At 42.8% G+C, this 121,896-nt stretch overlaps 3 protein-coding genes and 1 long non-coding RNA gene across 8 annotated transcripts; 2 read left to right on the top strand and 2 right to left on the bottom strand.

Annotated features, from left to right (window-relative positions):
* Positions 1-461: 461 nt before the first annotated feature.
* Positions 462-16,793, bottom strand: LOC309879347 (uncharacterized protein). Of its 2 annotated transcripts, XM_082762948.1 has the most exons (10): positions 16,261-16,793; positions 15,223-15,338; positions 14,810-14,973; positions 7,722-7,973; positions 6,773-6,852; positions 5,900-5,978; positions 5,128-5,174; positions 3,600-3,720; positions 2,510-2,696; positions 462-2,166 (listed from the first exon to the last, which is right to left on the bottom strand). In XM_082762948.1, exons 4-10 carry the CDS (start codon positions 7,900-7,902, stop codon positions 1,467-1,469), a joined length of 1,395 nt encoding a protein of 464 aa, XP_082619074.1. In that variant the 5' UTR covers positions 7,903-7,973; positions 14,810-14,973; positions 15,223-15,338; positions 16,261-16,793; the 3' UTR covers positions 462-1,466. The 2 variants fall into 2 exon arrangements, with proteins under 2 accessions (XP_082619074.1, XP_082619073.1); XM_082762947.1 differs by lacking the exons at positions 14,810-14,973; positions 15,223-15,338 and having other exon boundaries at positions 16,261-16,792.
* A 13,977-nt stretch (positions 16,794-30,770) lies between these two features.
* On the top strand, positions 30,771-77,888 carry RALB (RAS like proto-oncogene B). 4 transcript variants are annotated; one of them, XM_082762847.1, is made up of 5 exons: positions 30,771-30,912; positions 67,234-67,387; positions 68,720-68,928; positions 71,347-71,524; positions 73,468-77,888. In XM_082762847.1, the coding sequence occupies exons 2-5, from the start codon at positions 67,274-67,276 to the stop codon at positions 73,585-73,587; spliced, it is 621 nt and encodes a 206-aa protein (XP_082618973.1). In that variant the 5' UTR covers positions 30,771-30,912; positions 67,234-67,273; the 3' UTR covers positions 73,588-77,888. The 4 variants fall into 4 exon arrangements, with proteins under 4 accessions (XP_082618973.1, XP_082618974.1, XP_082618971.1 ...); XM_082762848.1 differs by having other exon boundaries at positions 30,791-30,912; positions 67,231-67,387; XM_082762845.1 differs by lacking the exon at positions 30,771-30,912 and adding an exon at positions 52,574-52,713.
* On the bottom strand, positions 33,372-48,291 carry LOC309879369. Its single transcript, XR_014317728.1, has 3 exons — positions 48,236-48,291; positions 34,432-34,674; positions 33,372-33,503 (listed from the first exon to the last, which is right to left on the bottom strand). It is a non-coding gene; the product is annotated as an uncharacterized lncRNA (long non-coding RNA).
* A 17,209-nt stretch (positions 77,889-95,097) lies between the features above and the next one.
* On the top strand, positions 95,098-100,353 carry INHBB (inhibin subunit beta B). Its single transcript, XM_082762946.1, has 2 exons — positions 95,098-95,551; positions 98,064-100,353. Exons 1-2 carry the CDS (start codon positions 95,149-95,151, stop codon positions 98,837-98,839), a joined length of 1,179 nt encoding a protein of 392 aa, XP_082619072.1. The 5' UTR covers positions 95,098-95,148; the 3' UTR covers positions 98,840-100,353.
* Positions 100,354-121,896: the final 21,543 nt, after the last annotated feature.

Genomic DNA, 121,896 nt, shown 5'->3' with positions numbered 1-121,896 from the left:
GGGCTGTTGTACATCCCCAGGATACGTGGACATGCCAGAAACCATTCTCATTACTTGGAAAATCACTGTTTTATTGTTACCCTTTTCAGATAAATTTCATTCCCTCATCAATCCTAGATAAGTCTGAATGTTACAGCAGCTCTCTGGATAATGCCAGAACAGATGTGTCAGCCAGCAGAAGAAAAATTTGCTACTGATTAAAGGTTGGGGTGCTCTGCACGTGCTCAGCCCGGTTGCAGTATGAAGTTCTCAAACATACCTCCGCCAACAAGGCAAATCACTGTTCTTGAAGGAGAAATGCAAATCCTGGGTAGCCCTTCAGGCCTGCTGGATTGCCATGAGATGACGGGTGCTTGTGAAAGCATGGTCTTTGTTCAGAAAGGTAAGTTTCTTGTTCATTTTGAAAACGTAAGTACATATTTTAAACTCCTGAAAACCTGGAGAACACGCACACACTGATATGAAATGCAGCAGGCTTTATTTATATGGCAGCATAAAATTCTGGTCCTAAAAAAAGGTCACTGAAGGTCCAAATAACTTTTAATTAGGTTTTTGCAAACACGTGTAATTTTCCTATTGATTTCATGTTACAGCAACTTGAGAGATTAAGGAAGTACCTGTAAATATTCCCACTGAAGATTCATTATTCCTATGAAATGTTTGAGAACAAACTTATTCACATATTGAGAAGCATTAAATAACACTTTCCAGTAATTTCATTCATCATCATTTCTGCTTACATGAGGCTAAATAAATCAGAAGGCCAGTATCTTAGTAACTAATACAAAAATAAACACTTGAAACACTGGGTTTCACAAAAACACCTTTCTCAGTGAATTGAAATACTAGCGAATTTTTAAACAAACAAAAAACCATACAAAAGCTCAGGATTTACGTTTACTCGATATAGAGGGGAATTATGTAACAAATACTCTATGTATGCTTACAAAACAACGATGGAGTTGAAAAAGCAGAAATCTTTGAAGAAAATGCAATCCTAAGTGTCTTAGAAAATGGTGCTATTAAAATTCAACAAATCTCTCATAACCAGGCATGACCGTAACATGCACAAACTTGATTTCAGTGTGTTTTTATGGGTGTTTCTTTTACTTCCCCCAGCACAAAATAAGCTTTGCACCTCAAATGGCAGGTATGGAGGTAGGGTTATTGGAGCTGTGATTGTCAAGGCAGCATTGGCAACTGCAACCTGACATTCACTGACCAGAAGAAGAAGTAACAAAAGCAGCAGTGTTCCCACATGCTCCTCTCAAAAACTGTAACTTGTATGTAAGTTGTGACTTACATATGTAGAGGTTTTTGTTCACATTGTAAAAAGTCTGTTCCTAGCAAGTACAAGAAGGCTTCGTTTTTTTTTCCCAGTGTGCCACTAGGAAACAGAACACTTGCAAGTGGTTGGTTCAACATCTCCTAGCCCATTGGTGGGATTTCATCCTTCTGCCTTGCAATCAAAGTGGTGACAAGTTATCAAACCCGATTTGCCAGAATGAGATTTCAGAGAAGCTGGACAAAGGTTTACCCCCAATGACCAGCAGCACATTGGAGTCACTGCTGACTTCATCCACTGCAGTCGCGTTCTGACAGTCAGTTCTCTCCTCTTCTTCCACAAGCACAGCAGCAGCAAAAGTCTCCTTTTCTGCAGAGACAAACAGATGGGTGGGTTTTTCCTTTGACAAAATGCTGGTTGCTCTGTTTGGGTCTAGCTCTGCCCCCGAAGTGGTTTGAAATGCACGGAAGCCCGCTGGCTCCAGAGGCAAGCTGAAGGTTTTCATTTCAATCGCTTTGCTTTGCTCCCTGCTGAGCGCTGGGCAGAGAGGCTGACGGTGGAAGTAGTCGCACAAGCGGCTGTGCTTCGGGATGGTCACCAGCGGGTGGCGGTCCTTCTGCTTGCCCTTCCAGTGACTGGGGGATGTATTAGGGGAACCTGAGGTAGTTTGAAAAGCAACACCACTTCCTAGGATGCAGTGATACATTTTAGGAAAAAAGTTTGCCTTTGTAATACTACTTAGCTTCTTCCACGTCTGTGTGTGGAAATGGTACTTCCAGAGGTTGTTGTTAGGACTGGAGTTTGAAATCCCTCCACCAAAAACCAGCAGTGAGTCTTTGAAGACCACTGAAGCGTGTCCTACCACCGGAGGAGGTCCTTGGCTAAATACAAGAGAAACCAGCAGTTATGGGGAGGTGAACAAGAAACTAACACTGATTTTAGCCCCTACTTTTCTTTTCACTCAAGAGAATGACCACTAAAACTAAACAGCTGCACTGGAACATCAAAGTTGTATCACTGACAGCTGCATCAACGTGTTGCCAACACCTCATCCAAGCAAAGCCAACTGGAGCCTCAGGGATGGCAGCAGTACTGTCTTAAACTGAACAACTCCTACCTTTGATGAAAAATCAGTATCTCCCCCTCTGCTTGCATGCAGTATCACGCGGTAAGGCTAATTCTCTCTTTCTGTGTCAATTTAGTTTAACAAACAGTATGCTTCACCTTGTTCTGATGTTGTACCAGCTGCTGTTTATGAAGTCCCACTTCCAAAAGTCCTTCTGTTCACTCAGCCCCATCAGTCCTCCAAAGAGATACATGCCTGTTTGATAAACCACTGCTGAATGCCCATGACGAGGTCCAGGACCACTGTTGTGAGGTGGGGTGGAAACACACAACCATTTTCTTGTACCTGAAAACAAGATACTAATTCATAATTTTACCAAATTTACCTTAATATATAAAAATGGATTTATTTCAAGAACAAAGTAACTATTCTGTTGGAGAACAGGCGGGTCCTACTCTAAATGTATTATGGCATAAGTTAACAGCTTAATTTCTGACACTGCAGAAGTGCATAAACATTTAATGAAAATGTCAGATGCTGTATGACAGATGCCATGGAAATTTTATTTACAAAACATTTTTTCCTACCGCTTAGTTAATTCATTACCTCTGTCACAGAAAGATAATTTCCTAGGTATAAGAGGGAAAATCAGCCAGCAAAACCATTCCTTCATTAATGCTTGTGCTCATTCTGCCTGCGAGGGAATGAAGGATGAGATAAACCCATCATCCATTTCAAAGTAGCTACTGAATGACCACCAGATAACGAAAGCTACCCATTTAGGAAGTCTCTGGGAATCGATATCGTTTGTAACCATATTGATTCATGATGAATATGACACCATCTCCTGTCAGGTTCAGCTCCCCAGGGTCCATTTGAGATTTGAGATTCAAAAGATGGCATTAATAGGCCGAAGTCATGGAAAATCTCTGCTGCAACTGGAAGTTTTCAGTAATCCTTGAAGAATGTAGTGAGTAGAAAGCAAAGCCCACTCCCTGATTCTCAGCTCTAGAACTGGCAAATACTGCAGAACTTCTTCCAGTATAATACAGTCCAATTCATTTCAGATGGGGATTAGTTTAACTGACAGAATTCATAATTAAATGCTGCCACAGAGAAGCCAAAACTAACTTAAAACATTACTGCTGGTAGGAATTTTCTTCACAGAGCAAGCCGTGTTAGCCTACAACAGTCATCACTTCACAGTGACTGTACTGGATCAAAAATTTATTGAACTTTTAAACTTACCAAAGTGGAAAGACCAAAATTCTTGTGAAATGCCTCTGATACCAAGGTATCCCCCGTAGATATACATGCTGGAGTTGTACACTACTGCGCTGTGACCTTTTCTGTTCGTTGGTGCCAAGCTCTGAAACAGTTTAGGAATAAAGTAAACAAAATTGTTAACAGTCGTATCAGTGGCAGTGTCCACCTCAGGAATATTCCCAAGCAATTGAAACCATTGCTCTGAGTTGTGTTAAACTTCAAAAAGACAGGGTAAACCAATGACTGGAGCAGCCTCCCCTTTTTAAGTCCACCCCTTTTAAGTGCCTACAGCCTCCCTCTCTCTGCACCTGCACCAGTAGTACTGCTTTCACAGCTACTGCTATGCATAGGAACAGTTTAGTTTTAGGACATATTGCAAATATTCCAGGCAACTCTTGGGAATGTAATATGGAGACACAGCCCTTTCTGCCATCAAGGACAACCTTCCCATCATTTTGCTTGGTGTGGATTTGCCATGCCACAAATCCTATGGCATGGCCAGGCCCTCAGCAGGACTCCAGGCGGTGCTCACTGCATCTGCAGCAGTCCTCAGTGCTGCTAAGACTCATGGACCCAAGCCCAAGGAGGCCCAGGTGGAGCTGAAACAAAATACAAGGTAAGTGTTTGCTTTTGTTCATTTACAGCCCAGTTTTGGGGAGGTGGAAGAGCCATGCCCATCTCTCCCTAAGTATCTCCGTATCATTTAAGATAATTGCAAGAAACCCTTTATCTATCAGCTCCTTCTTAGAAGCAGGAGCAATGCCATTGAAAGTGGATGCACAGCCCTGTGCTCTACAAGGGACGGAATTATATGGGTGCCAGGTCCAAACACCTTTCTTTCTCACAAATAACCTGCAGAACCAAACTGAACTCCTCTGCCAAACACAAGTAACCATGTTAGCAACTGTGTCAAATCTTAACATTTTTTTGTGAAACTTCATAGTGTGAGGATGAACTTCCAATAGCAACTATTAAGTGAATCTTTACACATAGTGATATAAAACCAATCCTGTCAGACCATGACCTAAACACTTAGGCTGAGGTTTCATTTAAAAGCGGACGTTTCTTGGTGAGTCAATGTGTTCAGACTAAAGAAATGGGAAGTGCTGCACTTCACATTTCAAAATCTATTAGTGTGACTGCCAATCTGTTTCTACAAATCTACTTTTAAAAGCAGGCTTTTTTTTTGATGGTTGCAGTGCATCATTTAGGATTTTTTTTGTTGATAAGTATTAAAACAAAAACAAAAACAAAAAACAGAAAACATAGTAGAGAAGACTTAATTTTTCTACATAGGACTTAAAATTTAAGAGCAGTATTCTTAAATGCTGTTTTAAAAAATGAAAAAGCCTTAGTTATTGAAAGTGCAAAGAAATAAAGTATAGCCAGCCACATGTCTCTGAAGAGATTAGTTTGGAACTGTTTGGGGGAACATATTTCAAAGCAATCTGTTTAATCAACAAAGCAACAGGCATTTGATTCACACATTCACCACTTCCTGGCTCCTTACCTCATTCTCTGCTGGTACGTTACGGCACTCTGTCCATCTTGCAGAATCTAGGGAATTGTTTTAATAAAGCGCAGTTTATATCCCAGACCACAAGAGGACACTCCTCCAACATCAATTTTTCAAATCACAAGTCTAATTTTCTAGTAAATCCCAGCCTGGTGTTTTACACTGAGAAGGCTAAAGAAATCTGCTTCCTTTCATACAGCAGTACCAGGGAGCTGACAGAGACAGAGTTTCACAGTTTTCCTTTATCCTTATCTGCTAGCAAATCACTGAGATGCCATACTGAATTTCCTGTTTCCTAAGGCTAAATTTCACTACACAAAAATAATCTGTGATTTGCAGCATTTGCTGGACTTGCAAAACACTCAAACTTTCCAGTGGAAGTGTGGCTCCTTTTATTTATTATTTAAACCATGTAACAATAGCTTTATTTTTCTTGTTCCTTTTCACAGATCTCTCAAAACAGTCCTCAGATAACAGTCAAAAATCACTGATATGAATGACTGGAGATACCAGATACCATCATCCCAGAGACAGAATATCTAAAAAATCCTAAAGAATACCTTCCAGTTAAAGGAAGACCTGACTTTTTGAGAGCTTAACAGCCTAATTTTAGGGAAAAATATGCCCACAGTTTCAAACTTATTTCTTCTTGTAAAGCTAGGGACAGCTTGTTACAGGCAGCAGAAAACATTTTGGGTCTTACTATTTTTTAGTACCTATGGACTTGGAATGTCCCATGGAAGAGACTGGCTATTGTGTATCGTACCAGTATCATATATCCAGAGAGGGGTTTTTGCTTGTGTGAAAGCAGAATCCACCATTCCACCAAAAATACACAGGGTGCCCTGCAAAATGGAAAAAAAATGTTTGTCATGTACAGGTAGGCATGTAGCATAAAGTAATTTTTAAAATAATTCTGAAAAGACTGATATCATCAAAATATAATTAACAATAATGGCAACCTATTAACAATTAATGAGGTAATCACAAGCCACCATCTTCTCATCTTATTTTTATCCTCTCCCAGTAGGAAACCCTGTAGAAGGTTGCGCTATTTTGACAGGGACAGCATCCCAGAAGCACTTACTTCTTCCTCATCTGGGACAGCTTGAGGGATGCAGATCCAGAGCTCTCAGAGACATTGCTCAGGTAATACTAGGATTACTCTTATTTTTAGAAGGGTTTCATTGCACTGCAGCTCCTGATATCCTAAATTCTGTTTCCCCCTCACAAGCAAAGCTGTAATTCTTATTTGTCTTCACTCCCCCGTTCCTTTTCTATGCAAGTTCTTAAGTGAATGTTTTTATGCTGGTGCTTATCATGCAAATGAATTCAGAGCAACTGTTACAACTGTACAACTAAGTCAAAGAATGTGCTGCCAAGGTCTTTATTTTGTATTACTATTATGTACTGAGCATCGACTGAGGAAATCAGGGAGCTGCACGCTGCTGCAAAGCTGAAATACCGTGACTTTATTCAGAAACGTTCCAAAACATTGCATAGCTACATCCAGAACTGCACTGACGCAGAAGTCTTTTCTGGGTATAGTATTTCAGTACATAATATATGGCATTTTATTTCACTGTACAATAGGAAAATAAGTGTTAAAATACAGACAATGTAAATTTTGCCTTCCTACCTTATAAGCCACCATTGAATGTTCTTCCAGTTCTTCTGGACCATCTTTTGAGCAATCCAGCATCTCCCATTCATTCCTCGCTAAAAACCACAGCTCAAGTTAAGACAGTGGTAAACTCAACATATAGACAGTAAGAAAAAGGGGAAAAGATGAGCTTTGAATTTTGCTGCACTCTTAGAGTCAATGAGGGATGAAGGTTAACAAATGCTCCCTCGTTTTCCTTGTTTGCTATCAAGAAGACTGAAGAATTGCTGCTCTGAGGAAGACAATCTTAAAAAAAAAAAAAAAAAAGCCTCTTGTCATCTTTCCCCTGTTAGTTTGGAATATTAAGGCACTTCCCCCAGAATTAAATTATGGGCATTTTTTATTTAGCAACCTTAAACAGAATGGAAATTTATCTTGTTTTGTATTTTATTGTTATATTGTTACCTATGCCAAAACCCAACAGTTCTGAGTTTTATCCAGGAACAACATCTGAATGGGGAACACTGTATAATTAAACCTCAGAAAATAAGTGTCATATTTGATGATGCATCACTAATTCAGACTTACAAGTTATTATATTCATGTGCTCCTTTTTTGCATTCTTCTGTGAATGAACTATTTCCATGTTAAAGATTCAGTAAATCCATGTCTGTTATATCCCTATCGTAAATGAATCAGTATTTTTGGTCAAATTAAAAAAGAGAGAACGCAAATCTAAGCTTTCTGGGACACCTGCAACAGGAACAAACACACACCATTTGCCCAGCGGACATAACGCAGTTCAGTTATCCCTTGATCTTCAATAGCAATTATACGGCTTAGGTAGTTGCTTGAGGTAGAAGATAATTTTGATGGAGAAACACTAAACTGGGAGAATCCGTTAGCTATAGAGTGTCCCCAGTTTCACACTGACTGGATGCATTTGCTCTTTAATACTGACGTATAAGTGAAGGGACAAACTTACCTAGATTGTACCTCCAAAAATCTCTCAGACTGGTGGTGTTCCTCCCTCCATAAAGATAAACAAATCCTCTGCAAATAACGCAAGCATGTTTGTATCGATCGCAGGGAGAGGGCTTCTCTTGAGGTGCAGATTTCCAGTCGCAGTGTGCTGTTTTTCCTTTCATGCTGACAGCTAAGAGCATCAACTGGAAAGGACGACCATGTCAGGGGAAGGTCCCACAACATCAGGGACAGGGTTTAAACCCTGCCTGGTCTGTAAAAAGTCAAAAACAAACAAAAATTTAAAACTGTGTTGAAAAAAATGGTGATGGAGGAAAAAAAAAAAAAAAAAAGTCTATGCCTTACGATACAAAATTCCGGTGTTTTCTTTAATTTCCATCAAAAGCAACCTGACGTTTTTTGCCACCTGTGATAACCAGAGTAAAACATTTGCAACACCGCCTCACAGAGTCACGTATCAGTGAGACTGGGACAGGCACGTTCCTGGAGCTGAAAGTTTTCCAAAGAATGTTGGCGAGTTGAAGGGATGAAGTGCGGCACGCTACATCTACAATATGGCAGAAAGCAAGGCTCGCTCTTTTTTTCACTGTGAGTTTCAGGTAACCTGTGCTTGAAACAATATTGGGAAAGCCGAATATATAAACAAAAGTAATTCATTAGCACTTGTCCAGAATTTATTTAGACTTTCATCCCTGAATCAGCTGAAAGTAGGATGCATCTGGAAAAAAGAGACACTATCCCTTCGTTTGCCACAAGATGTCACTGTGTTCTGTGAAGACACAAGCACCAGGAACAACGTTCATCTCTCGTCCTCTCCAACATATATCATGGCCAGTGTTTTAAAATAGATTATATTCAGTGTTAAGACAAATCACGAGATTTGCTTTGGTAATAGGTCTGAGGTGACAAACACCACCACATGAGGTGATGAGGACTCCTAATTCTAGGACTATTTCAGTGAAAGCCTGAATTCCAGTTTAGGATCTAGGATTGGAAATTGATGGATCCCAGTCCGTTGGTAGGGGCACACCCTGCGCACAGCATCCCTTTGGATCAATTCTAAGGTCAAAGTAATGAATGCCTAGCAAATCCATTCTTTTGGTTTGAGAGGTAAATGCAATAAACCTGTAGCTTCTTAGCCCGATTATTTCTAGTTAACAAAAGACAGAAATACCAAATTTGCCCGAGATATACTGCAATAGATCGTTTTTCATCCACAGAGAAATTTCATTACCTCTGCTGCCCACAGCCTTCCTCAACAAGGATGCGTCAAGGGAAATTTTCCCTCCATCTCTTCAGAAATGTGAGGAGAGGAGCAAAGCTTTTACAAAGCCTGGTAATTTCATGTCACAAGCAGCAGTGCAGGCAGGCACCAGGGTGATTTGTCCAGCTCAGTGCATTGGGGTCTTCAGCTTGTGTGTGTGCTGAGAGCATATTAACAGTTTCAGTTTCCCAGGTTAATTCACAAGGAAAGTGCATAAAAGCAGCAATGCTTGTCTGATCAGAAACCACACCCAGCTAAGGTTTGTTTCCTGCAAATGGCCATTTGAACTTCTTGAAGCCAGAAGTTACTTAGAAAGTACAGCAACAGCATGTTAGGATACAGGAAGGCCTCTTCCTCATATCTGTGTGTGTGGGTACGTTAACCACGTGCCTTGCCACAGCGTGACTTCAGTCAGTGTAACTCTGCCTTCCTTGTGTGATGCTGCACTTGGCCATCTGTGTGCCAGTGAAGGTCAACATAAGTGCTGCTCACCCTGGACGTGTCTGATTACAGGATAAGAGGACAGGGAGAAACTACAAAGTATCACAGAATCACAGAACTGTAGGGGTTGGAAGGGACCTCGATCTCTGTCAGAAATTGACATCTTATGAAAGGCTGACGTTCACTTGGTTTCAAAGATGTGGAAGATGTTAGTTAAGTGAACATGGGATCATAAGAAAGGCTTCTATTATCAGTTACAGATGTCCAGAAGCATACTGAGTAATACTGGCCAACAACATAGCCCTTCTTATAATCATTTTTTCTGTGCATTTCTATAATAAGCCTTTATTATTGTTTTTCTCACAAAATCCTACATGTTGTCTCACCAATGCATTTCAAGCAACATTTTTGCTTTTGAAAGCTTGTTTTGAAGTTTTTGAAAATTCTTCTGGGCAAATTCATGAGTCTTCATCAGTTTTTATTCCCTCCCTCTACCATGGTGAAAAGGAGGCTCCAGGTGGTCCCCCTACACCAGTAGCCTCCTGTGCTGGTGGAAAAATGCAGACACCTACTGAGCTCCCTCTTTAAAATAGGATTGACTCCATCAGGCTTGTGCTGAGCTGGTGACAGAAAGCCCAGATGCCCTCAGGTAGTACCATGGGCAGCATGAAGTGCATTTTGGAGCATGCCTGTTATCCAGGGTCCTTCCATTTTGTGGGGTATCACCACTGCTACTGTCCTAAAATAACCACGTGAACTGCAGCCCAGTACCCCTCTGATATTACTGACCTCTCCCAGATGAAGATGCTGGAAGTTTAGGCCACAGTCTTTATAAAATATGAACAGCTTAACTGTTGCTTTGATTCCTGAAATCACAATGGCCACAATGAGATTGCATGCTACAGTAAGAAGCTTCTGATAGTAAATACCTACTTGCAAAAGCTATGCCTGTATTTTTACTGTATCTGAAATTTGTACTTATTGCTATTTATTCCCATGGTCAGTAATGAAAGGACATGAGCCCAGGAGCTGTTTACAGCACAGATCCCTGCTGCATCTCTTAGTTTCAGGTGTTTATGTGGAAGTCCAGGCAGAGATGCACATAATTAGAGGGAAAAAAAATTTACAGTAAAAAAAGCTACTGAAAATAACTAGAGCATATTATTATGGAATGCACGTATCTAATGTCATTTAGTTTATCATACAATTTATCTCTAAGATTTATCACTTGTAAGACTAGAATAGATTCAGTGACAAAAACGTGTGAGAGAATCTCTTCTGGCATGTTCTGTTAAGACTAGCTATTCAAATTGTATTCATCCACTTTATGCAAACTGCCATTGAAAGGAATTAGCGTACAAAACTGAAGGGTGTTTTTTTTAATATTTTGTCTTAAAGAATACAAGATTGGCAGCATTTACAAAGGTGTATGTCTCTTTCCCCCCCCCCCCCCCCCCAGGAGAATTAGCAGCTATGAAGCAATGACGCATTCTACATGTCTAAGTTTGCAATACTTTATGGCATGCCACTGAAAAGGGAAAAGGCTGAAGTCATGAAATACAGATTTTCTCTTTAACTCTGCCTATGTAACCCTAGCCAATTCACCTATTTTTCAGCTACATCTACAAAGAAATACAGGGACAAAGACATCCCATTAGCAGAACACTTCAGATTTGCTGATGCAGTGCTGTGCAACAGCTTTAAGGTATTACCACTGCTATTGATATAATTTTATGTGAAAAAAAGATTATAGGTCTCTGCTATTATTACTTAACAATGGTAAAATGGGCTTGTACCCTTGAGTTTTGTTTTTCCCAGCTATGAAACTAGTTATTCCTCTTCCTACATATTTCTGGTTGTTATTCTTCCTACACAAACCTTGTCTCCTATTATATAAGCATTTACAGAAGGAGATAAGTCCTGATTTCATACAGTAGTTTAGCAACAAAATCCCATCCACTAGTTTGTCTACCCCAGCTGAACTCTGCATAAGGCAGGCAGGGTAACAGAAAGCTCAGCTGGAGTTAAGTGAATCGGGGTCTCCTGGTCACACCTCCGAGCATCTGCTGACCCTTGTGCATCAGGCACTCCTGGAGGCAGACCTACAATCACTAAAACAGATCAGTTAACAAACTGCTTCAATTCAGAGTTTGGATGATATGCTTAGAAGTCAGCAATCCCAAATCTTGCCTTTCATCACTGGTATTTCAAATTATAAACTCAACTCCTACATTGCCTTTGTTCACTTACTGCCTACCTTACCGGTCCTGTTTCCAAAGAAAGCCGCTGCTCTTTTAATGCCACTGAAAAATGTTCTCTGTGTAAAGCATCAATGTCCTCAGCTTCAATTTGGTAAATTAATTATCCAATAGGAAGCTCTCTAACTTCAGAAGAATTAAAACAAAACAACAACAACAAAAAAAAACACACCCAAAAGTCAACTCAGAACGTTTTTATCCAACTTTCTCCAAACCAGCTGTAACGCACAAGAAATGGCTGCAGCTCTCCAAACTCTTCTGCTGGTTCATACTAAAAATAACCCCCCTGCAATCAATCCCAATTGTTCAACAGTTTAGGGAGCTGGGAGACGAGGCCCTAAAGAGCTGCAATTAGCATGGTAACTATAGCACAGAGTACTTATCAATTAATGGCGCCACATTACTGTTTCATAATAAAAATAATTCAGGAAATGTAGAAAGACAGAAATTACTTCAGGAAATGTAGTTTATATGTTCATTATATAATTATTTATATTTCTATTAGATGTGGTTTCTCAGACAAATGATTTATTTATTTTAAGTATTACTTAAATACATGCTCATTAAAGCATTTTTTCTATCTGGGTCCCCTGATTCCTTTCCATCTGTTTTCAATATACTCCGAAAAGTTTCAGATTTAAGAGGATCAAGACTTCTGAAATACAATGAGATAAGAAATCACTCATTTGGGGAATTTTTTTTTTTTTTTGATGTTGTTAATGACCCAGTTCTCTGAACCTTTATGTGGGGAGAGTATTTTTATTTTCTTCTTAGGCAATTTGATATTTTAGCGCTCTTCAAAAATAATTACAGGATTTCCTGGTTCTACTGATCATCTAAACCCTTGCTTTTGTCGTGGTTTTATTTAACAGTTGTTCCAGCAGGACAGCATGAATAAGGAGAAATCTTTGACCAAAAATTTGCAAGGCAGTTGTGAGACCCTACTTTTAAAAACAGAAACACTTTTCTTTGTTTTGTATAGCTTGGATGGCAGCATTTTTTTTTCAGTATATCAGATTTAATTCTATTGCCTTAACAGGTGTGATGAATTTCAGTATCTCAAGGTTTGCTATTTTGTTACTTTAATTTCAAGTCATTTTGTCTCCATTATTTATTTGTTTATTAATACAGAAACTAATTTTCAAAGCTGCCCAGCTTCAGAACTTCAGAATTTCCACAGGTCCAGGATGGCTCTGGGAATGTAGAATACCAGTAATATTTCCATATTAATTAAATTCAGAATTGAAATAAGGGCCTTGCTTTGCTACATGTTGTAAAGACGGTTACTGCATGACTGAGCTTATGACTGAAGTAGTCAAGACAAAGGGAAGGAAATGGAAACTGTTGTTTCTTCTTACAGGGGGAAGATGACAGACAGAAAGGATTTGGAAAGCAGCACAAAAATCGTAGCAGGACGCACGGCTCCCCTCTGATCTAAGGGTTCAGAGAAGTGCCAGGTACTGTCAGGTAAAGCACTAACACCCCTGTTGTCTTTATAAAGCTGAAGGTGAACCTACCAAAAATTTAGAGAAAATCTGAAAGGTTTTTATGTTAAAAATCTGAAGGACTTTTATGTTAAATAGCTCTTACTTGAATTTTTACAATTAAGTTTACAAGTTAAGCATTATCATTGTTATTTTTCAGTGCTTCTGAATGCTTTCTGTAGTGAAGATGTATTTCAAAGGAGGCAACTATTCCGAAACAGTCGTGTGTAATTACAGTTTCTATATACTGCAAACTTGATGTATGTAACCGCCACTTCTGGAATGTAGAGTCCTGCATTGGCACCTTTACTGCACAGCAGATGAGGGTGTTGATCATCTGTCCTCATTAACAGCTGCCTGCCCGCTCCCGCAACGCTGCAGGTAAGGTATCATGCTTCTTATTCAGATCACGTTAATGTTCAAGCTCTGATTTCAGAAGTGCAGATTTTGTTTTCTTTTGCAAATTGACATTATTGATCTTTCTGTATTTTTCAAGAAGAAATCTGTTATGCTCATTAGTGTGTAGCACTACTCCCTATTACGAACTAAGTTCTTAAATCGTAATTAATCTAACAATGTATTAATAGAGAAGTATAAATATATCCAGCCGTATTTTCTATGTGCTAGATATATTTCATATTTTTAAGTAAACAAATACAACTTGGTTTGGTGTAATACTGTAAATATTTCTACGATATTTGGGAAATAGATGAGGGGGTGGTTTCTGGAAAAAAATAAATTCAGTACACTAAAATGTTTCTGGGATTGCTACATCTTTCTAAACACCTATAGTATATGAATCAGGAAATCACCTTTTTCAGTCTATTGAAATAAATCTTATGGTGCAGACAAAAAATAAGTACATCTATACTACCTTACTTTCATGGTTTATTTTGTGAAATAAATTAAAATCTGATTTTTATAGAAATAAAAAATAGAATGTATAGTTTTGACTATATAGTATATCTCCCCAGGTAATCTGTTTATTCTGATTTCCCAAAACTGCAAATAACAATTTAACCACAACACAATTTTGAGTTAAGTTTCTGGGAAAGAGCTTCCTGAAATAGGCATCTGTAGGTAGCACAAATACAACACGTTAAGCAAAGATAAATCCAGTGCACATATCACACCTGATCAAAAGCTTATGCTGATAATGAATGTGATTACGTATGGGTTTTATTTGGTTTTGGACCTTAAGGGAATATTTATTTCAGAAATCTTATCTGCTTTTCAGATGTTATTTAAGGTTGTGCTGTCAAATCCAAGCATAGGCATGGCAAGAGCTCATTCTCTCTTGGTCTCACCAAGTAACTGGGATAGATGTCATGACAGAAAGAGGGTCCTTTGGATGTCAGCTGATAAAAAACAGGTAATTTTTCTCATTCTAAATACGGCAGAGGGAGAAAATACAGATCCTGGTTCTCACACTTTAAGCTGACAGAAATGAGAAACTCCCACCATGTTCACAGGGCAGTCTAATATGTGTTTGGCCTTCTGCCCTTTCCTTGGAAGCAATCTGTAATCTTACCACTGGAAATAGGTCATTCCAGTACGTGGGTCATCACCCCCATCCCTCAGAAAGAGCAGTGTTTGATGTTCCTGGAATTGTGGGATTTCACAAGAGCTTTACGAAACTTACTGGTTGGATTTCTTCAAGACAGAGCAGGTAGATGGCCGGGAGATTCCAGGTAATACATCTGTATGCACTTAGGTGTGACTGAATGCATTTTTTTGACAGCTCACAGACTGCCATTGAAGCAGCTTCTAAATACTGCATTTCCTACAGGAGGCTCTCCTTTGCACCTAAATCACAAAATTTTCTAAGTTAGGGAGTATGTGGTTGACAGTGGCTGCCCAGTGTGCCTACACTCCTCAGGCATGAATTAGTGTATTGTGGTATATATGTTACAGCTGACTGTATCAATGAAAAGCTATCGACTTTATTACTAAAATACCTGCACTGAATTGTACATGCTTATTGTTTATATTCCCTAACTGAGGAAAAGAAAGCCTAATGTAACACTCAGCAACATTCTCAACTAAATAACACACTTCGTGGAAGGCAGGCAATGTGCTTTTCCTGTTCCAAAGACATTTTGCCCTTAGACAAGCATGGAGAAAGGGGTAGAGAAGATGCACAAGGTTGTGAGAATAGCAGAAGCTGTAACCTGAAAAAAAAGAGAAAAGAGAGGGCATTTGGCAATGAGAATAATAAAACGTTCCAGCTGGCAAATCTTAAAACATACAGATATCATGTCTGAATGGGAACGAATTTAGATGATACAGTATGGGAAAAGTCATGAAAGACTTCATGACTTCTTCGTGAAAAAGCATCAGATGGCACAACTGGAGAGCCTGTCAGTGCAAAGAGGATCCTTTATAGGGAAAACAAATTAAACACTCAGGTGAGAGATGGCTGCATGAAGACAGATGATACGATTGCATAGCTGGAATAGGTTGCATTCAGAGGAATAGTTAGATTTCAGCCTGTCAGTGAAAAATAAATGGTGTCAGGCAGGCAGAGGGTAATGACTGTGCTGTCTCACAATAACCTTGATGCCAACAGCTACTGGGCTGCACCAGCAAATGGAAAAAATACAAACCCACATAATTTCAATATATAAAGAAGACAGAAAGCATATGAGTAACTTTACACACGCACGTTGACAGCCCAAATTCAAATGGAATTACTCATGTGAACAAAACCAGTGATACGCATGAGCCTGCACAATGTAGCCTAGATACCAGGGTAAAAGAAGGACCCAACTCCTTTGTTAGAAGCCTGAAAAAAATGTTTTGCAAGCTGTTTTCATATTCAGCCGCAGAATGACAGGGCCCATTTTTGACCGGAGCCTGCCTTTCTGAGAACCCCTCACTCCCAGCTACCGTGGTCCAGCATTCATCCCAAGCCAGACCCGCTCTGGCTCGGCCTTCGGATGCTTGCATTTCTTTGTCTTGCGCTTGGCGTTTTTGCCGCTTTATGTTTTTTTTTTTTGGGAAAAGGGCTGTGGGGGGAGCCTGCCCGCAGCCCCGCCGCTGCTTCCCTCGCCCTTCCCGCACCGCCCGGGGCCCGGGGGCAGCGCTACTCACCGCGGCCTCGGTGCAGCGAGGAAGGGGCAGGGGAAGAGGCTCCTCGCCGCCTGCCCCCGGCTCTGCCCGCAGCCCCCGGGGCTCCCCCTCGCCTCCGGCCGGGCCGGGAGCCGCAGCCGGGGGGCGGGCGGGAGGCGCGGCCCTGCCCTGCACGGGCCTGCGCGGGCCGGGGGCCGGCGGCCGCCATCTCGGGGGGGGCGGTGAGGGCTGGGCCGTGCCCCGTCAGCAGGGGGGCACGGCACCTGGTAGCTGTTCCCAGCACAGCTGGGGACGGAGTTTTGGGGTTTATTTTGTATTATTTTTTTTTCTTTGTTTGTTTTTGTAAGCGCTTCCAAGCCCTTTTAAGTCAGCCTTTAGCCCCAGATCCCCTCTGCGAGCTTGCCGCGGAGCCGCGGTCCCGCTGCTTGCTTGGGCTTGTGGCCTTGGCGTCCTGCACGCCTGCTGCAGCTTCCATGGTTTCTTTCCCTTTATTTATTTTGCTCTCTGTTTCTCCTTTACAGCTACGTGAGGCTTCGCAAAACAATCAGGATTGAAACTCCCCCGCCCACATGTGCCTCTATTTTCTACATTGACGTGTTTTCCTGCTTTGGGGCGAGGCTACTGCTTCTTCATTAGTATTGTGCCTGGAAAAAAAAATATTACACGTGTAATTGTTTTTTCAAGTTATAAGTGGAGGCCAATAAATACACCCAGCCCAGAGCAATGCAAAGCACGTGGCCTGGGCTAGATGAATAATATGAGCATCTTCAATTAAAATTTACAGTATGTGCCAGTATGGTGGTAATGTATGCTGCTGATTTATTTTTTTTTATGCTAGTTCTTCTGGAGTTGTGGAGAGGCCGGACCAGAGCTTCAGTGCAGAACTTTCCCCAGAGCCTCTTAATTGCCTCCTGCTAGGGATTAAAAACAAAACAAAACAAAAAAACAAACCCCAAAACAAACCCACACATCTTTCATAAAAAGAAGTCTGAGATCATTAGCTAACATTTGGAAGTCCCTCAAATTAACATGCGTGAAGGACTGTGGCCAAACTCCCACTGGCTCCCATAAAAGCAGTAATCAGTCCTTCAAGCAAGATTCTCTACAAAATAACACCCAGAAGCCCCTGCAGAAGGGATTTGCCAATCTCACCATCTGACTAGATTAAAAACAGCAGTAACAATGTGATAATTGACAGGAGAAACTTCCTTGACAAGGAATGAATCAGTGTTTATTTTTAGCATTTTCCCCCAATGCTTTATTTAAACGAAAGATTAACTAATTATTTCCGTCATTATATCGTCCTCACTAGCAACAGAAGGTGGCAGATCCTTATGTGTCTGCTCGGTTGCTGCAGAACGCGAGCAGCTCTGTTACTTTGCTTCAGCTCATCCTTTGAGGTCTGTGAGTGCCCTGGCCGGATGTGTTGTGCCAGCTGCCCTTTTTCTTTCTACAGTAGTCTGATTGACCTGGAAGGTATCGGGGCTCCGCTTGGCCTCACCCTTAAATTTAGTATTCCTCCCCATCAGTGTTGTTATTTCCTAAATGGTAAGCCTTAAAAAAATCTTCAGAAAATGGAAACTAATTTTCTGTGTGTTCCACCTTTGCTCCAGTGCTTTATTTGAAAAACAGGTCAGCGTTAATCCTGTCACTGCAGCTGCCCACTGCAGCCTGTTGCAATGTCAGGGCACTTGCATTCCGAACAGATAAAGCGGAAAGGAGCCAGCAATAAAATCTTATCTGGGAGAGGGCAGCTCACCTGAAAATTGGGCATTTGTTACAGGACAAATGCAAGGAAACTGGTCATAGTCCCAGTGACACCAAATAGTATCTGTTTCTGCTCATAAGCCTTTAAGTTCTGCTTTGTTTTGAAATGGGGGACTTGACATGTTTTTCTTAAAGTTTGAATTGTGGGCATGGGTTTAATTAGCAGAAAGGGATGAGATGTATTTGAAAATGTCTGAGTTGTGTGGGTGGGCTTTTTTTTTTTTTTTTTTCTTTCTTCTTCTTCTTCCAACTATTGTGGAACTAAGAAACATAAATGGCAGTTTGTTTCATTTTTCTACATATCTATAATATGAAGATCACTACAAAGCATACAGAGAGCTGATTTACTGGTCTCTCACAGTCTCAAAGCAATTGTACCATGCTAAAATCACAGGTAAAATTACATTAATTTTAGTCCTAAAGAGTGAATCTCATTGTCAGCATTCAAGTGTTTGTTCTTCTATGGCAAATATTTGTGCAGAATTTCTTTTGCACACTCCTTAATATTTCAGATAATTTTGAATGTGACTACTTGATCTAAGCCAGTTCTAGGTAAAATCGTTCATTTTTAACTATTTTAGTGTATACCTGATCATTCTTAAACAGAGTAAAATGTCCTCAAGTGGAAGACCATGGAAATCATGGTAAATGATCAAGTTCTTTATATGCAGCCCACTGGTCTCTTGCAGAGTTTAAAGGGAGACATTCAATTGCTGTATTGCCTATGGGAGCAAGTTGAATCTTTGGTATCTGATCTCAAATATTAGTGCAAGAGATGCATCAAAGGGGAATTATACCCAGAAATGAAAGTATCTTTCCTCCTATTTCTACATCTCTTGAGGAGACCATTGCAGACATGGCTACTTGTTGGGATGAGCACTCTGTCTTGCAAGTATTATCTGCAATGGTTACCTCAGATCCCCAGATAATTTAATTTCTGTTTAGATGAATACAGAGCACTAACAGGAGCATTGTACAAAATGATTTAATCTGTGGGCAATCAGGCCAAACAAATCCATGAATCATTCATAATCTTTCATATGCATCTGCATTGCAAGAGATACAGTTAACTACAAAGGGAAACATTATGGATGGGGAGTGGGTGAGACAGGGAATAAGGCAGATCAGTAAAATTGGCATGAAATACATTCTTATTTTTTTTTTTTTTAACCAGAATTTATTTTATTGGCTACAGGCCAAGTCTGAAACCCAAGGGCTCAGGTCAGAATTTGAGCTCCTAAATCTAAAACAGAGATGGTGAAAAACCCCAGTGAGCTGTGTATGACCTTGCATCATGCCTAAATTCCCAAGCCACCTTGCATTATTTTAGGTAAGCTACTTGGCTATAGAGAGCCTCTCTGCGAGTACCCAGATCTGTATCAGTTCAACAGGGCTGAGCAGCTTGGCATGCACTCATATCTCAAACAGGAGCTAAAACCTATGTGTCACTCCATGCATGTCCCCAGAGTGGCTCAGTTCAAGAGGTAAACTTCAAACCCCTCTAATGTATGCCAGTGGGACTAAGTCTTAACAAATGCAACTGAGCCCATTCCTTCTAAAAAGACATTTTTGTGTTATACTGCAGTGGGTGAAGCATTTATCCAGGAGGTGGAAGGTCTGAGTTCAGGGCCCATTCTTTGCAGATCAGAGGGATCAGCAGTCACATTGATGTCTGCGTACAAAAGTATTCACCTGAACCCAGATGCAAAGCTTGATCACTCTCATTGTGACCCTGCACAGGACATACTACAGGGGGTGGTGAAGCTCAGTACAGGGATACTCAGATTAGCACTGATCAGGATTGGGTAACGCCGTGCTATCAGAAAGGGTTGAAAAGTGGCAGAGTTTTTTAGCTGCAATGCAGTGTGTGTAGAGATGATGGTAGTGCTTCTGAGCCTAGCCAGTCCAGGGACCTCTGTCTTCAGCACATTCCTACATTCAGGCAAGCAACGATCTACTTCAAATTACTAATTTTTAATAGAAGTGCTTACCTCAGTCCAGCAATAGCTAGCTGGTAGTTTGGATGTGCAGCTACCACATTAGTACATATAACCCATGCCACTTGACTAGTCAACTCTGTGGGGATTTCTCCCAAGAATTCACATTTAGGAACATCCGCTGGATGGCACTCTTGTGCCATACAGTATATAAGCATTTGTGATTTTATTTGGCTGCAAATACAGACATCTTTTAAAGTCAAAGAACTGAGTTCACTCTCATGTATGCCATCATAAATTTGGAGTGACTTCACATAAGGCATTCAGTTTAATTTAGAGTTGCACCAGTGTAACTGGGAGAAGAATACGAAACAGATGTTGTGAAGCAGTATTTTGGCTATTAATTCTATCAATAAAGTTTTGAACAATTTATGAAACTTAAATGCAAGGAGCAGGCATAGAGGCTGTGGTCATGAAAGACCAAGGGCACCCAGCTTCAGTTCTTCTGTTACAGACTACACTAAAATCTAATAATCAACCCTTATGCTTTTACCTGCCAGTGTTTTTTACTCTTAAACCTGCTATTTCATACACACCATTCTATAAAGATACAAGACAATTATTTTATGACTGGCTGCAAAACAAGAAGCTATCTTCATTTCACAAGTCAACATTTGAAGTTTTTGTTTTAAAATGCCTAGTCTCTATGTTCAAAGTGTTTGAAGAACGGTCTGAATGCTAAATATTAGACTTTTATTTTGAAATAGTTGGAAAATGACTCAATTATTTTTACATAATTCTATGAAAGTGGTTTTTTTTTTTTTTTTTTCAAAAAAAAAATCTAGTTTTCTGAAAATAAATCAATTTTGGACTAAATTTACAAGTCATGATTATCTCAGATCTCTGGTGAAATTGAATCATGTCCACAAGAACTCTTTGATAAAGATAACATATTTGGCTTAACTTTTCCTGTACATGTGTTATGTATCAATGAAGGGTATGGGAGAATATCAGGAAATTTCTGTAAATACATTTGAACATCAGGGAAATATCTTCATGAAATCTGTTTTGCTTCTTTTCTGTTGGTCCTGTAATGAGCCTCGCTTCTCCCAAACCTGAATCTGTACAGTACTCTGAATATCAGCAATATCTGGTAAGTCAAGAACTCTTTCAGCGAGGTTGCCTTCTCCATCTTCGCCTACTCTAAAACCAATGAAAAAGCTAGGATTTAACATAAGTTGAACCATTTTCTATTTTGGGGTTGGTAAGTATATATCTGGTTTCAGCCAGGGAAGGAAGTGCTCAGAGTGTTTTATCACAGCCAGCTCTTGTGATTTACTTCACATAACTGGAAGAAGGCAATCATGTAAATAGGGGCTAAGGTTTATTCTTGGGAAATGCACAGTTCCACAGACTTGGGATCTTTAACTTATATTTTTGGTTATCACACATATGCTGTCAATTTAAATCTCTATTTGTAGCATGGGAATAATACCACACTAATTCTGTGGTGCTTGGTAGGAGAGCTCCTGTACCTGTGCTAAATGTACTCAGAGACAAACCTGGCAGGTTCAGGGCAGGCATGTTGAAGGATACCTTTCCTATCCTCCCTAGTTTTGTCTTATTCCAGAGGTCATCATGGCCCTAGCATAATCTGGTTACTCTGGGAAGATGCTCTAAATTAAGGATTGGCTTTTTTGGTTGAACAACTCAACCTGAATGTGTTCAGAGAACAGGCTGGAAACTCTTGTCTTCCCACACTTCTGCCCTTCCATCCCTCAACTTTATTCTGGGACTTGCAGCATCCACAGTTGATGGGATGATCTGCAATTAGCCCCATAAAGAACTCATGCCTCACCCACTTTCTTTTATATGCTGTTTCCATCTATTGAGTAGCTGGTAGATAACTTTTTTTTTTTTTTTTTTTTTTTTTTTTAATTGTTTTATGGTAATAACCCAGGGCTATGTTTTTTTTTTTATGGTTTCTTTGCACTAGATATTGTAGATTCTCGTAGTTGAGAGAGACATGGAGAGCTTACAAGCTCCAGGTAGAACAAGTGAAGGACTGAGATCCAGAGAGATCAGGTGATTTTCCCAAGGTAACATGCTAAGTATGTGGCAGTGCTAATCTACCCAATTTGGTTATTTAATGCACGTAAGCACCACTGCATGTTCTGGTGTATGTATCAACCACAGGAATGCTAAAGCTGGAAAAATTCATTTGGGGGGAAAAAAAAAAGGATGCTTGGCACTACTTTTTAGGACTTGCAAGAAATTTCCACTTTTTCATTCTTCCAATACCTTGGAAATGCATATACTCTTGGGATCTGCATCTTAAAATGTTGTTGCAAACTGGAATAACATCTGTTAAATGCAGCCAAGAAACATCTGGTTTTCCCTTCCTGGAAGCCTGAGCTCAGGCAGCCGTTTTCCTGTCAGCTATGCCGAAGAGTGAAATCAGTTCAATAGGTCAGCGTGTTCTCTCAATTTCTGAGTTCTCAGTTTCTTATTAAAAAGATGGCTAGCAATGAGAGTAAAGAGGGGAAAGAAGACTCTGTTTAATGTACATGTTAGTCTACCAAAACAAACAAACAAAACAACTTTTAGCTTCAGACTAAATTAAATAACTGGTAAGAGCAGAGCTATTAAGCACTAGAAAGAGCACCAAGGATTGTTTGGGACTGTAAGATTATTAGTCTGGTAATGGTTTATCATTGGGAATAACAAGCTGATACGAATCCCATTCAAAACTGTGTTAAAATCTCACACTGATGGTCACTGGGCTTTGGATTTGGCTCTAATATCACTGGTAGATGGCCTAGGGCAAGCTGGTCACCAATATGCAGTATATTAATCGCTAGATTGTCGGAACTCTCATCCGAGCAGCTGCAGGCAATGCAGTGGTTGCAGAGTCAGAAGTGGCTGGTGCGTTGTACATACTGGGCCTTCAACAACTGCTCGCTCCAGTGGAGTCAGGCTAAGGATAGCTGAGGGGAAGTACAAGGTAAGTTCAAAGACCTGAAGTAGAGAAGACCATAAGTATTTTGTGTAGGAATTAGTTATTACATTTTCAGCTCTTTGTGCTTTGACAATGCCTTGGACAAACAAACATGTAATTGAGAACTGTACAATTTCCCCCTTCATCTTTAAGAACTGAACCAAGACTTGTAAAGGCACTTAGATGATTAGGCTCATCCTGAAATCCTCAGACATTAAATGCTGAAGGCATGTGTCATGATCTGATATTTAATTGCCAGGGACAATCTGTATCACCCAGTCATTAGGAAACTGGTAGCACGAGATGGCAGGCCCCTCTGTATCCTGACTGAAAAATGGCAGCAGCCTTATTTTTCAGGTGCAATCTCAAAGAGAACTGGGACAAGAAATGCTGTGATCTTCTGCCACAAGCATTTTGGTGAGGCAAAATGGCAATGCTTTTGGCCACAAGAACCCTATTTCTTCTACAGATGTGATTTGCCACCACTCACATGACTGAAAAGCAAAACTAGTTGGGAGGTAGGGTTTTTTCAGTTTTTGTCTGTGTGATGTTTCTCTTCTAGTCCATGAAATTAAACTACTAAGGAAGTGAGTCCTAATTGGAGGAAGAGTATTCAGAATGGATTTAGAGATGCAGCACTTTCTGTGGCGGGGTCTCCCATAGTGCTGATGGTACAAATTAACTCATGGGGTCAGGTCTGTGTGCACAGAGGAAACTTGCTTAAGGCTGATAGAGTGCAGGAAGGGGAAAGGGAGTTGTACAGCCTGTGTGCAGTTACAGGCAGCTTCCTGATACTATTTTATTGGTGAAACATTTTGTCTCCTTCAGAGCAGAGATTGACTTTGCTTTGATACAACACTAGTGGCAAATGTCAGCATCATTATTGTGTCCATTATGCACTGCCCAACGCTCATGGTCTGATACTGAAGTGGCCATTCCCCAGCTGCTCTGTTATTATCTACAAGGACACAGTGGTGTGGCCCACCCATACCCCAACTAGGCTACAGTCAAATGCATTCTTTGATTAAATAAGATCTAGTCTAACTGCCAAGACTGTGCCATTTTATTTTACAAATAGCAAGAAAAGGCTGTGGATATGGAAAATGCTGTTGTCAATGAATAGTCGGGAATGGAATGACCCCATGTAATTTGTGACCCAGGGGGTTGTAGCCTATTTTGCTCAAAGTCATCTTCATCTGTTCTCTTCAGCCTCACGCCATTTTTATATTTGGCCTACATGTACTTTGTCCAAATACAAATAGGGTTGTGTGTTTGGCACATTAGTGTTTGGAATTCCCAGGCACACTCCAAGTTTATTAAAGAACCAGTGTTAATTACAGGAAAATCCTACCTACTGTGAATGCTTCTACGTAGCTTGAGTTCCAACCTAGTCTCTCTGGTTAATTATGATTTTCTCATTTCTCCAGCTTTATGTAGGAACGAGGGACATCTAGTGGCTCAATGGAATATAGCAAATGAAGATAAGCTCAAAAAGGTGCATTGTTGTGCAAAGCAGACAATTCAGTGAATATTGAAGGCCTTCCAAGTGGTTGAAGTGCAGTTTGAATATATGAAATTACTTCAGCTTAGACTAGGATAATCTGTAATAAATTTTAGTCTTGTGTTTCTGTCTACGTGTGAAAAAGTGATCAGACTGAAGCTTACATAGGTTAAAATGTATTTACTACCTATTTTCAGGAAGACTGAATATTTTCATTCATTAGGAGAAGCTGGGGTACAGGAGGGATGGATAATAAACAGAGGCAAATCACAGAACACAGCCTTTATGCATTTTTTCTTCTTTGCTCTTTTTTCCCCAAGTGAACACATTTATTTTATGCATGGTAATTCAGGATGCAATTAATTAGACCAAGTGATACCTGATAACTTACAATGACTAAAAATAACTGCAAAGAGCAGTTAAATGGAGAACCTCCCTTTCTGTACAATGCTTTTCGTATTTTAATATTTAAATAATTGTTTTCTTTAGCAAGTAACCCAGTCTGAATCATGTTTTTTTTCTTCATCCTTTCTTCTCATCCTAACCAATAACTATTTGGTATTCCTGTAGCTTTTGTTGCAAAAGATGAGATGCATATCGTAGAAGCAAGAATATCTACAGCAAATTGTAAGCTCTTTTTATATTGTGAGCCTGTTTATATTAGGTTTGCCATTCTGTATTTTGTATTGCGTACTGAAAGTCCAGATCGACCCCAACCATGTCAGTCAACTATTATATTATTATACTACACTATATGTCAACTATTATACAGCACAGTCCAGGGACAGTTCTTGACCTTTCCTGGACCAACTAACATTTTCAACACCTAGCAGTCAAAGGCTCTGAATGTCTCTCACTCCTACCCCAGCCCCACAAAATGACTAATTTAATTTACACAGGAGTTGGAGGATTTTGGTTGGAGTAGATGACAAAAGGAAGCAGTCTACGTATAAAGAGGGAGGCTTCTCCATAGATGAGAGCAAATCATTGTCAAATATTAAGAAATCCGGAGAGAGCAACAGGAGGCATTCTATCTCACCTGAGATGCTGATAAAACTTGGAAGCCATAGGAGTGTGATCAGACTGAGAAAAGACAAATGACTTGCTATTTTGCAAAGATGTGTAACTTGAGAGTTTTTTTTTTTAAGGTTGGTGATAAAGAAAATCCTTTGCTACACAAGTGGTTTTGGTATTGGCTTTTGTCTTCCCTTTTCACTCTGAATGGGCCAACGCAGAAACTTGTAGGCCTTGGTAAAACTGAGAAAACCACGAATAAGCAATCAGGGGGTTCTCCCATTCTGATTCACCAGTTCCAGGCCTACATCCTATGCTGATGGATTCTCAGCCCACCTATGTGTCTTTACAGTTATATAGGAATAGTTATCTAAACACTGTTAAGATTGTGTTAGGAACTTGGGACCCAGAGACTGGGTCCAGTGGTTTAGGCTGATGTTGTGTGGGGTTGAATTTGCAAAGTTTATGGGTTCATCAAGGCACACTGGAAGCAGGGACTTTATAAACCTAGGATTAACAAGTTGCGAACATACAGAGTATATGATAGTCCCTGCATTATAAAGATTAATGAAGGCACTTCTCCAGACAGAGTTGTTAGCAACCTTTATTATCATGATAGAATTCATAGTTTTAAACTCCTGAAGTTCTAGGCACACCAGAATGCACACAGTTACACTGCTGAGGTCCCACTTATCTCCATTTTTTTCCCAACAATACTTTGTTGTACAGAGAAGTTCCAATGAAGAGAGCTTCCAGAAAGATTTTTCTGTTTGGGCCTCTTCCAAATGCTGTGTGAACACAGATATAGCCAAACCCTATTGCTGACAACATTCAGGCTACATTTATCAGTATTAGGGAAAAATTAACTGAATTTATTTTAGCTGACAAATAATCAAGTCTTTCTATTCCAGACACTTCTAAGAAGCAATGGCAAAGCAGAAGTAGGCCTGACCATGTGAACTACCTGACACAAGTGGAGTCAATTACCAGAGTGAAAAAAAAAAAGAAGTCAGCTGGCATTTTAATGAATATTTATTGAACGGTAAGGTAACTACTTCTTAATCTTCGCTCACTTTTGCTACTGCGAGGTTCTGGTTACCACCTGACCACTTTACTAATTAACAGGGCAGTAAAAAATGAATCTAAAGTTCCATAAGGTTTAGCCTGGATTTCTTTTGTGAAAAGTTCTAGGAAAAATCAGCAACCCTGTACTGACCCAAGATTAAGGAAAATGAGAGTGTATGTTGGGGACAGTTTGGAGTATGCCTTGCACAGACTGAGTGAAAATGGCAAATGGGAGAGGTGAGATTCAATACCTGACATCCTTCAGGCCTAGGGTCTCTTACAGTGCTGGAAATCAGCCTGGGATTCCACTCCTTTTACTTCTGTTGATGGTGGAGTGCCAACAGCAAAAAAGCTATGACTGCTCAACTCAGGTTTCCACTCCTGTTGCCCTACACAGCTTTGAGTTTGCGTTGCTTTGACTTACGCATTGATGGGTACATATTTCTAACTAGTACAGACAGACACAAATTTCCTTTGACTAATCCTCCCCTGGCAAGTTGAGTCATCATATAGAAAAGGTTGTTTCTGCTTGTTCTCTGTTCAGATTATAATCCAGTCCAAGCTCCAAAAAAGGCCAGGCCAATAGCATTAACAACTGTGACCCTCTCTGTTCTCCCATAGCACCAGAGGCAAAGTTGGAAAGATGTCTGTAGCTACCAGATTTCTGCAGGGGAAGATCTTCCTTGGAAATTACTTTGAAAGATGCTGGCAAGGATCCTGGTAAGAACTTAGCCTTTTCTGTCCGTGTTTCTCTGTCTGTCAAAACAAGGCATAAGCCTTCCCTGCTTCAAAACAGTATTGTGAGGATTCATCAGTTAACATGTTTACATCACTAAAAATGATTTTGCATTCTTAAACACCTAGACTTTAGTTCTTAGGAACACAAACTCATCCCACCCATCTTAAAGATCTTTTCCCTCTTTTCATGTATCCATATTCCTCTTTGCTTAATGCTGCTGCAAAAGGCAGTTGCAGCTAGTGTTGCTTTTGGACACGTGAAAGCAGTTTTAACAGTCATACTGATTTTTTCCTGAGCAATGAAGTAATCGGCAAAGGAAAAGTAATTCTTCTTCAATTTCTGTTTTTCCTTTTTATTAGTGTTGGAAAATGATTTATACATCATAGTACTCAACTAAAATTTCTCATGACTGCTCCGACTCCTTGGCGTTGTCATGAGAAACAATCTCAATGTATGTCATGAGGAATAATCTTAGCATATGTTTGTAAAGCACCTTTCAGTCAAGAGACCTCTCAGAGGATTAATTGTGATCAAAACTGGAGTTGTCTACAGACATAACCCAAAGTACAAATATCAGGTGTGTCTGTGCTTGTATGTTGCAGGACCTGTACCACTTGCTACCAAAAGGCAACTTCTCTGGAACAGAACTCAGTAGACGACCAAAATGTCCGCAATATCTTAAACATGAAGCGTCCTATCCCACTGAAATTGCACAGGCCACCTAAGTAAGCAAAATGATCTGCAAGCACCTGTAATCAACTTCATGCCAGAACTGTCAAGGTATTTTTAGCTATGAAACACTGTTGGAAATGTATTTAGGGATGTGACAGGTACCCAAATCTGGAGGTGGTGACCAGTTTAGTTATGGTCCTGCTGCCTTCTGATCACCCAAGTTATCCTCCCACACACAACCTTCCCTGCCCTGTAAAATGTGCCATTGTTTTCTTCCTACCATGATCCCTTTTCATTCTACTCAACACTTGATCTCCTCCTGCTTTCTGTAAAACTAAATTTTTATTTTTTTCCCTCCCTCATTTCCACATATTGTAGTTTCCTCCCACCTCCTTCCCAAGCTACGTCTCTATCCAGGTTCTCTATCAGGTACCTTTATGCTAATGGGGGGGAGCATACGCAGTCTTATAAATGCACAGAGTAACATGAGCTACCCTCCATATGGACTTCACTGTGAGGGTGGCTGAACCCTCAAAGGGAACGCTCTGTGAAACTGGAATTTCCACCCAGACTGGACAAAGCCCTATGCTGCCTGACCTAACTTTGAAGCTAGCCTTGTTTCACGTAGGGAAAGGACCAGATGATCTCCAGAGGTTCCTTCTAATCAAAATTATTTAATGATTCAGTAATTCTAAATTGAAGGAAAATAGGGAGAGGAAGCAAGAGTCTAAGAAAGATGGTCTTCTGGCAAGAGAAAAAAAGGAATACCACAAAACAAACCAGAGCCATGCAGAACTGGTCTGCTTTTCATCTCGCTTGCACTGAAGTAATTCAGGATGAAGTCAGATAAATGTTAAAATCAGTGGAGAACCAAGAAGAGAATCAGCATCAACATGCCTGTGGTTACTTCAGGCTTGCTTCATCTGCCTGGACTCAAGGCTTTGTTACTAATGTGTGTTGTCTTGTGAATATCCTCGGCTGGAATATTCCAAGCTACCACCTGTTTTGTTTCCTGTAGAAATGTAATGTAGACTGTATCCCAGCTTTTGAGAGGGGACTTCTCAAACTCTACAAAATTAAATCTATTAGTGATTTTAAATCACACCCCGCAACCTCACAATTTCTTATGTCTGTGCAATTTCCAATGTCCTTCACTACACGGAACAACTAAAGGCGATTAATCCTTGAATCAGAAATACCAGCAATTAGAGAAAGCCCCTGGAGTCTTTATGAAGATAATGGTTCTGTGTTCCTGTTTATTTCACTGCTACTGCTTTTAAAAGGCTTATTTAGGCAACACATCACCACTGGATAAACAAGCATTGATAATACTATCAACTGTTTAATAAATATTATGAATATTACAAAGTATTCTTCTTCCACTATGCTCCTAGATAGAACAAATTCCTGAAATTGAAAGTCCACTAACAAAGCACACAAATGGAACAAGAAATCCGGCAGCAAAATATTTCTGTTCAAACAATAGAGCTGAAAGAGCAACACCCTGTTGCACAGCACAGTAGAAGGATTTGTCTGACAAATACTGAAATACAAAATGCCAAATCACTAAACTGCTTTAATATGGTAAGGTTCCCCCAAACCCAAGCCATTAAGCCAAAGGCCAATACAGGAGCTTGAAAATGACAGTAAACTACAATATATCACTCATGGGTGGTCTTAATGCTGAATCTGGGATGAATTACATGAAGAAAATCATGGGAACTTCTTAACACAAAAAAGAAATCTGAAAGGCAAGCACAGTGCTGTTGCAGAGTACTTAGCAATTCCAAACTACATAAAAATGTTGTGTGCTCGAAGGCTGTAGCAAATTTTCTTCTGATAGTGTTTTATGAGATTACAACAGAAATAAAAATATCCTGGCTACTTGAGAGAAAAATAAGTGTCTCCTCTATTAGTCCAATTGATAAAGTTGGAAAAACAAACAAACAAACAAACAAAAAAACAATCAAACAAACAACAACAAAAAAACAGATAAGCTTTTAGGCACGCAGGTGCTTCGTCAGATCTGAAACAGAGACAGCATACTTCAAAGATAAATTCAGGTTAGGAACAATTGTGTTGAGTTCAGACATCTGCTTTGCTTCAAGTGTTTACTAATGTCTTTTTTAAAGACCATAAATGATGGTCTGTGGAATAAATTTATAATAATATAGCCCTGCAAATGGATTATTATTTCTAAAGTAGGCTTGCAAGTAGAAAGAGATCTAGGGAGTAAAACTTAACCTAACAAATCTGCACAAAATCACTTTGACTTTCCAGGAGATTTACAAGCCTGTTTGCTTACATTGCTTTAGAAAATATTAATTGGATTCCTAAGTCACTTAGGTGCTTTAGATGATATTACTTTCACTGGAAAGGGCAATAAACAGGTCTGGGTACTGCCAAGGAGTGGATGATTGGGAGTCCTTGCTGCTTATGCAAATCCAGCTGTGGCTGCAGGGAGCTGTCAATGTGTGTTTGCCTGAGTGTATCTTTCTGGGCAGCAAGGTCAAAGCTTGAGATACGGTGTACGCACAGACAAACGGACCGCAACAGGGAACACAACAATGCTCTGAGATGGCTCAGCTCTAACACAGCTCTTCAGCTGTTCCTAGTCATGAGGTAAATATTGTTTCCTAAATTTGTCACTTTTATTTAGTGAAAAGGTCTTTGAAGAGGGTTGGGAAGGCGAAGCAGGAAAGTAATTCTCTGTTATTGGCCATTGAGGAATTTTGAAGCTGTTACTTTTTCAATCATCTACAACAGTTTCCTTGTTTTCAGAACGAGCGCATGATATCATATCCTGAGCCCTTCCCTTTTCTTGCAGCTCTGTGAGGCACTAGGAGGAGTCCAGCCACAGTCACCGGGTGAATTGGTCTGGAAACGGGAGTGGAGCTGCCCCTGCCATCCTGTGCCTGCCCGCCCGATTCGCACTCCCTGAGAAACTGCTGCTCTAGGACGAGCACCCTCCTTAAGCACAGTGAGTATCAGCTAAGAAAGCAGATGATCTCTCTAGCTTGTAATGTGGCACTGAAGAAAGATCTTCTATGTATTTATATGTGTGCGCAGCCAGTGACAGAAATACACGTGAAAGGAGAACTTGCTTTCATTTTCTGTCACTGAGATGAGAAGAAAAAGGAGCTCCCTGGCCCAGCTGGGGTGAGGAGAGGGATAGCAGCAATGGGGAAGGCTCTCAGGCTGCAGAGAGAAGGTTACAGATATGGGCTGGGTGCAGGAAAAGGACAAGGCGCACGTACTCTGTGAGGCAACCTACCCATTTGCTGTGGACAGACAGGAAAAAACAGCCGCTAAAATGTATACACAAGCAGCTCGGAGTGAGCACGTGGCGTTGTGGTAATGCTGGGTGACAAGCACCTCTTGTTTATTCTTAGTCTTGTTTGACTTAACCAAGGCAGTAGTATGAGCTAGTAATAAGCTAAATAAAAAGAGAATAAAAGAACTAGATTTCTATACTAATATTCACTCATCCTGAAGCATACAGGCCAAGTAAACACATAAACAGTGAGTCATTGTTTCCTTTTAATATAACTACATAACCCTTGCTGTTGTTACTTCTGTACTTCTCCATCTTGGTCTTTTAGCTCTGTAATGAAGAGGGAAAGAAGGGCTGAATGGAAAGGTCCTGCCATTCTTGGTGGAGGGCCTAAGGTTTTGTCCGTATGTCTCTGCAATGCTAACTGGGTAGAAATGTATCAGCTGTATCAAATATATATTTAGAATTACATTTAAAGTAGATGAATAGCTTAGTATGTTCTGGAATTCACAGCGTAAGAAATGTTACAATGAAGGTTAACAATCCACTTGCATTTATATTTACTAAATGGTATAATTTAAATCGTTTCTTAACCTAGAAGACTGCTTTTAAGGGGACAGAGCACATGATTTTTCCTGTGCATGTGCCCCTGCCAGAGTAACACACACCAGCAGCATGCCAAAACTTTGTAAAGAGTTCACAGTCATGGTTCGTGTAAAGGCCTAGCTCTGTTTGAGTGGGACCAGCAGAAAGCAGCAGTGATGCTTATGAATGTACAAGATAACAATAACAGGCTTCAGAAAAGTGCAGATGAGTTGCATCCTTTCCTCAAACAATCTTGGGTGCAAGTAATTGTCCAGGAAACATGTAACCTTTGAATGTGTCATTGATCCCATTACTTTATCCATTTCTCCTTTGCCAGCTGTGGCTTTGATCAGCTTATAAGGCCACAGAACAATGTCAGTAAAAATTGTTGCTTTGTGTTATCTCAGCTGCATTGTGAGCTTGCCATTGAGAGCACAGAAGGCAGAAAATCTTCTTTAGTTAAAAGTTGCTGGACCCTCTTCTGTTGCTGACATAGTTAATTTTGCGACAGAACAAACCTGCCATTTTCTCAACGTAGCAATGTTGAGTAGAAGGTGAGCTGTGTGGCCCAGCTGACGGAGCGCTGGTGTGGCTGAATGAGATGTGGCCACTGGCCCACTGGCTCCAGAGGTTTACCTCCCCAGTGACCTGTGCTAGGTGCTCTGGCACAGCTGCAGGTAAACCCGAGGTGTTCAGCTGTTCAAAGAGCTTCCCAGCAGATTCTCTTAATGCTTATCAGCTGACAATTAACTTGTGCTCTACAACACAGGTGTTTTTTAACTCTTTCATTTTGTAAAATATCACAATGAATATTCATATTTCCATATAAATGTTTGTTTCTTGACTTCACTGAGATCTTCATTCCAACAAAGTATGGCAGTGAGTTCAATAACAATGTCTTTTCTTTAAGAAACATTATTTCCTTTCTCCACATTTAAATCTGCTGCCTTTCACTGTCATTAGATGTAAATTTACTTCTGGATTATAGAAGTCACCTTTGTCTTTAATTTTGCGCCCTATTGAAGATGGAATCATGTATTTTTTTTTCTTAGTTATAGTTTAGTCAGTGTCTAGTTTGTGGCTACGTTTTTTTATGTTCAATTTATAAACTCTTTTCAAGGGCTTCACCCACAGTTTTTCCTGTAGTTAATTATTTTGTTGTCATGCTTAAAAAATTCAGAGATGAAAGAGAAATGAGCTTCCTTTATAGAAACCACCCAGCTCTGCACTTGTATCCTGTTTATATATGTGTTTAATAATAAATTTTCCACCACCTTACATCCAAGAACTTTTAGGCGTGCAGCAAACATTTAATTAATTAATCTCACTTAGAACTTGTGAGGTAGGTTCCCTCATTTTGCAGGTGAGATGGAGAGTGAGACAGTTAAATTAAGTGACTTACTTAATATCACACAGTGAGTCAGTGCTAACACTGAAAATAGAGGTTATGTCTTCTGGTTCCTTGCTCTGTATTTTAATCATCAAACCAGACAACTCTAAAGTTGAGAAAACTCCTTAAATTATTAAAATACTTGTTCTCAATTCTGTGTTAGATTACCATGTTTTATTTCACATAAGCAGCTGAAATATTTGCAAAAGTTTTTCATGCGTAGGACTTTTTTAGTTTTTCCTTTTCAGATATAGCTTCAGGTAGCATCTGTATACATTTTGCTTACAGTAATCTTGAACTTGAAAAATATACTCAAACAGATCTCCGGAAGAAAAAGAAAAAAAAAAAAAGAAAAAAAGGATAAGGAACACATTTAAAACTCATGACAATCTCTTTGACATCAATGTAGCAATACTCTTTTTTCATACTCTCAACAGCAGTTGCACTTAATATCCATAGCTTTACTAAATGGAGCACAGTAAAGTTATTGCCCCACAGGATGCAAGAGATAGACTGCCTGTTACGCTGTCATGACTAAATGAAAATGTAGCCTGAAGCACAAAGAAATTGCATCTTAAGAAATATCTGCTTAGACATGCAATTCTGAACGATATGCTGTATCATCTCAGGATAAACTGGTACATAAACATGTACAAACCTTGAAAACTTGTTTAAACAAATAGTTCCTGTGTTCAGGCTAATGTCATGCCCCAACAGCTTTATAGCTTTTTGAGTGCACTCCATGTTTTTGTTTGGGTTCATGGGACATAAATATTTTTTTCCAGTACTCACTATCTTACCTGTTAAATAATATTATTCATTACAGGGAAGAATAAACGGCCCAGAAAATATGTACATAGGCAGAAGATAGAGAGAGGCTCAGGAGAGGAAACAGAGCAATAGCATTACCATACATTGTTCCCTATTAAACCTGGATTTAAACATAGATGTCTGTTACACAGCCTTATATAATGCTTTGTGTCATATAATATTTTTGCTACATGTGAGACAAGCAGCACAAGGCTGTAGCCAGCTCCTAGATTTCTGTAAGGACTTCTACCATATGTAATGAAAGGGGAATCTGGGCAAGCAGCCTTTCCAACTTCATTGCAATTTAACAACAAAATACCTTAAAATTTCAACTGCTTCATTACTGACTGCAGATAACACTCCTAGGTGGTAAAATCATTAAATAAGCTTTGGCATGCTGTATTTATAGAAACTACTCAAAGTAATGTAACATGTTGTACTTGCAAAGAAATGAGAGTCACATCTTGCCTGCTGAACTGGGGGTTACGCAGACGGTTCCAGGTAGCAAGTCCTGGGGACATGTTCCAAAAGGCCATCCCATCTCCTCTCCAGGGTCATGTTGTTTTCATTTTGGATTTATCTTCTCTTTAAAAAGCATATTTTATTTTTGTCACTATGGCTCTGTCATCAGCGGCCAGCTGTCATTGGTGTCGTTAGTGTTGCTCCGGCTTTGCTTTCAGTTTCTGTTAGAGAAAAAGGTGTTTTCCTCACAGACTTCAGAAAACAGCATGATGCCATGCAAGCAGCAGTTTGCAGGAGCACTGTGTCAGCACCTATCTATCAGGTCTTAGAGGTGCTGCCTTTCAAAGGGGTTGTTGAAAGCCAGGCATGAATTGTCTGAATTGTCCAATACAAGGTGGACAGGAGATGAGACTTCACAGACTTTGAAACCAAACCCGAGAAAGCAATACAAACAATTGAAAACATTCCCGTGGCTATTCGCTCATGTCCCCTTTTATTGACAGTTCCTATGACTAACTGGCTATATGTGATGGTAATAATGCTCGAGAAGCTGCAAATTTGAATCAAGCGTAGGTTAATATTTGGTAAAAATAAGGTTTGAAATTACAGTGTGCCTAGGTGTTCTCTTCCAGGGTGGGAATAGAAATAAGTTTTGTGGTCTGAGTGTCTGATCAAAATGAAATAAAACAGTTGAAATTAAATGAATACACATACAGTTCATGGGCAGAGAATCATTTTCTGCAGCAACAGTTCAGTTAATAGGAGTGAAGGATGGATCAGCTTGTAGATAATCTGAATGAGAATGGACGATGTATAATATGTTATCTCATTTGAGAAGAGCTCTGTCAAAGATGGGCCTTGAATTTTGGGCTTGCTTCCTCTATTGTTGAAGAGAGCAGTCAGTCTAAATGATTAAATGGACATCATATTTTAACTGTTAAATTTATTTAAGAATCTCCTCTCAGTGAAAACCTCCATGTGTCCTGGCTATTTCAGTAATCTCATTACTAGTCATTGCTCGTTAATAGGCCTATCACAGCTTTCTGCCGTTGATTCAGCACAGAAAGGAAACATTTTAGGAATGTCAGTTCTTTGCAGTGGTGGGGATTGTACACATGGCAACAGTAAATGTTTGTGAAAGGTACGTGTTGTCTTCCTTCATTCCCTATAAGACAGCAGGAAGGAAACTGAGGTACAGACAGACAGGTACTCTGCAGGGTTAATACAATAATTATATTATTACGTACATTTGATTTGGAGAACTGAGAAAGTGTTTGTGGTAGTATGTTGCTTACACATTACAACCAGCAAATGACACTGAAAGTGAAAAGAAATGCAGGATGAGGGAGTCGACCAGTTTAATTCTATTGTGCAAGCACAGTGCGTGGTACAAAGCTAAGGAATGTCACAAATGACGGAAAAAATCCTGTATCAGTTACCTTAAATTGTATTAATTAGAAAAGGTGGAGTTAGCAATGCAGGAAAGGTACATTTTTTTTTTTTTTCAACATTCCTCATTATGTGTTAATCATGGCACTGTAAAGATCCAAATATCTTGGATCGTGCAACTTGCAAAATACCACTGGTACGTTTCTTGCTGGAACTCGGTGCAGCGAGGCAAGTACAAGCTCAAACTGTACATATGGGGAAGGACTGCTGTGTTCATTAAAACAAGCAGTTTCTGCTGAAACTAGTTTTGCTTGAGGACTAACTTGTGGTTCCAAGTGTCTTTCAGTGCTGACAGCTGAAGAAGGTAGCTCTGGGCCAGACTGTAATGTTCTCTCCTTGCTCTAATGGGCGGATGTGTTTAATTAACCTATGCTTCTGCAGAAGCAGACTTTCTGGCAAGCTGTAGGAATGCTAAAGGAGGGAAGTCTAAATAGCAGCGAACCCAGGCACATTCTATACATCTAGCGCTAGGTAAAGAATGTTAATTCAGACAAATACTTACTGTTTCCTAGGAGATAGGTTCCTATAAGCAACTTCTGCAAAAGCAACTTAATATGGTGGCCCTGTTAGGACTTGTTCCCATTATTTCCACAAGACCCAGCTATGGTCCTCTGCCCTTCAGTCTTTTGTCTCTAATGTCCAGTTAAAGACTGGGCACGGTTCTTCAACTGGGGGCTCACAGAAGCCTGTATTCAAGGGTGGAAATATTCAGCTTTGTATCTCTTCCTGAGAGCTAGCCCTGATAGCCTTGCTGCCTGTTCCATGTCCAGCGGTGATTTCTCCAGCTATCAGAGCTAGGACAGACTTTTTTTCCAGTCTTCAGGTTTATAGCTAATTCTTCAGATATGATGTAGATATAAACCAGATATGCTCTGCATAAAGTTGCTGAAGGCACTGCTTTTCACTTGAAAAATGAAATCACTGTAGATTACAATTCACACAAATATACCACACTCCCTGGCCACAATGTCCCTTGGCCTAACTCTTTGTTTCACTAAAAATTCCCAACGTTGCATGAGTGTTTTGCAACCAGGCAAAACAGAGTTTATCTTCTCTGACCTTCATCAGCTCCACTGCCACAATAGCATCACTGTTTCCTATCTCCTCCCCTTAATGAGCAGCACCCTCCATTCCTCACACTTCCTTTCTGTCCCAAAGCTTTCCCTCTGAAGGACTTTTCAAAGCTCTGCTCTGTCATCTATTTTTGCTACTACTGTGATCTAATTTCCAGCTTCTTTCAGTCCTGGTTGTCTCAGTGTCAGCCAGTCAAAACCTTGGCTGTTTTTACCCAAAAACTGCCCTTTAAAGTTGAATGATGGACATTCCCTCTACTCTTGTAGCCTTACAAACAAGGTGCATTTCCAATTGACAGGAACATTTGGAATATAATATTTTTCTCATTAAAACTGAACCATAGCACCAATTTCAGTTGAACGGTACTTTTCCCACCTCAGCACTGTGATGCAGAACTTCCTAATGCTGTGCAACCACCTCCACAGTGCCACAGTATGCAGGAACTAGCATTAAGGTTGCAATTAAGTTACCCAACTCCTAATCCTGTGCTTTGACCTCTAGGTTTCTGTTCCAGAATGGAGAGGAGTCATAACTACAAATGAGCTAACAGAGGATAAATGAAACTGGCTAACATTGTCAGAAACAGGAGTTCAATGTAATTCTTAAGCTTGCTCATGCTGGCCTTTGTTCATTTCCAGTAAGGATTGATGACTCCGAAAGCCATAAGCTGCATGTTAAATTCTTGGGTGATGACAGTTTCCTTTATAATGCTGCCCAGTGTCTGTGATTGTAGAGATAGGATTGTGTAGGCCTGCTGTGAGCAGAGTGTACTACTGCAGAGAGAAGGTGTGCACAAAGATCACGGGTAGAGCAAGAGTCTTCATGGCCAGATAAGGACAGTGGTTTCCAAAAGCTCTTACTACCAGCCAAACTCACAGCAAAATCACAGTGGATGCTGTCAGGCTAACACTGATCGATTCTAAAAATTCTGCACCAGTGTGGCTCAACATGCAGCCCACTGGCCAAATCTGGTCTGCAGGATCTGGTGGCCTGAACCACCTTTTCTGTGGAAACTACAAGGAACAAGCTGCTGCCTTGTCCCAAAGAAAGGAATAGCAAGAGGAAGCTTTTTGCTCATGCTTCTGAGAATACCTTGACATAGACAAATTGTTACTGTGCTTCTAAGTTTCTGAGGACTTGAAAAAGAAGACATTCCTATACAGCCTGCTGCCTTAGCTCATTGTCTGGTGGGTAAAAACAGCACTTCTCCACCACTGCCACTCTCATTCATTGCTTGTTTTGGGGGAGTAGGGAACAAGGGACAGTAGTGTTCCTCTGCAGCCTGTTGCTCCAGCCAGCCTCCCTCCTAGGCCTGCTTCCTGGTCCCAGTGTAAATGTGTCATAGGGTCATAGGAGGTAAGAAATCACAGCCTTGAGCTGCTATTGATTGTCTTCTCAGTGGCCTATCCTTACACTGGGATCTGACTCACATGTAGCCTCTGGGGCTCGACTACCCCATTAATACATGTCATGTTGCTGTAGGTATCACTCACTGAGATGGTATGTATGACAACACATTTCTTTGTATTTGTATTCTTTGTATTTTATTTGTCTTTCTTTTCTTTGGCCATCTACGTGTGATGCATGTACTCAGTTTCCCTGCATAACTGCAGGAATTATGAGTTTCTAGTAATTAAGGACATAATTACATTAACTTTGGATTCTGTATGCATACAAGCTACAGGATATGTAGATATTGTAGATCATGTTTTTTTTTTTTTTTTTTTTTTTTTTTTTCCTGCAGACTTTTTATTCAAGTGAATCTAACCAGCAGATTCTGAGTCTTATTTTCCTTCAGCAGAGGAAGCATAGTGGTGATGGGGACAGAAGAGAAATTGCCGTCCTTGGAGTTGATAGCAAAGCTCTTCTACTAGTAGGAACAGGCCCCTTTCTGAGTGAATCCAAAGACTAAAAGCCAGTGGGAAGAATTATAAAACATCCGTTTAATTTTAACACGACCTACGTATGAATTAAAAAAACTGAGAGCTCTGACTTAAAAACAAGTTGAAACAATTACTTTGTCTTCAGGGAAATTCTGTAAGTATTGGACAGGGATGTAGATCTCAGCTGAAACTTCTGCTTGAGGAAAAGTGCTCCTGGATGTGCCCATGGCTCGGTTTCATCACATGCACCCAGTTAAGGTACAGTGGAAAGGTACATTTGCTTTTATTCAGGCTAAACAGGTACCTCTCCTAATTTTGATGGATAGCAGTTAATTACAGTCTTCCTCTTCGTAAGAAGTATACATTTCTTTCTTTTGTTAGCATGTCTGACAATGGCAGGGGATTTTTCTGAGGGTAGTCTTGCAACAAAACTGTAGCTTCAGGCACTCTGTATGAAGCCAAATATAAGGGAAGGGTGGAGTGAAGTTGCTATTTGATAATAGGAATAATCTACCAGAAAGTTTCCTTATCTGTCTTCAGTACTTGTTTTTCTGAAAATAGCTGTGATGAAAAGGCAGGAGCTATTCTTCTCTGCTGTGAATTCTTTTCTGATAAGGTTTTTGGAAGAAATCACAATGCTATCTTCATTCAAATCCTTTGTAAGAGGCATTTCTTCTATAAAGTGTTTCTATGCTAATCCACTAGGCGTTGCTATTTACATTTTTAAAAGAAACAAAGTACTTAACCTGGACTGATTGTAGATTAAAAATTACTGAGTGCATGTCCCATAGAAAAGCACAATCCATGGAAAAAAAATCCATTTCCTCCTGGCAGTAGTTCTTTATACTGTGTTTTTATTTCGTATTGTTGATTGTAATCTCTACAGGAAAGGGGCGTTTGTTTTATGCACCTTTAAGGCATCATATATGTCTGTAACTTTATGTAAATTAGTGAAAATCAAGAAGGAAACAAGCTAATTTTACAATACAAATTAGCATTGCTTTGAATAGCAGTCAAATTCTGCTGTCATCCCAGTGTAAATCCAGATTTGGTGTGAAGTCACTGGAATGAAATATAATCATAGCTCTTGATGCAAAGAAGACAGTAAGGGTGAGAGGAGGTTGGTAATGCTGCCTCTAATAGATCCATTTCCCTTATCTTAGGCTCTGCAAACATTAAATAACCCAAGTCTTCTATTCAGGACATGCTGAATCTATGCTGCTTTGTGCTATAGGGTGGCAATATAATTCAGAAATACAGATCTGCTATTTAGAAGTACATAAAGCAGTAGTTCCCAAAGCAAACTCTGTTATAACTAGTGAGGTCACAATAGTTTCAAATGAGGTCACAAGCTAAATGAGATCCAATCTAATCACATATTTATGCTAGTATTTGGGGCTACATTAAATTCTTGCTCTACAGTCACTGTGATTTTCTGCTGTGGAAAAAATTAGGGGACTACTGTGTTTTATTCTGTGAAAGAATGGGTGGAGACTATTTCCTCTGAGTCATCAGAGGGAGAAGTCCATTTCTACAGGGGTGAAATGTGAACATGACAGCTAGAACTCAAAAAGTCCCCACAACTGGGAATGCACCAGATCTGTTGATATTTTTCAAGCCCAAAGGTGTCAACACTGTTGCTTTTCACAGAATCACAGAATGCTTGAGGTTGGAAGGGACCTCTGTGAAATCGCCTAGCCCAACCTCCTCGCTCAAGCAGGGTCACCTTGAGCACGTTGCACAGGATCACATCCAGACAGGTTTTAAGCATCTCCAGGAAGGGAGACTCCACAGCCTCTCTGGGCAACCTCTTCCAGTGCTCCTTCACTCTCAAAGATTTCAATCGCAATTTCAAAATTCTAATTAGTCTACATGCTCCAAATAGCATGTTGCTATAATAATTATTATAACAAAGTTATTTATAGAACAGTCCACCACAACCAAAATGTACTCACCACTAGGAAAAATATGGCAGCTATTTATGCACGATATATAACAGATTAGAAGAAAGAAATAAGACTGTAACATCCATCAGAAATATCTGGACTATCCCCTCCTTTTTTTTATATATATATATATATTTTTTTTTAAGCAGTGTGTGCATATGTGTGCAGGAATCTGGCAAGGAAGCCCTGTCACTGAAGGCAGGGGATGTTGCAGAGGCAGCAGGCTGGGAGCAGGGAAGGAAGGCAACACTTCCTGTTGCCCATTAGCAAGCTTGGAGGAAGGAAAGCATCCTGCCCAGTCATGCTAAATCAGCTAGAGTCCCAAAGAAAACAGTAAATCCACTGCACTACCATGTTTAAGCAGAAGGATATTCAATTTTGTCTAGGAAAGAGAAGCAAAGCACCCCCTGAATTTCACTCATCTGTACTGTGATTTGCTAAGCTACTCAAAGAGACTGTAAAGTTAAGAACCTGAGAACTTATCTGTCTTTGTTTTGCCTCCCTTATCAAGCACACTTGTTCAGTTTGTAGCTCCTTATGCTATGCCTCTACTTATGTCCCAGTAAAATCCCCCCATCTGAAATCATTTTTCTTTTCAGCTGAATGACTGCTATGGTCCATTTGTTAATTTGTGAAATTCAACTACATTTAGTATGGCAATCACCCTATATAGCACAGTTTAAAGAATAGCTTGTCTTTACACACAGAATCACCACATCCTCTAAGCCAAAGCAATCCAATGACCTGGAAAGGAACATCAGAGTTCAGTCCTTAGCATCTTGTCTAGAAGTTGTCAGTTCCACAGGCAGTTTCTGTAATATCAGTATTTTCAAGATCCAACCATCGTTAGCCACAGTCTATTGGTTTAACTGCTTATTAATGGATTCAGTTGTCTTACAGCATTTCAACAAATTGACACAAGCAACAAAGCAAACATTTAAAGTTGTCATCCTCATGGGGAAACCTCACACACAAGCTACTATCAGCAACATTAAATTACAAAAATGCTTGCAAAATCTTTCTTAAATAATATTGAATTGAAATTTCCTCACACCAATTTATATTAAGTCATACAGCATAGAATAAATTTAAAAAACCCAACCAAACAAAAATAACAAAACTTTAGGAAGGAAAAACATACAAAAAAGATTGCTGATGTAAGGCTGAATTCTCGGGCTGTTTCATTACTATCACTGTTACCATTTATCAAGGACTTCCAGACCAGTTTCAAGTCAGATTTTCCTCTCCTTTTCATTTATAACTCTGACTGTTACATTCATAACTCTCATATTCTTTGCTAAAATTCTCTCTCTTAAGACTTTCACAGGCTGTGTTATTTCTGCCCAGATTTGAATCAGCAAAGCAGAACATTTCCTGTCCTTGGAGGGATGAATCTGTACTTGATATTAGGAGCCTGTGTCAGCACTAACAGGATGCAGACCAGGAAGCTATGCATTTTATTAACAGGAACTAGAAAAATAGTGGCAAAGGTTTGGCAGAATTAGAATGAAATGTTTGTACATGGAACAGAATACGAACTGGAACTAAAATACTTTTTATATAACTAAAATAAGGTTGCCAGCAAACTAGTTTGTTAGATTTGGAAATCATCAGTAGCTTTTGAGAAAAAGCTTAAGCTCAAAAGCTGGAGTTTGAATAAAGGCTCTAGCTGCCTAACAAACTACAGCCATGTCTCTGGCATGCTGCAAAAGATTGCTTCAGTGAATTCAGAGTACAAATGAGTTATATCCTGGAGCAACAAACTGTACTGACAAATCAATGGCCAAAATTTGGAATCAAACAAAAATGAAGCTAGAATGAATATTGGTCAATAAGAGTAAAAATTGACTCCAGTTCTCACTGGAACACAAAACATGCTTCTCAGGGAACTAAAAGTGCACATGGATCAAAATATAACCAGGAAATAGCTCTGTGGTGTGGATCTAAAGTAAGACCGGGAGTAGCCGCCAGTGTGGTACCATCTAACGTATAGTGGCTCTTGGAGCTGCTCAACATTTCCTAGATCTGGACTAAGATATTTTCATTCCTCTATGTAGTAGCAGCTCAAGACCCTCCCCGTGATCCAAACCTGCATGAGAGTGAGCTTGATTGTTGGAAATTTGCTGCATGAGCTAGGAGTCTGTGTAGGAAAAAAGCTGGCAGCCATTTTGCTCATTATCTTTACGTGTTGGTGTTCCTGTTAATTACAGCTTTTCACTGAGTGAAATCTCAGTGATAGGTGGGCAGGACCCTCCAATCATGTTAGAATGACTTCTATATTTTAAGGCAGATAAGCAATTCTTCAAGTAGAAGTAAGAGTCCTACCTGAACCTTATTCCATTTCCAGAACAGTCCCTCATTACAGTTTTCAATTTTTTAAAAATGTCTTTCACACACCAGTCTTTACTGCTTCTAGTTTCTAACTGTCTCGTTTGCTTGACAAGAACTAAGAACCAAAGCTTCCATGAAGATGCACAGAACTTCAATGGCAGAGAAACCAACGATGGTTTAGAGCACTGAAAGTTTTGTAAGAATCACAGCTCTCTCTGAGCTAAGAATCGTAGAAAGTATTGTAAAGGCACACTCATTTCTAACCAATTTAAAATATGAGCCCTGAAGTTTAAGGAAATTTGAACTCTGCAGGCAGCACCTATACGTTAACACTGCAGCTCTTTCTGCCATGATCCAGACTGTATTTAGAAATGATAGCTTAGACTGTGGTGCTAACGTGCAGCTCTATCTCCATTAACATCGTACAAAAAACTAAGAAAATACAAATCAGCTAAGTAGAGATGGTAAAATTCCATTCCTTTTCTTCCCAAATTGAAAGCTTCCCAAATTATCCCCAGAAAACCCTTAGAGAGATTTAAGAAAAGCCTCAAGAAAACTGTTGCTGAGCCTCCAGTGCTGAGAAGTCAAAGGAGTCCAGCTGATCCAAACAAAGGATTCTTTACATGCTAATCAAAAGAGGGATTCAGCAGGTGGCCACATTGCTTAAGCTCTGTGAAAAGAGACTGAAAAGGCAGAACTACATCAAGCTGAATCTACCATGGACGTGACATGACTATTGCATTTTGCATTTGACATAATGGATATCTTCAGCCACAATGGCCAAATCCATAGCATTTTTGCCTTCCAAAGAGCATGAAGGGCTGCCCTTTCTTGGAAGGAAGTGGCAGCTGCCTCAAGACTATAATATCTCAGGCTTGTTCTATATAAAGATCTTCTCTAAATGTACAAGAAAATAACTAGTTTGGTTAAAACGTTTGTCAAGAAAAGACAAATCATTAAACATTTTGGATCTTCCATTTAGTTTGCCTGTTTCCAGCCTTATAACTGTTAAATGGAAACACTAAGACCACAAATGTTAGCAACTACAGCTCTCTTGATAGAAACAACCTTTACCAAAAGAGCTGCACAGACTTTGGGGCAAGTAGCACATTAAGCCCTCACAACCAGATTTGGTAAAATTCTCAGATCCCTTCTCTGAACGTAATCTATGCAAGCCAACAGGTTCAGTGGGAAGCTGAAAAGGAAAAATTTAGGAACAGGGTATCTTGTAAATTGTCTCCTTCTCCATAAATTGAAAGCGGGATGGAAGTAGAGAATAGCAGTCATTTCTTTCAACTCACAGAAAGAAGATTCATCCTTTTATCTGATGTCTCAGGGAATACAGGATCTGTATATCATGTAGGAAACCAGAGATCACTTGCCTCCTCCACTGAGGTGATTGGAGCCCTTATCTGGGGGGAGAATAGTCCAAACAGTGAATGCCAAAGACTATCTTGTGCAAGGTGAGGGGTGTATTTAGTCCTTGTTGAAGCTGATCCAGTTTGCATGCTGTAAAATTCACTAAACCAGGGAGGGTACAAGCAAGAGTGATTTAATCTTACCTAATGATTAAACCACACATTGAACAGTCCCTGCTCTCATAAAGACATCGCAGTTTATACTGCCTGCACTGCTGGCATCTGTGCCTTCACAGTTCTAGTTTCCATGGGCAGGATTATAGTATCTGCTTGGCATCCTGCATCTATTTCCATGAACCAGATATGCTTCTGGAACAGTGTAAATGAGCAATGCCAGTTTTTAACTTTACCAGTTAACTTACAGTGACTCGTATGAGAGTTTAAGCTTGGGGCTTGCAGATTGAAGTCTATTGATCTGCAGAAAAGAAAAAACATTATTTCCTTCCCCCCCCCCCCCCCCCCCCCCCCCCATAATATGTATGTACACTGTCATTTGTTATCTGCAGAGACCAGTTCTTGAAGGGACATAACTTCCTTTTTCCGTTCAACTCAAACAATGATGATCACAATGATTCAATATGAAATTCTTTTTTACAGCATAGAAACTGCCCTAAGACCAACAATCTGACCATTTCTATAGTGATTTATATCTGTATCATCTGCAATTTGGCATTTTACAGATGTTTTTACAGACATTGATTGCTACAGAAGAAGAAAAGGTAGGAGAAAAGCAGGCCTTGTATGTCTTATGACCTGGTTGTAATTCCATTTTAAATGTTAGAGAACCATTGTATAGAAAAAGGAAAGCCTTATAAGAAGACAAAGGTTATAAGGGGAATAAATATAGTTAGGTGACTCAGATCAAAGTAATTCATTTTCCGTTGCTGAAAGTCTGATCAGAAAAAAATGCAACTAAAGGTCTGTTGTTGCCCTTCAAGAAATCCAGCTTGAGGATGAAATTCATGCCTGAATGCAGAGAAGCAATTTTGAAAAGTCAGAAGTTTGATTTATTGTTCTCTGAAAGGTTGTGTAAAGCTTTTTGTTGAAGATCTCAAAGTTATACAAAGGTGTTTTGTATGATTAAGGGCAAGCATAATTCTCAAAGCTTCTTAGAAAATATAGACACTGTTGGGGCTTGTTCCTTATTTACTGTAAATTTCATTTTTTCAGTCCGAGTAGATGGAACATCTTAAAAGAATTTGTTCAAGATTTACATTACAGATTCTCATGATCCATACAGCAGTAGTACAGATGCAGATTTGCAATATGTGATATATGTGGGTTCCGCTGTCATCTATGATTATGTCAAATCAAGTAAACAAGATTTGAGAAAGCTAAAATACAACACTCTTCAATAAACTGTAATTGATCAAAAAATGGTCGAAAAAGCCGTTCTTTGGCCATTATTGCTCTGACAAGCCAGTAACACAGCTTGTAAAGTTAAAAGACAATACAGAAGCCAGGATGTTATCTAGATGAGATACAATGGATGCTTATTTTGAAATTACTCTCCTTAATCCCCTAATGTAAAGCATATTATACTCTTATCAAATTAACATGAGAAAAAAAAAGGAGAGGCTGTTTGCAGACTGTATTAGGTTATCAACCGCAAGAACATGGGTTTTCTAGAAGAGAAGAATGCTGTGTAAACTAACACATCAACATTCAGCTCAACAGTGAAAATTTTCTTCAGTGTAGCAGTATTATCACATTACTGGATTATGTTCTAAGCAGGCTCTGTAACTAAGAGTGGTGGCATAAAAATATGATGCTTATGTTAGCATATTTGTAGACAGACAAACTTCCTTATAACCTTTGCTGATTGAACAAATTCCTGCAGGTTTCCTACAATAACCACTTAACCCACTTTTTTTGAGGCTGTTACATCTGGGCTGAAATACAGCATTTAGAGAACAGTGCAGTGTTGTATTGTGTAAGTGTAGGGAGTAAAGGATCTCTAGCCAAGTGCAGCAAAGAGCAATTTTGGTAGACAATCTTTGTAGCCATTTGTTTTACCATCAAATCCACTTCACACAGCACTTGGATTTCCAAATGAGATTTGCTCATTCAAGTTCGTATTCAGACCTTCTTCAATTTGACTTTTGCCAGCATAATATCACAAAGGTGCAATAAAAGTTTGATTTTTAGCCACAGAGTACCAGAGTTAATTCCATAAAGTATACCCTGAAGTATGGGTAAAATACTATCATAATGATAAATAATTCTATTACAAAATTTGAGTCCCCAAATCCCTCTCATAAATTGTAAGGTGTCTGGGAAATAAAAATTTTACTGCCACTTAAGTGGTAAGGGGACATTGAGACTTCCAAACATTTGCAATATGTGTTCCAATTAAACATTGAAAGGAGAAAAATGCATTAATAACAACGAAGAGAGCAGTCTAAATATGAAGAGCTTTCATTGCATAAATATATACTTTGCTTTAATTTGCAGAAGGACATTTTAGGCTTGCTCTAAGGTAGGTAAATTATAGTCTGCAGGCAGAAGCAGATACTTAAAATTTTATATTTTTTTTCATTGACAAATCTTTCTAAAATACTGATCCCACCCTGCTAGAATGCTGGTTGCTTTCAAAGCCAGTAATTTTCACAATTAATTTAATATATTTGCCAGTAATTTCATCTGGAAAAAATATGATTAAAGAAGAAGTGACAAAAGATCTGATAACATGATTTTCTTCTTTTTTTTTTTTTTTTTTTTTTTTTTTTTTTTTTTTTCATGAATGCTCAAATCACTCCCCAACAGCAGTTATTCAGTCAGGTAGCAATGTTCATCTCAGTGAGCAAAATTCTCAATAATGTTAGCTACCTGCTTTATTTTTCTGGCAAAAAAATCCCTGCCTTATCTTGTTCCACAGTAATTCTAGTTTTCACATAATTGGTTTCAGTACGATAATACATCCAAGTTTATCTGTAAGACACTAATGTATATTTTCTACCCTTCATATAACTGGTAAAGCCTTAGTTAATGTATTTGCTTCAGCAGTGCACTTGAGGAAATGTGGGCCAGCTGGAGAGAGGCCAAAGAAGAAAGAGAGTGACTGGCAATTAGGAAACATGGCCTATAGGGAACAACTGAAGAAGAAAAAAAAAAAAAGGTGTTATTTTGAAGAAAAAAGCGATTCAAAAGAGTGAAAAAATAATGATTTTTTTTTTCATATTTAACAGGTTGAAGCAAAAGGAAGAGAAAAATCTGATTGCTATGCCCACTTTGCAACTAGTTAATAGGCTAAAACTGTAGCAAGTGACATTTAAAGTAATCTAAAGTAAATATTGTTAATTTTTTTCTTATGATAAAGTAATCCAATATTTTAAATAAATGGTTATGATGATGGTGCAACTTTCATTGCATTAAATAAATACATGCCCCAAATGATATATGTATCATTTAATACAATTTTAATTGCATTAAACAAATACATGCCAAAAATGTATACATGCCAAGATCATGTATAACTGAGCTTGCCTTTGGGCCACCTTACCTGCTATGACTCTCTCCAGTCCTTTTATTCTCTTTTGATTCTAGGCTATCAAAATAGTTAAAATAAAGTTATCTCCTTCTGTAAAGTCTCCAAGATCAGGCCCTAAATCTGTCATGCTGTTGATAATCACGATGATAAGAAGCTTAACACTTGTAACACAGGTATGTGAAGTTCCTTACCTCACAACATTTCAGTAAGAATCTCCTTAAAATGACCTTGTAGTTTGATCCTGACAGAATTCCAGCTGCACCTGAAATTGCAAGGTGATTCCATAGTGAACTTTAGTGAGTTGATTTCCTGGTACTTGTAACAGAAATGAAGGGCACAATACAATCAAAACACCATAAACTCCTACAAGGCCAAAACCACAATCATCTTTCATTTACTATAATTTGTTTCTGATATGGTTTGTTTTACTGCTTTATGTTTTTTTTTTTTTTTTTTTTTTAATGTTGAAATTCATAAATCATTGCAAGGTCAGCTTCATTCTCAGTCAGTATACAAATAATCTGTATAATGTAGTTCTTGTTGGACTATCCATCCCTGAAGAGAAAACGATCTTTGACTATATTATTTTTCTTTTAGAACAAGCTCTGAATGCACACTATGTACATGCACCTCTTCTGGCAAGCTATCTAAGCCTAGATTAACTCTGGCAGCTGAACTCTGCACATACAAAAAATGTTGTATTTTGAGAACAAAAAGGATATCATAACATTCTAGCTAATGCAATAGTACTTCTTTTTTTTTTCTTTTTTCTTTTTTTTCTTTTTTTTTTTTTCTTCATTTTCCTATTCTCTCCAGTTTGCTTTCTTCTGTTCTCCCCAGCTTTATGCTAGCATTCATTTTGATTGCAGAATGGTTCAGTAAGCAGGATACAAATAACACAGTGGCTTTGGATTGAACAAATTAATAAAGCCTTACAGGTCTGGTTGCCCTCAGTGAGCCTTTGTTTCGTGCTGCACAGGTGCTACAGGGCACTGGCCATGTACAACAAAGAATTCCACCAGAGAGGGACTACTTTATCCTGTTCTTATGTTACTGGCTCAGCCTCAGTGCTGGAGTCGTGGCAGGACCACTTCTTTCTCCACTGATTCCTGACTTTGTGGTCATTGCTGGCAGTAGAGGTAAACAACAGGTCCTGTTGTTTTAAACAACAGTCCCCTGCCTGGTGCTGTGGCAAAAGTTGTGAATCAGGTACTTATCCTGCAGCTATCCATCTCCAACATTCAGATGTAAGAAGAGAAGAAAAGCTGCCTCTTCTGTTTTTGACAGGGACTGCAAATCACTTACTACAAGTAATTCTGCAAGACTGCCTTTCCATGCAGCACTGACTCCCTTGCAATTCCAGGATCCTCCTCAAGTTCTTTAACCTTTGAAGTCTTTTAAAATCAGTTTAAACACCTTTCCTACATGATCCCAGCAGAAACAGGGAACTGCTTCTGTCCATTGTTTGCAACCTGTTAGGTCTTTTAGTTCCTCAAATACATTTTTTCCTGAACTGGATTCCATACCTTGTTCCTCCCATAGTCACTTGTGCAAAAAACAAAACAAAACAAACAAACAAACAAAAAACAACACCAAACGATAGGGCAGAGATTCTATAAAACACTGCCAAAGAAGAGTTGGGAATGCAGATGGTGGTTTTACATGTACTCTGTACAGGTGTAAATGACAAACATGGGGGCCAAGACAAGACAATTGCCAGCCTCATCCAGCATGAATTTATCCATTTAGCTTCTCTCTCTCATTAATGGTGGGTATGGTAATTCACCCTAGATTCCATAATCACACAGATCTACCCATCCCTGCCTCACACAGGTTAGGTTTAGGGTCTACTATCTGTCCTTTCCATGTAATTTTTTCTTTACTTCTCCTTGATTTTGTTTGCCAATTATTTCCACAATAAATAAATAAATAAAATAGAGCTATCTACCTGGGTTTTATATCTTTCTCTTGACTAGTTTCTAGAGCTAATTTCAGCTAATTCTTGCTTCAGATAGCCGTCTTTCTAAAATACATTTCTACTTACAAAATAGAATTGCCAAGAAAGGAAGTATGAGTCTTAATCTTTGCAAAGAAAAAAAATATATATTTACTGCTCAATTATCCCACCCCACTTCACGTTGTTCACAGTGGCCCTAGCAGTGGCACAGACTGCCCTGTTACATCCTTAGTGGGCTGGAAACTAAATACATGCATCAAAAATACTGTGCCTATCTCAAAGAGTTTGCAGTCTGAAGCATATTATGGCATGATGAAGTGACAGCTGGAGATAATTTTTTCCATCTCTACTGAAATCTTACTCGCTTAGAAAGTGAACATTTTTTGCCTGTAAAGCACTTAGAATAAAATAAATGCAATATAAATGATAAAAGGAATTTTCTCCCCTAAATTGTTCTATAGAAATTTTCTTAAAGTACTGAAGCAAAAATATATCTGTAACACCTATGGTAACCATGGAGATTATACCAGGCAACATGCATAATGATTTCAAATGTGGCCTCAGACAAACGTTCTTTGTCATGACTCTCTTACTATAAAGAAGCAGATTTCCCCTAAACAATTTGCAGAAGCAGAATAGAGGAGGTTTATTTCTCAACCCTGTTTTTTGCAACAGGGTAAGGGGAAGTGTCAGCTCTGCGGTATGGGCAGCAGACTAATACTGTGGTCTGCTTGGAAAGATCCAGCTTCTTCGGTTCTTGGTAGTTCCAACTCAAAGATAAGATTTGCTGAAAATATTTCTCTCTTTTGAATAGTCACATCAGAGTGACTGGTCCACCATTATCGCCAGCATGACATGGAAGATGGCTGTGGAGACTTGGATATTTTCAGGGCCCCATACAAATGCACAAAATGTATCAAAAAACAATGCATAATCCTAGAAATACCAATATTTGGGAAATTTAAGTGGTAGCTGTAAAAAAGCATTCTTTCATATTGTGAAATATTTCTTTCTTTGCTTATTCTTTCTCTGCATGGATGGCATCAAACAGCAAATGGCTCTTAGTCTGCCGGCTTCCATGCAGGATGAATATTGACGCAGTTCTTAATTTAGTGCATCCTATAATGCAGAGGGAAAAAAATACTGGAACTGGGACCTTTCCCAATGCACAAACCTGAAAGGAGAAAAGTCGCATTCCCATCTAAGGTATCAACTAAAATCTGGTGCTTTGTTCAGTTGTTTAAGTCAAGAGGAGAAGCTAGTGATGATGCAAGGATGATGTCAATCCTGTTTATTTACGAGCAATGTAGAAAACTTGGTTTCCTTCAAGAAATGAGAAAATCAGAAGATACTTTTTTTTTTTTTTTCTTTCAGTGCTGAAATACTTAGCTGATTCTCAGAGCCACACACCTACTTTTTTTTTTTTTTTTCTTTTTTTTTCCTCCCCCTGCCTCTGTAAGTCTTTTTTCCCAGTTTCTGATATTTTTTTGCCAACTGTGAAATTACAGATTATAGTAAATCTCTTTTCAATTCCTCCTCCTTCATTTTACTTCATTTTGGAAATAGGCCATTGTTTCACCTATCACTTTTATAAAGCTGCATTTCTATTCCTTTTTTTTTATTTTTTATTTTATTTTATTTTATTTTATTTTTTTTGGCATTTGCCATAAGTGAGAGCTCTTTTTTATCCTCTCCAATCTCAAAATACAATTTCACTCACAGAGGTGAAAATAGACATAGGTGGAAGGCAATTCCTTCCCTGCCATAGGAGGCTCCATGGAAGCCCTGTGTGAGAGCAGGAGCTGACTGCTCAAACTCTCACGTCTCCTGTTTTTCTGCATTTGACCCAGAGGATCTCAAACCAAAGAGATAGGTGGAAATAATGACTTTTATCATTTCCAAAATGGGCCTTATCATGAAAACTGCTGTTTTATGTGAAGGAAAAACTTTACCCGAGATATTCACTTTAACTTCAGTGATGGAATAGGTCAAACTCTCCTACCTTTTAAATCTAGAAAAATTAAGCGAATTAAAGACAGAAAAGCAGAGAGAAAATGTGTCACATTTCTCTGTGACTGGCGAGACTGCTGTTCTGGTTGTGTGACGGGTTGGTAACATTAGAACTGGACAGACAGAACTTGGATTTGTGGACTGATACACACCTGAAGGAAGGGTTGCAGTAAATATAGCAGTAGATTTTTATTTTTATTTTTTTCCTGAGGAGTTAAACGCTGTGTCCTCACACACACACACAGCAGCGTTGCAGGACGAGCATCTAACAGGGCAGAGAGCTCAGCATCCCCAACGTCTATGAGGAGAAACGGGGAAAGCTTCCATTCGCTCTCAGGCACCAGCCATCAGCTGAGCTCGCACCAAAACCCCGGCGGTGCATTTAAGGGAAGCGGCACCTCCCTGCAGCCCCTTTCCACAGGGACAAGGAGCACCACCAGCAGCGCTCCCTCACCCACCTCCCCCCCACCCCACCAACCGCCGCCTCAGCCCCACCGGCCGCCCTAACGGCCACCCCCACCCCGGCCTCTCCCCGCCCATTGGCCGGCGCGCGCCACGTGACTCCGGGGCGGGCGCGCTCCCGCGGCCGGGCGGCCCCGGCGACGAGGGCGGAAGTGCGCGGCGGGGGCGCGCGGGCGGCGGCGCCCCCATGAGAGCGCGGCGGGGGGCAGCGCTGCGGCCGGGCCGGGAGCGGGGCCCCAGGTGAGGCGGCGGGGACCGGGCTGAGCCCGGGCGGGGGGCACCGGGGGTCTCCGGGGGACGTGGGGGGAAGGAGGCGGCCGCACCTGGGGCCGGCCGCGCCTCCCGGCCCTGCGGCAGGGCCTGGGGCCCGGTGACCGTTGGGGGAGCGCCTCAGCGGGGCGGCCGCGGCTCGTCAGGGCCGGGCTCTGCGCTCCTGGGGCGGCCCCGGGGCTGCCCTGCCGGCTGCGGGGTCTGGGCGGGAGCATCCTCGGAGCTGCGGCTCCCCGGGAGCGGGCTCTGCGCGGAGAAACTTTGTGGTGCCCTGTCCAGCAGCGAGCCCAGCCGGGTGAGGGGGCAGGCACCCGGGGACAGGGCGTGTGGCAGCTCTTGCTTGATAGCCAAAAATAACTATTAATTATACAAAACTGAATAGCGACAGCTCCATTTCGCGTGGCAGTAGTGTCTTTATGCTCGCTTACAGCAGGCTTGTCGAAATAGCCGTATCTGCTGCTTTCATCACGCTTCTGGCCTCTGCTCGCTGAACTTAGGTTTATTTTTTTGCTTATAATCAGATGGTATCGACTTACCGCAGTAAAGGCTTTTGCATTCACTTCCTGGATGAAATAGTTCTTATTTATGGGAATAGTCTGCAGGCTTCTCTGTTCTTTGAGTAAGTTTCCCGTGTTAGAGTGTGTGCCCCTTTTGGAGGGGGCTGGCTTGCCCCTGCTTGGTGTGCGTGGAGAAGAGTGAAGCTGCCCTGCTTTCACTGGCGTTATGTATGTGCTGTGGAGAAATGTCTAGTTCAAAGGCATAGTTGGAAAGCTTTTCAGAAACTGTTAACTGAAAGCCTAATTTGACCAGACAATGCCCTTTAAAGCTCTCAAACTTGTCCCTAATTGTCAGCGCAGTGGTGCTGGATATCTGGACAGAAAGAAGAGCAGTTGAGGCGCTTTGAGATGCTGCCTGGACAACTCTATGCGTGCTGAAATCCTGGATGATAGATTCTGCAATCTAATGCCCCGTAGAGGTTTTAAGTTTCTTTCAGCTGCAACTTTTCTGATTTAGCACCGACTGTAATTTGACTGAACGCTGTGTGAAGTGGCTTACTTCTCTGGGAAGCACTGGGGTCCAGGCTTCACAGGCAGAAGCTCTGTCCCGTGAACAGAGCAGAAGTGGCCAGGCAGCGTAGCAAAACAAGCCTTAACATCGTGTTTCAGGAGCCTGGTTTGTAGTTTGATCTTGTCCTCTTGCTCTGTAAGTTCTGTTCCCTTCCTATGCAGTGGATACTTGTACTTTGAATTGATAACTTCTTATTAACTAGAGTAATTAGATTCAAACTCCATGTGACTGACTACTGATTAAGTGAATTGCTTTCTGTTACACCACGAATTCATCTTAATTAAAGGCCTCTCACAGTAGATGTACTAAAGGAGACAGTTTCTCATGTCGGCTGTGCAGGCAGTGAGTGTTGAGGCAATGGGAGTGCGTGGTGGGATCAAGACAAAAGCAGCACCCAAGGCCAGCAGGTGTCTCGTGCCCGAAGCAAACAACTTCAGGATGGAAGCAGTTATCTTTGGGAGTTCGAGCAAAATCCAGTGGCTGTGGGGGTGCCACAGAAGTGATGAACACAGGTCTGGCATTCGCTGCCTCCCACACCCTGTGTGCATGACTTCCAGTAGCTCTTGCATGTCTGATTTATGAGAGGTGCTGATCCCAGTTGTCAGCCAGGTTAGGTGGCAGTTGCATTCTCAAACTCTATCTCGACTTGAAAACACTGTCCTGCTGATAAAAGCCTTGTTCTTTAGGCTTTTATATCCCTTTCCTCCCCCTGCCCTGTCTTTGCAAACTTCTGTGCCACCACCAAGCGGTGGTGATAAGGTTCCAGTGCTTGCTATCTGCTGTTGGATGGAGCAGGAATGTCAGCAAACAATCTTGGCTGTTCCTAGTGGTAATAATAAAACAGTGCCTTTTGTTTGGTGATATAATTGTGGCTCTTCACAAGAGGCTGTGGAGTGGATGGTTAAAAAGTACTTGTTAATAGTTGCCAGGGTGTGATTGCTTTGTGGGTAGCTCCTTTTAGCCCATTAAACAGGACTAAGAGAATTTCATCAACGCCTGCCCCAGAAATATCAAGTTGTCTTGTCAGTTAAGCAAGTTAAGTCTACATAACTCGTGCTTTGTTTCTTCGTGTTCTTCTGAATGCTGCTTTAATAGTGATATTAGAGGATCTGTTTTGTCTCTTGCGCTTGAGATGTGCAAATATATTTTTAAGACCTGTCAAAATGAAAGCCATGAAGTCATGCGGGAATGTTACAGAGGTTGCTGTGCAAGCAGATACTTGAATCTACTTAGGGTGGCAGGGTGCTCACTTAGAGCAGTCGCTCAGAACTGGTTTGTATGGACCTTGAGCCCATGGCCTTTCTCATGGATGCAGACATGGTACAGAAAGGTGCAAATAATGGTTGATTGTGGGAATGTGAGACTTAATGGGAACAGTCTTCACTAGAAAGCTTTGCGGGATCGTATGTCAAAGACTAAAAAAAATCAGTTCTGGAATTATCAGTCTTAAAAAGCCTGTCAGCTGTTACTTCATGAATTAGTGGTGCTGTCAGTTGATGTGATTAAAAAAAATATTTCAGGCAACAAAGTGTATTGAAGCTAGAGTTTTTAATATCCTTAAATTTGAAATGTGACAGAACTAATCTGAAGTCAAAGCATAGGGCTGAAAAGCTGAAAACATGCAGTTATGTAGGTGCTGTGGCTTCTTAGGTTTCTAGCTCTTTCTGTGCATGTCTTCACCTGAACTAAAAGGCCATCTTTCAGGGGAGCACTGGAGACCCAGACTTAGCCCGAACATCAGGCAAGGTTTTGTTCATTAGATGGCCAACTGAAAGAATGGCAAACTTGCCTAATAGATGACAAAGGTTTTTCCAAACTATTGGCTTATGGTAGGTTAAGGGGGGGGAAACACCTTGATGAGGTTATTGTAGTGTAATCATTGTGGGATGACGCTCACAACATGTCAGGGCACTTTAAAAAGCTGAACTGTAGGAGTTACCTGAGCTCCAGACTCCATGTTGCAGAGCATTAGCTAAATATAGTGTTTTTCTTAAGGTTAGCACTCTTCTACCCAGGAGAGCACTATCCTGAGCAGAAGCTTAACAAGTGGAGTGTTTTTATAGATCAGGTTGCATGCTGGTTTCCTCAGCTGTCCAGAGAAGAGGTGCTTTTGGTAACTGAGGAAGCCACTCCCTGCTTAGAAAAAACTAATTCTAGAGTGTGTAGTAATCTCTGATGCAGCCTTTCCTCTAAACTGCTGCTGCTATAAGAAACTCTTCCCCGTGATGGTAATCCTCAGCTATTTATTGTTTTTGGCTTACTGAGATCCCATTTTGGGTAGGTAAGGAATTCTCATCAGGGCAGTCACCACAAAGTCTCACTGAGTGACTTTTATGGCAGCTTTCCACTTTTATCCACCATATAATAAAACAGACTAGCCAAGCAATTTAAAGAAATGGCCTTTCAAAAAGATGGAATGTGTGCTTGGATTTGGTGCTACTTCTCATTCTGTTTCTATTCTAAAAATACAATTTAAGAAGCAATTTAATTTTTAAACAATTCTGCATGCTCAATGAGAATTTGCTTAGGGTTGTCCTTGTTATGTTAAACTGAGATCAAACTCAGCTTTATCGGCTGAATCTTGTTCTGAAGCTGTCAAGGAAGAAGACACGTAATTCAAAATGTTATTGTACAGTATCAGTGCCAGCCTTTTCCTATGTCCAACTTCACTCATTCAGCTTGTAAAACAGGGATCAAGCAGTGATTTTGTTCAGCTTCTTTCCATAAGCATTCACAACTGTCTTCTAATGGTATAACAGCAGGTGTACTTGCCAGATAGGAACTTCGATTTTTATTTTCAAGAGTAACTAATTAAGTGTTTGTCATGGAGGACTTGCTGTAAGTTTTTAGGTTTGCTGTACTTGCTCTAGTTTCTGAGTAGGTGTTCCTATCCCAAAGGCTCCCCAGGAACGAGGTGTGTAGGAGCTGTGTTGCTGGGACACCGGCTTGTTGAGTTGCTGAGGCTGGAAGATGCTTCTGGAGATGCAGTCAGCAGCAAGACCAGACTGGGACACTAAACCTGTCCCTAAGGCTGATTGTCCATCCTCGGGCAGAGCATCACTCATTCCTGCTGTGCTCAGGAAAGGGAAGTTCCCCTGCCTTGCCTTCCTGGCCTGTCCATCCTAAAGAGCGCTCCAGTGATCCCAGCTCATCTCTGTGATCCTGACGGCATTACAGCCCCTGCAGCTGCACACAGACCCCCAGCATCTCCTGTTTGCTCCCTGTCCTGCATGCAGCAGTGTGCAGAGCAACCAGCTGTGCTGATTCCCCTGGAAGGGCAGGAGAGCTAGGAGATGGGCTGGTTTGCATCAGGACAACAGTTTTCTGTTCTGGTAACAAGCTCTGAGGAGAAGAAATGTGTCAGAGCAGGCAGGGATAAATGTATGGCTTATCCTGTGCTGGTTCTGCTTTCCGTGTGGCCTGTCTCTTGCTAGGTCGTACACAGGGAGGTGTCCTGGGCTAAGTACGTGCTGAGTTCTGTGTTGAAGTCAGCTGCTTCTAGGTTAACTTAGGGATCCTGAGACTGCATGTGGCCCTTGGAAACTGGGCTGTCAGAGCACTGCATTTAAAGACAGAAATACTGCCGCTGTTCTGGCTGGGGCAACTTGAGGGAAGAATTCTGTTTAAAGGAGGCTTAACGCAGCGGAATGAGAGAACTCCTCATTATCTGAAATACTAAATGTCACTGTTGTTGCTTTGTGTGAAGCAAGTGTATCGATCGAAAGATGGCGAAAAGGTTCAGTGCTTGGCACTCCAGTGCAGTGTGCCTGATTGAGGGAGCTTAATGACTCACAGCATGCATCTGCGAGCCCTTCAGTTTGGTGCTCAAAATAGTGCAAGTATTTTCAGAGGCTACAGGGACATGATTCCCCAGCCCTCTTGGGGAGGTGTGCCTCCGTGGTTAATAGTAAACTTGGGGACTAGGGGCTTATTGTTCACTACCTCCATCAAATGTCAGCAGGTATTTGAGCGGCTCGTGGTGGCACAGAGTTGTGAGCACGGGACTCCAGTTTCAGCTTCAGAGCAAGGAATGTTTGACAGGCAATTGTGTGGGTAGGAACAGTCGCTACTGCTGGTAGCACCGAAGGCAGGCTAAATGGTGGATGGGCTTCTGGCTTATCCTGGGTGCTTGTTTCACTGGGGTATCTGAAGACAGTTGGCATGCTCTGGCCAGATCCATCCTCTGAATGAGCGGTGGTAGCAGCCTCAGTGGTAGCCTGTCTGCTGCTGTGTGCTGCATTTGCAAGAACAGGGGGTAAGCTCCAACAGCTAAGGATCAAGGTAGGGAAGGAAACCTGGCTTAGTAATGCTGCCGAGAGCAGAAGAATTAAACCCTGCAACTCTGTGCAAGCTCATGGCTGAATTAGTGTTGGCAGGAATTTATTGGATCAATGGTAGTGGCAACTTCCTTGTGGATAGTACAGCTGCAGGTAATCCACTGAAGTAATGACTGAAACCATTTTGTAACCTCATACTGATAGAGCATTTGAAGTTAGCACACTGGAATTCAAAGTGAACCTACTAAAGGCATTGCATAAGCTGAGAATTTGACTTGTCTGAGGTATCTGTCACGTTCCTAGAGGTCTGATTAAAAATCAGTATTAGATTAACATCTGAAACATGTCATTATCTCTCAGCAGTGCTTTGGCAGACCTGGTGTGTGCTGTGTATTGAAGAAGAGCATGCTCCTGCACAGAGGAGCTTTCAAAGGAAGCAAGGTTGGAATACGTTTTGCAAGTCAATTACAGGAGTTGAGGCTGTTGTACAACTCTCCTGTAGTGTCACTTATCTGGTATGAATGAGCCTCATTGACTAAGGTGAGAAATGCTGTCCTTAACTCACTGCAAGTAGTTAGGCCACTAGGCAGTTGCCGCCACAGTGACAAACCTACCACAGCAATACCAATTAATGCTATTAGCTCAGTCTTCATGCTTGTAGAAGACTTACCAGGTTTTCTAGCAAATTCTTGCTAGGCTAAGAGCAGTGTGGTAGGTTAGTCTTGTCTGTAGCATGTCTGAGATGTCTTCCAGGCATTAATACCAGACCTGCCAGCTTCCTGCAAGTACCAGGAGCAGTCTGGCCAGGTACATCCCTACAACTGCTTTTTAGCTGTAGTGGTGTTGGTGTCTTAAGATTTCCATTTCAGGTAATGCTTTGTCTTTTTGGAACAAAGAGCGCACTTCACGTGGTGTCATGTACAATTTGCTGGTTACTTAGCACAGTAACATAGAAAATGGGATGCTGGTCTTAGAGTTTTCTGGAAAAAAAATAACTGCTTCTATGGTGCCATCTGTGAAACAGTGAGGCAATCAGAGTATTAGTAACTGACTGTAGCTATCTAAATAGTGAGTGCTTTGTGAGAGGCTGGGGGGATTGTGATGGAGAGGGACCATTCCCCTGGAGCCCCACTGCGGGGTGGTGCTGCATGGCCCACTGGGGGGTGTAACGCCTGTGGGCCTGATGCACCCTCTGTCTCTTCTGGGGAAGAAGTAACCCTGCTAGTTAGGGAAGGGGAGCGTGTGCTTTGTGCTTGTCTACTTCATCGCTGACCTGGGCCTGTACCTATGTGACAGGATGGTGCAGTAACGTGGCAGAGCTGGTAGGTTGCACCGCGTGAAGCAGGAAGGATACAAGGCTGCTGCTAGAATCTAAAAGGACAGGTATGACACTAAAACTGCAATTCTGCCGTCTGCTTCCTCCTCCTGTGTTTGTGCCACTGCAACTCACGCTGCAGTCAGGACAGAAATTCAAGCTTCCAGATAGCAATGATCTCCTGAAGGCACAGGGCCATGTGGGTCTCTCTGTGCCTTGGTAGGGTGATGAGTTGCACTTTGACTCTGCAGCAGCCTGAAGAGGAACTGAGCAGCGCTACAGTTGACTCGTTAACAGGTTTTTATGGTGCTCTCCCTGGGAAGTTGGTGCATGCTGGAGTTCTGGCAGTCTTCCCTCCCTTACATTGTCTCTGTTTTCTGGCCTCCATCAGGATCCATAGGGAAGCCTGTAGGGGAAGCTGTCAGTTCATCTCCTTCCTCCGAGGAAGTCTGGATGGAGATGACTCACCTAATGACTGTAGGGCCACAGCATGCTCAGGCTGTTTTCATGTATCATATCCCAGAAGAGTTCACCTTCAGATGGTGTGGTTTGGTAGATGAAGTGGAACAGCAGTGGAGACAGCCGTTAGCTTCTGTTCCTGCAGATGCTTCCACTGCTTGGTGTGCGTTCAGTGTGCAAGAATTAAATAGCAAAACCACATTTGGTTTAGTGGCAACTTGTACCACTGCGAGCTGCTGGTCACCTAGGCAGTTCTATGCACAACTAAGTAGCTATAATTCCGCTTAATTAGCTTGATTTTGGGATGAGCTGTATGTTTTGTTTGAGCAGGAATGAACTTGGTATCATTGCGTAGTCCAAGCTTGGCAGCAAATTGGAAAGGCTCCGTATAACTGTCCTCTTATTCTAATAGTGTCTTTTAATGCTGCCTTCTGTGATTCCTCCCTTTGTTGGCTGAATGCTCTTTGTATTTATAAAGACTAAGGGCAAGACAGGCACTGCTTTATTAAGCTGGGAAATGGAGATGCCTACCTAAGCAGTCTGAGACAAAAATAGAATAATTGTAATAGATTTTATACAGATCTGTATAAAGAGATCTAAGACCAAAATGAAGCAGCAGAAATAAGGCTTGCATTCTAGTGTCTGTATTCAGGCTCCAAATAAAACGAGTTGCAGTGCTGTGTGAGCATGTGACTGCAGTATTGAAAACGGTCCTGTTGAGATGACTGCATGCATTGATGGTCTCCTGATCTGTTGCTATCAGCCTGTTAAGAGCATTAACTTTGACCTTTGCAACCTTTAGTCAAATACAGATATAAGCAGTTTTGGGGTGTGTAGCACCTTATAAGTGCTATCTAAGGGCAGTCCTTCCTCTTCTTCAGTTAGCTGCACAACTTGTTTCTAGTCCGTTGCCATTTTACTTCCATTTGAGGGGAATTCTAAAAAGGTGACACTGAATTACCTTAGATACAGGAGTATGTATGTGTTTGTGTTCTGCTTCAGCATAGATCTGACACTAAGGGTTATTTTAAACAGCTGCCCTTTGACAGTCAGACTGCCTGGGCTGTTGCAACACACAGCATTGGTGCAGACTAGAACTGTTGGGTAGGATTTGGATTATCTAATTTCAGGTTTCCTCAGACAACAGTATTATTCTAAGCAAGGTTATCTTGAAATTACTGCTGGCATGCAAGACACTCATTCTTCTTAATGAATGATCTAGAATTGTCACCTACTGAATGATATGAGAGGGCATATTCAATTATTTTATCAGCAAGTAAATGCTGCTGTCAGATTTGCTGTTGAAGCTGTAATGATGTGTCTTTCAGGAAACTCTGTCAAAGCTGGGCTGGGCTTGACAAGGGTGGTGAGGTCAATGCGCTAAGTATACACAAGACCATGCTTTTTTGTATATACAGAGAAGTGACCTCATTGAATTACAGAACACCTGGTCACCCAGATCTGAGGACAGCCTCAGTGTCCTCACTGAGGGGTTGCCTCAGCCTAGCTATAACTTCTTGCAAAGAATAGGGAGCTAGACTGCATAGGTTGCTTATGTCATGATTAATTAAAGCAGCAATGTAGCTGGGTGTCTCTATTCTTCAAGTTCTACATAACTTCAGGTGTGCATATTTCATAAAAATACTGGAAGTCTCTGCATAGCAAGGTCATTCTTCCTGCATGCAAATGTGTGGAGTCATGTAAGGTGATGCTGTGATTACAAATGTCTTTAAATGTGTGCATAGATTCTGTCTATTGGGTGTAACTAGTAACTAATTTTGATTGAAACTGTAGGTTTCAGTGCACCAAGTAAATGTATCCATGCTGTAGTTTTTCTGTAACATTTAGGTGTAGTTTACACTCCTTCCACCAAGGATCCAGTCTATACAGTGTATATTCTTTGTGTTTATGGAGAAAGTTAGTTCTGTGCCCTAGAAACTCTTATTTTCCCTTTTGTTATAAAGTATCAAGTGTCCCAAATCCATTGCTACTTTCTTGTCTGTTATTACTTGTGCAACTTCAAGACTTAATAGGTTTGCACAGGTTTAAAAAAAAAAGCCTAATTACCAGAAGTAAATCTCAGGCTTGGGTTTTGCTCTCAGGCTCAGCCCATGCTCTGCAGCAGGGTGTTGGCTGTACTAGCACACCGTGAAGGAGCACGCTGTGAACAGGGGCAGGAACTTCCCCCTTTCTGCAGCAGGTTAAACTGCTGCCTCTACCTGCTCTGGAAGACATCTCAAGCCAAATGAGGTCCTTGAACTGGTTAAGCGTGGCCCAGGAAAATCTATAGCCATGACCAAGAAGGTAGAAACGCCCAGCAGTAAATGGGGAAGGATACAGAGATATCCTAACAGGAAGAATTTGTGCTGAGCACTTCATAATGGTTAGTGTGAGAACCAATAACTGGAGACGTGCCAAGAGAAGATATTAGCGCTGTGAAAAAAGGTAGAGTAGCATTCTTTATTTTTAGCATGCATATCCCAAAATTCTTAGTAGCATTAAATATGCCAGTTAATCTCCAGTGAACTTGTTTTTATAGTTGAACTACCAGTTGGAGCGTTTACAGTCCATTGAAAGCTAATAGAATTTCAGTGCTTAAATATTTTCTGGATAGCCTCAGAACAGCTGAGGAGCTCTTACAGTTCATAGCTCAGTGAGATTGCTAATTAGTTTTGTGATCCAGGGAATTTCTGTGACTGCATTCTTGCAGGCGTATCACAGAACCAAACACCCCAAAGCCCCTAATTCATATTCTGATAAATGAGGATCACTAAAATAGTGTTGCAAAACTTTGTCCTTTCTGTGCTTGCTTTTGATGACATCATATTTAAGTCTTTAATAGGTTGAATACCCAGATTTTCCTATAAAAGTAGGTATCTGAAAGGTTTAACAAAGCTGCTCTGTCAAAGCTATTGGGCTAAGGGTTTCTAGAATCCCACTTTGAAATCCAAAGAATGGCTGCTTTCAGTGGCGGGGTAGTGATGAAAAGAAATGTCCAAGAATATCAGCTGCACAGTAAGAGAACAAGGGCCGATCTCAGTAATTTTGAGCTTAGAGCTCTATTTCAGTTTTTATATCTCAAACTGAATGGGAAAAACTAGAAGCGATTCCAATTACAGCCTTTGGAGGTGTCTAGAATTTTTTTTTACTGTAGTAGCAGAGTGTCTGCTGGAAAGCAAGTAGACTTGCAAGTTTCTCATGTTTTTTTCTTCCATGTTTGGGTGGTCACTAGCAAAACTGCTTCCTTTCTTGTGAAGCAACAAGTGCTGTATCCTTTCTGTAAGTGACTGTACAACCATGGAGCCTTAATGCCGATGAAATAAGGGATGTGAAAGTGTCGTCTGATTCAAAATGTAGGTGGTTATTCAGGAGTCATCTCTGAATCTCGGCATGAGGTGAGCCAGTCCTGTGTGTTGGCAGTGTTCTGGAAGAGCTTAACTGTTTAGGCTGAGAAGAGGGTAGAGAAATAAGCAAATTTGTTTAAACTTGGACTTTATGAAGCTGTTTGTACACTTAAAGTACTCAGTTCCCAGGGGCCAGCCAGGAAAGACACAACATTGTGCAGGTTACTCAGTGGTAGGAGGCCTTACTTAACCTGGAGAAGTCACAATCAAATGAGAGGGGGCTGAAATGGTTGATGAGCTTAAGGCTAGATTTTTTGGGGGTGGTACGGTTTGAATGCAAAAATGTACTGGGCCACAGGCCTCATTCTGCCAGTAATATCTTCAGAAGTCTAAATAAAACCTTTCAGGAACCACTGTGGCTTGACTTGTAGCTCTTGTTGTTTCATGTGGCCAGTCTGTCTGATAGTCTTTGTTTTTATGGTCTAAAGAGCATCTTCCAGTAGCACCGCAAAGCTTCTACTCTGTATATGGCTTTGTGTAAACTACTATCAAAAAGTCCCGTTATCAACTCCTTTTCTTAGTCATTTTCTTTTAAAGCAAATCAATCCGGTAATTACTTCTAGTTTCTTAAAGATGAAAGGCTTCCTGAAAAGTTCATGCTCTGGTCTAAACTCTAGAACTTTATTTCAAAGCAGGATGAATGGTATCCTGAAGAAACCCAAAGCCTTCCAGCAGGTTTATTTTTACAGCTCGTGATGTTTACCATACCAAGTGGAGCATGGTGTTCCACCTGCGGGTGGAATGACAGATTGGAGTGAAGGGCTGAAGGAAATCAAGCAGTGTTTTAATGGCAACTACATTCATTACAAATTCTTCTAGATGTTGCACCATCAGCCTTGCTTTGCTCGGTTCTGCTTCCCCTGCCCAGCTGGGTCCAGGCTGCTTGCCCAGTGCTTTCAGGGAGTTCACTGAGGTGATGCAATGTAGGGATGGTCCTGAGTAGACTCTCATGTTTCATGACCCCTGTGTCAGAGGGTTCATGTAGTATTGACACTCAGAAAGCTTCGAGTGGCACTTGTAGTAGCTCTGCAGGGAGGGTTAAATACCTTGGCTGCCAAGAGCTGGGCTAGATTTAAAAACAGTCAAACAGTGTGCTGGTGCTTGGTTTTTGTTTATTATGCTTTGCTTGCCAGTTGGGTAATGCTGTACATGAAGGCTGACCCTGCATTCTCCAATGCCCATTGAGTTGGGATGGGAAAGGAAGGATCTAAAATGTTCTTTCTAGTGAGTCTCTGAATGTGGGAAATACAAACTGGGCAGAGAGCGAAACTGGGTGGTGGAAGGGAGCTGTTCCCGTAATGTGGCCAGGTAAAGACGTGGTATCCCAATTGGCATATTGGGAAACTTGCTCTCTTCTCTTTGGGCTGGTAGTAAGTCTTTCTATTCTAGTTGCGTATCACAGTGCAAGGTTAGGAATCCCATTGTCTTGTGGCTTTCTACTGCTTGGTGTGGCAACTTCATATGCAGCAGCATTAAGTTTGTGTCACCAGAAAAAAGTATTAACTTGAAAACCTCATTAGCTAATGCAGTAACCTTAGCGTGCTTCTCAAAGGTTTAAAAAGTCCCAATTGGACTGATATGTCACTAGGGATCTTTTGGCTTTTCCAGAAAGCAGCCTGTCCACCACTGTCAAAGCCAGACTACACTTGAAATGGGACAAAATGAATTTCTCTAAGAGCACGCTGTGCTGTTACCCGAAACGGTCTCACTGTGTGATCAGCCTGTAGCTTTTATGCCTTGGGTGTCTATGTTGAGGCAGGTTGAATCCGACTTTATTGTCTGTACAGCATAAGTGGACTGTAAGTGAAGAAAAAAGCTTTACTGCTGTAACTTCTAGAGGTCAGATGCTGTATGTTGGGCTTTCTTGGGGTTTTCCATGCTTGCCTGCCAGGGAGCTGTATCCTCATCTGCTTTCTCTCAAATGTAAGAGATAAAAATCACATGTGCAGCCCTGTCCTGGCTTGGAACCTCTGGGATAATGTCTGAGTTCACTGTCCCAAACGCAAAAGTGTGTGTGCTGAACAAGAAGAATCTGAAAAGTCACCTGATCCCATTGCTGTACCCTCGACCTTTTGTATTAAGGAATGTCCTGCATGAGGGGGCTGCTGTATAACAAAAGTTTACTGCAGGAAAATGTGTGCTTTCACTTGCTGGTGTTCACCCTGAAATGAACGCTTATTGCACTGCAAGTTAGTCATCTGTGACAAATGCATGGAGTAAAATACTCTGCATGGAGAAATGCAGGAACTCGAATGCTTGAAAGCACTGTCCTGAGGGGGCTCCTCCATTGTTGGCCTGTTTGCTCTGGCACGGCCTGCACTAGACAATGAAAACTTGGTTTGAGGTGTTGCTTTTCAGAACAAAGTCGTGACAAGGGGGGGAGGCATTCACAATTGGTGTATACCAGGGTGGGTTGCCAGGAGGGTGGTATAATTGCCAGTCCCCAAACACAGCACATGTGAATGGAGCCAGCTGTTCTGAGGGAACTGTTGGGAATTGGCAATGCCCAGAGGTTCTTCCCAGCCTCTGTAATCCTACAGTGCTTGTAGGTTAACAACCCTTTGGTCCCTAGCTGGTTTTGTTTAGGACAGCTAGTTATTCTGAGGGTTTTTGCAGTATAGTGCTTCATGTGACTGGTGCTGTAGGCCTCGTGTTTCCATCCAGTAGAACTTGACGGCATGGCACGGTGGTTGCAGCGTCTTCTAGAATTATTAGTCTAGACTAACTTGAGACCCCTGGTAGGCCTGTTTGTAGGTATGTCTTGTGTTTCTGGAATAATGGACACATACAAATCAAGGCTGGTGTAGTCACTTTCCATAGTAATGTTCCCTGAATGGTTTTGCTGTTCTTCCTACAGCACTCAGCCACTATGTGAATATTTGGGTCCCTGAGCTGTCCTGCTGTGAGGACATGAGTGTTGCTATCCTCATGCTTCCATTATAGCAGTCATGTGTCTGAAGTACACATCCCTTTTTTCCCCTCATTGTGGGGATCGTGACTGGTGACACATCATTTTTTAATATCAATTACTTCTGCTTTTGTTCCCAGTGGGCTGTTCTTACAGAGCTGCTGCTCTGTGCTAATCAGTGTGGCAGCTGATGCTTGTGTTTCTCCATCCCAACTGCTGTGTCCAGCTACTCTTAAGTGCTGGAGCCCTCTTAAAAAAAAATACTACTGCCCCTAAGCACTTAGTTTGCATGGCACATAACAAACAAAGGCTTTTTAACAAGTACTTATTTATTGAAGCTTACTCTTTATGGTTTTGCAACATCTTGAGAAGAATAGGTACAGGAGAATTTCTTGCAGTAAAGCAGAATTTTCTCAAAAGCAAACAGCAGCATCAAAAGGTAGGAATTGCATGAAATAAATGCTAATGCCATCTCATAAGACTTTCTATTGGAAGCTCTTGCAATTTGTTCCTGCCAGAACTTACTGTGAATCTCTGCTTTTTTTATTAGCCTACGTAGAGAAGAGATCAAAAGTTTTTTCTTCTCATAAGCAGATCTAAGGTATAGCTCTGTTAGTAGGCTGAAACTAAGCTGCATCAACATTAAAGAAATACTTTGGAAAGGCGTAAAGCCTTGTAAGAAGAACTACAAAAACATTTAATTTCCTGTCAGTGGAAGCGTGGTCTCCTTCTTTGGAAACATCTGTAGGTGGCAATTGCATAGGATGGGTTTACAAATGAGAGCAGCTTGTTCAGCTAATAGCTGCTGTGAGAAACCTTCGGCACTTCTATTAATGGTCTTCTTGTTGCAGAGAAGACACTGTTCTGGTACCGCGTTTCTATTTGTCTTTTAGATACTAGTGACTTGACTTGCTTTCCAGTGCATTGATAGCCTATTCTTCAAGCTTGCTGGGCAGGGGTTTAATCTGGTCTTTCCACAGTAATGCGATGCCTCCCCTGTGTGCTGCTGTGATGCCATTGGTGTCATGGATGGTGACTGTTGCTTTTTTCTGTCAGCAGATCTAATTAGTTGCCTGGCACTTCTGTGGCAAACAAGACAATGGCTGCCAGCAAGAGCAAGAACCAGAGTTCCTTGGCACTCCATAAAGTAATTATGGTCGGCAGTGGAGGTGTGGGCAAATCTGCACTCACTCTCCAGTTCATGTATGATGAGGTAAGTAGTTTCAGTTCACCTTCTTTAAAGCACAAATGAATACATCTCGCTAAACTTTTGTAGTTGGTCAGGGAGACTAAATGTAAGTAGCAAAAGGCCTAGTGACTTGAGTGGCCAGAGTAGAACATAGGAATAGACAAAGCATAACCTCTGGGGACCAAGGGTGACAAAATTGGTGCTTTTCAAGGGGGGGAAAAAAGTCTTCAAAAGATGTGCAGAATGCGAAGTGGCTTGTCTGAGTGTTTGCAGAGGTAGCTAGCAATTGCCTTTGAAACTAATTTTGTTGCTGTTTCTTTTAGGCCAGTTAAGGTTGAAGTCAAAAATAAGCATTCTGGCTTACTCTGAGCCAGATGGAGAAGTAAGCGTGCTTAGAGAATGAGTTCTTCAGTAGTGATATACAGGAAGATATACTAGATCAGACAGTCCAGATTCATATGTGAATGAGTGCCTGACCCTGTAATTCAGGAGTTAGCATTTATTTGCAGGCTGTCCAATCACACTGTAGCAATGTGAGTATCTGAACAGGCTTAATCTATGGGGAGAGATGGTATAGGCACTGTTGTGGTACCTACACTGAGATAACCCAGGGCATCAGCTGGCTTGCTGGAGACTGGTCTCTGGCTTGAGTTTGGCATAAAGAAATCTGTGGTGATGCCAGCTCGAGGGTGTGAACTTCCTGCTTGTACCTCTTCTAGCATGGTCATTAGAGAAACCCAGTCAGCCTGATCTCAGGGTCATGGTGCAGCCTTTTGTTGTGCTTCAAGGTTGAGAAAAAGGAATTGGAAACGTAAGGAACCTATGGTGAACCTGTGCTGTTAGCACAGAACCACAATTTTAACTCAGTGGCTTTGTGGGTCCAATCAGTATTATATACTAAACTACATGACTGTATAATTATAGAGCAGCTTTTCATGTTCAACAGTTGGATGCTGTCATCTACACCTACTGAAGCTTTGGTTAGCTATACAGTCAAGTGAAGTGCACTCAGAAATACTTTATCCTTGAAGGAGGAGATCTAGATAATGCAACCAGTTTATAAGCTGATAGCTTATTCTGCATCATTGACCCTTAAATTGTTCTGAAATTCAATAATTTTATTTATCAAGATCATTTCTCTTGACTAGGTGGGCCAGCTCTTAGATGTATTAAGTACTTAATTGCTTTTTATAGTAAAACTAGGAAGAAAAAAAAGACAGTGGAACTTTGTATCTGACTGAATTATGGCAAGGCTTTCAGGACTTCAAGTGTCACCAAAATGACAGGGTAGGCATGAACAAATATTGAGACCATGTGACAGTAATACTAAACACTAATCCTTCTCATCTCCTTCAGTTTGTAGAAGACTATGAACCTACCAAGGCTGACAGCTACAGAAAGAAAGTAGTTCTGGATGGTGAAGAAGTTCAGATAGACATTCTGGATACAGCAGGACAGGAGGATTATGCAGCCATCAGAGACAACTATTTTCGCAGTGGGGAAGGGTTTCTTCTTGTCTTCTCAATAACAGAACATGAATCCTTCACAGCAACAGCAGAGTTTCGGTAACTAATTCCTCTTCCAGGTGGGGGGGATACTCCTCTGACAACTGCTTTTAAAATCTACCTTTGTCCTTTACCCTTTATCATTTGGTCAATAAAAGTGGCAATACAATCATTTTGCTCTCAGTAACTGGTAACTAAAACCACTGTACCTAGCCTCTGGCTATAGTTGTCTTCATGCCTTCAACTTGTGAGTACATTATGCCAGCAGCAACTTCAGACAAATAACAGATTCTTGGACTCCTAAAACGTATGTATTCAAGCCAATTTTCAGTCTTTGTGGATGTGGAGTTTAATTATCTTAGAGCAGTACTTCTGGAATTAAGTCTGCCTTTTGGCCAGGTTTCAGACTCTGTTGCTTACTGCTAGAAGCAGGTGCTCTAAGGAAAGGAAGGATTAGACTCCACTCTCAGGTATGGATTGATGCCAAACAAGGGTTGGCAGCCAAGCAGTACTATTGTAGGCAGACGTATTCCTAGAAAGACGCACAGTGGTAGTAAATGCTTCCATTTTTGTTCTCAGGATTAGTAGTTCTAATGCAAAAATCAGCACCAGACTGAGCACAGAAACCACTTGTGTAGTGTATAAGAAAAAAGGGTTTTAATCCAGTGTTCTGGTCTCAGAGCTCATGTATCTAGGTTCTTCAGGGCAAGTGTTCTGGCTCTTCTACATTGAGGCAACAGCTATTAGCAAAAGATAATCCAGAGATTCCCTAAGACATCTGTGCAACTTGAAGTAAAACTAGCCACAACACAGGGAACATGTTAGGAATTCTTTGCCAGATGAAAAGCTCTTTATCAGTCTGGTTTATGTTAATTTTGTTTTAGTGATGCAAGATTAACAGATAATTGGAAACGTAAGTGCTGGTGCTAAGCTAGGTAGACATTTTTTTAAAGCTATAGCAAATTCTCCTTGCACTCTAGGACTTTTAGTCCAGGTTCTTAATGTATTATACAGTTCCAACAGTAATAGTGGACTGCATAATCTCCTAAAAGGTACAAAAATGTTGTTCATACATCACATACTTTGACTTTTGCTAGGCTTTACAAAGGTGGTGGTCATAGGGAACACGCTAGAGCTGTTCTGCTTGATATGCTTTGTTTGGATTACTTAAAGGCACAAAGCAGTTCAAGTGTTGTAGGATTTGAAACTGAGTGTTCAGGCTAGACTTCAGGCTAGACTCGTCTTAGTGACAGATGGAGAAAAAGTCAGATAACATTCAAAAACAGTTAAAAAAAAAAAAAAAAAAAAAAAATTAGAAACTTCCTGGAAGTACCTAGCCTGCCTCTTGGCTTGTGTGCTTAACTGAAATGTAAGGGTAAACCCAAGGCTTAAGGCTTTGGATGAGAAGGAGTGCTTATCTTGGCAGTCTGTTTTTTGTAAGACTTCTTTAACTAGGTTAACCATGTGTTGGTTCAAGATTCCAGAATGTCAAAACAATAAAAAGGCAGTGCTGGCCCTCAAGGTGAGCAAGAAGGGCCTGGAAGATCTGGGCTGGAGAATCCTCTACTTTTTAATGGTTTGGAAGAAAACTAAATACTCCATTTAACTAATTTCATTATTTATTAAGCTCATATGTAAGAATTGGCTGCTTGAAAAACCGTTCTTCAAGAAGAAAATAACTAAAAATAAAATTAAAAATAGTCTAAAAATAAGTACACACTGGTACAGTTCTTCCAGAATCCTAGATGGACAGCAACACATATCAGTCTGGTCTCAACGTGTTTTGTTCCAGTAACAGCACAGGCTTTGAGGTGGACATGCAGCATTGCTCTGTCTCCTTTCCCAGATGCTGATAGGTCCTTTTTGGATGATACAGGATAGCAAGGTTAATTCTGATGGTTCACTTTTTTTCTAGATGGCTTTGTTTGAAAGATATGCTAGCCCTTTAGTTCGGTATTATTAATCAACTTTCTCCTTTGTGCAAGGCTTAAGTAGCCATTAAGAATAATATCCTTGCCAGCTACTCATGATGTTCTCAACCTACTGCTTTGGCAAAGCTTTGTTACCTGGACCTGTATTGAGGTGGGATGCAGGTTGGAACCTGAGGGCAGCGGCTGAATGCTTAGTGAAATTTGGCAAATATTGTACTTGCACTTTTTTCCTCATTCAGTTGTGAACTCCTGTTGTGAGTTGTTTTCTACCACACAACTTTTCTTTTAGACCCTGGGTAGCAAAATTTCCAGCAAAAAGGAATAACAGCCTTCCTGAAAACGTGAGGATTTGCTTAGTGTAAAGCCTGTGGCATTAGTATATTAAACTTGGAATCATTTAAAGTGCATGTTCAACTGTTGGGAATGACTTAAGTACTGTTGTAAATACCAAATAATGTGCAGGCCACATGATCCACTGTGTAAAGCGTAGGTGTTTCTGTTGCTACCACTAACACATGTTCTTATTTTTGAATACCTGGTGCATTAGGGAACAGATCCTGCGTGTGAAGGCCGAAGAGGATAAAATCCCTTTACTGGTAGTAGGAAACAAATCTGATTTGGAAGAGCGCAGACAAGTGCCTGTAGAAGAGGCTAGAAGTAAGGCAGAGGAATGGGGTGTGCAGTACGTGGAGACTTCTGCCAAAACTAGAGCAAATGTAGATAAGGTAAGACAAATTACTTGCTTCTGCTAGAGTTAGATTGATATGGGTTGTTTAATAGCTGAGTGATGAATTCTTAATTCTGGCTGGAACAAAAGCAAATCCACAGTTGAATCTCTGAAAGCATAGGTTATTAGAAATGAACTAATTTACTAGAATATGTACATAGAAGTAAATACATAGCTCAGACGAGCTAGAGGCCAGTACAAGGTAATACTACTGCCTTGTTTTAAGTGTTGGTACTTGAATCAGCTTTCCAACAAGGTCTGTTAGCTATAGGTGCTTATAAACTCTTCCCCCCCTTCCTTACAAAGCTGTGTGCTGTGGCTAATGGCAAAGCTTGATTCTCGTGTTTTGCCAAGACTGCTCTGAATTGACAGGAACTCTTCCTTCAGCGTCCCTGACCTTTTTTGACTTGTACACCCTGGTCTAGGATAATCATGACATGTTTCTGCAGCTTGTTTCTTAATTAAACATTGTTGGGGTATTCTGGATGAGAGATGAGTTAAGACTGAGTGTTCACCCTGTAGGAAAAATAGTTTCAAACCTCTTCATGATATGTAGTTAGGGGGGTTCTTGAAGATGGTGTCCTTTTTCTTCACTGTGGACTTCACTAGTCCACAGAAGATAACTGGAAATTTACTGTTGGGCCCCTAAGGACTCTGATGATAGTTTGGTATTCTGCGTTTGTTTCAAGATTACAACTTGTAAGCAGCTTTCTGCTTGGCCAAAGGATGTTGGCAGCTAGCTGAACTCTAAGGGTGAAGGTGTTGTCAACAGTTTGTTAGCTTGCTAATAGAAATATTGTTGGTCCACAACTTACATAAATAAAAAGCTTCTATTATCGAATTGTTTATTAAAACGGTGTATTTAGAGACAGACTCTTTAAGAGACAAAGGGATTGAGACAACTCTTCAGATATCTTCCTTATAAAGGACATACCATAACTTAAACTTGGTCAAAAAGCATTCTTTAACGTGCTGTTACTAGAAAGTCAGACTACTGGATATTAACAGAAATATAGTTGTATGTCTAGATCACACTAGCATGGTGTTACAGACCTCTCCTAGCTCCTGGGTAGCTTATGTGACACATACGCTTATCCTCTGTATAAACACTCTTGTCTGTTAAGATAAGTTACCAGCCTTTGTGATGGTTCTGCATGGACACTGTAGCAGAATAAAACTTTCCTATAAGAGGGTTATGAATGTTAAGCTATTCTATTTCTGATCATAACGTGTTCTTGTTTCCAAGTGTAAAAGACCTGTATAGGTCCCCTTAAAAAGAATAACTCTATGGAAGAACACAGTTCTTGTCCTATACTTGTTAATTTTTTTCCTAGTAATTCTGTACTGTGAAACAGCTATTACATCTTACACGGTATGTACTCATGCAAGAGACTTGCAGGGGTAAAGTCATCTAAAGTTCTTAGTAAAAATCTCTGCATCTTTCATATAGAAAAGTCTGAGAATTTTCTGTACCTGATACTGTCACGTGAATGCTGTAGCTCTTTTAAATTATAAAACAGGCAGAATATTATGCAGCGGTGTGTGTGCTCGTATAACTACATGGAAAGAACTGAACTAAATACTTTGGCTAATGCAAGTGATTTGTCTGGAAATGTTTCTAGGGCACAGACAAATATTACCATGAGCTCTGAATGCTACTTTTGTGCAAGAACAACATTCAATAAAAAGCTCTTAAAACTGGGCTGCTGAATGATTTGGGAGGCAGTTAAGATAGAATTATAGAACAGTCTTGCTTCTTTGCCGCTGCTTCAGATACTATAATTTTGCTGTTGAGTCTGTCACTGGGGTATATGTCTAGATTCAATTCTGCTGTTAGATACTGTGTTGTGCTACGTCTTTTATGGGCTACTGTATTGGGCAGCAACTATCTGCCTTCAGGTGACAGAACTTGATTAATCTTTCTTTATTTTCCCCCCTTAGGTATTCTTTGATTTAATGCGAGAAATCAGAGCAAAGAAAATGTCTGAAAACAAAGACAAGAATGGCAAGAAAAGTGGCAAGAACAAGAAAAGCTTTAAAGAAAGATGCTGCTTACTGTGATGCTTGGGAACTGTAAATATCTATCTACAGGTGGCATGGATAAGATACCACTAAGGATATAGGGCTGGATTCATGAAAGGAAGTCTGTATTGACTCCCTTATCTCTTGCTTTGCATATCATACCTTCAAAATGTGAAAACAGAACTTTGAAACCATTTCTGGTATCCAACAAAACCTATGCCTATGTAGACTGAAATGGGCTCTGTCTTCCTAGTGTCTTTCAGAACTAGAAACATGCTGAATTTCAGAACTACAATCATTCTGTGCGGTTATACAAAGTTCTTTTCGTATTAACTTCCTGGTTTACGTTAATGTCTCTCAGAATGTTTCTCTTGAACCTCTACTGGCCTTAAGAAACGCAGCTGTTCAGGTTCAAACAATTTTTCACTGTTGCCCTACTGATGTTGCAAACGGCAGAAAAGCCAGATGACAACTGGTAAGAGTTTGAGTCTCCATCTTCTGTTAGTGGTCACTGATTTCTTATGCTGAAATCTGCTTGTTTCCTTCCTACACTCCACTTAAATAGCAACTGACACTTGAGTCAACTCAAAACAAAGTTTCTTCCATGTTCTGTTTAGTCAATACAGCATTCATGAATCAAGCCTATGGACTCACTTCAGACTTATTTAGGTAATAAAAACTATGATATTTAAATACTGGTCAGATGCATTCCCCGCTGGTCCATCTTCTCATCCTTAAATTAGTGGTATGGGGTGAGAAAATGACTCAAGCCTTTCTTCAAAAGGAATAGTGTTGTCACAGTCTCCTAGAAATGTTGTCCTGGGTTTCTTCCATGTTTTGTGGCTAGACACGATTGCACTCATTCTACATTGGTCATCATTCCCCTTAGTACTGGAACAGTGAAAATCAATGTTCACGTGTTTTGTTTATATTAAATCCACGATCATGATGGAAAAGTGGGAACATCTGCATCCATTCCATGTCTTATTGAAAACAGACCTCGAGTAAGGGTGGGTCACAACACAGTCATGAGTTGGAGTAGGTGAGGCATACATGCTACCTCTCAGTGATTATTTGCACGGTTGCAGAAAGCAAATGGAGTTAAGCAGTTGCCACATCTGTTACTCACTTAATTTTATATGTACTGTTTCTGATGCACAGCAACCTAGCACATGGAGATGCATGTTGAGTTTTGCTGTCAGTTATGCAATGGTGGTCATGTTTTAGTCAACAAAAACCAGCCTAAAAATGGAAGAGAAGTCATTTCTTAGCAGGTTCTCTTGTCAGCTGACTGAACTGTGTTTTCTGATGCAGTTTAAATTGAGTGCAGTTGCCAAAAAAAATACTTCTGTCACTGTTGTAGAAAGTAACTGTCTCTTCTGTTTGTAGAGTCTCACAATGAATTATGGATATCTTCCATTTTGAAGGAGTAGACAGACTTGAAAAGTAGTGACTGTACCTTGCTTTTTAACTAGATGCTTAAACACCCTTGGTGAAAGGATAATGCTATGTGGTTGTTCAATGAAGCACACTGCAGCACTAAATTAACAAATATTTTTTTCTTGAGGTAAAAGAGTGGTAAATACTGTTCTGTACTTCATACTGTAATTTGAAGATGGAAAACATTTTTAACATGTACTAGATTGCTCTTGTGCATTCAGTGTCTGAAACTATGGAGGAAAAATGTTAGATATCAGAACTTCTGGTCTGAGGTTTTACAGGGACTTATCACAAACTCATCGTCTTCCATAATTAGTCTAACATGTCAGGCAACTCATTGGATTGGGGAAAATGTACTAAATAAAAGGTGCTGTAATCTTCGTTCATGTCAAGTTGAATTCCTTGTCTGTTAACGTTACCTTCTGTGCACAGAAAGAATGGTTACCAGTTCTGGAAATATTTCTTGTACTGCCATGGTTGGTATCACAAAGCCAACTTAACAATAGAGTTGTGAGGCAGAGGCTGTAGGAGCCTGGTGGCTTACAGAACCACTTGAGCAGTATCTGTCTGAAATCTAAACACCTAATGGGACACTTGGAGCTGTAATGCTTGGAACGAAGTTTCCTCTTGAACTTCCATGGATCAAATCCATTTCTGAATGCACACTGTGCCTACAGCATATCAATGTCTGCTTTGGAAGCAGACCACTCAGGTTTGGTTTTAGTTGAGGCCTACGGGTTAAGTCGTTAATTAATCTAAAGGATAAACAACAGTTGAGTTTGCACTGCAAGCTTAACTAGGTCAAGCCCCTCTGAGGTGGATTGCAAAAAGTATCTAACAAAACTGAATAAGCTTTCCTTGCTATATGAATAATGAACTTGGCAAAGCTCACAATAACCAGCTAAGCTGTGGTAACTCAAGTGACTCGCATGCCTTGACCTTTGATCTCTTTAATCATAAAATACGTGACAGTATTTGATAGGGCAGATGAATTTCTATTCAGAACAGTCTGTCTCCTATGGCTGTCTGTACGGTTTGCGTGCTCTTTTCACTTGGGTTACTTTTTTCAACAGATAAAGCTCCACCACTAAGGTGGACTTACTTGAAAATGGTGCTTGCTGTTTCATGACTTGATACTGCATCTCTTCAGTGTTCTGTGCTTGTAACCTTTACCAGAAATGCTAGGCATAGCCTAAATACAGCAGCTCTATGGTATCCTCTTCTGTACTTCTGATAAACTTTGATTTAACTTTCCAGTTATAGCGGAGAACATGGTAAACAAGGCAGCTACCTTGACTACGTGGTAACAGTGGGTAACAAGCTTTGACTTGCACCAGAAAGGCAGTAAAACAGCTCTCCTGGACTGGAATCCTGCTGCATCCACCTCATATGGTGGAGGTGTCCGAATGTATGTTCTCCCAAATGGGGGCAATGCAATTTGAGGGTGTTTGAATGACTTTCAGTTGTGCTTCACTGGACATCAGTACACATTGGTATCAGGTGGGTTGACTGGAATGAATAAAAAGTCGTGTGGAGAAATGCTGCCTTTAAATTTGGGTTTTCCTGTAAGCAGAATAAAGGGAGCTTTGGCTTTTACCCAAATGAGTACTTTACAGCTCCGGTACATCAAACCGGGAGAACTTTGGCAAGGGGTGTGTGTGGCTGCCTGATTGCCATGCTGTGTAGCTGAAGCAGTTGAAGGCTGCGCTGAAGCTGATATATTCTAGTAGTCTTTTCATGACCTTCTTAGAGCATGGCTGTAGGCAAGTAACTGGATATTTGAGACTGGAGGTCATGCGAGACTTGAATGCTTCAGTGCAAGTGTGCTGTCAGATGTTATTCTTGCATAAGGGTTTGATGTAAAGTCAGGGAGCTGTTTACTGCAGTATGTAATCTTCTGTATCTGGCCAGGTTGTGGGTATTCAAGTGTTCTAGTCTTCCTTTGGATCTGAGCAAACAAGTATGTAGGAGACAAATTCCCATTGTAACAGGGCGTAAGTCACTATATAAAGTTCCATTTCAAAAAGCAGGCTAAATTCCAGGAGTGTGAGAGCCGGCTTCTCTTTTCCTGGTTAGAGAAGGGTGTCTATAGATGAGAGTACAGATACAGCATGAAGAGCATCTTCAGTGACTTGTGCTATGCGTTCTGTACAGGCTGACCTTTTACTGCAATTTCTAGGTAAACCCTAGGTTTGATGAAGAAAGATGTGGGCATTAAACTTCAGTAAGACTTCACTACATTACCTATCTGAAGTTGCAGTTGAATCCTGTCTGGCTAATACAGTGCTTAAGAATACTTTGGGTCTAAGGCACAAAGCTGCAATCTGGAATGTAGGGGGAAGGGTGGATGCATCTGAGTAAATACTGTGATTTTTTTTTTCCTTTTAAAACTTTCCAAAGTGCTAACCCAGGGTTTGGGGCTGACAGGCCTATCAATTTTTGGTCAAAAAGAGGATACTGTTTATCAATTCAACTCAGAGCGTGTGTAGACAGAAGCTTTCTTTAATTGCTATAAGCATATGTTGCTATGTTCACCTCCTGTTGACTTTGTAGTTGGGAGAAGGAAGAGGAACAAAAAAAGCTATGATTTTCACCATGATCTCCACACTTCATGGAAATGGCAGGTGTTCCTCTTGGGAGGGGAAGGTGTTATCTCTTAACACCAAGAAAGAGGTTTAGCATAGAGGAAGTGATTGTGACTGCAAGATTTAATAAGATTGCCTCTAAACCATGTATGTTATACTACACAATGTAAACTTATTTTTTTCTTACATAGCTTCAGAGCTTTGTCTCTTACTTGCACAAACATTTCTAATGTCTATAAAAAGTCACTTTTCATTATCATGCTAATACAACTGATTTGTATTACTATTGATAATAAAAAAAAAATAGGCACCATATTTGTTTGTTATTGATTTTCACAGTATTTTATGAGCAAGTCTGATTCCTAAATTCTTAAACCAAGCAGCCATTGACTTGCAGATTCTGGAACTCACCTTTTGCTTGTATCAAAGTTATAATATGATTATATTCCACACTGTGAGGAAGGGGGGGAGGAAGAAGTGAGTGAGGATCCTCTCATCAGTGCTGGTGAAACTGTCTAATATATTTCAGAATTATACCCCTGCAGTGGCTTGAATTGTTCATGGCTAACTTTCCACAACATAACTAGGACAGTTTGCACTGACAGTGTAAACAGAGTTCCTCTCCTCTCTTTTTGGTCAATCTTGATGGGCAAATAACTAAACAAACAATGTTGTGTTGAAGTGCTGATACCTGGTCTTGAATGTGAGACTACTCTGTGTTGGTTTGTGACGAACAAACTTCCGCAGAGATGCCTCTGGTTCGAGACAGACTCACTGCACTGTTCACGTCACTGAATTCTGAATGGCACAGAAATGGGGTTCACAGTGAACTCACTGCTGGGTGCAGTTTCTACTGCCACTGCCATACCAGTTGGAAGTGGCACGTCCCTTTGCTGGTGACTCCTGGCCAAGGATTACAGCTGTTTAAATAATCTCGCTTATGTGATGCTTGCCTGATGTTTGCCCTCTGTTTCAGATTGACATGGTGGCTTACGTAGCTCTTCTTTCCAGTGAAGTCTATTTTAAAATACTCTCAGCATGACAAGTGTGAAAAGTTACTCAGGAGGCAGGAGAGGCTTCTGGACAGTACTACATAGCTGTACCTGAAGCCCAGAATGAGGCCCTTCTATTCAGATGCTGTCGGATGGCTGTGAGGAGTAGGCCTCCCTTAGGTTACAGCAGCATCAAACCAGGCAGTGATTGCCCATACTTCTGCCTTGGTGCTTGTTTGTGCTCTGCCTGAACCAGAAACTAGTGTGGTTTCTTCTGTGTGCTAAATGCTCTCCCAGTTCCTGGGATGGCACAGGCACCTCTTCCTGAGAACTTGGCTCCATCTTGTGGCTTCAGAAGTTAGAAGCTCTACCATGGAGAGGGGCTATTCAGCATGCTCAGATGAGATTACAAGTCGCTGCTATTAATCTGCTACCTGAATTACATGTAGAAATCCCTGCTAACTAGATTCTTCTGTTCTTGCTCTGCCATGTGATTTTCTTGTGCAGTAGGAAACCTTGTTCTAAGTTAAAGTTTTCCTTTTGCATGCAAGCACAAAATTAACTCTTGCCTAAACATTCTAGTGTGCAGCAGAACCAGCAGTTTCTCACGAGGATGGTGGCTTTACAATTTCTATAGCATTAAACCAGTTTGCATTGCAAGTGTAAGTTTGTTCTGCTCACTGAGCACTGATTTGCATGCCAGAAAGAATAGTTATTGTTCTGGGGGACTATGCATTACTTCACAAAACATTTTGTTTCTAGGGGTAACTAAAGATGCTGGTTTTTCTTTGCAGCATAAAGCCTCAGTTTGGGGGTGGGTATATCCTGTTAAAAACCTTTTTTTTTTTTTTTTTTTTTTTTTCCTGCTCCCCAGTCTGTTTCCCCTCCACACTAACTAAAACTGCTTAGTGTCTGCTGTGGGAATGGAATCTGCTAGGGAAATGCCAGCTCCCCCCTAAGCCTTGCAACTCCAGCAGGGTTAGAGGTGAAATGCAGAGGTATGACTGGGACCCTATGCTCCGCAGTTACTGTCCTGATAAGGTTGATTAATTTCCAGTGTTTACAGTAAGTTCCTTCCAATGGGCTTTACTTGGCTTTGAGGCAGAATCATGTTTTCGATATAATCAGAGTTTATAGAGTTTGTTTTTAAAGTCTAGTGTTCAGGCTATCGGAGGCTTTATGCATGTTGGCTTCATAGGCCAAATACCAGAATTCAAGGACAAACTTGTACATACATGTAGCACTAAGAGATGAGGAAAGTTACTGCTTAATAGTACTGGGTTTTATTTAAAAGGAAAACACATACAACAAACTGAACTTGCTGTTTAGATGAGTGTTTCTCACCCTGTGGTCTGTAAGAGTGCTCTGTAACATGATTACCCTCCCCGCAAAATGACGGCATTATGCTGCTGTACATGTAAACAAGGAAAACAACTGTGGACTGGGGGAAGGAGCAATTATCTTAAAAATAGCCAAATTCTTGCTTCTAAATGAAAACGACCATGGTAACATTGCCCAAGATAGCCTACGGTTTTACTCAGAAAAGTTTGTCTGGCTCTTCAGTTTTAGAAAGGCTGAAGAAAACCTGAGAGAAACAGTCCAAGCCAGATGCAAATCTCCCTGACGAAAGGATCCTTGGCCAAAATTGCAGGATTCAGAAGTTAAAAAACTGTTTCCTGCTTGGGAGGTGGAGCTATGAAAACCAAGACCTACTAGGTTGCTGAACAGATGCCTGCGGGGTAGATTAGGTGTTTGGTTTTACATACAGCAGCTCTTCTAGTTAGCACCCTGGGCAGGGCTGAGGGAGAACCTCTTCCACTCTAGGGCCTCAGATTTCATTTTTTTATAGAAAGTCTGTGCAAGCCCAGCTTCTAGGGTTTCAAATCTTCATGGTTCTACTTAGGTTCAGATAGCTTTAACTAGTCATGAGCCCTTCTCTCCTCTCCCTCCTGGTGTCTCCTCTCTAACTAGGTGCTGAGCAGTGCCACCAGGTGACAGGCACTTGCTTCCCCAGGCACGGTTGGCTGCCCAGATCCAGCTCTGAAGACTGCAGGACAATGGAGAGTGAATCAGATTATGGGAAGAACCACTACCCGCAGAAGGATTATTAGTGCTGGGAGAGCTGGACACCTCAGACTTTGCTCATGAGAGCTGCTTCCTACCTGTGGAGCAGTAGCAGAGCAGGTGATTTGCCTATTCCCATAGCCAGGTTAGAGCTTTCTAATGTGGTACCTTGAGTAAATCCATTTGAGTGATGACAGCAGTGCAGCAAACACTTGTGGAACGGAGGGTAATGCCGTGCCTGGTTGAGTTGTTTTGATTTGCTTTTTTTTCCCTTTCCCCTCCCTGAACAGCATGGAGGGAGGAGGGCAGGCAGAGCTGCTCCTGCGTGGGAATAAAGGCCACATTTGCAGCTTTGCCTCAGGAGCTTGAAAACCATAAGTTAGGCCTCCAAAACTACGTTTGGTTTAGAAATAATGAGATGCTTTAGAAAATGAACTTGGAGTTCTCTTTCAGTCTTTTTGTTTCCAAGCCTTTTGAGTGCACTTGCTTCATGTTTGCAAGCTTGCTTTCTGCAACAATGATGGTAGAAGTATTTTTTTTTTTTAAATGCAAACAAAGATGTTCTTATGCTTGTTGATTCCAGCACCTGGGGCATAAATTTTCAAATATTGTGGCATTTGGAGAGGAGTGGAGGCAGGACACACAAAACACTCAACTTTAAGCCCTGTTTCCGCTGGGTCACCGTCTTCTGCCGTTGGAAGCTGAACGCTTGCAAAAGCTGAACCATAAGGACCCCCTGTTGGTGGTCCCAGTGTCTGTCTTGGCAGCTTGCCAGAAGCCCAAGGGATGCACTTAATTTTCTTTATTCATTAGCATATTTTTAATCAAACGCATCAAACCACAATGTTTCCACATGTCTCTCCCATGGCAGATGAACAAAAATAGGTCAGCGCTCAAATGCACCTTTACTGTGCTGCAGTTCTGCAGTTCCTTCCTGCTTACACCTACAGTTGGAGGACAGCAAATAACCTGCCCTGCGCACCTTGGGAATGCTGTGATGAAAAGGACTTTGCTTCCCTCCTCAAAGAGGAAAAGCAGCATGACATGTGCCTGTGAGACCATCCTCTTTCCATCCACTGCCCTGTCAGAGGGTAGGAAGAAGTGCATCTGAATCCTCTCCAACTTGGTTTCAACTTTACAGCATTTGTTTAACATTAATTTTCAGTGAACAATCAAGCAGGTGCAATGTCCAGGGCTGAATTCCCTGGCCCTAATGAAGTTTCAAGACTGCTTACACCTAGCTTAATAACAGGCTTTTTACATTCTTGTCACCTGTAACCTACCTTCATTTACCTCATGCTGCCAACCCATCTCTAGCCAGGCAAGGAAAATGTTGCAGTGTTGAGATCATGTTCACACTTGCAGCTGAGACGTGTCTTGCCTTGTTTCTTATCTCTGAATTGTTCATAACAAGAGCTAAGTAAAAATTACTCTTCATGTTTTTTACATGAGCTTTCAAAGTTGGTTACACTGTTCTGGGTGGGGTGAATATTGCATCAACACCAAGTTAAAACTTATCTTTTGTTCTTTTTTGGAAAGAAAAGGGGATAGAGGTTCCAGGGAATAGTCTTCATCATGAGACAAAAATCTAGCAGAGTCCAAGGTATTAAATAGGTTTGGAGCATTTGAAATGCAGGCTTGTGACAAAGGGATGTGTGCTTCACTTTTTGTCCATTTCTAACTTTTCTGTTTTTTAAAGTCTGGCAGAACTCTGTTAAACAGAGGAGTGAGGATCCATCCCGAGCAGAGAAATTAGAATGGGCTGGCAGCCCGCACCTAGCTGCGGAAAAACGAAGGAAGCTAAAGGTGAAAAGCTCTGCAGCATCCAGGCCTGTTTCCAAAGGGCCCCACCTCTTCTGGTAACCCTTTCCTGCCAGCCAGCACGATCACCCCTGCAGCAAGCGGGGTGCATTCAGCAAGCACTGCTGCCAGCAGGGTCTTCTGGTGGTTGCAGCCTCCTCTGTGGGGTCCTTCTTGTTCTGGGAGCTAACCCGAGGGGTTGGGGACAGGAAGGGTATCTCTGCAAGACTGTTAGTTTTGGCTTAAAAAAACGTTTAAAGATGATAGGCGTTTCCTGCTAGAAGGCCTTTTCCCTGTGCTTTTGTGTCAGAAGCCCCATACCAGAATATAACCTGTTGAGTCTAGGAGTCCATAGTGAGATTAAGTTTTTGCTGTGTGCCAGGCTGGCCTGTTCCTCGTGCCGTCTCTGTGGGCTGCGTGAGTCTGGTAGAGAAACCAGGACATGAGATTAGCAGTCGGTCACCAGGCCTCTGCTCCATGTTTCTGGGCTGGTCATGGGGATTAAAGCCTCTGAGTGATGTTATTTTCCCAAAAAGCTTAGGCACTGTTCCTCTGTCATGTGGAATAGCCTGGTGGCACTAGGGCAATTCAGAGCTATTTTGGGTGCCACAGAGGCCTGACCTGGAGGTCCGCAGGAGGCGGTAGCCTTGCTCTGGGTTCATGGCTGGTGTTGGGAACCTTTCCTGCCTTTTCAAGGAGCAGAAAGGATAAACACCTGCTTACTCTTTCCTTGTTGCATGCCTGTAATGGTTAACAGCACCAGTCCTGCTACAGGCAAATGCTCTGCTTCTACCCATTTACCTCACTTTTCTTTGGCTCTCCCACTTCTGCTGTATGAATGGTTTCCATCAGCTGCTATCAATCACTTTTTTTTTTTTTTTTTTTACTTTCAGTCCTTAATATGTAGCTGAGTGTTTGCCTTGTCTAAATCCAGCCTTATATCTGTATTCTTTTTTGTTCTTTAACAGCTACTGATGAACAAATTGAGCCCTGTAACTTAACTTGTCTAGGTAACAGTGGGATCAATTCTGCTACAGATTGAGTCCTGCAAGTTTGTTTGTGCCCTGCCACTTGGAGAGAGGAAGAGCATCACCTGGCAATGTGTGGTCCTTGAACTGGTGAACTGTGCTCTCCTGTAATGCCCGCTCTTAGGGCAGACAAGATGGCACGGTGTCTGTCACATGGTAACTGTGGGGGAGCTCCATCTACTCTTGCTTTGTGGACTGCTCTCAGGGCAACTGCGGTGATGTTTTGGTTTGAGGGAATATGCTTCCCCTGTTAAAGCATCCTTACAAAAAGGCTCGGGTGCCACCATGGAGAGTGTTGCGATTTCAATTCTTGGCAGCCACTGGAAACCCCGGATCTTTGTGTTCTGTAGCGAAGCTCCCTGGGCTGTGCACACCCTCAAAATGGCAGCCACCAAATCCAAAAGGCTGCTTTGCTGCCCAAGTAGGTGATGGGGAACGCTGCCTCTGAAGTCTGCCTTGCTCAGGGGCTGAGCATCCCTTGGGCATCACAATTTTGACTCCCTCCTGGCTTTCCTCCAGGAACAGAGCGTGGGTCCGTTCTTGTCAGGGAAAGGCAGGGTGGTTGGCAGCGCTGCCATGTTTTGTATACACACTGCTCCGTGCTCAAAAGGCTAGGGCCGAGCACAGGGAATTTCACATGGCTCAATTCCCTTCTGCCCCAGGGAGTCTGCACGTCTCCTCTCCCAGAAGTGTGCTCACCGGGTTGTGCTCTGTACCAGGGAGGGGACTGCCTCTGTCCTCTGGAAGCTGTTCTAATGGGGATGAGGTACTTGGGGATGTTTTGGCTGCGTGCTGCAGCGGGGGTCTGGCCTCATGACTCTCAGAACAGCATACCTAGTGGCAACACATGCCCTTGGGTCTGTACGGGTGCAACTGGAGGCTTGGAGAGCACCCCGGTGCCCCCCTCCCAGCATCACCCTATATCATGTTCTTCCTGAGGAAACCTGACTTGTTTTCGTGCTTCCCAGGACTCCTGTAAGGCAGAGAAGGGGACTGAGCCCAGCTCTTCTATTGTGAACTGTTGGACTACTGACTAAATGAAGGTATGAATAAAAATAGCTTGCTGCCATCCTCTCCACCCACCTTGAGCTCTTTTAGGAAAAGGGAAGAAAAGAATGATATTTACTGCCGCAGTTTTGGACACCTGATCTGGAAGGTGGGCAGACTGAAAACACCTGCTGCGCTGAGCCCTTTAGGGAAGAAAGTCAGAGATGTTCATTCAGTCATGGTAAGGGGCTTAAGCCCAAGATGGATGCTGCAGGCTTTACAGGTCCAGAGGCCCAGGGCCTGCCACTAAAGCTGGGTCCAGGCACCTAGGCATCTTAAATATATCGTGATGGGACTCACTGACACAACAGGTGCCTGATGTTCCTTCACCTTTTGCTATGACATTAGTGATTTTAACATTTTAAGTTATTTAATGGCTGGAGGTATTCATCATCAGCTAAAAGCACAGATTTAAAGTTGCACTAGCAGGAGCAGAACAAAGCAAAGCAGTTTCATCTGTCTCCTTGAGCTTTTTCCTGACCCTGTGTGCACAATGTGGTTTGTACTGGGAGTGTCAGGGAGTGGACGTTCAACAAACATTTCCCCAAAGTGTAAACAGTGTGCGACAGCCTCATTTCTCATGACATTCGTCCAAGTAGTTCATCATCCTCTGGTCAACTTACTTTGTTGCCATCCAGGAAATACAGGTAAAGAGTGTACAATCATACTGGTGATATTCAACAAAACATTACTTTCCATCATGACTGCACACCACTGGCATCCTTAGTGTCTATTTTGCGGTAGGGGAAATGCTCTGATCCAAGGAACACCTAAGAAGTGAAACAGAGCCTTTAGAACTGCGGTCAGAGTCGTCATATCCAATGATCACCTTTTATACTATTTTAAGGAGAAGATTTATTTTTTTTTTTCTCTCCTCAGTGTAGGGGGTACTCTATTGCCTAAATAAGTGATTACCCTAAAGGTCCCCTGACACTGACAGCTGGAAAAAGGCTGTGCAAAGTACTATCCATTGCAAATTCCATATGCAGTCCTAGCACCTCTCATCCTGAAGGACCAGACCCCTTGAACTCTGGACCATGACTACTTTCCTGTTCCCCCCAAAAGGCCACAGTAAATGAGGCAGCCTTAGAGAAGTCCAGCTGTGTGATAGCAGCTGCTGCCTTGTACTCTCCCAAAGGGAAAGCGGGGCCTATTTTGGGGTGTGATGGGGACCCACTAGCTGCAGGCCTTGCATTTTTTCCTCTCTCAGTGCCCTTCACTGCACTTGGAGGTGGCCCTGCAGAAGAGGGCCCCAGAGGACACACAGCAGTCAAATGCAATCTCTGCTGTAGGGAAAGTTTATGCGCAGTTCGGAGCAAGTACTACTCTGTAATAGCCTCTAGTAAAGAGGAGCTGTGGAGAATAGAGCAACTAATCGGACCTACGTTGGGATGCTTTAGTACCCATGTTGAAATTTGGCCAAGGAAACGAAGCTCGCCCCTTCTACTGTTACACACAGATAAGCCAATAGTTCCAAGGCATCTTTCATGACCAGCAGTGGGGAGGAATTACCATACACAACACCCAAACCTGAATGCACCTGGCTTTGGTATGGGATTTTTTTTTAATATTCCTTTTTCAGCTGGAAATTACTGATGTGACCAAAGTCCGATTTCCTTCAGCAGTTTCTCCCTTCCTCCCCCCACCTTTTCGCACTCCCTGAGGTCTGACCATCTGGAAATCCTCCTCCACCTCTTCATCATGTGTGAATTTCCACCTAGGGCTGAAAGTGTCACTGTACTAAAGTGTGATGCATTAACACATTGAGGCAGAAAGCAGAGGGGAGTTGGGGATTATAACACTTCATGACCCACTCTGCAGTCGTTCTATGATTTAATCATCTTTATCAGCTTGTATCCTCTTCTTTGTATCCCTGTATTTTCCCCGTATCCTTTATTAAAATATTCCCATAATTAAAACAAACAGTAAAATAAATAAATTGTGGTACCTTGTCTTCAAATTAGAATCAATTGAAAAAAGGCAGATATCTCAAGGAGAGCAAACGTTGTTCACTCAAGCAAGCTGGAGGAACCAAGTTGTTCTTTCACAAGGAAGCTAACTAATTATCTCCATATCTCCTATCACTTATTGCAGACTCGGGCTTCTCTCCTGCCAACCCTTATGCACGTGATCTGAGCAATTGTAATTTATATATAAGTAGAAACAGTAATAATGCAATCTTGTGCAGAAATGAAACCAAGCCCTGCAAAATAAGTACAGTGTTGGTTTATCCTTTCAGCACAGCGGAATGCAAAATTCACTACTTTGGAAGTCAGTTAGCTGCCTAGCCTTCTCCTGACTAAATATTGAGGCTTATTATGCTTCAAATAAATATATATATATATATTTCTTTTGTGGCTTGGTTGCTGTAATCATCTTGGATGTAATAATGTTACTAGCCTCAGGGCTATATTTATTAAGATTTTAATTTAAAATCTTTCTGTCCTTCAGCATTTAAACAGAGGAAAACCCCATCTGGAGTAGCCAAAAAAAAAAAAAAAAAAGGGCTTATCCTCCTCTTTTTCATGCGTTCCTCTCCCCTAGGCTCTCTCTCTCATCTTTTAAGCAAAAAACCCCTAAAACAATACACTTTCCTGTTGTTTCTCTGCACCCTCCTAAAGTTTCAGTACCTGCGTAATTCTGGTGGGCCCAACGTTTGCTTAATGTGGTCCATGTGCTCCTCTTCTTGCTGTCTCCAGAGCAGTGGTTTGTTCTCACCCTTGTATAATAGCGTATTTCACAGTAATATTTCAACATACTATGATTTATTTTCTATAATGTTGCTGTAAGGACCTAAACCACAACAGTAAATGTTAGGGGGTGAGACTTGCTCAGAAATGGCAAAGGGCTATGCAGAAGTGTAAGGGTTTTTCTTTACTAATAAGCTGCCCCACGGCTAAGGAGGCAGTGGTGGGTGAGACAGCAGTATGGGACCTGCCTGTGAGTGGGGACTGAAATGTTCCCTCATTCTTAAAACATCTTTGAGGGGACATCTCGGTGGTCTCAGCAGAAAGGATAGCTGAAGTCACCATGTGTGTGCTTTTCAGGCATTCTGGAAGAATCATAGAATTATCCAAGTTAGAAAAGACCTTCAGGGTCACCAAATCTAACCATCAACCCATCCTCCTGAGTCCCATTCCCAAACTATGCCCCTTAGCACCACAGAATGGCAGATTTTAGCACCTAGGTTGTAGAGCGTACCATCCATTTTGTTTTAGTCACATGGCAGAGTCAAGCTATTCCCTCATGAGGGGGCAGGCAGTGCTGACTGAAAAATCATAAATACTGTGTGGGCAGGACAGAAGGCAGTTGGGAGCTTTCTGTTAATAAGCCCCCTCATGATTTGATAGCACTGAAACATCGGTGGGAGCAGAGGAGCTTGCGTGTGGCTCGTGTGAGCATGGCTCACATACTGGGCAAGATGGCCTAAGCATGCTAGAGGCCTGCGATGGCCAAACGCGCCAAGCAGGTCGCATGGGACCCCTCTTCAGCTGTGTTGAATCGACAGAGATCCTCAATGTGGCAAGGTCCTCCTGCTCAGCTCCGGGGGAAGATGCTCCTTCCTTGAACTGGTGGACGAGGATGCAGTTGGGGTAAGCTGTGCTGTCACAGAAACCTTCCTTGGGTTCCTGCTCTGTCTCCAGCTCTAGCAGTGACTGCATAATCATAGCACGATAATCTTTAAAAACCAATTCCAACTGTTCTTGTGCAAATAGACGCACGGTATAGTAGTTCTGGTTTGCTGTAACAAAAGACTCTCACAGGAAATAAGCTTGGGCAATTTAAGTATGAATAGACTGAAAATGACTTTTGCCAGGCAGTACCAAGGCCACGCTGTTAATGTCAGCCTCTGTGAAGAGGATGAATTCCTGTATGCTACTTTTCTCCACTTGGTTTCAAAGCGATTTAGAAAGGTTGAATGCTGTTATACTCAATATATAGCTGGTGAAAAGGGGGTACAGAGCACAGGTCTTCTGGCTGCAGCCTGACCTACAGCTGTAGATGCTTCCTTTAAATTGTGTTGCTTGCTTGTGAAAAATAGAAAGTTGCTTATGTTTGGGTGCTCATCAGGTGCTACCAATTGTCCATCAGGAGATGGCTGGAGCTTCTGTATCCCATATAACACTCCCCCACCCCCAGCATTTCAAAGGTGCCAGACATTTTTTGCTTCTAAGATCTATTTACATTTAGAGGGAGACCTCTCTGTCTTGTCCCCACTCCCTGATAATCACTGATTTTTCTCAGGGCAGCTAATGTTAACGTTGCTCCATCCTAGTGTTTCTTTTCCCAATCTGTTAGATGCATCACAGCTGGATGTATAGAATAAATACACCAGTTGACTTTGAAATGCATTGCGTTAGTGTGTAGCACTCCAATTATGAGAAGTCAAATTTTAACTGTTTTGTTTACCACTTAAATGCAGATTTTATTTTCACTCTGCTACTTTGCAAGGCTTTTGGTGTGAACTAATGCAAACATGAAAATCATGTTCTTTAACAGTATGTTAAAAGTGCTTATATGTTAAAAGTGCTCACCACAAAGCAGACACTTCTTTGTTGGGCAACCAGCACAGCTTTTTCATGTTGTCTGTGTGTCCTCACCCGCCCCAACCTATTTAGGTCAATACAAGCAACTTCAGAGGAAGTCACTGCTTGATTATAAGACTACGGCTTTGGACTGCAGAGGACAGAGTGTGCGGGGAAAACGAGCACTTCTGGGCCATCCACAAGCAGTGGACACCCTCTGAATATCGCATGGGGTATCCACCCGACGGTGTTTGGTCCCTTTACTTTGGAAACTGAACCACATCCACTTGCCGAAAGGCACTGCGTTGTTCGGAGACCTGTCTGGGACAAGCCACGCACACACACTTTGTGTCACACAGAGAGCCTGGGAGCGTGGGTCCAAACCTTCCTGGAGCACAAAGGGGCCGAGAAGAGGACAGATCAGCTGGCATGCTGCCCATGTGGCACCACCAGGTAACGGAGCCCAGAGCGGGACTGCAGCTGCCTGAGAGCAGGGGCAGCGGGAATGGGTGGCTGTGGCTGTTGGCATGCCCCTGAAATCCAGTCCTTCTGCCTGCCCCCATGTCCTTCTCCTGCCTGACACCTGTGCGAGGAGCTGGGACTCATTAGGTGCTCTTCCAGACCTGTTGAGGGCTCTGTTTAAAACCAGCTCGGCGTTTCTCTGTGACTCATCTTCCAGATTCTCACTGTACCTGCCTTAGAAAAGGATTCCCAGATGGCCAGGTCCTTTGCTTTTGCCTGCTATACCCTCTTTTCCAGCTGCTGTTTGGAATAGGAGCCTCTCCTAGGAAGAACAAAGCTCCGTTAGCAGACAGTTTTCTCTTAAAGAGGCACTGGCAGAGCAAAGGAGCCAAGTGAACCTCTTGCTGTTTTTTCCCATGAGTTAGGTTTGCCTCTGCAAGTTCAGAAAACATCCAATTTTTTTTCAGAATGTCATTTACCTACTTGATTTTCAATAGGACTTTTCCTTTTACAAAGCTAAGGTGCTTCTGAAACATCCACTGATTCTTTTGTAGTTGTTTTAAAAGTATTTACGGGTAGTGAGGAATCGGCCTGATTAGGGATGCATAATTTCAGCTGAAGCAAAAGAAGGGCATGAATAAAAATTCCCAGATCGAGCACAGTACCCACAACCCATCCCTGTAACCACATTTCTTGGTTTCTCTGTATTTAAAGCAAGATGACAATGGCCACCTTGTAAAAAGCTCTTTCAGATACAGGGCGGGAGTGCATGCTTCCAGGTCTAGCCTTGAAACTTCTGTGGGATAGCAATGCTCTTCTGAAGTGCCATTTAAAACAGATTGCCTTCCACTACGTGCAAAAATCCTCTGTGTAGATGCAGCTATATGAGCAAAAAAAAAGAAGTGCTTTTGCCGTTATAGCCTATTTTATTTGGGAAATGCTTGCAGAAAAAGATGCTTGTGCTAGTGAAACTTGTATTTGCTGGTATGAAAGGAGAAGCATTTGTAGCACAAATCAGGCCTCTTATATATAAAGCTTTAGTCAGTTCAGCCATCAGTACAGTAAAGAAAATCCTTCCTCAAAGGGATTAGTAAGGTTACCTAACAGATATTATTACTGGTTTAAGAGCATAAAAGGTGCTTGAACAATATGTGTGGGGCCAGATCCTCAGCTAGTGTAAACTGTGACAGTCCCACTGAGGGTGTTATGAAAATACAGCCCAGGGAGGGAGCTGCCTCATGCCATCGCTGTCTCCTCCGCTTTAGAGCGTCCTCCAGACTCGGGAAGGCGCAGGGCTGCACCGCCTGGCCTCTGGGACAGTGTGACTTGTGCACCGGCCGCCTCCTGGCACATAGCTGGGTTGCAGAGAGAGACTTGTAGCAGTCCGATGGCTCAGAAGCACACTGGGTTACACTGGCTGAGGAACCGAGTTCATCGTGATCTCATTATACCAGTAGCTTTAATAAGCATCAGGTTCCAGCCGTGAGACTTGATGTTTCTGCAGAAAATGCCCTCCAAACCTGCACCTCTCACAGCGGGGCTTCCTGGCAAAATGTGCGCTTGCCCATTAAGCACAAATCCCAGCCATTTCCTTCCCAGTTCTCCCCTGCGTTTAATGTATGGAAAAGCATGACCCTGAATCAGATGAACAGCAGCCGGTTTGAGAAGGTGTGTGTGAAAACGAGTCCTCGCGCAGATGAGCTCAGAACAAACAGAGAACGGGGGGAGGCGCGGGGGGAGCGTGAAGCTACCATTTCCCTGCTGGTTCAGCTGCTCGGGGTAAGCAACAAGTTTATGCCCAGGGGAAAGAACTGAAAGCTGAGGAGATCTTAAAATTAACAGAGCTGTATGACTCAATCAATAAGCCGTGCTCCCTGAGCATGATGAGAAATCAAACGGCACGTTTCTTGCTGCTAACCCTGTTCGCCCTCCCTGTAGGCTCTCCTGCCCGAAAGCATCTGAGGTTTGATTGCATCTCTAGGAGGAAGCCAGAGCAGGTCCACTGCGAGAGCTGCCTCCAGAGTTCTGGTGGACACACTTTAAATAACAATGGGGTTTATTAGCTTGTTCGTTTGTTAGTAATTGCTGGAGAAGATAAGTCTTCCCAATGTTTGAATATGCAAAATGTCTTTGGCTAACCAAAAGAGAAGAGGAGGAAAAAAAGCCAAAACACGCCACTGCAGCTGGGAGCAGGGACAACTCAAAATTGCTGCGTTTAAAAGAGAAAATCTCTACCTTGTGTTATGACAAGAAATACCTTCCCAGTTTTGTTGCCCCCGTGGAAGGCATGGTATTTTCTTCCTCTTTGGCATTTCATTCTTACTGGGGCAATGAAACAGCTGTTTTCAAAGGGAGAGGGGCTGTGTTTACACCTATTTCTTGTGTGACGGTGACCTCTATGAACCAGTCATCACTGCTCTGCCTGTTGTTTTCTTGTTAGCTCTTTGCTGTCAAATTAATTACTGTGAAGTACTAAGCTTGTTGCATTCACGTGCTCTTATTAGCTTACAGGATGTCAGAGTGATTGGATTTTTAGCATTATTTCTTTTTTTACATTCCAGGCTTTCCATTCAAAACCTGCTAATGGGAAGGAGGAAATACAGTATCTAATTCTGATCTCCCGTCAGGGTAGCTCCAGTGATACTGAGGGTTTAGCTTTGATTCACGGTACTGTGTGTGCAGTTAGTGTTTATTGTGGCATCACAGAACAGAATCAGAGAATGGCCTGGGCTGGAGGGGACCTTAAAGATCACCTCCTTTTATATTAAACCCAATGTGAAAAATGAGACTGGGTTTGCAGTGCAATTTTACAGTACAATATTAAGTGTAATAAAAAAGTCTATACTTTTGCAGTGCAGAACAAGAAAAAATGTTCACGATAACATGAGAATAGCATTTCTCCCTTTAATTCCTAAATCGCAGGAACAATCCAATCCTCCAGTTGACCCCTTTACGCTTTTGTGTTGCTGCTATTAGTGACAGCTAACAGAACTCACACGTGCGCGCAGTCCAGGCATAGGTAAGAAGTTTTATTTTCCTTTTAAAAACTGAAATGCACATAAGGATATATTTTTTTCTTTGCCGTCATGCAGGAAATGTGCACATCCCGCACCTACCCCTTGAAAACCACCATTCAGCTCGCTGAAAAGGCAGCAGGTTCTGGGCTTTGCTTTCATTCCTGAAGTTACATTTTCCTTCGTGGGTTAAAAAAAAACAAAAACAAGCTGCGATTAGAACAGCCGGCAGCCCCCTTGAGCTGTCAGAGCCCCCCCAACCCATCTCTGCGACCGCATCCCAGCCCCCGGCGCGCACCTCCCTCTGCCTCCCCCTCGGCGGCACCCTGCCCCCGAGCAGCAGCAGCAGCAGCAGCACCCCTGGGCCCGGGGCTCGGCTGCTCGCCCCCCGGCTCCCGCTTCCCGTGGTGGCCCGGAGGGGGCGCCCTGTGCCCAGCCTTCCCCGCGGCGGGGGCGCGCAGGGGCCGCGGGGCAGCGCGCAGCGGGGCGCGGAGAGGCGGGGGGGGGGCGATGCCCGAGGCCGTTCCGCGGAGCTGCTGCGCCCCCGGGGCCGCTCCTGCCCCAGGATGGGGGGAGTGGAAGGGGCTCCCCGCAGCCCTCGGGGGGTTTTTGGCTGCTGGGCATCTCCCCTGAGCCCGTCGGGGGGCGAGGGTATCGGGGAGATACCCGGGGATCCTCAGCCAGCCCCGGGTTCCCGTTATCTGCCGCTGTCAGCCTGGGACCCCCCCCCACCTTTGCCGCCCCCCTCCCGGCCCTGCCCCACGAAAATCGGCAGCCCCGGCAGCTCTCACCCGGCCCATTCAAACAAACAAACAGAAACCCGCCCCGTCGCGAAGCCAACCCGACGGGAAACTTTCTAATGACTTCTTCTTTCAAGTGCTTAAAAGGGAAGGAGCACCCCGGGGAGGGGGGGGGGGGCATCCATCTCCCAGCCCGGTTGGGGTGGGGGGGATGCCGGGGATGCCGCTGCTCGGTGTCCGTCTGTCTGTCTGTCCGTCCTGCCGGGCCGGGCCGGTGTGCGGGGTGGGTGTGTTTGCGGGAACCGGGAGGGAGGGAGGGGACGGGGGGAGTTAAAGAAGCAGCACAGTTAATATTTCCAACACCAGGAAGTTACTGTAATAGCCCAGGGGGCAAAAGACTTAACTTAATCTCCTAAATAGTGAGGAACCCAATGGCGTCTCTGTTATAGGTTGGAGTTCCCACGTGGTTTTAACTCCTGTATAAAAGTTTCAGTAGAAAGTGCCACAATGTCGTGATTTTGCAGGGGGGGAAAATTAGCAGGAGGAGATCAGAGGAAGATAAGCGAGGAACGAGCCGCTTCCCCGAGACCTTCCACTGCGGATCCGCGAGGGAACATCAGACGCGTTAAAAAAACCAAAACAAACCCAAACACGGCGTTCAAGCCAGCACAAGGCGAGCGAAAGATCAAAAAGACGCGGAGCGAGAGAAAGAGGCAGAGAGGGAGACAGATTAACTGGAGCGGCAGCGGCAGCAACAACAACAACCAAAATCACACTTAAAATCATAATAACAATAACAACAATAATAAACCCCAAACCACCGGCAAGGGAGATCTTGTTTAAAAAGAGCGAGCGAGGGAGCGAGCAGAAGAGCCGGTCTGACCGAGTGGATCCGTGCAGCCGCTCCTGGGATCGCCGGGATCCAGCCGATCGAGTCCCCGCTGCGGGGCCGCGCCGGGCACCGCCGCAGCATCCTCGGCGCTGAGCCTCGAAGGAAACCGCTCCGGAGCGGGGCTCGGGGGGCCAGCCTCGCCGCCGGGGGGGCTGCCGGCGTCGACCCCGCTCCCCGCAGCCCCCGGCTCCGCTCCGGGCCAGCTCGGGAGGGCAGCGGTGCGGTGCGGAGCCGAGCCGAGCCGGGGACCCGCACCCACGGCCTGCGGCTCGTCGTCTTGCGGGGGCGGAGTGGGCGGGGGGGTACAAGTGGCACTGCTCCCCCCCCTCTCACCCCCCCCTCCTGCCAGGCTATAAATTGGATTGTATATAAATCTGCTTCGTTTATCTCCCTGACCCCCCTCCATGACGCCGGACTAAAGAGCTCCTCTCCGCGGCCCGCCCGGACCTGCCGAAGCGAGCGATGGACCAGGCGCGGCGCCGCCCGGGGATGCCCCTCTGAAAGCGGCGCGGGGCCCCGGGGCAGCGCGGCGCCGCCTCCCCCAGCTCCCCGGCTCCCCTCGCACCCCCGGCCCGCTCCCCCCTCTCTCCCCCCACCCCGAGCTCCGCAGCCACCCCCTCACCTGCTGCCGCCCCCCTCCCCCGTCGGACAGCCGGGCTCTCGGTGCACCGCCAGCCTCTCCCCCCCCCCCCCTTCCCCTCCCTCCATCCCTCCCTCCCCAACTTCGCCCTCGGTGCCTGCGTGTGCAGCCTCCCCCCCGGCGGCACACGCCGCCGTTCCCCGGGCGCCCCCTCCTTCCCTCCTTCCCTTCCCCTCCCTCCTTCCCTTCCCTTCCCTCCGCTCGCCGGCCCCGGCCCCCCCCTGCGCGGAGCGGTTGCGGCCCCCCACTCGGCTGCCACCGCCCCCTCCGCGCCGCGGAGCGCTCGGAGCTCGGCGCGGCGCTGCCTGCACACGGGCTCCCTGCGGCGCTCCGGGTGGCGGCCCCCAGCTCGGCCCCCCGCTCCTCCGCCATGGACGGGGCGGCTCGCCGGGGGGTGCTGGGCGCGCTGCTGGCCTGCGGGCTGCTCCTGCTGGGCGCCTCGGGCACCCCGACCCCGCCGGCCCCCGCCGGCGGCTCCCCGCAGGACACATGCACCTCCTGCGGCTTCCGGCGGCCCGAGGAGCCGGGCAAGGTGGACGGGGATTTCCTGGAGGCGGTCAAGAGGCACATCCTGAGCCGGCTGCAGATGCGGGACCGGCCCAACATCACGCACGCCGTGCCCAAGGCGGCCATGGTCACGGCGCTGCGCAAGCTGCACGCCGGCAAGGTGCGGGAGGACGGCCGCGTGGAGATCCCCAGCCTGGACGGGCAGGCGAGCGCCGGGCCCCCGGCCCACGACCCCGTCTCCGAGATCATCAGCTTCGCCGAGACAGGTGGGCGCCGCCCGGCCCTCGGCCCTGCCGCTCCCGCCTGGCCCCTGCCCGGCCGTCCCCCTGCGTGACCCCCCGCATGTCCCCCTGCCCGCCTGGCCCCCCTGCATGTCCCCCTGCCCGAGCCCCTGACTGCTAGTCCCCATGCCTGAGCCCCTTCCTGTTCCCTTGCCCTGCTGTCCCCCTGCCTGTCCCCCTACTTGTCCCCCTGCCTGCCACAGGCACCTGCCCACCCGGCTCATCCTCCTGTCCCCCTTCACATCCTCCCTCCCCGCACACCTCACCCCTGCCCTCCGCTCCGTCCCGTCCTTCCCGTGTGTGCCCCATGCCCCGGCTCCCCTCCGGGTTGCGCCCTCCGTGTCCCCCTCCGGTGTCCTTCCAGCTGCCTGCCGCTGTCCCCGTCCCTCCCTCCTCCGCCTGTCCCGCTCCGTCTCTTGCATCCCTCGCCTCCTCTGCCTGCCCTGCACATTCAGCTGCTTCGCTGCGTGCATCCGTCTGTTGAGACTTGCATCTGCCTGTCCGCCCTTTTCCGTTCCTTTCCCATTTATTTAGCGTTCATTCATGGTGTTGGCCTTGTCTGTCCGCTGCGCACAGCCTGCTGCCGGCGGTGTCTGTCTGCTCCCTGTCCGTCGGTCCGCGCGCTCGCTGTGCCATCCATCCCCTCGGTACCAGCCATCTCGGTCCTGCGCAGCCATCGTGCTTACATGTCCCCGAATCCCTCTGGCGTAGCTTTCCAGCGGTTTATCCAGGCAGCTGCTGTGCCTGCGAACTTTGCGCATCTGGCCCTAACAGCAGCGCTCTGCAAATTAGCTGTCTCCTGCCTATCTGCCCATCTCTCCTTTCCCTCATCGCTCTTTCACTCACTTCATTTTTCTCCCTATCTATCTTCCCGTGGCATCTATATATCATTTGTCCACAAAATAAATCTCTTTCTAGCCTCTATGCTGCCTACTCATCTTCTTTATCTACCCTCCCACTTACCAAAGGCATATACATTTACAGTATCTATGGGATCTGTTGCATTATACATCTGCTTGTTATATTCACATACAAAATTTATGGGCACGCACAATTTCGTACAACACAAGTGAAGTGGATCGGTGCAGCAACACCGTACTGTTCTTTTTCTGTCACTGTCACCACAGTTTATGAAGAAGTTGTGTATTTGCTAGTGTACGGAAGGTTTTCGCAGCGTACATTTGCGGTGTTATTATTTTCTGTCAGGCTGTTGATGGGAGATCTGGGGTGGGCTTGTGCTTCCATTTGGTTTTCAATTAACCACTGGCTTTTGTAACACTTCCGAAATTGAGTCGGTGTAAAACATAGACAAGCACAGTGCAATTTTTTTGTCCCTGAAATCTTACAAGGTGCCGAATGGGCCCTGCAGGCACATTAGGAAGGCACCCAGGGTAACAAATGAAGACACCGACTACACAAAAAATCCCATTCAGAGACTGACAAAAATAATAAAGATTCTTAGGAAAAGAAAAGGAAGAGAAATCTACATTTGGCTCTGTACAGAAAGATGTCAAACAGATAAGGATGGATGAGAAAATGCCTTTCCAGCAATAATTTTAGATAGCGATGGGGAGGCTCCGATTCAAGGACCAGAATTACAGTCCCCGCTGTAAAGGCCAGCTTGCACATTTATCACCTACGCCAAATTGGGGTAGGACTTACAGTACGGGCTTGCAGCAGGGACGCTGGTATTTCTGAAACAATTTATGCAGTAGGCTCTCGTGTTTACAAATAATGGGTTATGTCAGACATTTGGTGACATTTGGTTTTCTGCAATAATTTCGCTCCTTTAATTCTGGTGTTATTGAGAAGTGTATTGAGAGCAGTCAGTAATGGCGTTGCAGTGAGAGCAACTGCTTCGTTTGGTCGCCTTGGTGTGAGTTTATCGTTACGGGGGAAAAGCAGAGATGGGAATGATTAATGGCAGATATTGTACCCGACTAAGAGGGGGGTTAGTTTAAGCTGCTGGACAAGTAGGCACACTGCTGAAATATTTTCCCCCCTATCTCGAGAATCCGCTCTGCTAAACTGTGACAAGAATATGTGAAAATTGAAACAAAATCCCCGGTTTGGCACTGATGTTTCAGTGGTTACTGAAAGGACTCTCCCTGTGAGAATCGGCCGGCGGCTGAAAGTTAAAGCTATTCTTAAACGGGCGAGATAGGGCAGCGCAAGCGCCGGTCTTTTCAAGGTACTGTTGCGGCGTCCTTGCAGCTATCCGGCTGGAAAAATCCAGTATTCTGGAGAGCCCTGACCGGTGTCTGCGGATCTGACGCGTTCGGCTATAGCCTGGGTACGAACGTCGCTGCGGGAAGTCCCTTTGCAATTAATTTCGATTACGAATTTGGGATATCTGATTCAGTGCATGCCTTCTGGCTGATGCAGCCTCGTCGCTCTTTCGATCAGCTGTCTTCTGGCGTTGCCGCTGAATCCAGAATCACACAAAAGATACATTTTCTTTTTGACTTAATCTTGCTGATCTCTCCTTATCTTGCAGACGATCTGGCCTCATCTAGAGTCCGCCTCTATTTCTTCATCTCGAATGAAGGGAACCAGAACTTGTTTGTCGTTCAAGCCAGCCTGTGGCTTTACTTGAAGCTGCTTCCATATGTCTTAGAGAAAGGCAGCAGGCGAAAAGTAAGAGTCAAAGTCTATTTCCAAGACCCGGACACTAGCAACAAGTGGAATGTGGTTGAAAAGAAAGTCGATCTCAAAAGAAGTGGTTGGCACACTTTTCCCATGACAGAGGCGATCCAGGCTCTGTTTGAGAGAGGAGAAAGGAGACTGAACTTGGATGTTCAATGTGAGGGCTGTGAAGAGTATTCAGTGCTGCCAATTTATGTGGACCCCGGGGAGGAATCCCACCGGCCTTTTTTAGTGGTGCAAGCCCGCCTCGCCGATAACAAACACAGGATCCGGAAAAGAGGCCTGGAGTGCGATGGCAGGACCAATCTATGTTGCAGGCAACAGTTTTACATTGACTTTAGACTCATTGGGTGGAATGACTGGATCATAGCACCATCAGGTTACTATGGGAATTACTGTGAAGGGAGCTGCCCGGCCTACTTGGCCGGCGTCCCGGGGTCGGCTTCCTCCTTTCACACCGCCGTCGTGAATCAGTACCGAATGCGGGGGCTGAACCCGGGCACCGTGAACTCCTGTTGCATTCCAACCAAACTTAGCACAATGTCAATGCTGTACTTTGATGATGAATACAACATTGTGAAAAGGGACGTTCCCAATATGATTGTGGAAGAATGTGGTTGTGCTTGATTTGAGGTGTGTGTTTTTGGGGGGGAGAGAGAGAGAGAACATTCCCATACGAGATGGTGTTGGAGGAAGTTTCACTGTGTATCCAGGCATCAGTGTTGAAAAGTCACTGTGGAAAAGTTTGACGAAAAAAAAAATCATTTCACTTTGGTGTCAGGACAGTGGCAGTTTGTGGATCTTGGACACTTATATATCCTACCACTTATAAGTTAATGCTATGAGATATCTTAAAGACACACACACACACACACCGTGCGCATGCACACAAACACGCGCTCGTACACACACAGACACCCACACACACAGACACAGACACAAGGCAGCTTGGAAAAGGGACATGAGCACAGGAAGTCAGTGACCAGTGACAACGTACCTAAATGCCTGCCAGTACGAGTGAACGGCTGCGCAGCTGTTTCCCCGCCTGCCGGCGAAGTCAGACCGAAACGAGCTCCCTTTGCTCAGGCAAAAGCACAGACTGCGAGAGCACGACGTATTCTTGCACGCAGGTGTCAAAATGACCAAACTTAGAAAAAAGAGAAAAAAAAAAAAGTCGACTGTCACCTCTTAGGTCTAGCGGGAAGCTGCAGGACACCTGCCTTTGTAGGTGATCACTTCCTCTTAATTTAAATTTATCTAAATAAAAGCATCACAGAAACCTGTATCTCCCTACAGCACTTCCAGTAAGGAATTGTGTGGTGACATCCGAGAGAGAGAAGGAGACAGACGCATAGGCAACGGCTGTATTTCCGACGTCAGGCTGTTGCGAAGTCACAAGCTGGGCTGGCATTGTCCGATGCTTTAAGTGGCCACTAGCATCCCGCGGATGGCTGTACCCGTGGTGTCTCGGAGGAGGGGATTTGACACCGTATCTGGCCTGCGTTGACCGTGAGCATCCCTCAGCGATCCGAGAGCAAAGAGTCAAAGTTGCAATCTGCGTTTTTCAACGGGGGACTCGGCAAGGGCCCGCCACGTGGGGAGCAAGCAAGCAAGTGACCGCTACCACGGCTAAACCAATGAACCCTAAAGAGGAGTGACAGTCATGCAGTGGAGACATTCTGAAAAAATGCAGTGCATTTAATAATGGGCGAGGAACATTTTAACAAGTCTTGGAAAGGAGAAGAGAGGAGAGTGCTTTCAATTTCCTTACCAGGAGGTGTCAAGGATGGCCATAAAGATCAGAAAATAATGATACAGCATAGCACTTGCAAACTGCTTGAATGCACGTATAATAGCACTTGCAAATTTCAATGCCTTGAAAAGTGGTACTTGATAGTGCACTTATCTTTGCTCACTATCTAGGTAAACAGGTGCCGCATGAGCTATGCAATTTAAAGTGTTGACCCATACTAGACAAAACTGGACTTATGATATGACTTTTTTATATTTTTTTATACTTGAAATTAAATCTTTTGCTTCTTTTTTAAAGCGAATGATTGCTTTTAATGTTTGCACTGATTTAGTTGCATGATTAGTCAAAAAACTGCCATTTGAAAAAAATGTTATTTTTATAGCAGCAAAAAATGAATACAGTTAAATGTATTATACATAAATTTTGGAACCAAAGAGGCCAACATATTAGTTATAATTTTTATGAGATGGCAAAGCCATCATATATCATGTAGTCATACTGAGCAATCCCTCACGAGGCCTACCAATTGTTTCAGGGTACAAAATGGATTCTGTTTGTTCTATTCAGTGTCTTTTCTATACCATACGCACATGGAAAGTAGAGTGAAAAAAATGACTATTGTAGAATACATTACAATATGTGCATCCTTTAAATCCAATTTTTATGTTTATTTAATAAAGTTCCTTTTAGGTTCTGTTCCATAATAATTTAAACCAAACAAATTTCACTTAGATTTGCTGTTGAAGTATTTTACATTTGTGTACAGTTTAAATAAATAATAATAAAAAAAAGATTGAAAAACGAATGTGCTTTTTTATTATTATTATTATTATTTAGTGCAGTGTGTAACATCTGGAGACGCTCAGTTACTTTCGGGACTGAACGCAGGTGCAGGCAGCGAACTGTCGCGTTAGACCGTAGTCGTATTAGTCACTGCAGAAAGCTGTGCCTGAGAGCTCAGCTGCCGTCCTGAAGCACTGTGCTCTCACTTTATTGCTGCCTGCACTTGTAAGCAAGCATCTGCTTCTCGCTGCCTGCCCCGGTGAGGGTCTGTGGGGCTCAGCGGAGCCGCCGTGCGGGCAGGGCAGCGTTCCGCATACCTGCCGCTGGCTGGGAGCGAGTTCCTGGTTCACCCGCTGTGTAGGAATGCGGCTTCTCGCCGGGGTCACTCCCTGCACGCTCACCAGAAGTGAGAAGTAAGGTGGAAAGCACTTCCAGGAAAAACAGGTCAGCGCTAACACCGATGGACTTTTTATTTTTCCAATTCACTGCCACCCGGGAGAGGTTTTTTTGAGTAAAACATGTCCTCTTTGCTAACAGAACCAAAAAAATGTTGACAAGCACTCGCAGAAATCCTTGTCAGCTGCGCGTGTATCCAGGTATCGATTTTGTTGACCTCCGCAGATGGATCCTTCCTCCCGCAGGCCTGACCCAGTGCCAGCTGATGCTGACAGAAGGACTGCTGTTGACTTAGCAAACGTTAGCTCTGACCCCGAGACCTGGAAAGTGTTGAAGAAGCAGGTTCGTGCAGCTAATGACGGGTTCTGGTTACAGTTCAAATTCAAGCACAGCTCTGCCCGCCCCCTGCCATAGCCAGCCTTTGTCAATAAGAGTGGGACGCACTTCTAGAAGTGGGATGTACTGGAGAAATCTCTTCAGTGCAGGGCTCCACAGGCTGAACCTGTTTAGGCTTCGTTCCCACTGCAAGGTGGTTGGTTTCTGGGGTTGAATACAGGCCCTGTGTCAGACATGGGGACTTGTGTGCTCCACCACGAGGAGGACAGGGTGTCTGGGGGTGGGATGGGGACCCCCTGGCCTGGGGAGCTGCCAGCAGCCCAAATGGCTGCGAGCTGGGGCTGGCCAGGAGCAGGGAGCAGTCTGCATCCTGCATCCCACTGCTAACCCGCAGGCAAGCCTGGGATCCTGAACAATTTCACAGAGGACAGCATAAAAACCCCCTTTTCTTGGCAAAAAGTTTCACAGCTTTCTTCTCCTGCTGTCCCTGCCCCTCTGTGTGAAGCTACGGTTCGTGGGGCAGATGTAGAAATGCAAAGGAGAGCATAAATCTATATGTTGTGGGGGCAACACCTCAGGGGGCTGGATCATAGTCCAGGTTCCTAGGTCCTTTTATTTTATGTAAAGCAGTCTCTGGAAACTGATCTGGATGCAACACTCTCTGGGTTTTCTGAGGTGTGGAATCACCTGCTGCTCTGAGCACAGTGTACGAGCGACGTGTTCCTGACTCCTACTGCTGACAGCAACCCGACACACAGGTTTCTAAGGCTGAAATGAAATAAAATTAAAAAGGTCTTAATTTGGGGCAGCCAGTCTGAGAATGTTTGGGCTTGATTTTTCAGGGATGTGGCAAGGCTGCTGCTCTTGCTAGCTTTTTGCAAGGGGCTGCAGGAACCCCACTTTTTGCAGCCGCCACCTCCTGCATTTCTGAAATTAGGCAAGCTGAAAAATTAGATGCCCAACCTTGATGATTGCTTTTTGAAATTTTGGGGTTTTATTTTCCTGTCTCCAATTCCTAGCCTGATAAAATAGAACATCCAGTTTCTTTGCCTTGTGCTGCATTAGGCACTGTATCTAAAAAATCATCTGGGTGAGGTCCATACCCCCCTCTCTGAGGTGAATCGCTGTCTCTCTCTTGTGTCTTATAGACTTTGAGTTTGGTCCTGTAAATGCTAAGTCATTGTACTATTTTGTGGAGTGGAATCAATCTCTGGAGCTGGAGAATTTCTGTCCTCTAAAATATTCTAGCACAGGCAAAACCCCCGTGCTGGTGCCTGGAACTCCCACTGGTGTTAATGAGGGCTGCGTGAACGGGGTGACTGTCACGATGTGGTGCAACAGAGCACTCGGTGGATTAACTCTGCATACATCATGTATTTCTACACATAACAGACACCTGCTCCAAAACTGCCAGGTCTCATGTCCTTTGCTTTGCTACTTGTGAGAGATGAAGTCAACAACTGAAATTAACTACAGCATTCCCCCTGCCATGGGAGAAGAGGGAAACCCCTCACTGAATGAATCCTTCTTAATAATATTTTTATGTTTGGATTGGTTTCTAGTGTGAAAAGCATTGAAAAGCATTTTGTGAAATGGATCAGGAATATAAATATTTGTCTAAGAGGAAAGTCTCTTTCTGTTAATACTGGTGTCAGTCTGCAGAAACTCCCTTAAGGTCTGCAGATTTAATTCAGGCAACAACACAGCTAAGGACACACATGAACCTGGTTTTCCTGAAATCCTGATCAGGCCTAACTCATTCTCAGTATTTCTAAAAAAAATCCATTTTTAACTTTAGAATCAGCAGCTAAAAGACTTAGCAAAGGCCACTGATACTGCATGACAGACACAGAATATGAGGTAAAGACAACTCACCTGCTCATAAACACAAGGAGACTCTCCCTGCATACACTGGAATTTGGCCAGGAATTAGCAAACTCTTTCAGTACAGAATAACACAGTAGCTTTCATTTGCTTGCACAGTCAGTGCCCTTGAACCAAAAGTTGCATTTACCTGGCTTCTTGTAATGTTAGGGACCAATTTTATTTTGGTAACTTCATTGATTTCAGGGGAATTGTTTCTGATTTGTACTAGAATAAGTGGGAGCAGATTTAGGCTCTTTAATGTTCTTCCAGTTTAGCTCTTGGAATAACTTATATTTCATTATTATGTGTTTATGTAATTAGTGCAATTATATCAAATTATATAATTGGTACAATTACTTGGACTCATGTAACCACTGCATATAGCATTCCATGCTGTAAAATCTTATACTTAAAAAAAAAAAAAAAAGTCAATATTACATGGGAATCTTAATTTGTTTTTAAATTCCAGTATCAAATTTAGGGCCTGACCACATGCAAGGAACTTCTGGTTCACATCAGTGGAACCTCTCTGAGCAGGCAGCTTGCAGCCTTCATCATAGATATTGGGTTTTTAATCTGATTTGGCCAATACTATTCAACAGAGGCCCTCCTTCAATGCGTGCAGCTCTAACCAGTCTTCCTTGTACAAAGCAGAGATGCCAAGTTTGTACACAGATGCTGTATAACCTGAGAGATCTGTGAAACCGTCAGAGACATCAGATGTACGTACAGCTTCCTTACACTTAGTCAGTTTTACCATGTTGATGATCTGCTGCTGAGAATTTGAAGTCCCTACTTCAGTTCACAGACTCCCTCATTTTGGTGCTGGATTTTTTTTTTTTTTCTCTACTATCATTTGTTTTTATGATACATTGTTGTAAAAGCATGGGAAAGGAAGAGTTAGAGCCTAGTAATAAACTTGACACTGAAGGAGTCTGCTGTGGGCAGTGTCAAAGTAGAGATATCCAACAAAACAAAAAAAGAGATCAAGAAGAAAACCCAAGAGGTGTATTGATTTCCCTAGGTCACACACTGCTAGAAAGGAGGACCCAGAACGAGAGCTGTGGTTGCTGGGCACCTAATAGTCCTAATGAAGGGATGACCTCTCACAGGTGCCAAGCATTTCAAGCTCTTGACTAGCCCAAATGCAATCACTGAACCTAGCTGCAAAGCACCCAGACCCACACCTGAGGCTTGTCTCTACCTCACAAGATCTCCACAGAGCCAGGGCAGTCACAGCTGAGCCTGGCCACTGCCTTCTCTTGGAGAGAGCCCACCTCCCAACTTGTCCTCCTGCAGACCAGCCTTTGAAATCAGACTGGAAGATGCAGCTGCGTCCCTAAAATGGCTGCGCTGTGGTAGACTGCAGTCATGTTGCCTTCTCCCAGCTGGTAAGTGTGTTCAGTGCCTGTTATTTTTATCTTGAGCTTTTGCTTTGTTTTTGAGGATAATTGCACATTATTGCTGCAATATGTTATAATAAGTGCTATGAAGATGACTATTGTATCCAAGAGGAAAGAAGATGTGGCTGGGGAGCAAACTTAAACCTTCGTGTCAGCAAAACAAACATGCAGTGTTTGGGCTGTATCAGTCAAGTGGTACCAAAGTGGCATTTAGGTTTTGCCTAGGCTGAGGCTGCAGGGTTGTTCTTGTCCCTCTGTGCTGTGTCAGATGGAGGAGAGCAGCTCGTGTTTGTCCTGCAGAAGAGTTTGCTGTGAGCTATGGAGCGCTGCTGTTGCTGCGCTCTCCTGCAGCTGGAGCTTTGGTCCTGGTTTGTGCGAAGTGGGAGCTGGTCCTGGGTGTTGCAGTGGGAACAGGTAGGAGAGGTAGATGCTGAAGTGCCATCTGTTAAGGATAAAGGGATGTAAATGCTGCCTGGAAACTGCTGGCTGCTGCTTCTGGGAACTGGAGCAGACTGGGGGCTCCTGGACTTCTGGACCCTTTTGTCCTGTCTTCTGCTCACTGCGTTTGCAGTTGTTTGGTCTCTTATGGCTCATTGCTAGGTCTGATTTTGGAACTGACCCACAGCTGTGGGGCTACAAGCTTTAAAAAAAATAATAATAGTTTGGCACCTTAGTAAATTAAGGCCTCAGGCTCTTGTGAAAGGAAACAAACAGTCCTTATCTGTCTTAATGAGAGTCGTATATGTGTGTTTTGTATCCAATTGTGTGAATTATCTCTAGCAGTGATACTTTGTAAGGCCGTGTAATTTATGAGGTGGTTATTGGTGATTCATAAGTATTTATTTATGTCTTATGTATTGTGTATGCTTGGCTTGATCTGGGTGGCACGTTTGCACGGGTGAGTACGCATTTTGTGTGTAAACACACACAAAATGTAAGGCTTTCTCTCCAAGTGAATCACCTTCTACCAGGTTAATATCTCTATTAAAATTTTTGGGATCCTGCTAATGGATCAAAGGTAATGTAACTAATCGCTATTTTGAGCAGATTTCTTGATTTTTAAAAAAAAATTTTTCTTTTTTTTTTGAGTACTGCACCCTTCTTGCATTATGTACAGGGTGGGTAGGTGCCTTTGTGATAGCAGAAGAGAAGGCAGCCTGTGCTCAGATGTGGCTGTGCTCCAGCCAGCTCCACATCCAAGAGAGCACAGCAAACCACTTTTGCTCAACCCGTGTTTTGAAATTGTTCAGAAGCTGGCTTGGTCTTTAGCACAGTTCACAGCAACCTTGAGGCTGCCTTTAGGGCAGCTGCTAGGGGTCCCCAGTGCTGCTGTCAAAACTGAGAAATAGAATATCACAGCACCCTGTTCATGTGTCCTGTATGGGCTGTGCTGCCTACATCAGGAGCTGCTGGGTGGCCCCTGGGCCTTGTAGATCCCACTAAGCCTCTGTGCCAGGTGTCTCGTATTTGCCATGAGATAGGCACACAGAAATCAAGCTGACTGTTTATATTAGCAGCACACCACAGTGGTGGAATCACTAAGGGAACAGTGTGTGACAGTGAACCAAGCCCTGCGTTTCATATTATGGGTGAGTTCTCCTCACGTTGTCCTCATCCCCCTCTGATAATTGCAGATGTGGAGCTTGGAGGATATTACTTCTGCTTGATGCAGTAACCCAGTTCAAGGAGATATGGTCTGGAAGCAGAGTTATGTTTAAGTTTTACCCTAAATGAAAGCTTTTCCTACTACATGTGCCACAAATAGACTTTTAATTATGGGAAGCACATGCTGTAAGTGCACCCCGGGATCTTATTCCATGTTCTGTCTGTTGGGCTTGTGAATGTGCCAGCTCTTACAGTAGTTTTTCTTCAGCATCACCAGCTGCAGTCCACAATTACCAGACACAACAACAAAAGGAATGGTAAACCAGTCCATGTGCTTATGGCCGCCTGTTTTCTGTCTCTGCAAACTTTTTTTGGTGACAGTATTGAACACTACAACAATTCAGATGTACTCTGTGATTTGCTAGGCTTAAAATATGTTAGTGCTAATGTAGGGCCAGATTCAGCTATTCACACCTGCAGAAAGTGGATTCAAAATCCTACCAAATTGGAATTCCCCTGTCAATTGCAGTCATAAACAGGCTGCAAGACTGTGCAGAGCAAGGCTCATAGTACTTTTGGTACAATATCAGAGCCTAGCTGAAGATGCTGCAACTCCCCTAGCTTCAGTTCAGTTGCACCCTTTTGCACCAAGTGTGAATTTATCCCGTTGGCTTGTAGACAAAAGTGTTGCTTTACATCAGTCAGCAGTTGGGCTCCTGGTATTGTGCTCTGTGTATCTCTGTAGCTGGTGATAACAGCTATTGTTCTTTTTTGCAATATGTTCACGGCATCGGGCATTATGACTCATGTCATAATACCATTGTGAGCCGTTTGTTTAATAATATGGCATCCGTATCGTGTCATTCGAGCGGTGTTCTTAATTCTTTCTATTATTAAGTTCTGTTTGGAAGTGTTTATACTTGTAATTTAGCTCTTTAGATTCTCACTGGGCATAAGCTGGTGTAAGAGGAAAAGGTTTGTAAGCACATCTGAAAGACTCTGATAAATCACTTACTGGTCATGCCTGTGCAGAAGTGTATTTGTGTAAGGTTTATTTATTTATTTTTGGTTAGCAATAAACAGTGATACAGGCTTTTTCAACAGCTGGAAACAAAATGAAAATGCTGATGCTACTTTTCTCACCCCCATTCCTGTAGGATTAGTTAGATTTAAACATCAGTAATATCTTTCACTGTGACAAAGCAGGATGCTGGAAAAAAGTGACTTGGCTTTTTCCTGTCAACCAATTTAGTAATTTGTTAGGGTGGTTGTTCTTCTAGGCAGGGGTGTATCTACTTCCAGTCTAGAAATCTTTGAAATTACTTGTGTGTCTCTGTCACTGTTTAGAAAATGAAGAACTTCCTTGGTCTTACTTTCTGTCCACTGGTAGGATCCAGCACTAGATTTTCTATTAAAGCTGTTGGAGTATGAACCCTTGGCCTATAAACAATTTGGGGTCAGGGAACATCTGAAAAGTTTTTTTTTTGTTGCTGTTTTGTTGTTATTAGTTTTTCCTGTCTGATCCGCTTGGCTTTGAGCAATGTTGTGATATAGTGACAAACTGGAGGTGTCTTTCTGGAAATCAGAAGGGTTTGGGAACAAATGTAGCTCTGTTCTATCCTACCAGGGTGTCTGCAATGACCCTGTATTGGGGCTCTGAGAAAATCTTGCTATAATTGATAGAAACAGCTTTAAAAGAAAAGCAAAACAGATCATGAAGGGAAGAAAGAGCTGATAAAGCTTCCAGCATCAAGAGTGTGCATGTTGAAACACTCTCTAATTATATATTTATCCAATCCAGTTAATACTACAGAGCTTGCAAAAAAAAGCCCCATAATTAGGGGTTATGAAAATGTCTACATAGCAATAATATGGGACCTAAATATAGCATCTTTCCTCCTGGAGCACTTTGCATCACTTGAGAACCATGGACTTGATTCACAGCTGGCACTCACAGGTGCAACCTTATTGATTTTGATGGAATAGTGCCATTTTTATCAGGGATGAATTTTGTCACAAATGGAAGTTTTGCCTATCTTAAGAGCTTGTAGGGCTACCCATTGCAGTAGTAGCTGCATATCTTTTACACCAAATTAGCTGGTGATAACAAAACCTCGACCACACACCAGAGAGTCTCTGTGCATCTTCCCTCCTGGGCTGCAGAAATCTTTGGCCAAACTAAACTCACTTGTACTGTATATTTTGGGGATGGGGAGGGGAAAAAAATAGTTTATAGATGTGTAGAATGCTTTATAGGTGGGTAGAGTGAGGACCAATAGCCACAGACACTTCTGAGAGAACACCTGGAAGCTCACACACATGTTCCTAAATGCAGCAGCACCTGAATTATATCTCAGTTATGGTACCTATCATTGATGGGGTGAAAGAGTAGTGCTGTATAGAAACTTATAACTGAACTTGGGTCAGCTTCATTCATTTAAAAATTGCAAGTGAACTTTGTCCAAACTGGAACTTGGCCAAGTCACCAGGGCAGCGGCTATCATCAGAAAGTACTGCTGGACTGCACAGCATCAGGAAAGGCTCTGGAAATTTTGGTCTGCTTCTCTGCTGACTCACAGATCTGCCATAAAACTAAAGACAAGCCTTTTTGCTACTTTCTTATTGCCTATAATAGGGGAAAGATAGTGTTTCCTAAGTGTGAAGTGAAAGGGTCATGCTGGGAGCTCAGAAGGAGAGGAAAAAGAGATACTGGCAAGTATACGTGAAATACATGACTACCATGAATACCACAAGCAGTTCTGGAATCCCCATCCCAAACACAGCAGAGCTTGGAATAACTGAGAGAAAGGATAAGAAATTGTGATCTGAATGGCTTCTGCATAAGGAAAGATCAAGTTGGCTGAGATTCCTTGGCCTGAAGAAGAGGTGGTTTTGGTGGGGTAGGACCCCACCAAAAGTAGTGGGGAAAAAGTGGGTAGGATTTTTTTTTCCTTTTCTGTGGCAATATGTGATTTAAGGTCATTTAAAAAAAACAAAACAAACAAACAACAACAACAAAAAACACACTAGGAAAAGCCAGGCTAAGCACAGAAAAAGATGTTTTCTGTGCAACTGGTAGCAGAGGTGAGGAATTTGCTGCCAAGGGTTGCTGTGGAGGCTAAAAGCTTGTTAGGGTTCAAAAGATGGCTGGACAAGTTTGTGTAAAGAAATGTATGGAAGATTACTAAGTAGCTAGAAACCACATTTGGCTTCCAAAATTCCTTGATCTGAAAACAGCTGATGGCTAGCAGAAATGGGAGGGAGATAGCGTAAGTGGCTGCTTTGCCTCTGCTGTTTTCTGGACATTTGACCATTACAGGAGACCTGGTGCTGAGCTAGGTGGACCAGTGTGGCCGTTCTTCTGCTCATACTTGATGTGGCACTGCTGGGTGCTGCAGCAGGTGGACATGAGATGTTGCTCCAGAAGCGTTGTGCACTCCAATTCCCCTCTGTTCTTGACTGGAGGACTTGGTCTCCTGTTGCCTGTGGAGGTCTAGGTTCGGATCCTCTGTGAAAAGCATCTGGATGGGCTTTTTGCACTGGAATACAGTTTAATATGAATGGAGGGGAGAGGCTGTGTGATACGGAAAATTGGCCCTGTTTCCTGTAATAACTGATTTTCCTTCGAGGCCTCTTCCCTGAAGCTTTACAAGACAGACCCTGCATAGCTTCAGAGCTCTGAAAGGATCGAGGAGCTGTAAAGTCTTATTGTGAAAGAGAATAAATTATATTGAGCAACTCCTACACACACACATACAGGAGAAAAAATTTCACCTCCTCCCATAATATCAGATTGTTGATATTCCCCACATAGAACTGTAGGGAATAAACAAATGCATTCATTAACATTTACCCAGTAAGGTGAACTGAGGACAGAATATCAGCCCAGATAGCCAGGCTTATCCCTGAATTTCCTGGATTTTATGGGGTTTAAGTCTGACTCTGAACAGGTCTTAAGGGCATTTTCTTGGTGGATTAGAAGGGTCTGTGTTTGGACGGTCCCATCTATAGTACCTATGGGACTGTGCAAAACCCTAGTTTTACTATTTGTATCTGTTTTAAAATCCTGCTATTCATTTGCCTGAATCAAACAGCTTTCAAAATGGAATTAGAGTTGGGTACATAGGATGAGGAAAGTACACATCTGGAAAGAGCTCAGAAGACTCAACCAACGTTTCACAGACAATGTTGGAAAACAAACAAAAACCCCTCTAAAAATGTGGCCTGCAGATGGGTCTTTATATTCTCTTCCCCCATTATTTTAATGGGGAAAATTCATCTTTAACAGAAAGGCATTCAGCACAGTAACAGCAGGAAAATGACTCAAAGGGAGTCATTTTCTAGGATGTCTTTCTGCCTGTGTTGGAGCACAATTTCTCCTGTGCTGAGAGACCCCGTTCCTCTCGTGGTGGCTGCTGCGCTGGGAATGCCATCACCTTCATCAGTGTCTTGTGCCCGATGAAGCTTTGGGGTTGCCGGGGTGTTTCTCCAGCAGCGTGAGGCTCTCCTGTGGGCTTGTCCAATTTGCCACAGGAAGCGTCGTGTGGCTCGGGCAGCCAATCCCAGCTCCAAAGATGGAGTGCTTGTCGCAAGCTCATGCCAAGCCATCTGTAAGATTTGTCAGATAAATGTGACTAGCGAAGTGGCACTCGTGAGCAGATGAAGGGAAATTCCCTAGGGGATTCTTTATTCGCTCGTCATTAGCAGGAGAGGCAGTGGGAAAACTCATTGTTCAGCTGTTCAGAGTGCTGGCGAGCGCTTGACACCGAATAATCTTTAACTGGAGAGGGAGGTCTGATGTGCCTTGGGCAGCCCAGATGCTGTGCTGGAGGCAGAGCACCATGTTCTGCACGTGGGCTTACCTTGGTGGAGGATAAGGATATCTGAGCTCCTCAGTCTTGTATTTCACCTCAAAACCACTTCTCCTCCCTGGGGTAACCTTATTCAAAGTGAGCGGAGGCATGGAGCAGCCTACAGTTTCGTGGCTGCTGTTTATCTTCATGTATCCCTGATTTTAAATGGAAAATGAAATTGGCCCCTGCTGTGAGGAGGTATTGCCTGCCTGCTAGGTGAATCCTGCTTGTGGGCTCTCCAGTGGCAGCTCTGCAGCGAGGACCGCGTCTCGCTTGCTCGAGTCATGAGGCTTACTTAGATATGGTGACTCACAGAGCAATCTTACTGAGTCTCCGTCCTCACAGAAGAACAGGAGCTCTGCCATTCAGGGTGTGTGTGAGAGCTAAAGTGGGCCCACAGTCCGTGCTGACAAGGAACAGCTCACCAGTCTCGTGTTTTCCACAGAACACCTTCGGTGCAGCTCACTTTGCTGAACCGGGGGATTTTTTTAGTCCTGTAAATGAATAATTCAAGCTCCCATTACTACCTTCCCCAGGCACGGTGCTTTAGGCAAAGCCCTTGGTTGTTCTCTTTTTTTATTTTTGTGGTGAGACATGGAGGTTTTATGTCATCTCCTTCTATGTGCTGACAAGGGCATGTGTGGGTATCTGCAGGCACAGGATATTCTGCTGTCGTTGCTATCAGCCCTATTACTCATTCAAATTCCCCTTATGCTTAGCTTTAAACTGGAGCTTGGAAATGAATTCAACATCATCATCTTGAAAGCAATGATGTTCTGGTTGCACTGGCTGGGGTTTTATCCTCCCAGGGAGGATTGGGGTGAGAGGACTGAGCTGGCATTTGGCAAATTGGAGAGAAGGGCTTGCAGTCTTCCCAGTTTCCCAGACTCTATGATGGGATCAAGACCAATATAGGTCCCAGTCTTCATGGAACCTGATGTGGAGAGCTGATGGGACACAGGAACACGTTTTCTCCCACTGATTCCCATGAGGCCATTCATCCACAGGGACTGCTGTTGTAGGGTACTGTGGAAAAAAAAAATGTTACCTTCCATCACTAGTTCACATGGGTCAAGATCAAAACCAAACCAACCTGTCCAGAAAACCATTGTCCTAAATCCCCATTTAGCAGCTTCAGTATGTGGGCAGACTTTCAAAAGCTGCAGGTCCACTAAGCTTGAGGGAGACATGAAGCAATATCTGACTTCAGATGGTAGCATGTGAAATGCAAGCAGTATCGGTGAATCTTTATCAGTGAACAGGTCATTTGTCAGATGCAGCAGTTTTCGTCAGTGAAAAGGTATTTTGAATTTGGATTGAAAGCACTGGATAGCTGGGAAAAATAAGGATATTCCAACAGCAGCTCCAGATCTTGCTTCAGCTTTCATGTAAATAGGTGAACTTCTGCTGACTCCAATACAATGTTGCTTGCTCACATGAGACCAATCTTATTTTATACAAGGAAAAAGCCATGTCACAAGAGATCTTTGATGTTTTAATGTGCCCTGGCATATCGATGGATATATCCAGTGGAGAAGAACAATCTGGGACACTTGGTCTGCATTTGTGCTTTGCTGGAGATTTGCTATGTAACCTCGAGCAAATCTATTAATCTCCCAGTACCTCAATTCCCCAAATGCAAAATGGAGATAATAAAACATAACTCCCTTAGCAGGGTAAACACATTAAAAAAATGCACTTAAAAGCAGTTGGGTACTAGATTAATGGAGACCTATATCTTGTGGGGAAGATTTGTTGTATTATAAATAATACATCTTCACAATTATTCCATTTAGTCTGCCTTGAAGCCTTCAAAGACATACCACGCAAATGTTTACTGGCAGTGTGTTTCCCCCCTTTTATTGGCCAACAACATGTTTAGACCAGACTTTGCTGTGGCAAAGTATTTCAGCACATTACACATGGCAAATGACTCTTTTACTGTAAAAGTAGATTTTTTTTTTTTTTTTTTTTTTTTTTTTTTTTTAGAGAACACCCCAAATAATGCTGTACTCAGCAGAAGCCTGTGCACCTGGAATAGCTGTCTCTGAGCAGTTTTTCCTCGCAAAAATGCACAGAGTGCTTCAGCCTGGAGCTTTTGACTGAAATGGAGGATGAAGGGAATCTGGTGGGTACCAAGGACAAACTCTTTAAGGGTGAGTTAACTTTGCAGACCACCTGAAAGAACTTGGGTATGTCTCAAGTCAGTGAAGCAACGCTGGTGCCAAGACGTCCCAGACAAAAAGACCAGTGTTGCAGAGCGTGGCTGAATTACCTAGGGTACCAAGTGGGGGTCTGGGGGACTCCCCCTCCAACCTGAGTGCACAGGAGCTATTCAAGCCGTTAGACCACCCACTGCTTTAGCAGTGTTACTTAGCTTCCCTGGACTCTGTAATTACTCTTGTCACATTACTGAGGATAACACAGAAATATTGCAAGCATTTGCCTTGAACTTGGAGAGTTGAGGCTTATGCAAAGGGAGGGGAAAAGGGCTGCACAGAAACTAAAAGGAAGGGTGTGATTCTTTTCCCACTTGGGCTTGTTTTACACTGGCTTTGCCTCTGCTGGAGTAATTCCTCTTTGACATTGATGTAATGGGTTCAGAAGCAGGCCTGAAATGTGTGTGGAAACATGTTTACCTGCCTAAAAGAGGTGTGTATGAGGGTATTTTGAGGAAAGCAGAAGCCTAGAGTTTAGTGCAGGTAAGAATGTTACTTTCTTTTTGTACAGGAAAATGCTACTGCCATTTGGACAAGAGTGAAAACTTCAGTTCTGCAATCAGAGTATCAAATAGAGAATAGCGTTTGCTCATATGCCTTTTCCCTGGGGGTTTGCCTCCAGAACTTCTGATGGCAGAGGTGAGCTGCCATACTCTGCTGCAGGCTGCTGAGATGGGGGACTTGTTAGTGTGTGAGACCTTTCACGCTCTTCCCTCTGGGAATGGAGAAAAATGCAATAAACCTCTGGTAATTCTGGTGACACATCATCCCAGATCTGCTTCTGCTGCACAGCCTGAGAGGTCTTGTAGCCAGCTACAAAGGGTTGGGTATTGGGATGATTTGCATTTAACCCCTACCCTGCAGCACAGGGACTATTGAATTGATGGCTTTCCTGGTGTCTGCTGCTTTGACTGTAATGCAATTTTTTTTTGGGTGGAAGGCACCAAGGAAGAACAAGAGTGGCACAAATATACCAAAAAAAAAAAAAAAAAGCGAAGAAGAATCCCTTGAGACCTAGAGGTAGCCTTGCAGATGGGTTTCAGTGTCAAGCACTAGCGCCTGACAGTCCTCCCGATTTTGATGCTAACACAAAACCACAGCAATGTTTATTTTAATCTCTGGCGAACATCTATGCATTGGGTAAGAACGAAAAGTTGATCTCATGCTTGGGAGGAGCTTGGAAGAGTGAGTACGTGCTACTCAGCTGTACTCCTGGCTGTGCTGGCCAGTTGCTCCAGTAGGTGATGCTGGGCACAGCAGGAGCACTTGTGGCCTCTTGTAGTGAGCCCAGCTCTGAGCCTGTCAGCAGCCTGCACTGTGGGCTGCACAGGCTGTGTTAGAGGAACTTGACAGAGCCAGCAGGCTGGGGTTGGGTTCTCTCTGACCTCCGGATGGGGTACTATCACTGTGAAGGTAGCCTCAGCTTGTGGGTACCCACATGTGCTGCTGGGATGGTGCTTCTGCTGATAGTGCTTATTAATGTCTATCCCACTGCAAAGCCAAGGCAGCCTAAGAATTGTCCTCTAACAAAGGCAAGAGGAACATGTGTTATTTATGCAGTCCTTTGTGGAGAGGCCTGTGGATGAGTGACTAGGTAGGCAGAGGTACCCCAAGACCAGGGAATTATCTCCCACTGGTGGTAAACTGCCAACAAGTTTTTTTTTTAGTTTGCTTTTGTATTGTCTAGCTGCTTCTATAAAAGTATTATTTTTTTTCCCCTTTATATCTTGGAAGTCTTACTGTGTCTTGATGCCTACAGGTTAACAAGATCTGTTTTAATGGAAAATATTCCGAATTATTCTGGATATTCCTTTGATGATATTGTGTCTGTATTTTCTACTGCAGCTGAGATTGCTTCCATTAGTAGTGCCTCATGCTTTTCCCAGTCAAATCACTTACAAATATGTGTTGATTTTAACTGTTTAAGATATGCAACCATGTAATGCAGGATCATTTATCATCCTATCTTGTCTTCATCTGTTACCTAAACTAGACTAGTAGGCAACAAAGAAAAAAGTGGCAACACCAATCTCCTACGTGTCACTGTATGTATGTATAGCACCTAGCACAGTTGGGAGTATATCTTATCGACATTGCTATGGTGTGAAGGGACCTTATTGCTCCAGGCACTGCACAGGCAGACAACAAAATATGGTGCCTTCCCAAAGAGCTTGCAAACAAAATGTATTTAATGATCAATTGATCTTTGCAGCAAAATCCTGTAGGAAGACCAGTGGAGCAAAACTGCATGTATTAAATGATGAAAGAAATACTACGGTAATGGCACACTCCTCCTGCTGAAAGAATAAGATGCCCATGTTATGCTTTTACTTGTGCAGAGGATCTGTGAAGGCTTTTTTTTTTTTTTTTTCTCTCTCTCCAGATTATTTGGGAATAGTCTGCAAGGACCAGATAGTGCAAATAAGAGGGCCTGAAATGATGAAGGTAAGGTCTAGCTGAAGGCCAATGGATCATACAGGAAAGAAGGTCCAAATGTGATTGGAAATGGGTAGTAAGGATCACTTCAGAGAAAACTAAAAGGGCTTTTCTACCTATGCTGAGCCTTCTTATGCATAAAAACAAGTGAGCCAGATGTTAAGACTTCTGTCTGGGGTAGCAGAGGCTGGTGGGGAAGTTACAGTACTAGATTGTAGTGTCTCAGAGTAGTTGAGGGCAGAAGGGACCTCTGGAGGTCATCTGGCCAGACTCTCCTCAAGCAGAGCCACCCAGAGCAGGTAATCTGGGTACATATCTTGGCCGTCACCCTGCAGCAGGAAGGAGAGACAGTGATGTCCCAGGTAATCCACAGAAACCGGAACTACATTGTATTTTGGGGTGTTGTCTTTGGGAACAAACTGGTGCTGTGTCACATGAAAAAAAAAAAAAAAAGGGGGGGGGGCTGGACAAATGTGTCAAAGTCTGAAATTGTGGGACGTAAGGCTTGTTTACGTTTGGAGGACAAAAGTTGGCCTTAGGGGAAAATGGCAAAGCAAAAGACTAAGCATGGAGACGAACAAAATATCCCAGCCACGCTGATCTAGGCAGGCAGCCTTTGGAGAACAGGTAGTGAATGTGACCAGCATGCATGGAGAGGAGGGTGATGGAGGTATAACTACTGCAGAGACTGAGTTAATGCAGAAAACACAGCTTGTGATTAAATCAAATTAAACAGTTGATTTTTTTTTTTCCTCTCACATACTTTACATACAGCTTTTTTGGGGGTTGTAAAATATTTTTGGAAGATATTGTTGAGAAAGAATAGTAATTTCAATAGGCAGGGAAACGGTTCAACATGTCTGGTGATGATTATTAACTGTCTGTTTCATGGCAGGACTTGGAGAAGAGCTGTAAAAGCTGAACCTGCATATCTCATTTTCACATAAATATGTGAATTTCTTCATATGAATAGGACAGAGCTTTACACTTAAATAGGGGCAGAAAGCGGAGAATGGATACTAAAAAATGCAGATGAAATAGATTCAATATGAATCAAATGGATTCAGATGTGAAATCTGCAAACGCAATCTACTGCAGTGTAAATCAGGTCTATTTCAAGTTCCCAAGTTTGAACCACACCTGAAAGAGCTTAGCCTAAATAGAAATATGCATCTATATAAAGCTTCTTGCCAGAGTTTAAAAATTAACCTTGGGTTAAATTAGTGCAGCTTTAGTTCTAACCAGAGATGTATGTTAGAATGGAAAAGGGGTTCAGATTTCTAGACTTGCAGTAGAACACACGTACCACAAACTCAGCTCTCACAGAATGAAAATCATGGCAGTAATGAGGGATGCAGAGCACAGTGGCATAGGATGGTGTTAATTTTTTCATCTTTGTCATGGGATATCCTACTGTAAGAACTGCAGATGGGGTTGGGGTGCAAGAGAAGATTGTCTTTAGCTCTTGGAGTGCAGAAGTATGGTGATGAAGTATTTATTTTGGCCTTTGGGGAACTGAGCTTTCAATACCTTACAGACTGTTGGTCTATAAGCGGAAGAGTTTTCCTGTCATTCTTTCCTTTCCTCTGCTCATGGTGTGGAACAGCATGACTGGAAACATCACCTACATCTGTGAGCTGCTTTTTTTCCTCCCCTCCAGGCTGTGGAGGCTCAGATCTTTCTACTGCAAAGCAGGGAGCTGATAATTCTCTGCAGGGTCATCCAAGCTGCTGAAGAGCCAGACTTTGGCTGCTCCCTCAGTTCCCATGAGTGCAGGTGCCCATTCTTCTTGCTTTAGGGGATGCTCTATTTGCACAGCCTTAATCAGCAGCACGTTATGGTTTTGGCCACTGCAGTTTATGATGGTGACATAGTATATTTATTTTTAATGTGGAATTGGCCCGTGCCTGATTGAACAATATACAAATAAAAGATATGGAAATCAAAACTGGTTTGTCTTGCAGGCCAGCACAGACAAGAATAACAATAATAATAAAAAAAAAAGTACAGCTGAACAATTCCAACAGGTAATTCTCAGTCTTTGGTGGGTGCCTAATTAAACTTCCCAATGTAAGAGAAAGGAGAGAGTAAGGCTTTTCTAGTAGTAATCATCATTCCCAAAATGCGTGCAATATGACTTGGAAGCATTAATTCTCATACAAGATGTTCTTCATTGACATTCTGTTTTTGTGAATATTAAAATCTTTATCATCTGGTCAACAACTCCTGGTATTCATTTCAGGAAAAAAGCTGATATTTTCATATTGTTCTGTAGATAAGGATTACAGTGAGACTGTAGGATGTTGGAACAATATAGAGCAAGAACATGAACAATGTAGGAAGCTGTATGCAGTCCTCTGCTGCAGTCAATCCTGCTCCAAACTTCAGGGAAGTGAAAGGGCCACAACAGCCACTTTCTCAGGTCTGACCCTGTTGTAAAGCCTCTGAGAAGGAATAAGTATCTTGCTACTTTGTGCTATGTGGGCAGGCTGCTTTCAGTATCTATCTCAGGGAAAGATTTCACTTGATGACAGAATTATTATTAAATCCTGTATTTGGTTGCTGGGAGTTACCCCAGGCTTGAAATTCACTAGATAATAGGCTTTATGTCGCTGATTTAAAACAACAACAACAACAAAAATAAATTTGCATATATTATGTGTGAAATAAATGGCATAAACCAAGTGAATCTCTCATAAATACTTAAAGACCTCTTTTGCTTTACTTTTTGAAACAAGTGAAAAATGAAACATCTCCCAGCACTTGTCTGGGCATGATGACATCATACATCTTAAAGGGCTTAACTGCAGCAAAGCATAGTCCAACTGCTCCCCCTGTGCTGGGGGTGAAGAGGAGCTTCCAAGGTCCCACAGTGGAGACAGTACCCATGGGATACTCCAGGGATCCTGAACTGAAAGCTGCTTGAGGCACAAATATGGAATGAATAGAATCACACTTTCATTTTCATACATGTTTTATGTCTCAAAGATGCCTAATAATGCAATCTAGTTGGAGTATTGAGATTCTCCCCACCCTCCAAGGGTGTGTGTGGGGGGAACAGACGTAAGGGTATTAATGATGTTGGCTGTAGCAGAGGGCAACTATCTTCCCTGATATTTTTTCCATTACACAAATAATTTTTCGGAGTGTCTTTAGGCAGGATTAAAAAGTCTGATGTAAAAGAGCAAGGAAGATATGGATACTTTGATTATGTCTTTCCTGCTTTTACTCCCACCCAAGATAAAATTTTAACAGTAAATTTATCTCTGTTATGTCTTCCTTCAAAGTCAGCATGGGTCTGTGCTTCAGACTGTTCAACATTTGATAATTCCCATTTAAGACAAAGCTCCAGTTAGTTTAAGACTGTAATAGCTGTCAAGGTGTAAAACACGTAGCCTCTGTGCAAGCACTGTTTAATTGGCAAGTAATTCATGGTGTAGGCCTTTGGCTGCGATTGCGAGTTGGGCTGATAACATGGGAAATCACTACAGTGAGCACAGAGCAATCATTAGCTTTCAAAAACAGTCTTGCAAGCAATGTCTCTTGCTAGTGGAGAGTGTGTTGGGGGGAAAGGCTCTGGCCCAGCTAAATCCAGTGCAAAATTAAAATAAACTCTCAGGAAAAATGATTAGATGTTTTGTTTTTCCAGGATTTGCTGTAATGGATTTCGTCTCGGAATAGAAAATGGAGGTCATATTGAGAAAAGGAAAATGTTTTTCTTTTATGTGGTCAAAAGTGGAAACCTTCCAAATTTGGGAGAATAAAGTAATAAATCTGCAGCCACCTAGAATTATGTGGTGTTACAAGTGAAGACAGCTCCAAAGTTCGTTCTGCAACAGGAGTGAAACTTTTTGGGTTCCCCTACCTCCAGTCCACCCCTGCCTGAGCTCTTCTCTGTTGGCCTTTCATTGCACCAGTTGCCCAAGACAGAGCTGAGCAGCCTGAGCCCCTGCCTTCCAGAACATTGCTGCGTGTGGTGGGTGTTTTTGGTGTTACACTGTGATCTTTATGAACAGGTATTGCCCGTATAGTAATTAGTGTTTGGGATGGTCAAATTCAGAGCCTGCACAGGACTGAGTGGCACCTTTTGTGCTCCCAGGTCCCTGGTTGTGGTCGGCAATGTCAGTTGAACTCAAGGAGGGTGTTGGTACCAAAATCAGTCTAGCTTTTGGGCTCTCTTGCTCTCGGGGAGCTGCTCAGCTGTCTGATGGGTGAAGTGGCAGCTGCTTGCCTTGGTGAGGTCCCTTGTTGGCACTGTGCTGGGGCCCAGGAGAGCACCTTCGTTCTCTGGCAGCCTCTCTGCTTCTTTCTCTTGCGTCATTAACACTGTCAGTTCATGGTTTTGGTCTTTTTGTTGTTGTTGCTTTTGTCCCCAACCCCACTTGGGGATTTTCTGCCCGTTTTCTGTGTTGCCAAGTGGTTCTGTGTTGTAGCTTGTTAACTGCCAGTGTGTTGGTGTTGCATGTGGTAAAAAACAACAAGTGTAGCTGGCATCATAGTATCACCTCCGCAAAAGAAAAAGATGTGAAATCCCACCAAAGCCAGCCCAGAAGCTCCCAGACCACCCACTGCTCCTGTGGGGACAGTCCAGGACAGGAGCCCTAATTGACAGGATTGATTAGGGATACCTCACAGCGAGGGACTGAGCTTCTGGCTGCACCCTGAATGTTGCATGGGGCTTTTAAATGTGGACATGAAACGTTGTCACTGGAAACTGTGGAAAGCAGGGCTCTCCAGAGAGCAAGGCAGGTAAGGAGGGTGGAAGGCATTATAGGGGAAGAGGGGGGATGCCTGCAAGAAGGAGAGCCCCCCAAAAGGGGGGAGCCTGTCCTCAGCGGGGAGCAGAAGCCTGCGGAGGAGCAGGCCTGGAGGAGGAGTGAGGGGGAGGTGGGGTGAGCGGGGCCCAGCCTGGCAGGCGGTGGATGTGCCAGAGCCTCGGGTTTGTCGTTTGCACCTCGGTCACGTGCGTGCGAAACGTTGCTGCTGTTGTAGCCGGGTACCGCTCGCTGTGCGTGGGTGCAAATGGCAAGGCGAGATGTGGGACGGAGCCGAGCTGGGCCCAGCTGCTTCTGTTTATGCTCCGCGGGAGGGAGGCAGGCGTGCGGAGTGACTGGTGTGCTGAAAGTCAGCCGGGGGCTGGTGTCCACAGGGAGCCTGACAGGGGCCTGGGACAGCCCCAAGCCCTTGTGCCGGGGCTGCTGCCCCTCAGTCCTGTCCCAGCACCCAGCTGCGGGTTTTGTTTGGTTTGCACTTCACTGCCCACTCTCATCCCCAGCTGTTCAACCCTCATCCCTCCTTGCTCTGCTCTGCAGACCTGGCAGAGTTCAGATTTGCCTTCCTCCCTTCCGTCTTGAAAACAATAGTAAAATTCCTGAAAAGGGGGTGAGCGTGTACATGCTTGCAGGTGCGTTTGGGGAAGGAGGCAACTGAAATTGAGAAGCAGTGGCAAAGGGAGGGCCTCCAGGGCCCGGCTGAGCTCCTTGGCACAGTGCAGGGCGATGGCCCTCTGCTTGTGACAGGGGGTGGAATTACCTTGCAAACACTGATCTCACTCTGGCTCGTTTTTCAAGCCTTTCTCTGTATCCCTGAAGACCAGAAACCTTTGAGAGAACAAAACAAAACATCCCTGCCATGTAGTCAGTGGTGGCAGGAGCTGGGATCTGAAGATGGTGCTGGTGGTGTCATGACAGCAGCATGGTGCACCTTGGACAGATGTGCGAGAAAAGGCGGAGAGGCCCAATCTCTCTTGGTTCTCCACCTCTGTTTCAAATTTGAATAGGACACGTGGCTCCTGACACGTTGTCTAACCAGCTTGGTTTTATGTGCTACTTCAGTCAGGAAATTAATCAGGAAAAAAAGATAAGGGAACATTATGCTATTCAGAATAAATCGCCGCATTACACAATGCTGCTCCCATTGCCTAGGTAGAGCTGTTTAAGAAAATGGGCTGGCTTGAGGGCTTCCTTCTGATTGTCTAATTAAACTTCCAACCTTTGCAATTATGAAAATAACTGTGTGGTTAGAATTACTTGTA

The sequence above is a fragment of the Aythya marila genome (genome assembly GCF_965140915.1).
Source record: "Aythya marila genome assembly, chromosome: 6".
Classification (NCBI taxonomy): Eukaryota; Metazoa; Chordata; class Aves; order Anseriformes; family Anatidae; genus Aythya; species Aythya marila.
Note: the sequence above shows the minus strand (reverse complement) of the source record. Positions and strands in the feature narration are given on the sequence as shown.

Bases quoted from the DNA above. Each gene is read 5' to 3' on its own strand.
- INHBB (XM_082762946.1), top strand. From the start codon at position 95,149: ATGGACGGGGCGGCTCGCCGGGGGGTGCTGGGCGCGCTGCTGGCCTGC. The intron at 95,552-98,063 runs GTGGGCGCCGCC...CTTATCTTGCAG, and splicing joins CATCAGCTTCGCCGAGACAG to ACGATCTGGCCTCATCTAGA.
- RALB (XM_082762847.1), top strand. From the start codon at position 67,274: ATGGCTGCCAGCAAGAGCAAGAACCAGAGTTCCTTGGCACTCCATAAA. The intron at 67,388-68,719 runs GTAAGTAGTTTC...CATCTCCTTCAG, and splicing joins TCCAGTTCATGTATGATGAG to TTTGTAGAAGACTATGAACC. The intron at 68,929-71,346 runs GTAACTAATTCC...CTGGTGCATTAG, and splicing joins ACAGCAACAGCAGAGTTTCG to GGAACAGATCCTGCGTGTGA.
- LOC309879347 (XM_082762948.1), bottom strand. From the start codon at position 7,902: ATGCTCTTAGCTGTCAGCATGAAAGGAAAAACAGCACACTGCGACTGG. The intron at 5,979-6,772 runs GTAGGAAGGCAA...TCCATTTTGCAG, and splicing joins ATTCAATGGTGGCTTATAAG to GGCACCCTGTGTATTTTTGG. The intron at 2,167-2,509 runs GTGAAGCATACT...TCTTGTATTTAG, and splicing joins TGGTACAACATCAGAACAAG to CCAAGGACCTCCTCCGGTGG.